This window comes from Pseudonaja textilis, chromosome 1 (assembly GCF_049901715.1).
Source record: "Pseudonaja textilis isolate UNSWEBS1 chromosome 1, rPseTex1.2, whole genome shotgun sequence".
NCBI lineage: Eukaryota > Metazoa > Chordata > Lepidosauria > Squamata > Elapidae > Pseudonaja > Pseudonaja textilis.
Window position 1 is genome coordinate 106,519,654 of NC_141990.1, and position 144,179 is coordinate 106,663,832.

Below are 144,179 nucleotides of genomic sequence, written 5' to 3' on the forward strand. Positions count from 1 at the left end.
AGTGGACACATTCTCATATATAACCTGGGTGCATGCCATTAAGGGCTTTAAAGTCAAAAACAGCTCCTAGAATTTGACCTGGAAGCAAACTGGAAACCAATGCATCTAGAACATGTGCTATTCTAGGGATACACATAAATAATTGAGCTACTGCATGAAGGGCATGAGTGACCATTAGCTAAGCTGCCAGTCTGGGAACAGGTGCAACAGGTGTGCAACATGAACCTTTGGAATAGCCCTCCTAGTCAAGAGTGCTACTTCTTACTCCTTGAGTATGAGACACAAGTCTAGGAGGGACTCTGTTGCACAGTAGGTCTATTTTGGGCAATTTCACCTCATCCAGTACCAAATGACCAAAATTCAGAGTCAAAGAGAAAAACCTAGGGAAGAATATTTTCTTAAAACATAATATGACCGCAAACTAGGAAATAGGGTTAGTGTCTGACATGATGTGAACCAAACTTGGCCAGTTTAAGATTTCTGGACTTCAACTCCCAGAATTCCTGGGTTAACATGACTGGAGGAGGAATTCTGGGAGTTGAAGTCCACAAGACTTAAAGCTGTCAAGTTTGAAGATCCCTGATGTAAACGTTCCATATTTTAAAGAAACACAGTGTCTTTCTTTTTCTTCTTCCTACTAACCCTAACCCTTGCTGCTTTCTGATGATCTAGTAGTTACCAGTAGGGCTGTACAAATATTTCTCTTTGAATTATTAAAATTGTGACATCCAGGGCTGGCTTTATTCTAAGGTTCAGTAGGTACTAGCCTGTAGAACCAAACCTTCGGATCAGTGGTGAGATTCAAAAATTTTTGCTACTGGTTCTGTGGGCGTGGCTTGGAGGGCATGGCAGGAGAAGGATGCTGTAAAATCCCATTCCCTCCCCACCCCACTAACCTGTCTTCCTGCTCCGTTCTCCTGTGCAGGGCAACAAAAGAAGACCCAGCCAATCAGCTGGGACTCAGGAGGCAGAGAATAGATGGGGGCGGGGCCAGTCAGAGGTAGTATTTGCCAATTCTCTGAACTACTCAAAATTTCTGCTACCGCTTCTCCAAATTTCTCAAAATTTCTGCTGCTGGTTCTCCAGAACTGGTCAGAACCTGCTGAATACCACCTCTGCTTTGGATGTACCAAAGATGACATCCTTCTGAAAACAAAGGCTACAAGAAAAGTTTCCCACATTTTATGTGCCTTTAAATAATTAACCTTTTAATTGTTCATATATGATTGTAGGTGCTTTTATATTGATGCTTATCCATTTTCAATTGACTATAGTTGGCAAATCTGCTCTGACACAGCGGCAGACCAGGCTATAGTTGTCAAGGTCACATCATGCAGAGCAACTGTTAGACTAATCTTTTCCAAAATGCAAACCTTTTTGTCAGCCGGAGGTGGCACCGTCAATCAACGTGGCCTGGGGGATACCATGTAGCCTTGAGCCAGCACTGGTCATATCTTTTTCCAGGCTGAAGCAGCTGGTACAGAAGCTGCAATGACTTTCTCTGCATGCATGCGGAAAAGACTGTCAGCTTCAAAAATGTGAACGTTGCATTTTGTATGTAGCACTGTCTTTTGAAGGCTTTATATACCTCTAGGCATTAGAGTACATGATTTTAGATCTATATATCAAAGCTCAGTCAAGGGATCCTTGAGCAAAATAATGTTTTTCTGCCTCACATACACCTATAAAATAAAATTTAAAAAGAGACCAATTTCATTATATTTTTTTTAAAGATGTAAGCAATAGATAAATTCACACCATGATTCCAAGATTTCCAGCAGTACTTCAGGCCATACACTTCGATAAGTTTAGCAGTGATGAAAAATAGCAGGGATGTACATTTTTAACCTTTAGCCATAATAATTATTAGGTTAGACCAATAAGTCCTGAAAAAAAAACTGAACCTTGTTCTGACTGACTTTTTTTTTCTTTGAAAAATAAGATGGGACAAAAGTTGTTGTAGCTAAACAGGCCTGGAACAGCAGCCACAGAACACCATTTATATAAATGTATGTTTGAAATGTAGCACTCCATCCCAAAATGACAGTTTGGGAAATTATATTTGAAGATAAGTAACATCTCTGCAAAAATAAGAAGGGTGATGGTGGTGGGGTCAGTTTTATTAGTTAAAAGAGCAAAAAGACATTTGTGAAGCAAAAGCAGAGGATATGAACATATTCAGGACTTGAACATTTGCTGAAGTATAAATCCTTTCCACCAGTGTCATTTTCTTGAGATGATGTATGACTCACAATGCTGCAATCATGGTCACAGACAAGTTATGATGATTTGCCGTGAAAGTGATTTATGATTCAGACACTGGTGAAAATCATTTTCTCTTTACATCTTGCCTAAACTATATCCTTGGGCTTAAAGTTTCATCAAAAAAGATGCCAGAATGGATTAGTTTTTCCTTACAGAATTTTTATATATAACTTTATATGACCTTGTGTTTAATCCTTTTTTTAAAAAAAAGTTTCAGGATTAAAGTGAAGCCTTTTTACAAACAGCACATTACATTTTCCTGTGCTTTATTAGTCATTGTAAAATAATATGAATACTGATAATTAAGAGGTACAATATTTGATTTTGCACACTATTTGCATAAGAAAAACTCATGAAGGACAACAGGCGTTTCATTGAAATCATGCTGTAAAAGACTCTCAAGTCAATGGAGATGCTTGTCTTTCTGATTGGCAATTAATGTACCTCTACAGTAGTTATGTAAAATAAATGGAAAGCTTAAAACTCTTCAAAATGTGATTGTCTCACACTTTTGTACAAACAGATGCTGCTTAAACAGATCTAAAATATACTAAACACTGCACAAATATCCCACAGGGATTTTGTTATGCCTGCCAAGATGAAGGAGAGGATGCAATTTAGCTCCAGTGGATGAGATTCTTTTTACTAATGGGGATGCTGAAATTGTATTAGAAAATGAACCGTAGCAGCCAAGTTCAGAAGCTGATTGCGACTTACGTGTTTTGCTCAGCTAGGGGAAAGAAAAAACTCATCAGGGTTTCTTTAAGCATTTAAACATATGGAGAAAATGGATAACAGGGATAACTGAGTAGCTCTGCCCTCAGCGTTACAAACTTCAGGTACCCCTTCTCTATTGTACCTAAATGAGAACACCATGAAAAGGGAGCTTTATAGATAGAGAGGTTCTACATAAAACCTGATAGCAAAGGACTCCAGCTACATGAAGGCTTTGTATGCATATCCCCAAATCTTCTCTTTCAGTCTTTTAACACTACATTTTGGGAAAGATGGTTTGGTGCATGTAATATGGAGGCTGAGCCTTTTGACACAGTATTACTTGGAGTAAAATAACAACTGAAGTAGGCTAGAAGTGCATCTATCATTAGTTTTCTTTTGCTTTAAACCCTGATCACTTGTCAAATGGTGTTTCATCTGTAGAAAGCTATCCTAAAAAGATACAATGGATAGTGCTTTTACAATTGATTTTGTTACTAGTACAGATGCCTGAAGTTGTTACGTTTTTCTTAGGTCATTTTATTTGAAAATTGCACTGTAACGTTTTATCTTTAAATTAGCCCTTTGTATATTGCCTGGAATCTCTACCGATAAAGAGCATTTCATTTATTCTTCAATTATAAATAAACAATTTTCAAAACAAATCTGTGATGGAAGAACACATGGCATTTTCTGACAATACTATGTCAAGTTCATGCTTTCATTGTCTTGTAAAGCAATGAAAAACATTTGAACAATGGAAAATTTCATCCTGAATGTTCTGTCGAGGTAGACAAATATGCTATGGATTCAGTGGAACAAAACAAAAACTGAACAGGGTAGCTGTATTTCTCTGAAACAAAACTGGAAACAGTTCTGAGTATTTCAATCATGGGAAACAGTAGGGGCTCAAAAAAAGCTTCTTAGATTGCAAAAGAAATGGGGAAAATGCTAACTCTTTGCTGCCATATGAATTTATCTAAATTCATCTAAATTTTCACAGTTAAAAAAGGCAGCCCTAACTCTTGAACATATTGACTTTCTCCCATCCCTCCTCTAAAGAAGGTAATCTTGTGTGCCAGGATAGAAAGGTGTACCAAAGTATTCAGGCAGAAGTAAACTGAGTGCCATTAATCTTGATACCAGATGATACCTGGTCATAGAGCAATGACTGTCTACACAATAATAGTAAGAGGCCTTTAGAGATGTCAAGCCAAATCTCTCTTTCTCTTCCCCCCTCCCAATGTGATATGGGTGACTTTTCTCTTTTAAAACAATTTATTTCCCTCAAACAGCTTCTCTCATCCAAATGTTTTGTACAGTGGTGGAATTCAATTTTTTTTACTACCAATTCTGTGGGCGTGGCTTGGTGGTCATGGCAGGGAAAGGATACTGTAAAATCTCCAGTCAAAGATGCTATTTGCTGATTCTCTGAACTACTCAAAATTTCCATTACTGGTTCTCCAGAACTGGTCAGAACCTGCTGAATACCACCTCTGGTTTTGTACAGTAATTATCCTGTAAAATACTTTTTTCCCCATTTTTAAATTTTTTTATCACTTTATTGAGCATTGTGCTTCATACTATCTATTAGTATAACTCTGAACACTTATGTGACATTCTCTATAAATATTCTTTTCAATGTATTCTAAGCAGTTTCAATATCCTTCTTATTTGTTGGTGTTGTCCGTTTATTCTGTTGTTTTAAATATGCAGAACTTCAGAAATTAATATGCAGAAATTAATATGCAGAACTTCTACCTCTTCTATTTGCAGTTATATTTCCTTTCCTTTCCTTTCCTTTCCTTTCCTTTCCTTTCTCCCTTTTCAAGAAGAGGTTGGATTGCCGTTTGTCAGAAATGCTAGGGTCTCCTGCTTGGGTGTGGAGTTGGACTAGGTGACGTACAACATCCCTTACAACTCGGATTATCTGTTATCTGTTATTCCACTTCCTCCTTTCTTTGACTTCATTTTGACTGCACAGAATCAAGAATTATATTCAGAACTTCTCATTACTTTTATTTCTTTCACTAATTCCTTCACATTTCATCATAAACAAATCAATTAGGATTTTCAATCCATTTTTTCCCTGCATGTATGCATAAATAGTGTTAATATAACAAATAGTGTTATGTTTAAAATAGATCCAAATAAAAGATATTTTCTAAGCATATACTTAAAATTCTCAATCATTCTTGGATCTCTGTATGGAATATTTATTTATTCTATGCACTTTTCTTTTTCTCATTCATGCAATCAGGTTTTTTTTTTTTACAGATTTCCCTTACTCCCACCCTGCCCATTGGATCACACATCCCCCACATGTCTGATTCTACTATTATCACCATTCCCTGTAGTTTAACCTACAATAATACCAGAGTATTAATTTTTCCTTTCATATTATACATATTACAACAGTTTAATGACACTGATTCAATATTTTCTGATATATATTTTAGATTTGTCATTAATAATTAGTCTTACATCTTCACTGCTTGTAATGCTAATCTCACTCCAGAAGATTAGATTACTTTAATTTGTATCTACTGCATCTTTGGTCTTTCTGGTTTCACAGAAACATTGCACATCTATTTTTTTTTTACTTTCATAGCATGTATAAATTCTTAACCTTTACATTTTGAAGTTCCTACACTCTCCATTGTAGACTTTTACATGTTTTCGTCTCTGTTCTTTTCATGGCTTTGGTTAATCAAGCTTTTATGTAATGTTTCTTGATAAAACAGAAGAGTTAACTCATGTTACCATCTTAGCTGTAACCCTACCACAGGCAATGCTCCTGCTAGTGGCAAGAATGATATCAGATTGTTTGAGCACCATTTGCCCAATATTCCACAAGAGCAAACAATGTTCAATTTTACTTCAAGCATGGTCAAGCTATACTATGCAAGGTAGAATCTCTAATCTAGACAATAACATGCAAGCCAACATATCCCAGGCGAGTCAAGTGATGTTGCCAAGATCCTGTTCCAGTGTGTGGAGGTTATGTAGGTCTGAATGAGATTCTGACAAGAGTGAGTAGCTATGAAGATTTGGGCCTCCTGGATACATGGATTTTCCATATATGGCCTTGAATGGGGCTGTGCATCAATCAACAATAGTGTGCAGTCAGGGGTTTGTCATGGACTGACAATTGTTGGTTCAAGAACAGGTGACAGCCACAGTAAAAAGGATCTTTGCCCATGCATATTTAATGTACAAGTTGCTTCCTATCCAGCACAGAATGGGCCTTTAGGCGGTTGCTTTATTTATAACACAAATAAATGACTGTAATATGGTGAATATGAGGCTGTGCTTGAAAATCACTTGGAAACTGAAATTAGTCCAAAATGTGGGAGTGTGAGCAGTGACATGCATGGCATGTTGTGCTCATATAACTCCACTGTTCTGTGAGTTTTATAGGTTATCATGGCTTGCACTCGTAATTCAAAAAAGTCCTCCATGGCGTAGTCAGTGGTATTCAAGTATGCCTTTCTACAACTGCTCTGGTCCATCTAGTGAGACTGGGCATAGTAGGCATACTTTGTATCCTATAGATAAGGCAGTGTTTTCTAGCAGGACCCAGGAATTGTGCTTTCTCTTTCACAATACCTGTTTTCTGGAATTATGTCCCCTCTCCTGCATAATTCCCACCCTGATGTCATTTGGAAAGTACTTGAAGCTGCAGCTATTCTCCCAGGCTTTGCTGCAGGGTAATGGATAAAATGAGCCCCCGAAGGACAGGTTTTTCTGGTTTCTATGTTTGTCACTATCCATTCATGTTCTCTTTTTATTTTTCCAATAAAGGAGGTGTTCTTTGAGCTTAGTTGTTTTCTCACAAGTGTTTCATTACCCAAACTAGGTGAGATCATCAGTACTACAATAATTTCTTTTTTATGTTTTAATTGTAAGACATCCAGATTTGTTGGGATTCAGACAGCCTGTAAAATCTATAAATGAAAACAATGTCCATGGAGATTCAGGTCATGGTCCCAAAGGTGCTTTTTCAAGAGGCAACTGGATTTTCTTGTTTTTCTTTGAAGTTGTTTCACTTCTCATCTAAGAAGCTCCTTCAGGCTTTTAGAAGCTTCTTAAAAATAATATTTTTGTTGCTAAACACTTTTATTTGAATGCAACTCATATTAGTTTCAGTAAGTTTTGTAACCAGAAGCATGAAGTGTTCACATTACAGTTTCTGTATGTAAAAAAATTTGAAGATCAAAGATCATAGTGTGAAAGAACAATTTATTTATTTATTATATTTGTATTGCCGTCTATTCTCCATGGTGACTCAAGGCAGCTTACAACATATAAAACCACAATTTAAAAACAATAAAACTCACGCTTCAGTCAATGACCCTTCCCAATTGTCAATCATTCATTATAATTTATACTTACATTTTAAGAATGGCAACTATGATCAATTGAGTGGGCAGAGTGAGTGGCTTCAAGTTACATGGTAAGGTACTTCAACCTGCATTTCTCCACAACTCATTGAAATCTAAATGAATACACCATACTGTCTGTGGATTAAGTTGCTCTTGTCCTTATTGTTATCCTCCAGTGGGGCATTTTCCTTCTACCTCATAAAATCAATCAGGTGGCAGGTGGGGAGAGAGACAAAAAGTTACAGGTAACATTTCCTTTACATTTCCTTCGAGCAGCCCTGCACGCACACACGCTGGGCACAGGCTCCTCGGGGGCCTCTTCATCACTGCTGCCAGCCTCCACAATCTCCAAAGGCAGCATTCCACTCCCTGATGGTCCTGGCCCCATCCCCTCACCTGAGTCCTTGCTCTCTAAGACCTCAGCAGTCCGCACCTGCTGCCAGAGAACCACAACAACAACTGAGTGAAATAGATATGTCTAGTCTAACAAAGAGAAGGACAAGGGACAATATGATGATGACATTCTAGTATTTGAGGGGCTGTCACAGAGAAGAGGGATTTATTCAATTTATTCTCCAAAACACCTGAAGGCAGGAGAAAAATGGGTGGAAGATCATTAAAGGGAGATCCAAACTAGGTCTAAAGGAGAAATTTCCTGTCAGAGAACAATTAATCTGTGGAAGGGCTTGCCTCAGGAACTTGTACTGTAGGTAATCCATCACTGGAGGTTTTCAAGAAGAAACTAGATAACCATAGACAACAGATAATATACTAGTTTAAAATGAGTAGGAATCATTAAATATTGTGGAAGTTTAATTCATATGTTTAATTTAAACCTAAGATATACAGCAGGAATGTCAAACTCGCAGCCTGTAGGCTGGATGCATCACACGCTGGCCATCCCCACCCCCCATTTAGCGAAGGGGAAAAAAGTTGTTATATGTCACATGACAACAACGTGCTGTTGTGAATTTGCACTCCTGATATAAGGCATATATTCTGTTAGCATAACTATTTAAAAGGATGCCATTCAGCTTTGTACACCTGGACTTGGGACTGAAAACAGAAATCAGACACTGCCTGTCCTTTCTTCAGAATGTGAATAGAATGAACAAAGATTCAATAAATCGCATTCTTTATTTAACATGTTGGCAATATTTAATCCCATATAATCTCAATGGTATGAAAAGCCACGGGAGAATCAATTCAAAGCATTTCAGTGTAAAAGTAGCCTGTAATTTACTCTATTTTCTTTGCCTTTCTTTCTGTATTGTAACAAGCCAAATCTATATAATCTGTACCCATCCTTTAACTTCCTTGGGAGCCTGGGATCACTATAGTGCATTCCAATACAAATATTCTTTGTTGCCTTTATGTCCAGTCACTTTAATTTCTCATTTAAGAGAGCATTTTTCTCCCAATTGTGTTGATGAAAAATAAATTCTGTCCCTTTTCCTATGGAATTCAAGGGAAAGTGGGAAACTGGCAAGAGAACCAAGGAAGAATGAGAGCAGGATCCCCTTGAAGTCATGCTGCAGGCTTTCCTCCAAAATAGGTGTTCCTATTTCACAAAATGGCAACCAAGGGAACACAATCTACTAGTAATTGGTTCTTGAAGAAATTACTTATCATCTTCCTTGTTCTTTTTCACAGGAATCTTCCTAGCATCGTTTCTTACCTTGGTTCTGTTGTGGGGAGATAGCATGCTCTGTGACTGAGGTGAGATGCAACTTTTATGAACAAGTTTATACAGGTTCCAGGGTTTGGCTCAGGGTTGAAATAAGGGTTGAAATCAGGGTTGTTTTCTTGCAGGTTTTTTTTTTTGCACTGCACTGATGATGTTATCTAGTTTGGGTAATGAAATGCCTGCAAGAAAACAATCAAGTTGAGAGGGCACCAAGAATCTCTCAAGAAGGCAGGTTTTCAACCCAACCCCTGAGCTCTAAATGCTTATGATGTTTCTAAGACTGTAGGGTCCAAAGGCATCGTTGCAATTAAAAATGTTCCTGAAGGCTGGAACTTTGCCTTTTCTTTCCCCTGGTTTTTAAATTAAAATAATTTCTGAAAGATGTCAACAACAACAACAACAATAATAAAGGGTGGGGGGAACACAAGGATTTGAATAGATATCTAGGGGCATCCTGCTGCTGGAGGCCATGCCCCAGGCCTTAAGGATAACTTAACATGGGAACAGCCAGAGGTGAGAAAAGATTGACAAATATATGTTAGCTTGAATTTTCAGATGAATTTGAATATGCCGTTGATAAGATAAGGTTTTCAGCAGACGTTTTTCCAAGGAGGAAAGAACATCAAAGCAACTGTTCCAGTTTGTAGTAAGGCATATACTTTCTTTTGAAGGTTGGTGTGTATGAAATACCTGGATTTGTCCATGGGGGTTCATTATCTAGGGATTGCCACACCAAATAAGGAAGAAAAGGACCAAATCCCTGCAAGGCCCGGGGGATAAAAAGGTCCCTTCAAGCAGAATGCAAAGAATATGCATTCGAGCCTTGTTGCTGACCTTTCCTTTAAGTTACAGATATGCAGAGAGAGAATTGCTTAGTTGCCATTTATGGTTATGGCTGATTTCACAGACATCAGAGAATTACAGCAATCAAGCCACCAAATTACCCTCTACTCCGTGTAAAAGTTCAAATGAAAGCACCCCAGGTTTATGGCATGATGGAGAACAGGTTTGAGATTTGTTTAGGTATTTTAAGGATTCTATTATGTGCTATTATGACACTCTGGACACTCACAGTTCTTTCATAAGACTGAGTTTCTACATCCTCAATTGTCCTTGTTTCTTGCTTCACCTTCTTCCTATCAGAAAATATTTTTATATGTTTAGTCTAATATATATTTTCTTTTGTTTTAACTCATTTGTCTATTTCTGCTTTCTATTTCAACACAGAATTGGTTTGCCCTCCCTGGAACAGCATATGCCTTTATTTGTAAACTGTTATTATATCTTGTTTTAGCCTTTTCTTTTGCAAATTTGCAAATTGCAAATTGTGCTAAGTTTTAATCATTCTTCCTCAGTCTTCATTACTAGACTACTTGTCTAATAATTAGACCCTGGTGATCTTCTACTGAACTCACACCTTTGCTTATTTATTCTCAGTCCATGACTGAACTGCACTTGTATTAACAAAGACACAGAATCAAAATCATGTGAAGTATTAAGCACCACTTTATTAGTACCACTTAGTAAGGCCACAGCTGGAAATCTCCCTCAGTTTTGGTCACCACATTACAAAAAGATGTTGGAAAAAGTGCCGAGAAAAACAACTAAGATGATTAAAGGGTTAGAGACAAAAACATATATAGAAGGGCTGCAGGATTTGTATTTGGCTAGCCTAGAGAAAAGAAGGACTGGGGGAGGAGGAGACATGATAGCAGTATTCCAGTATTTGAGGGGTTGCCACAAAGAGGAGGAGATGAACTTATTCTAAAAAAGCATCAGAGGGCAGGACAACAAAGCATGGATGGAAACTAATCAAGGAAAGAAGCAACCTGGAATTAAGGAGAAACTTCCTAACGGTGAGAACAATTAACCAGTGAAATAGCTTGCCTCCAGAAGTTGTGGGTGCTTCATCACTGCAGGTTTTTAAGAAAAGACTGGATGGTCACTTGTCTGAAATGATGTAGGGTCTCCTGCTTGAGCAGAGGATTGGACTAGAAGACCTTGAAGGTCCCTTCCAGCTCTATTCTGATTGATTGATTGTCTTAGCTGCTGTCTCATATTTCTTGCTTGTGTCTAGCTGGTAATATGGTAGATCCTTCTCATATATCCTGTTGCCAAGCCAGCTCTCTCCAATGCTGTACCTATGCATTTGAGTTTGTATAGATGCTTTACAGCTAAACATCATTCCAAAGCTGAATTTTGTCCTTTGTTCAAGCCTGATATTTTGAGCTGTGATTTTTGTTCTTTACTAGACAATTCCCTTGGGTAATTTGACACATACATTTAATAAATCATTATTAATTTAATGCAGTTGATAAGAATCCCTTCCATTTATAAAAGCACCGAATAGTTTCAAGTGAGATTGGAGCTACAGAGCACTCTACTTGATTTTCCAAGATGATGTAGAACCACTTATGAATATTCTTTGGGGAAGTCTGCACATTAGGAAATCTAATGGACTTTAATACCATCCAGTCCATGTACAGGTCCTCAACTTACAACAGTTCATTTAGTGACCATTTGAAGTTACATTGGCACTGAAAAAAGTGGCATAGGATTGTTTTTCCCACTTGCAACTGTTGCTGCATCCCCATGGTCATGTGATCAAAATTCAAACACTTGGCAAGTGGCTCCTATTTATGACAGTTGGAGTGCCCGGGGTCATGCACTCACCTTCGGTGACCTTTTGACAAGCAAAGTCAATGGGGGACAACCAACAAACGTGTTACTAATTTAACAACTTCAGTGATTCATTTAACAAGTGTGCCAGAGAGGTCGTAAAATGGGGCAACATGTGTTTAAAAACACACTTACAACAGACATTTTGGGCTCCATTGTGGCTGTAAGTCAAGGACTACCTGTATTGTTTCAAGGATATCAGGAAATGTTATATACTTTTATGATCTGTAGCATTTCTTTAACATACCAAACTAGTCATTCTGTCAGAAAAAAATGAATTTAATCTGATGAATCATGTTTTTGACAAATCCATGCTGACTCCTGGCAATGGCATTGCTCTTTCCTAAATGCTCACTGGCATGCTGCTTGACAATTTGTTCTACTACCTTTAATGTACCTTGACATTAAAACTAACTGTTCTTTAATACTCCCTCTTTCTTCTATGGAATACTGTGGTTATATCACCTCTTATCCAATCTCAATGGTTCTCCAGGAGTTTTGAAAATTTACAATCAATGGTTCTGAAATCACATGTACTAACAACCTACACGTCTTTAGATGAAGTACATCTAGCTCTGGAAACCTGAATTCTTTTAAGTTAGTAAGGTAGATTCTGACTGTTCTTGTACTGGTTCTAATCTACCCTCCTCTTTCCTCAATCATGTTGGAAAGAATTGTTAACTGCCTTGTGTAAATTGTTCTGCCTTCTAATTCACATTATTGCTTGTCCACTTTTAATAATTGACAAATCCATGCTGACTCCTGGCAATAATGTGAATAATTCACATTATTGCTTGTCCACTTTTTTTGTCCGATAGATAATCAGTAACAATGGCATTTAGACTTATATACCACTGCATAGCACTTTACAGCATTCTCTAGAAAGTTAAAAGCATTATTTGCATGTTGCCCTTAACAATCTGGCTCCTCATGTTACCAACCTCAGAAGGATGGAAGGCTGAGTCAACTTTGAACCTCATCAGGATTGAACTCGAGGCTGTGGGCAGAGCTTGACTTCAATACTATACTTTAACCACTACGCCACCAGGGCTCCTAATATCTTTGATTTGTCTCTCATCTTGAAGATATTCCCAACTTCTTCTCATTATAATTTTGTTTTCCTCACTAGCTTCACATCAGTTCGGATCCAGAATTGGATAGACCAGGAGATCCTACTGCTACTCCTACAGGGTAGAAGACTCCTTTCAGCTTCATCCTATTACATCCCCTCGGCCCTTCAGAGATGTGCCCTCCTTTTGCAGTGTCTCTTTTTCTGTGAGAGAATGTGACCTTGGGAAGGGGGACGACCACAAGGAATTGTTAAGAGAGTAGAAAAGATCAATTAGTCCCAAGGAGAAAGTTTGAAAAAGAAACTCAGAATGTTACCTATTTAAGCTGAAAAGAGCTTTAAGAAGTCATTTGTAAATATATTGGAACTCTAGTGTGATGGAAAACATTTTAATTTTCCTGCCAAGCCACGGAGACTGTCCCTCCTTGAAAGGAAAAGAAAGCACTGGGAGGTGACAGCCCTGCCATAGGAAATCGTGGATTTTAACTGCAAACCTGCCATGAATTCTAAACGAGACTGCAAGGCAAGCTTTTCCTTCTTTGCTCATTTATAAAATGTAAAGCTTGGCCAGTGGAGAAATGCTTCAATGTTTTCAACAGGGCTTGATACCTTTTGTCACAGTCTGTCTTCTTGTTCAAAATATATTTTAAAAAACTTTTTTAAAGTAACAGAAGTCTGCCTCCTTTATCTTTCCAATATTCCTATAGATTTGGGGAAATCCTGCAATGCTGAGGATTGCTGAAGTTGAAGCTTAAATGTTGTTTTCTCTGCCAATTTCATTTGGACCAGCAACAAAACACATTCCTGTGATATATTTTGAACTATTGCAAAAGGGCATTTCACTGTTCCAAACAGAATAGAATACATTTATGTCTCTTCCTCTTTTACTAACTTTGGGAAAACCCAGAAGATTTAAGCTTGCCAAAGGATGGCTGTATTAATTCAGTCAGAAGCCAACAGGAAGACAGGGTAGTACTCTTCATTTAATTGTGATGTATCTGTCTTTCTAGAATGTAAAAAAAGTTGAAAGAACTATTAAAAGTAAAATAAACTACAGTTTATTTTTATACTAGTACAAAGTATTTTTCACATGAGGGAGAGGGAGGGAGGGAGGGAGTGGGAAAGAGAGAGAGAGAGAGATGCAAGTGACTACATAGCAAAAAGAAATAAATTAGAAGTAATGCTTGGGTCAAGATACTACTCCTAAGAATGCTACATTAGAGCTATAATGAAGGTCAAAGACAAAGTTGGAAGAGGTTAGTGAAAGGAGCCATTTCGAAATTGGTTGGTAAAAGGATGGGCTCCTTTAATAAGATAAAGAGATTTAGAGGAAGAAAGAAGGTAAAGCAGTATAAGGGAGAAACAGAAATTCTTGTCTTCTGGATGGATTATGAGTAAAAAAGGATCCTAGACTGAACATGTTAATCATTTTATCTTCAAGTTTTGGAGCATAAACAAGATTGGACTAAAATTGGAACTCTATAGTAGCAATCTGGAGAGGACTAAGGAACAAGTCTGATTCATTAGAGGTAAGGTGACTGCACAAGAATCCCAACAAATCCTTGTATCTTCAAGTGTGAAACTTGTATTTAAGCAATTCTTTCTCCCATGATTCTTCTACTTCTGAGACTGCAGTCTACACATGGATGTCCTTGCACAGTAGCTAATGCAAGGGTCTTCACACTTGGCAAGTTTTAAGACTTGTGGATTTCAACTTCCAGAATTCCTGAGCTAACATGACTGGAGAAGGAATTCTGCGAGTTGAAGTCCACAAGTCTTAAAGCTGTCAAGTTTGAAGACCCCTGAGCTAATGGCATTCTAATCAATGTGAGGATTCATTTTCAAGCATTTTACAGATATTGTCATGGGTAATGTGATAACTAAAAATTCATGTATTTGCATATAATAACCTTCCCTAAATCTTTTTCCTTCAACACAGCTAATCTCAGATTTTATCCCTCAATATAGGGTTTTGTTCTTCAGAAACTTGGTAAGATCTAGAGTAATGGCTTTACCTGTCAAAGAATGAATATTATTTTTTAATTAATTTACTTTCAGTTTAGACATTTGCTAATAACACAAGGAATTCTTCCCCATATTATTCTATGGCACAGTAACATTAGCCTAATATTAGATACTATTGAAATTTCGTGAAATATTTCCAGTTTTAAGATGCATAAATACTGAATTGTCAACCTACTATCCTGTCAAAGCAACATTTGCCAAGCTAATGGGATTATGAATTTTGGTTCCAAATATCTGGATGATCCAGGCACTTTAAAAACTATTTTGAAATATTTATTTCTTAAATTTATATGCCACCCATCTCATTATCAAGCAACTCTTGAATATTATTTTCCCACAGAACTGTTTTTCTGACTCATTTGGACATAGCTTTTTATTCAGTTCTCCTTCATTGCTGTGCAAACAAATTTCAAGAAGTGTTACATAGTGGGTGATACATCAAGCATGACTCAGTGAAGAGGAAAGGAATATGTATGAAAATATATGAATATCTTATTTATTTTCATGAAGGAATATTGTAGATATACGTGTGCACTAAGAGTTGTCAATACTGAATCAGATAATTAAAGCACCTGGAGCAGATCTGAATATCCATATTTAGTGACCTTGTGACATCTTTGAGATCTAGGTCTTGGTCTAGGGTTGGAAATTGAGTCTTTTAAAATGTTGTGGATTTACATTTCCTACCATGATTTCCCATCAGCAGTTCTGGCTGGGATTGATTGCAACTTCTAGAAGGCCATAGAGTTTCCAATCTCATTAATTTTAATCCCAATTAGTTCTAAATTTATAGATTATATATACCAGAATCATATTGAACCTGGGCCTCTTTGTATATAGCAAAACTGCTAAATTAATGGCCATTACTATAAAAATAGCAACTTATTGCCAGCTATAGATGTTTTTGTCAAACTGGATTTTTGCACAGTAGGAATCTCTAAAGCATAATAAAGCAAGTTATGCAGACTTTTGAAAGGGTACTTTATTTTGAGGAAGGCTCTGACAAAGCACTTACATAAAGCAGCTTCATGATATAATATGGCCCCACTAATTCTAAGAGCAAAGCAAAGTGGCTTCACTTCATCTGTCTTTTGATACCTCCTTCTCTGGCAGTGTACAAGACTGTCACTGCAATGCTCACACTTTGCCTCATTGGGGTCCATGAATTTGGCAGTTAAGTAGAAGCTTCTTTCAACGCTTCCAGTCAGAACCTTCAAGTGTCCAAAGAGGCTGCCAAGCATGCGCAATGCATGTACAGAAAGCTCTTCTGACAGAGGTGGTATTCAGTTGGTTCTGACCAGTTCAGGAGAACCAGTAGCGTAAATTTTGAGTAGTTTGAAGAACTGCCAAATACCACCTGTGACATGAGATTTTACAGTATCCTTCCCCTGCCATGCCCACCAAGCACGCCCACAGAACTGGTAGTAAATTTTTTTGAATCCCACCACTGTCTTCTGGATATTGCAAGTGAAAAGTCTCAGGGAAGCAAATTATGTCACTGTCTTGAAGTAGTGGCATAAAGTTCTTTGTTCTTTATCTTCAACTGATAGGCCTTAGTCTGAAAATAGTGCATGTACCCAAAGACCAGGCCAGTATTAATTTTAATTGATTGAAGTTGTATTGATGCTACTTGGAAGATTTGACTATGAACTGCAAGCTCATTAATGACTTTATATCAGTCTGATTGGGTCAGGGGGCTTTTAGAGGGAATACAAATACTTAAACTGCTTTTTATACATGAACTGTTAAAAATTATGATGGGGTTGTGAAGCATTAAAAGATCAAGATTTATAAAGATCTTGACAGGCTAGAACATTGGTCCAAAACTAAAGAGATGAAATTTAACAAAGAATTTCTTGCATTTAAGTAACTCACATAAATACATAAACTAACCATAAAAAGTTTTTAGTTTGTTTTGCTAACCCTCTGCCAGTGAAAAGCACACGCCCCTCCGGGCCCCATTTTTGGCCACGATGGCCTCCTGAAGCCTTCTTCCAGTGAAAATGGAGGTGGGGGGGAGCGTGCGTGGTCCTACTGACCTCTGTTTTTACTGGCAGAGGCATTGCAGGCCAATCCTTGCTGTTTCCAGGGCAGCCCCATGGGCCAAATCTAAGCACCCCATGGGCGGGATCTGCCCTCCGGGCCTTGGGAATTTCTGATCAACCCAAGAGTCTGTTGACTTTCAGGCAGCTTCAATAAATTGTTGCTTCATGCTTAATCTGTGGTCTATCCAGATCTTCTTGCACATATTTCTGATGAGCCAGGGGGCCACTTACCTTACACCTTTATATCTTTATGGCAAAGTATGTAATCAAAGTTATGCAACACATTTGACCTCGCCAAGTTTTTATTTTGCAACATAAATGTTTATCCCACCTTAGCAAACTTTTTCACATTGATATATCACACAGATGCAGTACAGTATGTTCATTTGCCTTTTATGCAATACTTATTTAATGGAATGTTTCACCACAAACTATTTGCCTTTAGTTCCTGAACAGCTGCCCTGAAAATGCTATCACACACAAAGAGGAGGCTGCTGAAATATTGGATGCTGTTTAGTAACCTTGTATCATCAGGTGTCTGATAATATGCAATAAACCTAGGATTCATCGAAATCATTGGGAATAAATTAGCTAATCTTACCACTTTATCTTCACTACTATGAAATCTGGGATTTAAAGTTTGAAATATATGCACATTGGGAAAAACAGAAATTAATAGTAGTCATCTATTAGATTTAAGACGTCCCTGTTGAACTAATAAATTCAATTGCTAGCATTTATTAGATTGAATTTACACAGAAGAAAAATAATTTGATATGGCTGAAGGAGTCATGTTGCAAGATAACTTCATACTTGTAGTAATTGCTGCTAATCATCAAAATAAGAGCTGTAGCATTGGTGGTGCATTGCTTAGAATGTAATATTGCAGGCTAATTCTGCTGACTGCTAGGAGTTCAATCCTGACCGGTTTAAGATTAACTTAACCTTTCATCCTTCTGAGGCCAGTAAAATGAGGATTGTTGGGAGCAATATGCTGATTCTGTAAACCATTTAGCAAAGCACTGTGAAGTGGTATATAAGTCTAAGTGCTGTTGCTATCAAAATAGCTAGGCTTTATTTGTGTATTTGTTTTTAAGTGTTTTATATCACTTCCTTTGAAAACAATTCAACATGATTTTTGGAAAGATAAAATGCAATAATTAGAGCAATAACTGAAAAATAAAACCATTTTTATAGAAAGAACAGAGGATCTGAATAAGGCTATTCATCCAATGTTGGTATGCGAAGGCCTGAATAAAGAGTTTGTTCTTGAATAGATACCTAAAACCTAATTGCAGGTTGTTGTTTTGTAAATTTCAGGAAGAATATTCCCCTATATTATTACCAACATAGAAAAGGCATTCTGGGGCTCTAAGGCATCTACAGCACAGTTTCCCTGATGATTTTAGTGATATTGATTTACATCTGTAAAGGTGTATATCTGATAGGTGCTTTACTTGCAAGTTATTTAGAGCCTCATATATCATGAGCATGGCTTAATATTAGTTAAATGCCAGTGCACTTATTTCAATAGAGCAATAATTCTAACCCTAAACTTGTCATTGCATGTAAACATAAGCTTAGAACATAACACATCATCTTCTGATTCTGAGGTAAAGAAGATTTAGATCTGAATATAATGCTGCCCACTTTCCTCCCTTTTTACTGTAATGTGGCAAATCTTGATACATTGTATTATCTTCATATATTGATACATTGAATTAATACCTTTTAATGATAAAAAGCTTATGATAAATAATAAAAATATTGTTTCAATACAAATTTCAATCCAGTAATATTGATGTAATGAAATCAAAATCATGAACGTTCTATTTAGAAAGGTTAAAGATAAAAATTACGAACATTCTATTTAGAAAGGCTAAAGTTTTAAAGATAAAAAGAGGAAAGAAAAATTATATCAGTAGTATATTGCAACTTAGGGTATTGATATTTAAAGACATTATTTGACTTTTCATCCAGAGTTAAATACAATATAAAAAAACCCACTGCAATTCATCTCAAGGTTATTATAACAGTTTTGATCTTGAACAAATAGTTTAATAGTAAGAACTTCATTTATTATTACTTAGTACGTATATGTGTGTGCATACTTGAGTGTGTGGGTGGGGGTGGGTATTATGGGTATTATGTATTGATAAAAGAAAATAAGAAATAGAGAAAAAGGAAAAATAATAATAAAAAAGACTATTGCTATTTCTGACTCTCCTGTTTTTGTACATTGGATGATGTGTGATATTTGTAAGCCTGGGCCTCAGGTCACCTTTTAATGTATAGATGTAACTTCTCTGCCCTTCTTTTTCTGAAATGGTAAGTAAGGCTAGTGGATTTGACGTAGGGCTGCCATTTGTTGATACTTAATGCAATCCAATAATGTTCAGTAATGCAGACCTGCCTTATTTTATCAAGCACACTCAAACTCCAAATTGCCTTCCCCTATACCAGTGTGACATCAAATCAAGGGGCTACTGCAGTGATTTCTTGATGTTACACTATCATTGGCACTGAACTGGGGAATCTCTTAATTTAACAGATAAAACACCCTAATGTAAATACACAGACCCTATGATTTATGGGAAACAGATCATAGTGAATAATTAATTTCTGTGAACACCCCAAATTAAATAGATCCTAAAATACATTTGGACATACCTGTTGGTCAGAATAGGACATATTAATCTTGAGGAAAAGGAATGCATTTAGTAGAGCTGGCAGAATGAAAAACTGTCACTCTCCTTACAAATAATTTAAAACCTTTTGAGACCACACAGTCATATGTAGCCATAGGCTAAGCTTTATAATGGAAAGGCTTGTTGAAGAAATGGACAAAGAGGCCTGTCTGTTTTCTTTAGCTACATAAAGAATCAATTGATTTCAGCACCAATACCTATGCAATCTCAGGAACAAGAATCGGAATAGTCTTCAGATTAGGGGAGAGGAGGAGAAGGAAAAAAGGAAGAGTTCAGCCACCCAAAATTTCCTCTTACTTAAGTGGAATTTTTTGCAGACTAAGGAAGAATTGTTTTGAAGACTTAGCAAGCATTTTTTTTAAAAAAAATCATATTGGTTAAGATCTGATGAAGTGGACCTTGATAATGAATAGTAACGTCATTGCTGATGCTAACAAAGAATTAACTACCCTACCATTGGAGTTGCGGTTGAGAGTAAGTTTTTACACATGCAATTTACAAAACCAAAAAATTAAGTACTATATGACCCCCTAAACCAGGGCAGTCAAATTCCTGGCCCATGGGCCGGATGCATCATGCACTGGCCATGCCCATGCCCGGTTTAGCGAAGGGGGGAAAAAGTCCCAATATGTCACATGATGATGCCATGATAATCCCTGCCCTAACCCAATGATTATAATTAGCATTACAAAGTCTGTATAGTAGAGTAGTTATTTTGAGCAGAGCTCAAATGATATGTGCAACAGTGGGATGAGTGTATATTTTGGGGGGAAAGGATCTCATTTCTATTGATGGGCTGGGCTTTAATAATGGTCAGAGTTGCTAATGGGCAATGATGTTAAAGACAGAGTTCATTACAAGGCACTGTTGTAGGTCTGCATTCTAAATACAGAGTATTGTTTGTTGGCACAGAATAGTATCTCTAGTTCTTAATGGACCTCCTACAAATGAAAAGTTCTTGGTCTGTTTATGTGCTTTTAAATAATGCCTAACTTCCTTGAATGTTACTGTGTTAATCAAAGGTAGCATGAAAACAAATAGGATTATTATTGAAATATTGAGGATACAAGGAAGCTAAATGTTTGCGAATTGATAGTGATTGCCGCAGTGAAAAGCCAACATCTTCGTTCTCATCCAGTTGGTCAAGAGAGCCTCTGAACTGGAACTTTTGTTATTCTCTCCATTACTCTCTGTTCCAGCATTCTATACTCTTTGGAAGCAATTTTTAGGATGGTGCTATTTGTAAGAAAGGAATAGATGGATACCACTCCACTAACAAGAGGACACAGTTGGATTTCACTATTTGTAAATTCAATATTGAGAGTGAGTTTGGTCTACTTTCAGAAGAGATTGGACAACCATTTGTCTAAAATGGTATAAGATTTCCTGCCTGAGCAAGGGGTTGGAATAGAAGGCCTCCAAGGTCCCTTTCAACTCTGTCATTTCTCTTCTCTTCTCTTCTCTTCTCTTCTCTTCTCTTCTCTTCTCTTCTCTTCTCTTCTCTTCTCTTCTCTTCTCTTCTCTTCTCCCCTCCCCTCCCCTCCCCTCCCCTCCCCTCCCCTCCCACTCCACTCCATTCCATCCACTCCACTCATTTAAGGCACCAGATGAGAAATTGGGAGATAGTGAGTTCTACTCCCGCTTTTGGCTGAAAGCCAGCTGGGTGACCTTGGTTAGTCATTCTCTCTTAGCCTAGAAAGGAAGCAAGGGCAAACCATCTTTGAAAAGCCTTACCAAGAAAACTACAGACACTAATCCAAGCAGTTGTCAGGAGTAAAAAAAGAATTGGCTCAAAGGAACAAAATAAACAAAAATATCAGCATTAAATTTGAAGTCAAATATCTTAAGTATCATTGAAGCATTGATAGATAAATGCTATTAAGAATAGAGGTTTGTTTGTTTTTATTTTTAAACTTAAAAAAACCATGTAAGAAATCAAATGGGGGGGGGGACCCCTATTTCAGCTTTTAAGACATATTTGATTTTTTCTGTACATTGGTAAGATAAGTAGTTTCTGCAACTATTGTTTATATTATATTCGCAGTATTGCCAGGGTGGTAAAATAAAGAGGCTTGTTCCCAAATCATTTTGCTTCATTTAATGTCATTAATTACCAAAAGCATGTATCAGCTTCCCTTGTACAGTCTATAGCTTGCAGTTGGTAATGTGATCTGACTTTTTGTCTTAATTATATTGACTAAAGGTTGACTTTGGAAAATAAGGGAAGAAACTCATGGTATGTTTAATACATGCATTCTTTTCAAGGTATTTTTTCCCCCCAGTTTTCTCATGCCAGCAAAAGATTGAATTCATTCTTATCTTGACTCTCAAACAGTGATAGCCATCTGAGTGGCAAGTGATCTACCTCTCAAGAGAGACGGGATAAGCTTTTTTATACAGATTTCACAATGTTACTTTGAAGAAACACAATGAAACTCATTACAAGGGTTAGGTGCAAGTTTAATTGAAGATCTTTTGAAATTTCAAGGACTATTTCATTTCCTTTGAATAACACAACCTCCTTGACATAGTCTGTTTTTTTTCTTTTTAAAGGAAAGTGTTGCTTTTTCTTGTGTTATTTTTGCTTTGGCTTCTTTATGTATATTCTAGCTGTAACTTTCTTTGATTGTACATCAGTAAAATTCTAGGGCCAGATTTACGTCCTAATATGTTTTGCTATAAATTTGAGGAACCTGCCCACCACCTAGTTATCTTCTGAAAGAGGCTTTGCATTTTAAATTAACTACAATGGGACGTGTACATTTGAGGGGGAGTCTTTTAGAAAGAGAAGTAGTCAACAATTATTTGCTCAGGCACAATGGGTAGGTATAAATTATATATTTGTTATAGCAACATTGTGGACTATGTGTATTGGTGTGTATCTGTGTGAATATGTGTCTATATGTATTTATAAAATTAATTGCATTGTATTATGGAAGTTCCCTCAAGTAATGCATCAAATACAATTAATTTCACAAAACAATTTAACAACAGTGTTTTCAAAATACTGTTGGGAAATGTAATATATTACATTTTAGTTGCACTGTGGTATCAGAACATCCCAATCAACAATATTTTACACTAGTGACTCTGTTAGGTGTCTTGGATGAACTTTTATTACTTTGGTAATGTGTTTTAAGAAACTTACCAAAGAATTTTAGTGATCTCAAGTTGCTTTTGTGCTAGTGGATAAAACCATCATTCTTTGGGTTGTTTGCTTTCCAATGTTCATTCCACTCTCTCTGCATTGCCTGTGCATACAAGAGGTATGATAAATTCATACAAATCTTCTAGTTTGGTCTTAAATAAGGAGAAGACCATTGCCTACAATTCTGTTACTACCACACCACTGTTAGAATTGACAAAATTAAGACTTTGTGTGTTTGGAAACTCATCTCTCCTTCAGGTGTCATTAATATCAGTACTAAAGAAAGGATCTGCCAGTCAATCCTAAACCATTGTTTTGTGGCTAATAAAATGTAAGGAAGTGAGAAGTATACTTAAGAAAGCTATATTAGAAACAGGTTTAATATTGCAGGATCCAGTCTGGGTTGGTCACCGGGACCAGAGGTTTAGTGTTCTGAACTTTTGGACTCATATTGGAATCCATCCTTCGGGAACTTTTCTCTAGCAGAGTGAGAAGCAGATTTACTATTAAAATCTCTAGCAAATTTAATATTTTTCAGAACCATTCCTCATCACATGTATCAGATTGCATAGTTTGCCTGCTCCATGTCTTTCTAACAGTTGCTGTCCAACAGGACAGGAGACAAGGTTTTTTTTAAACAAATTAATTAATTGATATATAGAGCCTCCCAGGTAATATATATATATATACTCTGAGTGGCATACAAATGTCCACTAGAAATACAAATCCCCCCTCTCTCTGTCTAAAAAGTAAATAAAAATTCCACAATACTTTAAAAACAAGTAAAATAGTAAAATGGCATCCAGATTAAAATGCACTGAAACTAACTACTGGGATTCCTCTCATCTAAACCCAAAGGCTGGGGAAATTAAATGACAGTATGTAATTAATTTATACTTTATATCTAAATCCATTCAAATTTAGTTTTTATGCACAACTTCTTCTTCTTTATCCTGGGACTCTTTCAACTGGTGTTACTGCCAGTTCGGTGACTATGTTTTGTGTGCGCTGCGTGCGTGTGTAAAAAATACCTGCTGGGACAACTGAAAAGCACCGTGCACAGGTGCGCAGCATTTGAAAAGCCTCTTTTTCCTGCTTTTTCAACCTCAGCTGTGTCTCACAAAGCAGCTGAGGTTGAAAAAGCAGGAAATAAAGGACAGGTAAGAGCCCTGGCAGATGGGTGGGCCAAACAGCAGCAAACACAGAACCAGTTTGATGTCTGCTGCTCTTCTGAGCTACCAGTTCTTTAGAATCAAGCAGAAAAGGTAGCATCCCACCCCTGGACTCTTTGAGAATTAAGTTCCAGCATGTCAATACAAGACCTAGTACTTTCATTAGAAGGGCAGATACAAGTAATACCCAGGTGCAGTTGCTGGTTACTTATTCTCTTAAAATTTCCAACTAATTTTCCACAATGCTGTTTTATCGATGGAAGAGTTAAGAGCTGGTGAGTCAGAAATAATAGAAAGGATGGCAGGTTGCAGATAGGTTGATGGAGTGGTTCTCAATTAGGACTAAATACAGAGGAAGATATTGTGACATGAATTGTGTAACAATATGCTTGTGAACATTGTATCCTTGGGGAAAATGGCTTTTTTATTTACAATATGGATCTTAAATCCTTCCACAGAATAAGTGGAGGATGTTAAGATTCCAAATATTGTGAAGCCTCTACATTAGTAGACAGATAGGTCAAAAGACACACATTTAGCTATGATTCCAAACAATTTACAGCAGAGTTCTCCAACCTTGGCTACTTTAAAACTTGTGGACTTCAAGTCCCAGAATTCCTCAGCCAGCTTCATTTAGCAGCTACCTTGTTAGGGACCTTTAGAAACTACAAGAGTAATAAATTGTGAGAAATAATTTTCTGATCCATGGGTGCGTTTATGACGTTTCATGCACCTGACAACAAAAGCCTTCAGTTTCAAACTGATTTAAAGTCTGGTCAGTTTCAGGCAGCAATGCAAATGAACCAGAGGTTTCTGATCAATTAATTAAGGTCACAGAGCTTGTTAATTTGAGGTTAGCAGTTATTAGGGAAGTGCTGCACTACAGAGAAAAGCAGTTCAGAGTGAAAAGCTGTTCAAGAAAGTGTTTATTATTAATAACAGCTTTTTAAATAGCTCCATGAGGAGGTACATGAGCACTTTATCTAAATGAGGGCAGCAATCATTAATCTTCAGTCGCAGTGTGTGTCTGTGTGTCATGTGATAATTTTACAAGTAATTGGAATGGAATGTGGCCATAAATGAGCAGAGGGTTCATTCACAAGTTTTTGGTATTTCTATTGTTTTCAAAATATGCCCAGCAAATCAGCAAGGAAGCTGTTTTCCTGTACTCTCTCTTTTTATTTTTCAAATGTTATCTGAACCTTCTTCAGGTGTGAGATGGAGGAATTTCTTGTGAAAACTTTTACTGACTTTTATTAAAAATGAAATTGCACTGAAGAAAGATTATAATGAAAATATCCTCAAAGATTAAGATGGCTTTGCCGTCTTTCAAAGTAATGTTAAATGACACTGCTTTTGCAATGCAGGAAGGATCTACTCTTTTTTCTTCTATCAAATAAATAGCAGATAAGAATATTACCAGGCATGAACACAAAAAAGCTTGGCAAAGGAAGCTGCTTTTGACCAATGTTGTCATTAGTTGAATGAGTGGTATTTAAAAAATTAAACCTGAATTAAGGTAAAGCTGTGGATTTCCCTCCCCCCTTTTGCTAGCAAGTAGCAATAATAGTAGTACCAAAAGTAGTGGTAGTACTATTATTTTAACAGTCATCATGAATCCATCTGTGACGTATACTAGAATTGATGATTATCTTCTAGAAATTTACAGTTTTTGTTTGTTTTTGTGTGTGCATTTGTGTATTTTTTAAAAAGGGCTCTTATCTAAACTGGGCAGATCTTTTGGACGTGCATAAAAATAAGGGTAAATCTGATTCAGAATATCTCTGCATCAATTTGCTTTTTCAATTAACATGGTTATGATTTTTCCTTGCGTATAAGGGCTTTATATAATGAATTTTTCAGTATTTTTATCCCTGTAAGTTGTTCAGTTGCTTGAATAAAATGGACATTATATAATGTATGTATGTATGTATGTATGTATGTATGTGTGTGTATATATATATATATGTGTGTGTATGTTTTCTTAAGTTTTCGCGGGTACTTACATGTATGGCATTCAGCTTTGTTCTGGTATTTTCCCACGTCATTGTAGTTGTGCTTTTAAAGTTGTAGCAACGTTTCGGCAGAATCTCATCTGCCATCATCAGGCTTCTGTATAGTGTACACCATACACACACACACACACACACACACACACACACACACACATATATATACATACTTACATACACACACACACGTTATATAATGAAGAGTAAGAGAATAATTTGTGTTTGATTTTGGTTGCTGGGGTTCTATTTGAAAGTATTTTGAAAAATTATTCCGTCAATTCCAGATTTATTTTATACTTCACTGAAGCTGAATTTATTATAGAGCTGTAAAGACACATACATTGGCCAGGAAAATTGATCTGAATCCAGATTAAATATAAATGTAAACCCCATGGGAAAATACTTTTGAGTCTTTTTATTTAAATATTCTTCTTACAACAACTTTGTTCACATATTGACACAAATTTACATATCCAGTGTTTTATCTTTTGGGAGGAATGCCTCTGTCAATGCATGTTTTTTTTAAAAAAAAATCAATGAAATTCTCGTAATACAATAGAAACAAACTTCCATTCACCTTCTTGAAGGCTTTGTCACAATTTGAATTTCCCGGCATTCCATATAATGCATCTTTGCAGTTTGCAATCAGTGTAGGAGATATTCAGAATCACACATAATCTTAAACATAGAAATTTTACAAGAAAAGGGGAGGGGGAAACAATTATATAATTTTACTTGCACATATTAAGGAGCCAAAATGGTAATTCAAACAACAGGAAAATATTTTTCTTTGAGGTCACATGTAGAGAGCACAAAGAGCAATTTCAACTTCTAACCCATAAAAAAAAAACCATACACATTTTTTTGACAAGGCCTTGTTTTTTCATGGCTTCTTCAAATGTGTATTTTAGAAGATACAATTTATATCTTCTGGAAGTTATATCATCATTGGATAGTTATATTTATATACAATTTGATGCAATAAACAAGAACTATCCTTGTCTCCAGAATTATAAAGCAAACATGAATATATCACTCTGCATGTGGAAACCTGATTCTTAAGTACAGATACTAAAAAGACTTAACCTCTTTTGCCAAGACCAACGAACTAACTTTTGATGAATTCACTTCATTCTTTTCTGGAATTTGTCATAAATATAGATAATAAGTGCTTTAAATAAACTTGTCTCGTAAATATATGCCAAGTGATTGTAAGAGCTGCTTCCCTGTGGCATGATTTCAGCAACATGCTCATTTATCAAAATCAAAAATTATGCTGTCATGCCATTTAAGTGCTTTAACTTGCAGGTGTCAAAGTGGTTTCCTCAAACAGGACACTTTTTTATTCATGACATACAGTTCTGTTCTTGCTGCTTACATTATGCATTTGGTTTTTCAATTTTTTTTCTTCTTTCACAATATTTTAAATATTGATAATTTAATCAATAAAGATTTATTACATTTCAACTTTCTAACCAGAAAGAAACTACAGCAAGATTGACTAATAGCACCCATTTCCACTTCAAGTATCCTATCTAATTAGAGAGTCTGTAATTTAAAAGCTTCTTGGCTAAGTGGTTTCAATTAGTGATCAGTTTACTACCTGGTAACTTTCTCCAGCAGTCTGCTACTTTAAATCAGTGTTTGCTAAGATCAGCCATTTATCAAATACAAAAAAAATATGGTAAGTGGAAAATGTGGTTTTTGAAAGTAAAAATCAAACTGACTCATCAGTGTGCCTGGCCATTATTAGTCTTAAAACAGTACATAACATTCATATTAATATACTCACGAGACAGGATGATAACACAGTCAGGAAAATATGTTTTATATGCTATACATTTGGCTTTAAATTTTAAGGTTTGTTTTTTTTACAAAGTAGTGCAAAGTTACAACGCATTGATACAAAAATCAGTCCTAGTAATTATTTCCCCACTTTTTTCACCTTGTGCTTCTTTACTGGGTACAAGTTGGCACACTGATTAACAGCACAATCCTGCTTATTTTACTGATATAAATATAAGCTCTAGTTAAATTCAGTGGGGCTCATATCCAGTTTATTTTTTGCTGAGAATTGCACAAAGAGCATCCTTTATATATATATATATATATGTGTGTGTGTGTGTGTGTGTTTTTATTTTTATGGTCATATTTAAGTTGCACTGAATAAAGTAACATTTGAAACGGATTTTCTGTACATATTGACAAAATTTGGTAATACAAGAATGGCACTGCAATTCTTTATACAATGGATGTCGGTGAAGAATAAAATATCCAGCTCATTTTACATACAAAAGTGAAGCTATGACAAAGCATACCACAGTGGTTTTTCCAAAAATTTCACATTTCAGAGAAATGTTTATCTATGTTTGTTAAGGTTCCCATAATTTAGATTTATCTGTCACTAGAAAATGAGTTATGAGACTTTTAACAATATGACTGAAGCAAAAGCACCTGTTTGTCTAAGTTGTTATCAGTGAGAGAGATTAATATAAATTAACTTTGATTGGATCACTGACAAGATCCTTTCTCTTGGGAATAAAGATAATTCATTAGGACTACCTACTGGGTATAAAGTAAATGATTAGAGACACTTTAAATTATGCATTGATTAGATTGTCAATAATGATTGTGGCATTTTTCACCATATTCTACATTCTTGTAGGACTGCATTACTAAAATAATGATGCTTGTGAGGTAAACAAATTCATGTTCATTGTGAATGTGCAGATTTTTAAAAATCATGTTTCTGTTGTAGCATTATTTTCAAATGATTTTTACATGTGTTTTGACATACATTATTTCAGGCAGGATGATCTAAAGAGGAAAAAATGTTCTGGAAAAAAAATCAGAGTTCTATAAAGTCTTAAATTTTTATAATGTTTAAGCATAATTGAAAAAGTCCTTTGCTGCCTTGTATATTTGAAATGAAAAAGTGCAACTTCTAGTCTTTCCTTGGATTTCCCTCCAGTCTCCTTTTTAAAGAAAAAGATATGCTAGTTTCCTTTGAAGAAATCGTAGGATTATTTACATTCTTAATATACATGCATTTAAAGGAACCATTCCAGGATAGAGTGTGGGAGTAAACTGATACATTTCAATATGCAGAATATAATGGTAAGTATTGAAGAACTAGCTCGCCCAAGGATACTATGCAGTTAGGAAAAACAGTACATGACTAGCATACATAATATGTACTTTCACAATCTAAAGTGTGATCTGTTTTAAAAATGAGATCATCCAGTATAAATTTGCAAATGCCTTTGTATGAAGTGAAGATACTTTTATCTGTAACTCTGAATATCAAGAACTAAAATTATATGTACTACATAATTGTAAGAATCAGTTTTCCTTTAATAATATCATCTACAAACTTTTGCATATGTTCTTCAGATTGCAATGCTACTACTTCTTTATGAATCTTTGTAAATGAATTAGTTGTAAAATATTTAAGGGGATTAAATACAACAAAATGTGAAATCATGTAAGTAAAAAACTTGTTTTCCCTAAAAAATTATTTTCATGTGAAACACATTTTATATAAAACATATATGTAGACTGTAAGATAAAAATCTTGTGTGTTTTTAAATTGGAAATTAGTCCAATTAGGAAATTAGAGTAACATCCCTTAGGACAATTTAGCATTATAGGTGGATGGGTTATAGCTGACAAATTGAGTTTTCATATTGTGGCAGAAGGCATAAATTTGAAATTCAAAACAAAAGCTTAGTTTGTATTATCAGAAATTCAGTAAACTTTTCTCTATACAGGAGAGTTTCAAGTGACACGGTTTTTTTCTCAGATAGCCCTAATTCTACTTCATGTAGTTTTAGGATTATATATCCTTGAACTTTTACAAAAGTAACATCAGTAAGTACACATTTACCAATATTTGAGGTCCATGACACCAATAACTGAATAAAATTAGTATATACTGAAATTCAGTTTCACACAGGGAAATTATGGGCTATATTAAGAGCTGGTATTATAACTATTTTCCAATCCAGAAAGTGGCAATATTTTAGCAAGACACAGTATATTTTTTAAAAATTTATATATAACATAGGATGCATTTCTTCTTGCACATATTACATACATACATTAACAGTAATTTTGAACATGTGTAGTTTATTTGTTCTGTACATTAATTTATTAAGTTAATTTCCAGAACTGTTAATGTACAATGAGTGACAGATATGAATTAATATTCTAGTTTTATCCTTTTCCAATGTTACTCTTTCTTAAATTGTTCACATTTAGCAATTAGCCTTGTAATTGAGTATTTATCCTATAGTTTCACGTGTTGCAGAACATCTTGAAAGACCTAAAATTTAACTATTACAGAATTAAAGCAAAATACTGAAAGAGAGGTATCTCTTATAGCTGTGTTTGTACTATGAAAGAAGTGTTTTCACACAATCAGGGCAGCAATTATTAAGAGTAATACTGTAGATTGTATTTGTAAAAACTGATGACATTTTTCATGGGCCAGATTTACATGCAGTGAGAATTTGTTACTCTGTAACCATTAAATGTCTATTGCATGAAAAGTTCATATCTGTAGACAAATACACTTTAAAATTTTGAGGAAACAAATAGAGCAAATCAGTGAAGAAGAAACAACTCTATGGTCTTCATTATACTGCAAATGATACTGTGTAAATGATATTTTAATCATCAGAAAAAGATATTTGCTCTAAACCACTTCAATATGTTATGCTCTTTTGAAAGTAATATGCCCAGAACAAAATAATACAGTTTGCTTTGCATATTGCTTTTTGAATCCTCCTCCCAAAATGTACAAATGACATCCAAGTAGTTTCAACAGTTATACAAGCATAAACATATACACATAAACACTCACAGAGGGATAGATCTTGCAGTCTCCAACTTCATCCTATTTATCAAACCCAAGTTTGAATTCTGGGAGATATTGAAAATGCTGAAGAATATGGCACAAGGAATTGAAGATGAAATTCTTAGCAATTTAAGGGATCCCTTTCTCTCCCTTGATACCAGAAAGCAGTATCTTTCTATTGGGACTAAAGCCACAACTTTCATTCTCAAATACAAATATTTTCCAAAAGTTCAAATTTCATTCTGTCACAAACATGTATATTCAAAGTTTTTCTTTTAGTTTCTTAATGCAACTGCTGGTGAACCTACAGGATTCACAGTTTCCTATTAGAGAACATTCTTTTAAAGTGACACAATATATGAAAAAATAAACATATTCGTAAGGAAGTATCATTCTAATTATATGGCCTTTTGTTCTTAAATGTATTTCATGTATGTCATGAGGCCATTGGTTTGAGTGAGTTTCCATGGATTTTATGATGTCCATTTACAACTGGTACAAAAGGAATGTAACACTTCTTACATTTATAACTTGCTGAACAAATTCTTTAAAAAATGAAAAAGATTAACCTTGCAAATTCATTTATCTAAATATCTTGTTGAACAGTTTGAAAGTCCAGAGTTCAGACACAACGAAACAGTTAACATAGGGTACATTAGCACCAAGTTTGATTACACAAGTACTTTGATTCTTGGATAATTAATTTCAGATAGCAAAAGTTCATTTGGGCATTTTTTAGCACTGAAGAAACCAGGATGTTTTAATTCTGCAACCATGGACTGGATGATTATAAAGCATTGCCTACATGTTAACATGCTACAGAACATGAATCAAAGTTATGGGGAAATGCATTGGCTATGGCAGATCTTCTGATGAAAATACATTTAAATGAACAGAGTCCACTTAGGTCAACTCCTTCCATTTTGTTGTCTCTGCTCTATTTTTTATTGGGTGGGAAACTAGTTCACAGAAAAAAGCCTGATCCTCCATGACCGACTTTTTCCCTATTGTTAAAGCTGCAGTCTACATAAAAAACATCTTCCATGTGCATGCATGATATGGACAAAGAAGTAAGTGGGACAGAGACCATCAGACCATTCTTCTCTCAAGAGGATAGAATTAAACATTTTATCTCACTTATTTTTTCAGGTAACCCCTGAATTAAATGTTATTTTTGAGTTTAAAATGCTGATTTCACAAACTGAAACTTGGGAATCCAGAAAAATCTCATGTGAAAAATTCACATGTGTATACATACACAAAGAGACATAACCACACCAAAAAAAACCCTGTTTTCTAAAGTTTGAGGCTAACTGTTGTCTTTTTATTTCTTCAGATTCTGGGACTTATGGCAAATTTAAAATGTGAACAATTGTTTATTTGAATTTTATCCCACTTTTATTACTTTATCAGTAATTCTAGGTAGCAACAGACACCTAATATTCCTTCCTGTTTTCACCATGCAACAAACCTGTGAGGTAGGTTAGTCTGAGAGAGAATGACTGGCCCAAAGTCAGTCAGCCAGCTGTCATGCCTATGGTGGGATTAGAACTCAGAGTCTCTGATTTCTAAACCACTACACCAAACTACTTCTCTTTATTCACTGTGACTTCATACAAATCATTTCCAAGAAACACCCCTAAAGTAAACATAATTGCCCAGTGTTTTAATTATCAGAAGTTAAATACATTTAAATTATGTTTAAAAGGGACTACTTCAGTCTAATAGCAAAAATGTAATTTATGAAAAATCTTTGAGTTAACTGTTAAGTTCTCCTTTTTTGATACTGATAAAACCATGTGGAGGAAAAGTTCTAAATAAAGACTCTTCCATACTGTCAGCTTGCATTGCCTGAAGAAGTTACATATATATTCATTTCATGTTAAACACAGACTGAATTAACACCTTCCAAAAAGGACATGAAATCAAGCCACAAACTGTTAAGTCAATTAATAACATTTTGAAATCCAAGGGTGAACGCATCTCCCTAATACATGTTTAAAAATATCTACCTTCAACCTAAACTCTTTCATATAATACGCTGAACGTAATGGTATCTCTGCAATTTGAAAACCACTTACCATTCTGCAGATTGTGTTCACTAGTAAAAGTAATTAAAATTAACATGTTTTATAGGCCAACTGAAAGCTTCCAAAATTAGGGGGAAAAAAACCAACCCTCCTGCTCACCCCTGTTATAATGAGAGATGGAAGCAAGTTCATCATCTGTCAACAGTTTCCAAACCAAACATATAATAACAAACTGCTGCTGAAAATTGGCAATATTAATAAAGCCAATAATCTCTTAATTTGCTTTCTCCTCTACTCTCAAGAGTTTCATCAGTAATGTCAATAGGAAAATGTGGTCATCCATAAAACATGCAATTCATGTTTTCATTTTAGAAAGAAATGTAAACCATGGACAATAACATTACTGAAATTCTTAGCCTTAAACCCTTATGCCCTTCTTAAGACCCAAGACAAATTGGACCTCTGGAAAAAGTTGGGTAAAATTCAAAATTGTCACACTGTAATTTTTTAACATGACAAAATGGAAATTAGGGGAATGCATACAAAATTGTTATTGGAACTGCATTCAATTACTTCGATTAATACAGAAGTAAACTCAATGAAACTTAGTATTTGTTGTCTTAGGCTGGCTTTTAAACTTTTTTTTTTTTTTTGGAAATCAGTACAAAAGCCAAAGAAGCTTCTCCTCTTGGAATAACTTATGCATTTATAGGTTAGACTAATAAGTGGTTAGCTTGTTTCCTCTGATCCAGACTGATAAGTATTTTTATCCAGAATTACAGTGCAAGTTTAATTTTCCCATTTTTGGTTAATTTTTTTCACAAAAGTTTTCTTTTTTATGTTTTTTTTTTAAAAACCTTTGAAATAGATGAAGGATTAACCAAACATGTGAAACTAAATGCAAGTCTTCCCATTGAAGCAACCACCATGGGAGTCACTGGCTTCAAAATGGAAGTTGTGACTAAATGATCAAAGCCTCATTCCTTTCTAATATCCATAGCATGGCAGTATGCTTACATTAAAAAAACCAACTTAAGTTTTGATCACCATGTCCTGTCTGGCATTTGGAAGTCAGAGTCCATCACTGTGAATGAGCTTGCTTCCCATGAAGTAAGCAAAGATGTTCTGCAACCAAAGACAATTTATAAGACACAACCATTTAGAAACGATTTAGAAAGTAGTTTATAAAACAGAATCAAACATTGTGGAGGTATCATTCTATTTCATAAATTAGTGGATATTTGTTAAACCATAATAAATAGTTTGGTCCCATTGTTTTATGTTGATTAGTTTCATACCCCCTCCCCAATTTCATTTGCTCCCCTGTAAGAAAAAAAATGCTTTAATCAATATACACAGGATTGCCTTATGTAACTGACAGTGATGCAGCATTGCAAAAATGATGAAACAGTATATAAGAGCAAACTCCTCAGTGAACATTGTCAAACACAGCAGGAGTTCCAACGAATTATAAAATAATGTCGTGGCAGAGGTGCAGGATGGAATAATTTCTGCAGCCATGTCATGGTTTTTAAAAGCACCCAAGTTATTTCACGTATCTCCCATAAGTACATCCTGCAAAAGTTGCTACTTTTTGGTTTCCCACATGGGACAGTAAATGTATGATTAAAATACAGTATAACAGTAAGTCACTAGAGTTTGGATTGTTTAAAGAAGGGAAATCCAATGTTGGATTATTTCTTAATTCCTTTTCAAAATCTCGGCTCAATAAAATACAAGAAGAATCTGAAAGATGGTGGTCACTTCTTCAACAAATAAACGGAACAGAAAGTGACCACTATTAGTTTTTTTGAAAGACATCTTTATCTGGAAAGGAAGGAGAGTGGTTAAGGTTTCAAGGCTTTAAGTGAATTATTGATCCACATTGAGAAGAAAGGCCAGATGACAAACTGTAATGCTTTACTCTGGAATTTACCCCCCTCTCCTCATCTTGGGATGGCGATTTTGACAGCTTTCCTCCCCCCTAATATAAAGTGCAGGAAAAAATGGATAAAGGTTTAGTTCCAAAACCATTTCTCTAAATTACCAACAGACTTGTATTCTTGGTGTCTCTTTACATGGTCACAAGCGAGACATGCATGTGATTCCCAGAATCGAGAAAGGCGCACTGAAAAATCCTTCCTCCAGTTGAAGTAGCTAATATACAGTTTAGTGTTTTTATCAAGCATCAGAAGGTACTCTGAAAGGTCCTTTGGAGACAAGAAATCCTCCACATGTATGAAAGAATTAGCTGGGATGTAATTCTCATAGTTTTCTCTGGGAGGACCCAGAACGACTGGCACAGATCCAGCAAAAAGAGCATTGTAGAGTTTCTCTGTAATGTAGTCTTTATGGATAGAATTTTCAAAGGAAAGGTAAAACTTGCAAGTGGAAATAGTGGGGATCAAATTTTTATCACTGATATAATCTCCAAATGCTTGTCCATAGGTATGGATTTCAATATATTTACTTAATTCGTTATAATACTTAACTCTAGCATGCTCAGGATTCCAGTTACTCACTACCCAACATACAAGTTTTTCTTTATTCGGCATTTCATACTCAAAGGAATTTGTGCTAACTATCATGAAGCCATAAGGCACCTGAATATCTGAATCCCGGCGATAGGTGAGGGTCAAATTGAACAAATGTTCAATCCCGCTCTTTTGTGGAGTATGGGTTGGTGATTCCAGGTTCATCCAGATCCATTTCTGAAATGCAGGTCTAGGCTGCTGAGGTAAATTAGTCAAATCCCAGCTAATGTCTCTGTGGTGAATGAGAACTGCATGAGACTGGTTATATAGAGAGCGATCCGTTGTCAGGTGGCATCCATGGATATTAAAAGTGGGACAGAATTTCAGATCAAATATCTGTCCAAATGGCCAAACCCATATCAGAATTGTTGTTTCATTAATGTAATCACTTTTGGTCGAGAAGAAATTCTTCATCTTTAGAACTGAGCTGGCTGATTCAATAGGACTAGAGATCCATCCGCTTGTGGGTTTGATATATATCAGCAGACAAGCCATGAAACAACCAAGCACAATGAAGAGAAATAGAAATGGCCGAAAAATTCCTTTGGATGATGATGTCATAATTTGATCTACAAAGAAAAGAAGGAAGAGTTTAAAGTCAGTGTTTTTAGATTAAGGTGGTGTTTTAACCCTAACCCTAAAAATTACAAATAATGTAATAAAAATTACAAATAAAAATTACAAATAAAGAACCATAATATTTTTCACAAACCTGAATGGAAATCAGATAAATTGAAAATATGTGTTGAAGTGGAATGAAAACAATTACATCACTATGCTGCATGTATTTGTGTATTTTATTTAAATTAATATTATTCAGTTAGCCACATCTGTATTCAGCAAAATCCTTTATTGTTTCTGGTTTCAGGAGAAGTCAAAAATTAAATATTTATATTATTTTTAGGGGGATTTTCCTTTTCCTTCGTTTTTAACATTTATAAATTTTGCTATTGTTATTAATGTTATATTGATCATTAATTGTCTAACTTCAATAATTCTTTGTTTATTTTATATGAAATATATGTGTGTGTGTGTGTGTGTATCTATACACATACATATATATGTGGATCTTTGGTTATTTGGGTTTTCTCCCGTGTAAAATTGGAAGTATTTTGGCAATGTTTCAACAAAATCTCATTCGTCATCTTCAAGCTTGTGTCTTTGGCTTTGTGCTTTTTGGAGTAATGTGAGCTTGCAGCTGTTTTTCTTCTTCTTTTAACTGCCAGTGGGAGTGCGACTTGACTGGGTGGGGGCTTGGCTGTGTTCTGATTGGCTGGGGGTGTGTTCTTATTGGTTGGGGGCCTGGCTGTGATCGGATTGGTTGGAGGTTTGGCTGTGTTCTGATTGACTGGGGGTGTGTTCTATTCAGGTGGGGGCTTGGCTGTGTTCAGGTTAGTCTTAGTTGTCAGGGGATTTGAGCTGCTTTCAGTGAGTGTATCTTTTCCTATGTAATATACATTTCCCCTAAAGTCTCAGAATTCTGTATTCCCTACATTTTCCAGGCCAGCCTTAAAGGTAGGCCTACTCAGCACAATGCATGACTCCAACCATCAAGTTAGTATATCTTTGAACAGATTTACCACACCAATTGATGCTGGGGAAACTTTGTTTTGCCCTTTACTTTTATGGAATAGAAATAAAAGTGGGCACTTTTTTCTGTCTACAAGGTGACATTTGATGTTGACTGGTAGGTTGTAGGCTCTTCTTGTAAATATACAGAGATTCCTTTTACAATACACTATCCACCCTTTAATATTTATTTAATATTTATTTTCCTCTAAAATATTCATAAATGTTCCTCCTTCACATAGTACGTATGCCATTTACTTACCATTCCATTTACTTACTGTTTACTTATGTCATTCATATTAATACTCATTTTCACATCCCATTCACATATTCTATGCTAGTCACATATAATACTTACATGTCCATTCATACCTCATTTCATTTTCACCATCCAGCTACTATTTCACACATGGCAAAAATGGATTGAATTATAATACCTCCAAGAGATTTCAGGGATCACTCGAAAAGTGTATCAGATTTTAAATAACACCCTCCCTCCCAGTTTTCTCCATGCCAAATTCTATATATTCGGGGTGGGATTCTACCGGTTCGGGCGAACCCCTTTTCCCATGTTCAGCTCACCCCGAACTGGTTCGCTGCAACAAGGAAGTGGGCCCGCCCACCCTGCTCTTTCCTGTGCTTTATGTCTTTGTTTACAGCACAGCTGATTCACGCAGCAGAGCGGTTTGACATGCCTCAGCTGTTTTCTTCACAAAGGCTGCAGTTGAAGATAAGTATGGGCTTGCCTTTTTTAAATGCAGAGTGCGTGGAGAGTGTGAGAACACTGAACTGGTTGTTATACTGGTGGAATCCCACCCCTGTATATATCACATGTTTTTACTCTGGTATAACACATTCAGTTATTCTGACATCTGTGAGTAGCATTTTGTATACTTCCCCCTTAAAAAAAACTTGAATGGTTCTACAAAATCATAGGTGGGCCATAAGAAGCAAATCTGACTTATTCTACAATGCTCACTTTATCTTATTTGATTACTTTAGCAATCAAATAGGATTTGTTTCTGCCTCAGGTATCAATAAGGCAGATCTGGCTGCGTTCCTAAAACAGAATGGCCTGGGGAATTAATTATAATGTAGCATTATTTGTAAAGACATTTTTAGGTGGGAAACAACTGTCCTATTTGAACTAATAATGGAGTATTTTAGGTTTCCATAGAAAGGGTCTGTACATATTGATGAGGGGGGGATGTAGGAAGAATAGTTAGAATACCCCCTAGAAATCAAAGGCTAGCTGAATCAGAGCAAATCTACATTTGATTGGAATGCAACCTCTTTGCAGTCTTGCCCAGAAGAATGACCTTTTCTAGTGATCATGATGGATAATGAGCTTAATGAATTGCATGATAAATAGTCAGTTTAATGAAGTATCAGTTCTTCTGACTGCATAGCTACATGGAACTGCAACAGAATGTTAGGGTGGATTGAAGGAATGATGTATCAAAGCTCAGTAGAAGATAAAGATGTGACAAATTAATTCATGTATTCTTTTTATGTTATGCAAATAGAGGATCATACCATGATTCTGAGTGTCTCTGCAAAGCGTCTAAAGTTTGGACACACCTTAGATGCTTATCTCATTATTACTCCCAGCTATTTTAGTTATGACTTGGAGGAAGAAAGAGATTTGTACAGAATATGCTTCATTAAAAAGCTATTGTCTTCTGTTCTTCCTTCTACCTGAAATTCTGACCTATTAGTTCCAAGTAAGGACTTGATAGCTACAGAAAGCAGTATAGAAGACTGTTTTTTTGAGAGTTACTGTTAAATTAGCTAGACTATCCATCAAGCTAATAATTTAAATCTCCCTTTCTCTTCCCCCCTCTCTCTCGCATGTAGATACAGTCCAAGATATCAAGAAATGAAATGAAAAGAATTACATTCTAATTCATCTGGAAGATATACAGTATATTTGTGGAAAGCCATGCTATTCGGTGAGGAGGATATACTGGAAAAGATATCCTGCTAAAAAACAAACAAACAAACAAACATTAATAGGTTTGAGTAATAGAATTGATGAGGGACTTAAAGAAAACAAAGAAAAGAAAAGACTTTTCCTGAATTAAGGAGTCAGGAATACAAATAGAATAACCTAACTCAAAATGCAGCAGCCATCAAAATAAGCTCCTTGGCCCAATGACATCTGGAACAAGTTTGTAGAAACTGCATGTTCTCAAAAACTGCAGCACGCAGATCTTTGCTTTAATCAGATGCAAGATGTGTTGCATGTAAATATCAGGGAATCTGCAATTGAATACTGGAGCTATCAGAAGAATGACAAGGAACAATGCTATACTCTATACTGGTTTGCTATATTTCTTGAGCCAAAGATTTCAACTTAGACCAAAACTACACTGATAAACATAATAATCTCCATAGCAATAGACTGAAATTTGTAGAATGAAATCAAAGTCACCATCTAACGTGCACTCTTTCCCTCCAAACTTGATATAAAAAAAACTTGGAAAACTTAATCTGAACAATGATGCCTAAAAATACAAGATACTGATTTCATTATAACAAACTTTGTCTTGGTTATTAACCAAATAATGTCATACATTTAAATAAAGCATCTACCTCAGTGAATCTTCATGCAGAAATATGCCATATTCAATTTAAGAAAACCTTTAGAGGAAGGTGGTTACTTTAAATAAAAACCGTATCTCACTCTGAACTTTCCATGGTACTGATGTGATATATCTGAACCTGGATATAACTGGTCTACTCAAGCTATTTTCTTCAGAGTCTAACACTGAAGGAGGCATACCTGAAACAACGACTTCCTTGTTTGCCTCAAGCTTTGGCAAAAAATATACCAGACATTCTATTACCTTTCAAAGGACAGAGTGCAAGTAGAAACTTGAATATCTGTACCCAAGAAGCTAATGGGTGTTGCTTGAAACATAAAAGCAACAAAAAAAACTGAAGGAATTATGTAAGTGCTGCTGAAGTATATATAAAGTTGCTGAGAACACTGGAACAGGGGTCAAAGCCATAGAGTTGCACAAGACCAAAGAAGCAAGAATCACAGATATTATTAATGTTTATTGGGGTAAATACAGAATATTGGAACTGAAATAGAGATTGTATAATTGGTTAATTAAGACAGTTTTTTAAATATTTACTGCAGATTTCTCCCCATTAGGTCTGATTTGCTGTTTATAAAATATGCTGTAAACTGATTCTGTTTTTACTTCATTCATATCTTTCTCAATTCCTCCAAAGTCCAAAGGTAAGCATTGCAGCAAGCAAGCCATGTTAGTTTATGATAGCTTTTTAATAAATGTTGGTCTGAAAAGGAAAGGTAAATGAGTGATAAAGACTCTGAAGCACATCGTAAAATGTACTCTTTCAAAATACTTTTTAAAACTGGATTAATATTGACAAGCATGTCTTCTTGAAATTATAGTAAGAGGTTATTCTAACTGGTGAATAGGTAGAATAATAGAATGCATAAATTGGAAGAATCATATCTAAATTTGCCTGCTGTTCAGTGCAAGATTCCCCCAAACCTGATAGGAGACCGCCTGATTCTGTGTGAAAACTTCCAGTAAGCCTAAACTGGATTGAGAAAATTTCTTTCAATGTTCATCTTGAATCTTCTTTAATTTCAATCTATTGATTCTTGTCTTGCCCTCAATTCCAATAGAGAATAGGTCTATCCCTCTTCAGTTATGATCTAACCACTGCATAGTATATTAACTCTTGTTACCTGAACAGAATGCAACTGAACAACTTTGTTCAGAATCTAAACTATCTGTTCTGGTACCATGCCCTGTATAGAATAACACTAATTGATCTATAATATCCTAGGTTCTCAATTTTTGACTACTGGGATTAAACTAGTTTTTTCCCAGTCTTTTTGCAATTTACCAATTTTTCAGTATTCAAAGTTTAACATCTGGCAGCTTTGAAACGACTTCTACAGCTTCATTCATCTTCTTAGGATGCCATTCTTCTCACCCTGGAGACTAGAATTATTTAGGGTAGCAAGGTGGAATCTTACTCTACCTTTTAACAAACTAAGCAGTCCTCACTGCCTTTCATGACTGTTAGTAAGAGTTCTCTTTGTCTTTTGACAGAAGGACAGACATAGGAGGCAGAGGATGTTACTAATTAGCAGCCTTCCTACTGTTATATGTGATGTGATGTGGACTATTCTTTGCTACCTCATATCCCCTCCCTTAACCATGTTCAGTCCTGTACCTATTTGCCCAGCCATTGTCTACATGGAGTCCTTATTTCTAGTGCCTTCCTGCTTTCAGTTTACATTTTTCTTGATAAAGTGACACTAGACTTGCCAAATACATTTCCCCTTCCCTTGTGAAGTATAACTCTTTCTGCTTAAGAGTTACTTATACTTTGGATGCAAGCCATGTGTCAGGATTGACACCATGGTCTAAGAATGCAATCTTTTCTCTTTTCCCCCTTAACCAGTTATTTCCATTCATTTAGGAAAGATATGTGAAAATGGTACCTTTGCCCCAGCTTCTTATTCAGAAATTTTTAATCACTAGTAATCTTCCCATGTTAATAAATATCCTTGATACATGCATCAGAAAGACAGCACACTTCTCATAATAGCTCATCTTTCCAAATAGAACTGCTCTGTCCTTTGTGATAATGAATCTCCCATCACCACTTTTCTTTTCCACCTCTGAAGAGAACCTCGGTTTGTTGATTTTTGCAGAGTTGATAATACCTTCCATTAACTCAGGTGACTGAATCTTTGTTTCAATGTCGAAAGCTTGAAATGTGTAGATAAACTTCAGTGATGGGTACCTCCTCTTGGTTTGTCTATTCTTGCTTGCTAGTTGTGCAAAGTAGAAATGTATCTTCTAGATTTAACTTTATTGCAATTCCTGATATTCCCCACCAACATAGCTAGGCTGGGATGTGTAGTTTCACTTACAGAGGGCACAATTTAGGAAGTCTGTTAGGACACAACCCAGATTCCTTGAATGTGGAAAGTTTTGTTAGAGAGGCAATTCTTTTGGCAAGTGAAAGCATGTCCAAAATGAAGAAAGTAACCACTTCTCCTCCAAAACCCTTTTTCTAAAAGGTCATTTAAAAAAATGACTTCCAAGTAATTTTGATCTTTCAAATATCACTGACTGTATTTACATAGTGTTTGAGATAGCACGTGTGATGAAATGTTTTATCATTCAAATACTTTTTGAAATAGATATTTCACCATTTTTAAATACCTACTGAACTGAAAGTAGTTCTGCAACAAGATTCTTATGAGAATTTTAAATCAAATTAAATATGTCAACCTCCCAAGAGAACACTGGAAAAGATATTTCTAATTAACATTTTGTTTCAGATTGGAAAGCCTAATTTGAAAACAGCTTAGGTTCTAATAACTTTACTTCTATAGTTATTTTCCCCTTGTAGGGATTTACATTGCCACTTGCTTAGGTAAAATTAGGTATTAGAAATAATGTTACCAAAGCAAATCTATCATAAACTATATTTTGCAATGCTACTTCTAACAAATCTAAGGACAATAAAAAAAAACCTACTATGGCAGTTATTTCAGACAACAAATAAGCAAATTGAAATTTCTAACTCAATTAAGATGAATCTAAATAGTGTGACAAAATAATACCCCATAATGAGAGAATAGTTTATCTTTCACCACTGTCAGTAACTTTTGACCAGATAGTATGTCCCTATGGAAGAATTCAGATAATCCCAAATAGAAGTTATCTTGATAAATGTTCAGTGGATGCATACAGGGTGACCTCTTAAAAGGTGAAAATGTTTTAAGACATGCCAATATTTCTGGACTAAACTGATGCCAAATTTAATAGCAGCTCAAAATTACTTGTTCAAATCAGTGTCCCATGGGAACAATTGCATTCAGTAGAGTCCGTGTTCTCTGAACTAAGTTGCTTGCTTGCAAAGATTTTATTACCAAACTAGATAGTATTTTCAGTGCTATAAGGGAATGGGGTTTGTTCCCTATATACATTAACTTGTCCTGGCAATGTTGGTGAGAGGGTGTTGCTAGTTCCTTGATTAGGCTGTTGTTTATTCTTTTATTGTTTGTCTTGAGTTGCTTTGTCTCAGTTGATTGTTCTTTAAGGTATTGTTTACTGTTTGATTGTCTGGTACAAAATCCTACTTATCTGGATGTTGACTGTTGACAATATATAAAAACATATTGTTATTCTTTAGTTCTCTTTCTTAAATGCATATAGTGAAGTTAATATAGCAGCACCAACAATTTTGACAGGTTGGTAAGGGATAGAGTGGTTTTTTTCCCCCAGTATGTAATACTAATGCCTATATTTTAAAATAAGAAAATAAATTCAGTCAGGAATGAGCTCCATAGCTAATAAACCATTGTGAAAATGCTTTGTAACCAAGCAATACTGAATTAGCTAAACTACTTCTTGAGAAAAGTACTATAAATTAGACACTTGCACCAGATACTATTCAGCATTGGCTATGCTGGCCAGGGCAGTTAGGAACTCTATTGCAGTAATTATACACACATTTCTATGTTAAGACAGCTTTTGCTAGTATTAATAGCTTTAGATTACTGTGAATCAGAGGTGGTATTCAGCAGGTTCTGACCAGTTCTGGAGAATCGGTAGCGGAAATTTTGAGTAGTTTGGAGAATTGGCAAATACCACCTCTGACTGGAGATTTTAACTTACCCTTCCCCTGCCATGCCCACCAAGCCATGCCCACAGAACCAGTAGTAAAAATTTTTGAACCCCACCACTGCTATGAATGACACAATTCACACAATTTTTTTAAAAACCCAGCAACTGATACAATACTACTGAATTTATTTTGTGTGTTGTGCAGTTTTCTAAAGCAGGACATGCTTCAGAAAAATGTTTTCAGGTCAATCTACCACGGAATTCCAGCACGGCTTAGAAAGCTTTTATGTTTTATAATACATTCTCAATTCATATTGTATCCTAGTAAAGCCTGCCAGGCATTATTGTTTTCTCATGCAAGATCACACACTGAAAACACAATTAATGTGTCACTACTAGTTTCTGCATCGTAGACTATATTAAGATGAGTTATTTTGCATATTATGTAAAGGGAACGGTCCACACACAGAAATTACTAATTTATTGTTAAAGCCTATATATACACAGGAATCCTCTCAGACTAACAGTTAGCACCAGGTTGGAAGATAAGAATCAAGGTATTCAAAGGGGTGTTGGACTTAATTAGTTTGTGGCTACTTAGGATTTTAAACTGGTTCCTCTTTCAACTCTTCCCCCTGGCTCTGCCAGGCCTTCTCCTACACTAATAGCAACAGATAAAGTTACTGGCCAGTATATTTGTACATAAAGAAACTGAAGCTGTACTAGAATTTACTTCAAAATTATACTTATTAATTACTTCAGATATTTATAGATAACACCACTGTATTTGTATTAGTAAGCAGGACAAGAAGAAATGGGTGGAAACTAATTAAGGAGAGAACCAATCTAGAACTAAGGAGAATTTTCCTGACAGAACAATTAATCAGTGAAATAACTTGTTTCCGGAAGTTGTGAGTGCTCTAACATTGAAGGTTTTTAAGAAGAGATTGGACAAGATTTTGTCTGACACGGTGTGGGATTTCCTACTTGAGCAGGAGACTGGACTAGCAGACCTCCAAGGTCCCTTCCAGCTCTGTTATTCTGTTATTATCATAATTTTTATAATACTAATAGCACCAATCCAAATTCCATAAAAAACCTGCAAGATTGGTTAAGAAGTTAAAAACATTTATTTGGAAAAGAAAAACAAGCAAACAAAGAATACTACAGAGTAAGATAAAACAATTTACATGATCCAAGTGGCAGAATTGGACTTGTTTTTCCGAATTTTAAATTATATTACTGTCATAGATATTGAAAATACAAATTTCCTATATACTAGAATGTTTATACTAGATGCTGGTTTACCTTTATAGATATTTATGGTATAAGGGCACAACAATGTTAAACACTTAAAAGGACATAATATCAGAAGGCTTGATAAGAATTTGGAATTTCAGAAAAACAACAGTCAGTTATTTACCTTTTAACTTCATGAAGTAAATACTTTTTTATTCTGGAGCCAATTATTGTAAGAAATGTATATTTATGCATAATTATTTTTAAGATAAACAATAAAAGTATGAAACAATTATATAGAATCAAGACAACTTATTAGGATGCATATATACATTGTTATTAAAACATGACATACATATAGAAGAAAGAAGTTTGCATTCATTTACATTCTGCCTTTCTTATTTTTTTTTAAGTAACTCAAGGAGGCAAACATATTTAATGCTGCTTCCTCTTCCTATTTTCCTCACAACCACTACCCTTGAGATGGGTTGGGCTGAGAGACAACGATTGGCCCAAGTCATCAGCTTGTGACTTTACTGAAGTAAATGCCTTCACTAAAAATGGAAATGTTGGAGTCTGGATGAAAATTGTCCAGAATGGTTGGGTCCATGTTAGTTTTCTCAGAATGGGCGTTGGTAAACTTACCAGAGAACGCCCTTTCTATCTATGCTGCTAGAGAGCCCAGGAAGGGTATGACTCCTCCTGATGACATCATCAAGTTGGGTCCATCTAGTATAAAAGTAGCAGCCTGTGGGAGAACCCCCCCCCCAGCTTTGGGGAAGATACTTGACAGACTTTAGTGAGTGTCTCTGAAAGCCAAAGCAGAATCGTGGACCATAACATACCTCACCACAATCCGGACGCAACAAGGGAGGGGCTGGCCTCTCTAGCAGCATAGATAGAAAGGGCGTTCTCAGGTAAATTTACCAATGCCCATTCTCTTACATGCTGCTGCAAGAGGCCAGGATGGAACATACCAAAGCCTCAAGTCCTCGTGATGGTCTTCATCGGGTCTCTCACTCCGAAGCAGGCACCACTCGCTGAAGAACCCGTCTGCCAAAAGCTGCGCTTGTGGAGGCATAGGAATCCAGGTGATATGTCTGATGAATGGAGATGGGGATGCCTAGGTGGCCCAGGCAGCCGAAGTTGCAGCACTTCTAATGGAGTGTGCTGTCAAGCCGTGTTGTACTGGCAGAGCTTTGGCTTTGTAGGCCTGTGAGATGCAAGCCCTGATCCACCTGCTTAAGATGGCAGGAGAGGCCTTGTTCCCCCAGTGAGAAGGGGAAAAGGATACAAACATAGCCTTTGTCTTCCTAAATGTTGAAGTGCATTTGATACAAATTCTAAGAGCCCTTCTAACATCTAAGGTGTGCCACTTGTATTCTAAGGCGTGGTGTGGATGGGAACAAAAATTAGGAACTACTGTGTCTTGGGATCTGTGAAATACAGAATTTATTTTGGATAAAAAGGTAGGGTCTAAACGAAGAACAACTCTATTGTTGTGAAAAGTGCAGAGGACCTGCCGTATAGATAGAGCAGCCAACTCTGACACCCTTCTAGCTGAAGTGATGGCTAGTAAGAAAACTACCTTGAACGTCAAGAATTGAAGGGACACTTTTCTGAGGGGTTCAAAGGGAGGGCCTGTTAGGGCCTGGAGCAGTGGTCCCCAACCTTTTTTGTACCAGGGACCAGTTTCACCCAGAAACACTTTTTCAAGGACCGAGAGGGGGGAGAGAGACACTTTTTCAAGGAGGGGGGGAGGGGGAGGAGTCCGAGTTTGGTGGTTTGCTTGGAGACGTTTCATTACCTGACTAGATAGCCCAGGAAGAAACTGCTTCAAAGAAGCTGGCGGGGTGGCTTTTCCTGTCGGCGCAGCTCCTCCAAAGCGCCCGTTCACCCCCACCCCGCCACCCGCGGTTCAATCCAGTGCTCCTTTCTGCCTGCCTGCCTGCCTGCCTTTGTTTCTGGTTGTTTTGGAGCAGCTTTGGCTGAGAATAATAACTATTCGCCTCTTTTACTCAGCCGAAGCTGCTCAGAAATGAAGACAGGCATGCAGGGTGGGGGTGAACGGGCGCTTCGGAGGACGACAGGAAAAGCCACCCTGCCAGCTTCTTTGAAGCAGTTTCTTCCTGGGCTGGTGAAGGAGCGAGAGAGCGACTGAGAGAGGAACGAGGCGGGAGGAAACCGAAGCCGCTGAGCCGGAGAGCAGGACAGGCTTTGGTTGCTTCCTCCCTCCCCTTCTTTCATTTGTGCCCTTGATCCCTGATCCCAGCAGCATTCACCGAAGGCGAAGAAAGCCGACATTTTTATTTTATTTTTATTTTCTTTGCGGCCCGGTACCAAATGATCCATGGACCGGTACCGGTCCGCGGCCCGGTGGTTGGGGACCCCTGGCCTGGAGGACCTTGTGAAGGTCCCAGGATGGGAACCTGTGAACCACAGGAGGGTGGAGATTGAAAGCCCCTTTTAAGAATCTCTGAACTGAAGGATGATAGGACAAGGAAGGAAAGGAATCCCAGGAGATGACTGAAGCAAGAGCCGCTGCTTGACGGCATAAAGTGTTAGGAGAGTCTTTGTCAAGGCCATCCTGGAGGAAACGGAGGACCTGTGGTACCCCTGCTACTGTAGGAGAGAGACCTTCCCTGTGACACCAATGACAAAAAAACCCTCCAGGTGGCATTGCATATATGTGTGGTAGAAGATTTACGAGACACCTAGATAGTAAGGATGACCTGGTCTGGGAGATTGGCTTCTCTTAACAGTTGCCACTCAAGCACTACACGGTCAATTTGAACCATTGGGGATCCAGGTGGAGCAGTGTCCCCTGATGTAGTGAGATCATGTGGTCTGGAATCCTCCAGGGAGTGGCTACAGACAGGTTCACCAGATCTGCAAACCAGGGTCTCGTGGGCCGATGAGGGGCTAGGAGAATCAGCTCTGCCCGTTCCTCCAACTTCTTCCGAATGACTGCCAGAATGATGGGAAGAGGGGGAAAGGTGTAAAGGAGACCGGTGGGCCATCTGCTCCAAAAAGCATTGGTCCCCTCTGCTCCCTGACAAGGAAACCTGGTGAAAAATCTGTTTACTTGAGCATTTTGGGGAGAGGCAAAGAGGTCTACCTCCGGGGTCCCAAACCTGAGTGAGAGATCCCTGAAAATGGACTGGGGGGTGGTTGGACTTCTGGTGGCAGGACAGGGATGTGCAGAGGTGGAGAAGCCCAGCTGCGGTTTCCGAATACCTCTTCTTGCGTTTGGAGCAATCCCCAGAGGATACCAGAATCCCGGAGAGATTCGTGTTGGTGTAGGGGACCCTCGGGTTGCAGTGTGGAGGAAGGCAAGCCCCTGGCAACGAAGAGAAGATCCCCTGAGCCCAGCGTGAAAGAGCCAGCCGCGTGTTAATGGCGGCTCCAAAGTCCGGACTGCCTCTGAAAGTATGCCTTTTATTGTGAATTGTATCTGTCTGAAGCCCGAGAGAAAAGCAGCTAGAAAAGTGAAAGTGTGATTAGCTTGGGTGGAAAGGCTTGGCAGACAGAGTGAAAGTGTAGATTACAGCATTTGAAAGGAGAAGTCTGTGAGGAGAACTGTTGGAAAGATGAAGAGACCTGTGGATTTGAGTTTTTGAGTGGATTGTTACATTGGACTATTCCCTAGGTTTAAAACCTGAAGAGGAGAGAGGCTACGGAAGAGAAAGAAATGTGGTGCTAAATGAGATACATTGAATCTTTGAACTTAGCGCAACAGACTCTACTTGACACTATTTGCTCAATAGACCTTTAACCGATTTGGAGAACATTATTTGACTGAGGTGAAGGCAGTAAGTGAAGGAGATTAAGATATCGAACTCAAAAGTATTGTAAAAAAGAGAGCAATTGAAGTTTGGGAAGAGACTGATTGCTGACAGTGATTAGTCAGCACTTTTCACCTCCCTCCTTCCGGTGTGCATGAAGAGAATTACAAAATTCCAAAAACGTTGGATTTAATCCTGACCTTAAAACTCTATTTTCTTACCACTCTACTTTATTTTCTTGGGTTCTCCCCTGGTACTATTCTGTTAAACTTCCAATCCTGTCTCCTATTTACTGACTTTTTGATATTAAGGTGAATCCCTTTTCTCTTTTCACTTTTTTTTCTTTATAATAGCTATAAATTTATTTACTTAGAAAAGGTATACTGATTACTAGACTTAATTGCTAATTGATTTAATTGCTTTGAATAATTAGTAACAATAAGGATTGTCATACTCCGACCAGTTGGATAGGGAAAATAATAACAAGGTTAAGAATTTTATAATTACTAAGTAGAAGATTAAATGCTAAACAGTAATTAGCAAAGGTTAAAGTACTACAATTTAGTGTGTGAATACAATCAACTTATTGGGGGAAGAATAATATTACTTTGAACTAAAATATAGCTGATTTAGAATACATAGAATATTTAATATTAAGATATAGGATTAGATAAAAGTTTATATAGATTTATAAAACTTAGAATTTTATAAAGTTGAAATCTGGTTTGATTTGATATATTACTTGCTATACATATTTGTTATATAAATTTATCATAGAGAATATTATATAGTTGGATAGTGCTCTACAGTATTGGAATATAGATTGTGTAAACTACATGCCTGATTGAAGATATAAGACCAAAAATAATACCTATTTATATATCTTAATTTCTAGTTGAGAGAACTGAATTTAACCACTCAATAGATAGGTAGTCCAAGCAATTATACATTGAAATTTTATCATAAGGTTAATAACACTGAATGGTGATTTGGGACAACATAATTAACATAATTCAACAGCAAAAACAAATACTAAAAGAAATGACCTCCACAACAACCACAGCCCTGAAAATGGGAAGGAAGACTACCCCAACCCTAACAACCACCTTGGCAACAGCTTCCCCTACAATTCAAAAAAACTACTGAAGAATCCCTAACAGGAGAAAAACAATCCAATGTCTCAAACGCTAATATACAATCTACTCTGCTAACTTTGCAAGAATCAATGTCAAAACTGCAAGAAATAATGATCAAGAATCATAATGAAACAAGAGCAGATATCAGCAAATTAAAAGAAGAGATGGGAAAGCTAAAAGCTGAGATGAAAGTGGACATACTTTAGGTAGAGGACAAGATTGGGACATTACAACAGGCTATGGAAAAAATGAAACAATGATAAAAGAAATAGAGACAAGGACGGAACGAACAGAAAAGAATCTAGAAAGGGTAGACGAAGAATTAAAAAATGTAAGCAAAGAAATGGAAGATTCCTTGGTCTACCTAGAAATGGACAAGGCAGCTGCATACCTGAGATTTCAGAATGTGGAGGAATCGAAGGATGAAGAACTAGTGCAGCTAATGTCAGAAATACTGGTCAAACTGTTAGGAAAAGATAAAGTTGACATACTCAAGGAATTTGATGAAGTTTATAGGGTCAGTACCAAATACGCAAGACGCCATAAATGTCTGAGAGAGGTTCACATCCATTTCACAAGAAGGAGTGTGAGAGATATAATACTCAGACTGTCGAGAGATAGAACAATAATGTACAAGGGCAAAGAGATTACGATCCTCAAGCAAATCCCAAAGAAAGTAAGGGAAATAAGACAAGATTACAAATTCCTAGCCAGTTATTTAAATCAAAAAGGAATTCCATTCAAATGGTTAATCCCAGAAGGGATGTTAATAAAATGGAAAGAAAGGAAAATCAAAATAGACTCTATGGAATGGGCACAAGATTTCTACGAACAGTTAGTAGGCACGGAAGACCAAAATACCAAGGAGGAATCCAAAAGAAATTTGCAGGAAGACCGAAATCACCATAGAAATAAATAAGAAGGACCCCCCCAAAGCCAAGGGAATGACTACCCACATCAAGAGAGAAAAGAACCAATCCCACAACAACTACAAGGAGAGAGCCGAATTATCACAAGACAAAAAGCGAAACAGACCTAGCTAAATGGAGGAAGAAAAGAAACTCCTATCTATCAATATAAATGGTTTAAATTCGACAACTAAAAGGAAAAGGATAATAGCTAAACTAATTAAACAAAACGCCAACATAATATGTTTACAAGAAACTCACATTAGGAAAAATGATGAAAGATATTTAATTTGCCCTAAACTAGGGAAGTTATTTACGGCACCAGCAGATAAACAAAAAAGAAAAAGAAAGGAATTGCAATATATGTGAAAGACGACCTAAAAGCAGATCTAATTTGGTCAGACCTGGAAGGAAGAACTCTGGTTTTACAAATCTCGATTAATACTATTTCATTTCTATTGGTAGCAATTTATGCACCAAATGAAGAACAAGGAAATTTTTTTAAATATTTACACCAAAAAATAGGATTTGAAAAAAGGAACATCTGTATGATAGGCGATTTTAACTCTATTGCTGATTACCAAAAAGACCATAGTAATGCAAGCAAGAACAAAAAAGGGAAAAGAGAGTTTCCCAAGACTTGTAAGGAAATGACGAAAGAATTAAATTTATTGGATTTATGGAGAAAATTAAACCCAGAAGACAAATAATTTACATATTACTCTAACCCACATAAAATATGGACAAGAATAGATATAGCCTGGATGAATGGGGGAATTGCAAATGAAATAAAAGGAATCGAAATTTTACCAAATGAATGGGCCAACCACAACCCAATTCAAATAATTTGGAAAGGCAGGAGAAAATCAAAGAAAAGATGGACATTAAACACTCAACTAATAAGAGAAGAAGAGTATATTAATAAGCTTAAAGAGGAACTAAATTATTTCCTAAAGGAAAATGATAATGATGCAACCTTGAGACAAAATATTTGGGATACATTGAAGGCAGTCATAAGAGGAATAACAATTTCTTATAATGTCATGAGAAATAAAAGAAAATATACTCAACAAAACAAATTACAACAACAAATTAAGGAATTAGAAATCCAATTACAAAAAAACCCCCAAAACCAAAGAATACAAAATCAGTTAATAACAACTAAACATAAATTGAACTTAATGGAACAAGAAAAAATGGAAATAAATTTGAAAATGACTAAACAAATTTATTTTGAATATGCAAACAAACCAGGAAGATGGTTATCTCATAAACTTAAAAAATATACCAATTAGTAGACGAGAAGGGCGACTTACAACATGAGATAGAAAAGAAAAAAGACATCATTCACAAATATTTTGAAAAGTTATATAAAAAGGAAGAAGTTAATGAGGATAAAATAAGAAATTACTTAGAGGAAACGAATGACAAAGTAATTGGAGAGGAATGGATAGAATTATTAAATAAAGATATTACATGGTCCGAATTGAAATCAGCAATAGAGAATCAAAGTAATAATAAAACCCCAGGGCCAGATGGGATTCCGGCAGAATTATATAAAGCAATCATGGAATTAATTGGACCACTGATGATGGAAGTGTTCAGTGAGGTACTACTAGCAGCTAAGATGCCAGACTCGTGGAGGGGAGCATTGATTTCACTGATCCCGAAGGAGGAAGCTGACCACAGATATATTAACAACTACAGACCAATCTCACTCCTAAATACTGATTATAAAATATTCTCCTCCATTATAGCCAATAGACTAAAACAAGTTTTAAACCCACACATACATGAAGACCAAAATGGATTCCTCCCGACTAGACAGATAAAGAATAATTTAAGAACAGTAGTAGATGTCTTAGAATTTTATGAAGCCCACCCTGAGAAACAATTCGCACTTATGTTTTTAGATGCAGAAAAAGCATTCGATAACTTAAATTGGCATTTCTTAATTCAAAAAGTTTATAATATGAATCTAGGCACTAAATTTGAAAATATCATAACAACAATTTATGACACACAGCAGGCTAATATCTTAATAAATGGGGAACCACAGGTCCAATAAAAATAGAAAAAGGTGTTAGACAGGGCTGCCCTCTCTCACCTCTTCTCTTTATATTCGCTCTAGAAACACTCTTAACACGTATCAGGCAAAATCCCGAAATTAAAGGATTGAAGATTAAAACAGAAGAATACAAATTACAAGCGTTTGGCAATGATATGGTTTTCTTTTTGGAGGAACCAATAGAAAAAGGATACAAATTGATAAAAGAATTAGAACAATTCAGCGCAGTAGCAGGACTTAAAATCAATAGAAAAATAACAAAATTAATGACCAAAAACTTAACAGAAGATCAGAAAAAAGAATTAGAGGTAAGTATGTGAATACAGGTAACAAAGAAAGTCAAATATTTAGGAATATGGCTAACACCACAATGTAAGACACTCAAAGAGAATAACTATAACAAATCGTTGCAACAAGTAAAGAAAGATTTAGAATCTTGGAGCAGGTTGCAGCTTTCACTATTGGGCAGGATTGCTTCTATCAAAATGAATATTTTACCAAAATTCTTATACCTATTTCAGACGATTCCAATTAAATTGCAGATTTTTTTTTTTGAAGAACTAAATAAGATAATGCTCAAATTCATTTGGCAAGGAAAGAAAGCTAGAATTAACATAAAGGCATTACAGGATCTGAAGAGCAGAGGGGGATTAGCACTTCCAAACTGGGAACTATATTATATGGCAGCTACTTTATTATGGTTAAAAGATTGGGTGAACTTACTTAACAAAAGAACACTATTATTAGAAGGCCACGATTTGCAGAGAGGTTGGCACGCCTTCTTATGGGAAGTGGGGAAACCCAATCAGTCATATTTTCATAGACACCTAATTAGAGATTCACTATTAACCAAGTGGAAAAAAGTACGGAAAAAACACTATTTAAAAGTACCGATTTGGCTATTGACAATGGAGGCAATGGTTTATCCCAACAATTTGGACTTCACAAAAATGATCAAATACAAAGACTTATTAGATTCACAAGGAAAACTGAAAACACGACAAGAATTACAAGAGCGAGGATTTAAAATTGTTCTGTGGGTATATCTCCAAATCCATAGTAGATATAAACAAGATAATAAAGATTTTGGAATTTATAACAAACTCCAGCACTTAGATAAAATTTTATTAGGATCAAACAAAAAAAATATAACTAAATTTTACAAATACTTACTGGAAGTAGAACTAGAACAAGAGACAGTGAAAGGAAATATGATAGCTTGGAGCAAGAATGTCGGACGGAGTATTACACTAACAGAATGGGAAAGAATTTGGAACAGAAACAACAAGATCACAAAATCGGCAGCTTATAAAGAAAACGCATGCAAAATGTTTTACAGATGGCACCTTCCCCCTTCGAGGTTGGCGAAGATGCACCCAACATGAGTCCAAAATCTTGGAAATGTAAAAGTATAGATGGAATCTTTTTCCACATGTGGTGGTCGTGTAAGAAAACCCAGAAATACTGGCAAAGAGTTAGAAAATGGCTAGAGGAGATAGCCAAAGAACAAACTGAATATAAACCAGAGTCCTTCCTATTAGGGATTTTTGACAAACAATTACAAAAAAAGATGAAGTATATAATAATACATATCTTAACAGTGGCCAGGCTAGCATTTGCTCAGTGCTGGAAACTACCTCACATACCTACAGAACAGATGATCATCCAGAAAATTTCAGATTGTGCAGAAATGGACAAACTAACCCTAGCCCTAAAAAAAAGTCTTCAATATATTACAACAACTGGAATTCCTGGTACAAGTGGTTAGACCAAAGATAGATCGTGTATTATAAGGTATAAATAAAGAATGGGATAAACTTATTTGAGTGTAATCCAAATATAGATACGGATAAGATGTGCGTATATGATACAATTTAAGAAGAAAAGATCTTACAAACTGTCGAAAAGGAAAATGTTTTTAAATGTTCACCCTCCCTTCTTTCTTTTTTTCTTTTTCCTTTCTTTTCGCGTTTCTTTCTCTCTTTCTTGCTTTTTTCTGGTTTTGTTATTTGTGTATATGTTGTAGATTTGTTTTTTTTAATTTTAAAATTAATAAAATTTGTTTTTTTAAAAAAGGAAAATGGACTGGGGAAGGGACCATTCTGCATGATCAACTGGGCTCCTGCTCAGCCAATCGGCCTGGGAGTTGTCAACTCCCGAGATGTGGTCTGCTGTGATAGACAGCAAATATCTCTCTGCCCACCTCCCCAACTTTTCGGCTTCCCTCATGAGGGGCCTGGACCTTGCCAGTTGACGTGCGCCTTTGCAGCCATGTTGTCTGTCAACACTAGCACATGGGACCCCACTATCCTGCCCCTGAAACGTTTCAGGACTAGATAAATGGCTCTGAGTTCTAGCCAGTTTATGGGCCCTGTCTAACCAGGACCAGATCCCTTGAGCCATGAGGCCTTCCATGTGGGCTCCCCAACCCAGGAGACTTGCATCGGTGGTGATGTTCAGTCTGTCCAATTCCTTGAACGAGAGACCCTTCGAAAGTGCTGGGGAAAGCCACTGCTTGAAGGAACGGCAGACCTCTGGAGAGAGCAGGACCTTGGCAGATGTGTGGCTGGTTCCTGCTCATTGAAAGGGGAGCAGGAACAATTGTAGAGCCCGTGAGTGTAGCCGTGACCATGGAATGATGCCTATGCATGAGATCATTTTGCCTAAAAGTTTGGACAACATCCACAGGGAGACAATGTGTTGACGTTGGACCTGTCAAATGATCTTGATAAGACCCTGCCCTTGGGTTGGAGACAGAAAAGCTTGGCACAGAGTTGTGTCGATGATGGCTCCCAGATGGAGCAATCTGGTTGTTGGGAAGAGATGGCTTTTCTTGGAGTTGATCGAAAAACTGTGGTACTGGAGGCAATGGAGAATGATTTGAAGATCTTGATGGGCAGAGTGGGTGGAGGATGACAGATGTCATCCAAGTAGCATTGGATCCTCATTGAAAAAGACTGAAGTGAATCCACCAATGCGGGCAGTAACTTTGTGAAGACTCTTGGGGCAGACGAGAGCCCGAAAGGGCCCGATACTGGAAGTAGGAATTCTGGTAACAGAAATGGAGAAACTGACGATGATGAGGCCAGATGGGAATGTGGAGGTAAGCCTCTGTGAGATCAATGGAAGAGCGATTGCCCTCCTGCTCTCCAGACTAGAATGCAAAGTCTGCATTTTGAAGCACCTATATGGGATAAATTTTAGAAATTTTAGGTCAAGAATGGCTCACCAACCCCCATGATGCCTTAGGGACCACGAAAAGCCAAGAATAAGGCCCACATCCACATTGTAATTCAGGGACTGGTTGAATGGCCCTTATATTGACCAGGTGGTCAATTCCATAAGTGCCCTTCGTGAACTGTCCCGGGAAATGGGACAGAGTAGAAATTATTCTCGGGGTGGTGATAGAAATTCTAATTGTAACCCTGGCCTTATTGAGTACCCAGGCATCTGTCATTGACGCCTCCCATCTGGAAGCAAAGGAGGCCAAACAATCTCCAATGGAAGGGGAGAACAAGAGATTATTTAGAGCGATGGAAGGAGCGACCCCCTCCCCCACGAAAGGGCCATTTACCCGCAGCTTGTTGTCTGCCAGTAGCCTCATGGCATTGATCCTGATGCTGAGACTATGTTTTCTGAGGTCTGGAGAAACGAGAAGCATTTTCAGGCCTGAATGAGGGAGGCTGATATGGGGTAGGGCAGAAGTCTGCCCTCTTTCCTGTTGATGAAAGGACTTTCCTTTTGTCTTTTGTTTCAATAACAAATGGGTCAAGGGCATCTCCAAACAGCTTCTCACTGGTACATGGGGCAGAAGCTAGTTTCCACTTCCATTGAGGCTCCGCTTGCCAATTTTGTAGCCATAGCAGTCCTAGTTGCCACTGTTGACGCCATGGCCCTGGAAGAGAACTTGGCTGCATTGAGGGTGGCATCTGCTGAGAACTCTGTTGCTGCTATGATCATATTGAGGTCTTGATGCAACCTACAGTCTGATGGAGGTACGCGGCCTTGAAGTTGGCGTAGTCAGTGGATGGAAGACCTTGTAAAAAATGATGCAGCAGTCAAGGCCCGGATGGCCCAAGCAGAGGCTTGACGGTGTTTGTTAGGAACATTTGCCCTTTGCCTTTAGTATGTCCTCAGGCTCAGTTGGAGTGCTTGAGGAGGAGGCCACAACTGGGTCATCTACTGGGGGAGCCATAGCTAAGGCCCCACATTGTAGAACCGCCTATCTTGGGACGATGGGCGGGGCCTTCAGTGGGGAAGACAAATTGTTCCTTGACTAAGTCAAGAATGAAGATGATGGGGGAAGGAAGGACCTCCAAATGAACAATGGGTTTGAAGAAGAGGGAATCCCCATGCCCTGACTGTACCATTTGTGGCTCGCGGGCAATTTCCTCTGCTGACAACTGGGCTGTTACCAGTGCCTTGTATAGGAGAGGTTTGAATAAAGCAGATTTGAATACAAAAGCCAAAGGAGGCTGATCAGGCCTCAGATATTCCTCTTCCTCCAAGAGGTTGGGGTCCCAGATTTCTCCCTCTTCCAGATCAGAATCAGAGGAGGGACTGCACTCAGATGATTCCTCTTACTCTCCCTGACTGAGGTCCACTCCTTCCACATAGGTAAGATGGGCCCTTTGTTCTATACGGTGAGGTAGTCCCCTTTGGGGAATCTGAGCTAGAGGAAAAGCCAGGAAGGAAGGCTGAGGTCTGTCTGAAGGCCTGAAGATGTGTTGAAGCCCTTCTGCTAGACCTTCTCTGATGGCTAAGGAGACTACTTCGTTGATGTCAGAAGATCTGCCACTCAATGGAGGATCCGGGGGCCGAACACCTGCTGCTGTTGGAGTAAAAGTGGCCTCTAGTTTTGATCGAGAGCTGCTTTGGGCCACGGATGGGATAGATGAAGAAGAAAGATCCCAAGGAGTCTGGGAAAAGTTGGGACCTGACCTGCTCAAGTCTTGAGGTCCTGGTTGGATTTCAGGTCACTCTGGGGACCAGGATTGGAGCCGGCTAAGAGGAGCTTTGGTATCTTCCCTCTCCCTAGAAGTAGCTGGCTGAACAACTAGAGGATTGGCTGGTTAGGAAGCCTGTTGTAGTTGACCCCTCATTTGTTCAATGGTTTTGTTGAACTGCCTTTCTAAGGCTGCATGCCTTCGTTTCTCTGCCTTTAATTCGGCCACTTACAAGAGCTACAGGCTATGCAGGGGTTAAATTGCTCCTTAGGCTGTAAACAGTCCCGAATGGCGAAATCAGCAATAAAGTAAAAACTGTGGTTTTCATGATCAGCTGAGAGGCGCTGTTATCACCGATGCTATCTTTACGATTGTTGTGGCCGAAATCACTGGGGGAAGTCTGTGGGGGCAGATCAAGGGTTGCTCCCTACTGACAGTAAAGAAATGTCGAATCCTCGGCATTGCAGGAGAGTGGAGCCCACTCTCCTGAAGGCACAGCTCCCCGGGAGTATGCCAATGACGAAGATAGCTTTCGCTTTTGCTGCTAACTAAACTGCTTTCAGAGACACCAGGTCACCGAAAGAAGCTGAGTCAAAGCTGGGGGCTTTCTCCCATAGGCTGCTACTTTTATACTAGATGGACCCAGCTTGATGATGTCATCAGGAGGAGTCATACCCATCCTGGGCTCTCACAGCAGCATGGAGGAGAAAGGGAAGCACCACTGTCTTTTTCAAGGTAGAGGTTTTTTTGAGATGAATTGTCACTTCAGGGATTCATTCATGTGCAACCTCCCCGGAGGTTTTGACCAACAAGGAAGAACATGGTTCTGAGAAACAAGTGGTCTATAAAAGAGCCAAGGATCTTGTCTACTTCATTAGGAGTTGCAATGTTTTATTAATTGATTGACAAGTCTAGGTTGCTAAAAAAAAATACACAAAAAGCAATCAAAGAACAAAAAAAATGAAAAAGAGATTATCATAGGAACACAGCCATCAAAACTCATTCCAGGTAACTGGACAAGCTATGCCTTAGTCACCTCAACTGGACTTAGTTAATTTGGACTAATCAACTCATGTTTAAACATGAGGTGACAAAGGCATGAGCAAATGTGAGAAGTGACTGCCCATCCAAGAAAAGGCAGAATTAGTGCATCAGACAAATCCTGGTGAAGGCTGCATAGGTTTGCATAGCACTTGTCCTTCAACAGGAACTGAGAATCCAGGAGAACTTCTAAACTTGAGTGAGTTCCATATAGGATAATGCAAACCTAAATATGACACATTACGGATCCTTGAAAAAGCACAGCCACTCTTGCCTTCTCAAGGTTAAATGTAAGCGTGCTCTTTCCTTTCCAGTTCTTCACAGCCTCCAGCTCTGGAACACTATTTGGTTGGTCCAGTGAAGGAGATGCAAATTTATTATCATCCACAAACTGATGATATTGATTGGTGGATGATTTCTCTCAGTGGGTCACACGTTAAATAGGAGAGGTAAGATTGTCATGCTCTGAGACATTCTACAAGAAAGATTCTGGAAGCTTAATCTTAATCCTCACAACACACCCTAGCCAAAACTAACCCAAGTGAAAGGAAAATCAGTACAACACCATTGTATCTCATTCCTAAATCATGCAGTCATCTCAGAAAGGTATCAAGATTGAACATACTGAAAGCTGATGAAAGATCAAGAAGAGCTAGGATGGTTGCATTGCTCCTATCACAGTTCCACAAGAGATCAAAACATGCAGTAAATGCTTTTTCCATACTATATCCTATCCTGACACCTGACTGAAATGATATATATAAAAACTCCCTTTCTTTGATCCAGCAGTCCCTATTTGGGGTATAATCTCCTTAATCCAGGGCTCTTTTCTCAAGAACCTTCCTGAGAATAGGAAAGCCAGAAATTGGATGAAAATTGTGCAGAACTCGCATCTAGTGATGGCTTCTTGAGAAAGGGCTATATCACCACCACCATTATGACAGATGGCACCACTTTTTCACACAGATTCTACATGGACCAGTGGGATGGATCTAATCAACAGTGGTCAGCTTAATAGAATTTAGGCTATGATCCATTTCCTCAGGAGTTATAGAGCAAAACAGTTCCATGTAACAAAAAATATATTAAACATCAATCAGCTCACTAGGACTGTTTCTGAAATAATTGTGGCCAGAAAATAAATCAAATAATGATTCACCCACTATTTACCTCCAAGCTGAACAGAGAAACAAGGCATTCTCATTCTCTGAACTGAAGTTGAAGCAGTCCTTTAAAAGAATCTCTAGAAATCTATTGTTGGCAATGGTATCCCTCACCTGTAGAAGAGGGAGATAAATGAAAATTACCATCCAGAGTAGCAGGTAATTGGAACAGCAGTAATAGGCCACTGTCACTGTATCAAGTTATATAACCCAAGCATCCTTTCTTTTAAATAAACAAACAGACAGACAAATCCTCCTCTATTTGGGGTGTTGGACACTTTACAACTATTCATTTTGTTACTCTTAGATTGTACAAAAAAGAAATAGACATTACTCTTTCATGAAACAATGATTCTTATTCCTGTACAGGTAATATTGACTTATGACCGGTTGTTTAGCAACCACTCAAACTTATGATGAACCTACCCAGGGCTACTTATGAACAGGATTGAAGTTCCCATGGTCCCCCACTCCATGGTCATATGATTGCATTTTGAGCACTTGATAGTCAGCCTGCATTTGTAGCATCATGCAATCATGGGATGGTTTATGACAGTTTTTGTCAGAAAATGGCATTTATCTTTGGTTCCTGGCAATAACTGCAAACAATAGATTTGCTTAACGACTGCAGTGTTCTCTTTATAACTGTGTTTGTTTAATGATTACTGCAGAAAGGTTGTAAAATTGGGCATCATGAGACCAACTTAACAACTGTCACAATTTATGACCATAATTCTGGGATCAATTATGGTTGTAAATTGAGGACTAATTGTATATTACATTCCAGTATTTAAAAACCCATTCAATAATTGCAGCTCTGATTTGTAATGAATATTATAAATCCATAGATTGTGCCATATCTTATTAAAGAATAGGAAGGAAGGAAGGAAGGAAGGAAGGAAAGAAAGAGTAGAGGAGCTCTGTATTCTCTTACATATTTCCCACGCCAGGAAGGAATTGCCAGTATGAAATTGCAGCATACATAACTGGAGGCAGGTAAGTAATACTTAAGTGGTATCTCATGCCATCAGGTGACTACACTGTTGTTAAATGATACATTTTAGTACACATTGATGTAATCACTGAAATAAACAATTAATATCCAGTTCATAACTTAAGAATTATAGAAGAAATGCCTTTGCAAACTTTTCAACTGAGATACTACAAGAAAAGCCAGTTATTCCAAGCTACTGACACGCTCACATATGCATAGCTCAGCTTGGGCTCATGTGCATAGGCCTGATGCTCACGCAAACTGGTTCCCATCTCCCCTAGACAGGCCACCAAGCTGCAAAGGTTGGGGACCATTGATTTAGGGAACAAATTGTGGACATGAAACAAGGAGTGGTTATCAAAGCAAAGGAGTCCGCAATGTTAACCTATGGCCTTGCCAACAGAAAATAAGTGAACCAATATTTTTCCTCAGTTCTCACAATAGATGAAATTTTCTATAGACTTATTATTTTGTATCTAAACCAAATCTTCTATCCATCAAGCAATACAAAAGCCATTTCTGCCTGGCAAAGCAGCCCATGTTCCAAATTAAGTGATTCTTTCTGGAGTTAGCCTTCAAGGAATAATGGACTACATGCATATAAAATTTTATGATACTTTTCCAGTAACTAAAGGCCATCTCCAATATATATGGACTCTGAAGCCAAATATAGTCTAAACCACATTTGCCATACACTGCAGGTTTCTGTAGTAAACCAAGAGCACCCAAAATCAACTTAATTTCAGATGCAGACTTCCATGAAACCCTATGCCCAATCTAGTTTTTTTGGCATTTGTGAGCACAGGCAAACAGTAACAACACTTGGAAAGCAGCTTGGTGCTCAGCAGCACAATAGAACAGAGCAGAACAGAATAACAGAGTTGGAAGGGACCTTGGAGATCTTCTAGTCCAATCTCTGCTTAGGCAGGAAACCATACACCACTTCAGACAAATGGTTATCCAACCTCTTCTTAAAAACTTCCAGTGTTGGAGCATTTACAACTTCTGGAGGCAAGTTGTACCTTTGCCTTGTGTCTTGTTGTATAGAAAGAGCAAGTCAGCTGAGGCTGTACAATATCCCCAATATGTGTAAGAAACTCTAGAAGAAGAAAGGGATTATAAGCATTTATCTCATTAGAACTTAAAGAGAAAGAAACCAACTAAGTATGTTAAAGCCTAAGCATCTGATCATAGCTAGGCCAAATAATTAGAACTAGGAGAGTGAGGTTAGCCCTGTCCAGCCAAGACAGCAGCTTTGTATTAGGGAAAGTGTGAAATGTAACAAATGGGTGTATAAAGCTTTCATCTAAGCTGTGGTGTGTCAAATTGTAGCCAAAAGAAATTCCCGCACAAATACAGACTCTCTTGGAGAATGAAGAATGTGGGGAAATTACACAACATGACATTTAACAGGTAGTTCCTCTCTGCAGCAGTTTCCTCTATTACAAAATAAACAAAACCTGCATTTATTCAACCAAAATTATTTACATACTTCATGAGATGAAAATGTAACCTCTTATGGCCAAGCTCTAAGGAGCTGTGCAGTTTTCTAATCACTGCCATAACTTTGCTTTTTAAAAATGACATGTCAAAGGAATTACTGATAATATAACCTTAGCTATACTGTATTTTTGCAAAATAATGGAAGATTAAATTTTATTAACTGACTTTTTGCAGATCAGTAAAATAATGCTACAAAATTCTACCGGTAGATTTTCAAAGTAGAATATACGCACGTGCTAAAGAAATATTAATCACTTTACAACTGTAAACTTGACAATTTAGAACAGGAAATTACACTATTGCCTATAGATTTCCATCACATTAAATAATGACTTATCACTGAAGTTAACATTTCCTAGAATTTGTTCATATTCATGAGCTCTTAAAATTGCATGTTGAAACTTCATGATCACTGTTGTTTTCATTATTAAATAAGATACAATATTTAAAATGTTTCCTGGCACAGAAAGGAACAATGAACATCATTTAACTACTGGAATGATTACTAATTTAAAGAATAGCAGGAGACAGGGTCAGTTCAACCTCCAAAAAACCTGCAATGGCAAAGAAATTTCCAAAGATAAAGCTTTATGCTAACTGTTACTGGATTTTGACTTAAAGGCGAATAAAATAGTTGCCTCAATTTTTCTCTACTTCTTTCCCCATCTCATACTGGATATGTACAAAAGAGATATTTAAAATATGAATTTTGTAAATTCAAAGAAAATTTCAGATCCCACTGTGGCTTCTGCACCATGGCAATTAAATATTCCAACCCATGACACTTTCGTGTGTGTGTGTGTGTGTGTGTGTAGGTAACATGTTACTGACAGGAAAGTGTGTAATTTGTAATTTTTCGATAGCTTGACCAATTTCTTTAAAAACAATGCCTGAGCTTTCAATTTTACATCAAAGTTTTTTTAAAAAGCTCAGCTACAATGAGGAATATAGTACATTAATGGAACATGTAACAAGGTAGCCACTGGAGAGAGAAGCCATTTGCCCTGAATAATTCATTTTATGTACACAGTAACACACCAGCATTACGTTGGTATGATTGCTCTTTCCCCCCTTGATTTTGGAATACGTGTCCTTTAAAGAATGGACCTTAATACAGCTAACCTGGTAATCATTTACCATCTATATATTTAAACTTTCATTGTCATGATCTTTTACTGGGTGAAACAGCATCATAGGGCAACAATTTTTGAACTAAGGTAGTTCAAATGGGCTAACTTACAGAATGTGAGAATCTGGGATCCACGATTCCTACAGGAATGAAATTTGGGAAGGCTGTGGCTGTTTCATGGCTACTGGCTGCTGCTGCATTGTTGCTGTGGTCACATGATCTACATTATCAATATTCTATGACAGTTTTCCAGCTACTCTTGCAATTCCTTCCTCCATCCCTCCCCTCTCACAACAGCAGTCACTTATCTGTTTGCTGGAAAGGGAAAGTGGAAGCGAGGGGAAGGGAAAAAGGAACCCCTTTCCTGGTCTATGCCATTTCTTATATGTTCCCCTGACTAGTGACACTCATTCACATGCTCTCCCTGACCTATGTCACTCACCAAGCACCCCTTTTCAAATTCACATGGCATCTCTGGTGCATACGCACTCTTTCCAACCTACGTGGTACTTCTTATGCAACTCCATGTTCCGGTCCTGGCCTACACCTAAGGAAATATTTTTTAACACTAGAGCACCAAAAAAATCCATACAAAGACTACTAAATGTTTTAAAGCTACAGTACCCTACTTGTTTCCTTGCTATGAAGCCAGTCAAAACTGTTTCAGAAATACCCTTTCAAAACTTTGTACAATCTACATGGTAGATTTTAAAAATAGTAATTTTATTAAGAATTGAAATTGAAAAGATAAAAACTAATACAAAGAAAAAGAGTAAAAAAGAAAAATTGCAGAAAAGAAAAAAGAAATATATAAAGAACAATTTTCTTCTTTCATCACACATATAGTTTTAATAACCTTCTATTAAACAGCAATAAATAATCCCTTTCCCCCCTACATGTCAAACTCTTAACTATAAACAAAAATTTAAAACTTGTCATTCATTTCTGGTCAACAAAAGTCTATTAAGGGTTAGCAGAGATACTGCAACTACATATCCATTTTAACCTAGATCAAATAAACCAACTTTATATTCCTCTCCTGTACTTTTAACTATCTTGGTTTTTAATCCTTTCAAATAATGTCCTAGAAATTACTTTATTTTCATTTTTTTCCTTTGTTCAGTCTCACAAAATCCTTCAAAACTTTAGCAAGTCTTCTTTATAAATCCAATCACTCTTCTGGCTTTTTATTGTGTATCCTTTTTGATATTACAATATTATTCAGTTTCATTTGTATATAGCTAGCATATCACCTTTCCCCATACCATTCTTGTAGTCTGTCATTTTAAAATCCACTTTCAAATCAAATTCAGTCAAAGTTCCAAGTAATACGTCCCCAGAATAAAAATCCAAGGCATCCATTTTTCTTCAAAGTCTGTTTATTATGAACATGTGATGATCTGGGGCATGGCACATAAACAACATACCCAGAGAACAGATCTAACTCCCTTTTATTGCTCCAACTGTGCCCCCTAACATTCCCACATTCACTATAAGTCCTGAAGCAAAGCTCTCACATGCACCTTCAGAAGCCTCTGGCTATGAGTAGTCCAATAAGCAAGGTTAGCTACCCAGCAACCAGGGCAGCAATCCAAAAAGCCAGGTTAGCCAAACATTAACCAGAGCCAGAAGTTCAGTGAAGCAGGCAAACTGGCAAGTTCCACAAGCACAATCTCCTGGCTTTGGCAAGTGCACACAAAGCTCCACAGATTCAATGCTTGTTCCCGACAAATGCCCCTCCCACCAGCACCTCCTTACATCTCAGTCCTCAGGTATGCCTTGTGAAAGGGGGCGGGGCACTCCCCTTCCTCATAGCTGGCTCAATATGCGTTGATCTCACCGTCTCTCTTCCCTCTTTGCTCTCAGATCAGGAGGAGGTAATCCTTGCTCTTCTCCTGAGCTCTCCCTGTTCTGCAGGCCTTACTAATTCATAAAAGCCTTGCCTGGACTGACTCTGCCTTTCCTCAGTTTCCAATGGGGGTGTTGTATATAGACATTTGCATACTCGTAATACTACGTTCCGATTGGACAATCACTACCACCTAGCAATTGGTGGTTAACAACGGATTATGATTGGCTGCCTAAAAGGCGGGAGGTTTAAAATGAGGCCATTGGTTGCGAACCGCGAGCAGCCGCTATAAAAGAGGCTGCCGCGGCTTGAATTTAGTTGAAGTTACTGACAATTAAATAAAGAGCTGAACTCAACTCCGGTCTCGAGTCTACTTTGTTCTGGCGATAGAACACTGGCGACGAGGATGGGATCGCAGGAACAAAGACCGTAAGCATGTGGCAACGAAAGGTGAGAAATCAACGAAATGGCCGGCAACAACTCGCCACCTGCACGAAGAAGACTGGGAATCATATACTGACAGGCTCCTGATGCTCCTGGAAAGCCAACAAACTACAAGGAATCACTGACCAGAGGAAGAGAGCCGTATTCCTGACGCATTGCAGTCCGACCATTTTTAAAATGGCAAAAGCATTGGCAAAACCGCACAATGTCAAACAGATGGCATGGCCGGACCTGAACCAGATGCTGAGAGCCCATTACGCGCCTGTTGTGTCCAACCTCATTCGGAGACATGAATTTTATAAACGGGATCAATGAGAAGGCGAGAGTATTGGAGACTTCGTAGCAGCACTAAGGGACATTGGTCAAATTCAAGAAACACACTGAAATTCTTCCATTGACCATCGTTGATCGAGACCGCCCCAGCCTGCTTGGTTTAGAATGGTTCACGCCTTTGGGGATCGAAGTGACAGGAATCAACAGCGTCACCGAAACAGACTGGGAAGAAAGCCTGATGAAGGTGTTCCAGGACATATTCGACGGGACGCTAGGCAAGTACCGTGGGACCCCTATCTCATTTAGCCTAAACCCGAACATAGCCCCCATCCGGCTAAAAGCCAGATGCGTCCCCTTTGCGTTAAAGCCAAAAATTGATGAGCAGCTGAACAAACTCATCGCACAAGGGGTGCTAGAGCCAATTGACCATGCAAGATGGGAAACCCCGATTGTGACTCCCGTGAAACCAGATGGGTCCATGCACATTTGTGGTGACTATAAGGCCACCCTGAACCACGCATTACAGAAGAGCACATACCCCGTTCCAGTAGTCCAGCACCTCTTGCACTTGTTGGGGGGGAGGAAACGTTTTTGCAAAGCTCCATCTCGCGCAGGCATATCAACAATTGCAGGTTGATTCTGAGACGGCCGAGGCACAAACTATTGTAACACATGGGGGGCCTTTAAATGCAACAGATTACAATTGGGTGTAAGCGTGGCCCCCGGCCTTTTCCAAAGCCTGATGGAACGCCTCCTCCAAGGACTAAAAGGGGTGGTTCCCTATTTTGATGATGTATTGATATCCGCCGGAAATAAAAAAACAAATAAAGGACTGGCTAAGAGCAGTCTTGCAAAAGTTTAGAGAAGCAGGACTCAAGGTCAAAAAAGAAAAATGCCAACTTGCCACAAATCAGGTCGATTTTCTAGGATATCTTATTGATGAAGCAGGAATCCACCCCACCGAAAAGAAAATACGAGCAATAAAAGAAGCACCCAGACCCAAAAACAAAACAGACTTGCAAGCATTCTTGGGACTCATTAATTTTTATAATGTCTTTTTGCCGCAGAAGGCAACAATAGCGGAACCACTGCATAGACTACTCGATAAAAAAGCCATCTGGAAATGGGGCTGACAAGAAGAAGCTGCATTCCAAAAAATTAAGGACTTAATAACATCCAAATCTGTATTAATCCAATACAGCGACATGCTACCACTGACTGTCACCTGCGACGCTTCACCATTCAGCGTAGGCGCAATACTTAGCCACACACTACCTGATGGCAGAGAGTCACCGATCACCTTTTATTCCAAAACCCTGTCAAAATCTGAAAGAAACTACAGCCAACTGGACAGAGAAGCTTTAGCTGCTATCTTGGGGGTTAAACGTTTTCACGAATACCTTTATGGTGGGACATTTTCCTTAATTACTGACCGCAAACCACTGCTAGGAATCCTGGCAGGAGACAGGGCCACCCCCAATATCCTGTCTCCAAGGATGACAAGATGGTCGGAATTTCTTGCAGCTTACAATTACAAGCTCGTCTATTGACCAGGAAATGCCATACCACACACCGACGCATTGAGCCGCTCACCCCTACCCAACCATGACGACGACCCAGCTCCCACCACAGGCACCCTGCAAATTGAAACAATATTGAACCTGCCCATCACCACATCGGACATTGCAAGGGAAACCGCAAAAGATGCACTAATGGCCCGACTACTGAACTGGGTGGGGAGGGGCTGGCCGGAAAATGACAAAAATGAGACTTTTAAACAGTTCAAAACCCGGAAAACTGAGCTGTCAATTGAAAAAGGATGCATATTGTGTGGGGATAGGGTTGTTGTTCCAAGAAAATTACAAGAAGACGTGCTGTACATGTTACATGAAGGACACCCGGGCATGGTAAAAATGAAGTCCCTGGCCAAAAGCTACGTCTGGTGGCCAGGAATAGACAAAGACATTGAAACCTGGGTAAGAACATGTAATAAATGCCAGTTGTCCAGACCTACTCCCCCTTTAGCACCGGTCCTTTACTGGGAGACACCCAGAGGCCCCTGGTCAAGGATCCACATAGACTTTGCCAGACCCACAAAAGGATATACATTTTTAATCATCGCCGATGCCTACTTGAACTGGTTGGAGGTCAGCATCATGAGTTCAACAACCACTGAAGCCGTCACTAAACAACTAAAGAAACTCTTCGCCACTCATGGATTACCAGATGTGTTAGTCTCAGACAATGACTCACAGTTCACAGCTTTAGTTTTTGAACAATTCCTCGCAGAACAAGGCATACGACATGCCCTGACAGCGCCAGCTCATCCGGCGGTGAACGGATGGGTGGAATGCATGGTTCGATATATGAAAGAAGCATTAGAAAAACTTGAAGGGGGTGACATGCAAGACAAAATAAATACAATGCTCACAATTCAACATATAACGCCGTACACATCAACAAACAAGAGCCCAGCTGAACTTTTAATGGGCAGAAAATTGCGCACATATTTGGACAGACTACACCCCACCTACAACCCCGAGAAAACACCAGACTCTTCCAGTAAGTACCGCATGTTTATACCAGGCGACCTGGTATACGTGAAAAATCTTACTGGAGACCCATTGTGGTTACTGGCCACGATAACACAAATAACAGGCCCCCGGTCATACCGATTAGAAACTATGGACGGCAAAACCTGGAAAAGACACATAGACCAACTACAATCCCAATACCTCGAACGCAACACTGACACACCCCGAAACATAGAGAAAACTCATACAAAACAGCCAATAGGTAATAATAAAACCAGAGGGGGGGGGGACCTTTAAATAATAAAGAAAAGGAAGACCCTATTTTAACACAATTAAAAACATGCCACCAACCAGCAACAGAAAGCCCAAGAACAAATAAAAATTACTTACCAATAGATGAGTTCGAAAGAAGAGAGCTGGAGGAGAACCAGGGAAGAAGCAGCCGAGCTGACTCTACCTGTCTGAATAGGCCAGACGGGAGCGACACCGCCCAACCAACCAACCTAACAAAGCATGGCAGGAGCGGCATGACTGGCTCACCCTTCCAGGAGGTTCCAGAGAGAAGGACAGGAGAGACATCGATCCCGTCCGAACCGAGTGAAGACACCACAGAGACTGAACTGCGCAGGTCAAGTAGGACCCACAAAAGCCCTGCCTATTTGCATGACTACATCACGTAAGGTGGACCATACCAAGAGGGGAGGGGTGTTGTATATAGATATTTGCATACTCGTAATACTACGTTCCGATTAGACAATCACTACCGCCTTGTGATTGATGGTTAACAACGGATTATGATTGGCCTCCTAAACGGCAGGAGGTTTAAAATGATGCCATTGGTTGCGAGCCGAGAGCAACCGCTATAAAAGAGGCTGCCATGGCTCGAGTTTAGTTGAAGTTGCTGACAGTTAAATAAAGAGCTGAACTCAACTCCGGTCTCAAGTCTACTTTGTTCTGGCGATAGAACAGGGGGCATGACAGGAACACATCAGATTGGCAAGGTCTTGGATCACTTCCGACTCTGGCCAGAATTACACCCAGTAAAAAGCAAAAGTTTGAAACTGCCCCCCACCCATAGTCACAATCTCCAATCAGTTCTCAGTCCATCAGTATGATGATTCCAAACTCCACCTTCCTCCAGCTGCAGTTCCCATGGAAAGAAAAGCCACCGAGCCATAACATTCCCCCTTTATCTCTACAAACCCCTTTCCTTCTGCTAGAATGTGGAGAACTTGAAGCACCATTAAATTCCTTTGCAGGAAACCTAAAGAAAGCTTAGAAAAGAATAGACAAAGGCTACAATAAAATATGGCTAGACATATGTCAGCTTCAGGGTCGACATTCAGTCTTGTCTAGAGGTTTTGTTTTCTATGTAACATCACTTACATATCATCTATCTGTAATAACAGACATTTTAAAAATAAACTTCTGAATCCATTGTTTTCAATTATCCTTCTAAATATCCAAATTGAAGGTATCTTGCTCCATTCTTTATAAATGAGTTGACTTTAAAAATTTTCCTCTTTTAATTGTAATCGTTAATTTCTTGTACTTCCCTCTAGGTACAATCTTCCGATTCATCCCATTCTATCATATTTTTTTCTAAAGAATCAAAACATGGGAACTATTCTTATGTTTAATTTCACAGTCATATTCAAACCTCACTCCTCCTTTTTAATGCAATATAAGTAAGGCAAATGAAAAGATCTTCAGCAAATAGTTGTGGCTGACATCTTCACATTCTGACCATCTCCCATGTGAGCCTCTGGAATGGGGAAGGAAATAAAGAGAAATTGGCTAAAGAAGGAATCAGAAAGTATGAACTTTCTCAATCCTCCAACATACAAGCAAGGTTAAATTATCTACTGCATAACACAATAAGATTTAACAGGTTTATGTCTTTACTGGTGCCTGACTAGCCTAGATGCCAAGATTCCAGGAATTCTCTAGTGGATTTTTTGGATTTGGTTAGTCTACACACATAGGAATAAACAAACAGATATATAGAAATAAATCTATTTACACCATTCAAAAGAGATGACAAAAAGCTAAGAAGGAAAACAAAAAACCACAACAAATCCTTTCTAGCAGCCAACACCCAGATAAACACCAGTCAAACCATCAAGCAGAAAACAATAGGCTAATCAAGGACCTACCAAGGGGGAAAAAACCCCACATTCCTCACCAACAGGGCAAGCTACTGTATATAAATGGGGAGCAAATTCCATACTTATTAGCACTGAAGATATTAATCACTTGAATAATGAAATGTCTGCAAGCAAACAACCAAGGTTCAAAAAGTGCAAATGATTCCACTTTTATCAGTACCATCTATTTGGCTTTAAATATCATGTCACAGAAAATAAACCATGTTTATGTTTTCTATATGGGAATCCACTTCTGATTTTCATCTTTACAAAAGTAGTGAACTTTATTAAGCATTTGCACCATATGCACATATTTGCTTTCTCCAGACTGCTCACGCTCTTGCTCAACATACTCTTGCTCAACTGTTGTATAATTAATATGACCCCAGAAAATATAGATCAGGTGGCAAACTTGTGTGGTCATGGCGGTGTCACGTGATGTATCAGGACTTCCTCCCCTTCACTAAATTGGGTGGGGCGGGGCCAGCATGTGACGCATCCAGCCCATGGGCCGTGAGTTTGACACCCCGATATAGATCAAAATGATGTTTATAATGACTGAATAAAGAACAAAATTTTGTGCTCCTAAGATGATTCAGACTTATCACTTGATTACTATTCAACATTTCATAGCTCTCTGTGACTGCAATATCAATTCAAGATATAAATCTTTAACTGACTTTTTTTCATGACTCATGCACATATGCAAACAGTCCCTTAATGTAACCGATAGTCCAGATAAAACAAATATATAAGTGGATGACTTTCTACAATAATGAAATCATGAATGATTTAAAAAAATAAAGGATTGCCAATGTTCTAAAAGAAACAAAAGTTAAAATCTGATGATGAAAAAAATCAATAACATCTCCTTGGCTGCACTCCTTACATAATCAATATCTTATGCTTCTGCTTGGCAAACTGTGAAGGAATATTGAGCCCATTTCCTACTTTCTATCTGACACATATAACATCAGTCCTATAGAACTCCTTTTTTACACACAAATAAATTTCTCCTGAAATCAGATTTAATTTAAGTACAGGCAGGATTCTTCTGTTTTTACACCTAGGGTATATAAATGCAAATGTTAAAGTATGCATTGAAGGTGAGACATTGTTCATGTGATAATGGTTTTGTTACTTTGCAGTAAATTATAGGTAGTTCTCAACTTATAACCACAATTAAGACCAGAATCTTTGTTTGTTGTGAAGCATTTGTTAAGTGAGACTTCATGTGACTGCTTCGCTCAACAACTGCAATCCTGGTTGCAATCATTACATGGTTTCCCAGATCATTAAACAAAGTAAAAGCTGGACTGACCACAGAGCCAAAATCCTTCAGAGGCAGCCTTTCTGCCCTGAAGGAGCTACCTACTAAAAAGCTCAGCCCAGGACAGGGCCAAATCCCTCTGGCAAAGACCCTTTTGCTTTCCTATAGCTGCTCACTGGAAAGACACAACTCTGTGTAGGGGCTGAATCTCTCTAGCAGGCAGCCCCAAGACAGCGTTCTAGGACCCGCTCTTTATACTCTATATAAATGAACTTTGCGATCACCTTATAAGCAACTGTGTCCTCTTCGTGGATGACGTAAAACTATTCAACACCACCGACGATGCTACTGTCCTTCAAAGTGACCTTGATTATGTGTCTGAATGGTCAAACAATTGGCACTCCAAATCTCGACCAACAAATACTACAATCCTACACATTGGTAAAAAAAAATCAGTACACCAAATATAAACTAGGTGGATATGACTTTGTTGACAATCCTCATTCTGTCAAGGACCTTGGTGTACTCATATCAAATGACCTAAGCGCCAAAGCTCATTGTAACAGCATTGCCAAAAAGGCATTAAGAGTAGTAAATCTAATCTTACAAAGCTTCTCCTCCAGAAATATTGAATTGCTAACTAGAGCACACAATACTCGAAGACCAATTGCTAGACCAATACTCGAATACAGCTCATCAGTCTGGAATCCACACTATATATCAGATATTAATACAATTGAGCGAGTCCAGAAATATTTCATGAGAAGACTACACTCCTCTGCTCACAATAGAATACCCTATATCACCAGGCTTGAGATCTTGGGCTTGGACAACCTTGAACTTCGCTGCCTACAGTTGGACTTAAGCGTAGTACACAAAATTATCTGCTACAATGTCCTACCAGTCAATGACTACTTCAGCTTCAACCACAATACAAGAGCACACAACAGATACAAACTCAATGTAAACTGCTCCAAACTTGATTGCAGAAAGTACGACTTCAGCAACAGAGTGGTGAATGCCTGGAATGCACTACCTAACTCTGTTGTTACATCCTCTAACCCCCACTCCTTTAATCTCAAACTATCCACTATTGGCCTCACCCCATTCCTAAGAGGTCTGTAAGGGGGATGCATAAGTGCACAATCATGCCTATCGTCCCTGTCCTTTTGTCCCCATTTATTCGTACCTATTTCTTGTATTCTTACTCATGTTTATACTCATACCTAGTATCTTGTAAGCGATTGACAAATCAAATCAAATAAATAAATTTCAAAGAGGCTGGCTGAAAATGATCTGTCCTGAAATCCAAGCAGGATTTTGGCACAGTGTGTTTGTAGCATTATGGGGCATTGGTAGCCAGCCCACAGAATCAAGAGGACTGCCTCTTACTTCTGGGTGCTGACTGGAAATGCCTGGGCTGCATCTACTCCAAAAACCAAGCAGGATTTTAGCATGTAACATTTTCAGCCAGAGACAAGAGGGACTGCTTTCATTTCTGCAAGCTGATGCCCTATACTACAAGAGCTCTGGGCTAAAATCTTGCTTGGATTTTGGATTTTTTAGCAAGTCCCCTGATACCAAAGAGTGCCTACTGGGGAAGTGGCAGCAGCTTGCAATCTTCCCTACTGGCTTCTCCATTGACTTTCTGGAGAAGCCAGCAGGGAAGATTGCAAATGACAAGTACATGATTGTGGGGCACTTGATATCTAGTCATAAGTGTGAATGGGTTGCTAAGTACCCAGATTGCAATTAGGTGACTGTGAGAGAAAGCGTGTTGGTACTTACCTGATACGCCCGTTCTCTGTGAGCTGTGAAGAGCATCCAGAAGTGGAGAGGTGCTTCAGTCTCTTCTGGAAAGGCTGGGCTTAAAACTCCGGGACGCTCCTCCTCCTCCATGGGACACGTCCTCAGTGTCCCCCAGTTTTGCGAAGACTGAGTGCGAAAGTCCAGGACTCATCACCTAATCTAGATCCCTGACTGGAATGGAACCCCAGCAGACAGAAAGAAATGGGTGGGGCTGGAGGCTCTTCACAGTGAACGGGCGTATCAGGTAATTACCAATGCCCTTTCTCCCATGAGCTGTTCAGAGCATCCAGAAGTGGGACATACCAAAGCTTGGCCTGTCCTTAGGGAGGGGATCGAAATCCACTCCTAAACTCTGTGGACCCTCTGCAGGACTCTTCTGCCAAATGAAGCGTCCGCTGAGGCACAGACATCAATTTTATAATGACAAAGGGAGATGGTGAAGCCCAAGTTGCCGCTCTGCAAATTTCATCTATGGAAGCCCATGTGGCCCATGCTGCTGATGTTGCCACACTCCTTGTTGAGTGGGCTGCAATGCCCTTAGGAACTGAGATGGACTGGTATTCGTAACTTTTAGCTATGGTGGCTCTCAGCCATCTACCGATAGTCGTCGACAACACCTTTTGCCCTAAAGTGGATGAGTTGAAGGATAGGAATATAGCTTCAGATTTTCGAAATGCTGCCGTGTGGTCTAGATAGATGCTTAAGGCCCTTCGAACGTCAAGTCAATGCCATTGATGCTCCAGTCTATGTGATGGTGCTGGACAAAAATTTGGAAGCACCAACTCCTGCACTCTGTGGAAGGCTGAATTTACTTTAGGAGTGAATGATGGATCCAATCAGAGAATCACTCTCTCTGCATGAAACACGCATGGGCCCTTTTCTCATTGACAATGCCGCCAATTAGGAAATCCTCCTTGCTGATGTGATTACAATTAGGAAGGCCACCTTATATGTCAGGAATTTAAGACTATCGGTTCTTAAAGGCTCAAATGGGCCAGTTGTAAGTGCGGTTAACACCTTGTTGAGGTTCCAGGTGGGATAGCGATGAATTACAGGAGGTCGTAAGTTTGCAGCACCCTTAAGAAAGCTGCAGACATGTGGATGCACTATGGACCAGAGGTCACCCCAGGCTATCACCGAGGCTAAAGCCGTCACCTGTCTGCGTAAAGTATTTGGAGATAGGCCCTTGGTCAACCCCTTCTGTAAAAAGGCCAATAATTGTCATATTGATGGGGCAGTTGGGTGGATCTTAGACCCCTGGCACCAGCAACAGAAGGTGGACCAGGTGGCCTCATATATACGATTTGTTGAGGACCGTCTGGATGCTTGAATGGTGGCAATAGCAACCTCTGAAATCTGTTGGGCCCTTAAATGGCTCCACTCAACCTCCATACGGTTAGACTGAGCCATTGTGGGTTCGGGTGAAGTATCAGCCCTTGGGAGAGGAAAACCTTCGACGGTGGAATTTTCTAAGGTTGTTCTCTCGACAGGTCCTGTAAGTCTGCGAACCATGTTCGCCTGGACCCGTAAGGGGTGACCAGTATCAATCCCGCTTGTTCCTCCAATAACTTCTGGATCAACCTGGGTATTACTGGGAGTGGAGGAAATGCATATAGAAGTCCGGGGGGCCACTGACAATGCAGGGCATTGACGGTCTCCGCTCCCTGAGTCGGGTACCTTGAAATATACCGGGGCAATTGGGCGTTGAGAGGAGAGGCAAATAGATCGATCACCGGTTGCCCAAACCTCCGCACTGCTTCCTAGAAGACAGATGGGTGTAGGTGCTACTCTACCTGATCTATTGTGGCCCTGAGCAGCCAGTCTGCTTGTGTGTTTAAGGCCCCTGCTATGTGTTCTGCCTTGAGCAAAAACAGATTGGCCTCAGCCCACTTGAACAAATTGGCCGTCTCCAGCATCAGAAGTTTGGAATGGGTACCCGTCTGTTTACGTGGGCCTTGGTTGTGATATTGTCTGTCACGACCAGAACGTGGTGTGATTGGAAAAGGGGTAGAAGCTGCATAAGGCCAGGTGAACTGCTCACAGCTCCAACAGGTTGATGCTTTGTGATTGTTCGGAAATAGTCCAAATTCCCCGCGCAGTGTGGGATTGGAAGTGAGCTCCCCATCCTACCAGGCTGGCATCGGTTGTGATCGTTGCCCTGTAAGGTTCCTTGAAAGGACACCCCTTGTTTATAGTTTTTTTTTGACCACCAGCGGAGCGATCGGAGAACATTGTGTGGTACCTTTATCTGGAGGTTGGAAGTGGCTCTTCTGGATCGCTGGAAAGGTAGCAGGAACCATTGCAGCTCTCCAGAATGGAATCGAGCCCAAGACACGATGGAAATACAAGAAATCAGTTTCCCTAACAGTTGAGACAGCACTGCCAGGGAAACCCTCTTTAAGGCTCTGATCTTTCTGGCCAAAGACTGGATACTGTTTAATCTGTCCTGAGAAAGACCTTGCCCTCCACGGTATCTATCACTGCCCCTAAAGGAACTAACCTAGTTGAAGGGATCAAATGGCTTTTATCCCAATTTATAGAAAAGCCATGACCCTGAAGGGTCTCCAGAGTAACCTTGGTATCCAATTTTGCTTGATGTCTGGAAGATGACAAAATTAAAATATCATCCCAATAACATTGTAAGCGAATAGATTTGATCCTGAGTGAGGCAGCCAAGGCCGCGAGGACCTTGGTAAAAGTCCTAGGGGCCGAAGCCAGACCGAATGGTAGGGCAATATATTCGTAGTGCCAATCACAATAGCAGAATCTAAGATATTTGTAGTGAGCAGGTCTAATTGGTATATGTAGATTAGCCTCTGTGAGATCTATAGAGGTCAGGACATTGTTCTCTCTTATGCTGAGCAGAATGGACTGGAGAGTAGTCATCTTGAATTTTCGATAAACCAATGATCTGTTCAGATGTTTGAGGTCCAGAATTGCCCTCCAGCCCCCTGAACTCTTTGGGAACACAAACAATAGAGAGTAACAGCCGTGACCCCGCTGTTCAGATGGGACCTCTCTAATGGCCCGAATATGTAGAAGACGATTCATAGCCTCCTGCACCAACATCCTCTTAATGGGGTCCGTGAACCTAGAGCTCCTAATGAAAAAGTCTGGGGGGGAGGATTGAAACTCTAGCGCCAAACCAAACCTAAGTGTCCTTGACCCACGCATTAGAGGTGGAGCTGTCCCATTGATCAGCAAACAATTTTAGCCGCCCTCCAATGGGAACTGCTGTCAAGGACTCACTTGGGGTGATGAAAAAATCGGCCTCCAGTGCTTCTGGTGTTTCTTCTGTTTTGGCCTCCCCACTGACCTCTATCAGAAGATTCAGACCTATCCTGTCTAAAACTGGGTCTGTAGCCTGATGTTCTCTGAGATCTGGGAATGTATGGGCCTTGATAGTAGGGCCGAAAGGAACCCCTTCGAAACGACTGGGGCGTTCTGTTTTCAGACCTCCGAAAGAGAGGCGGAAGCACTTTTTTCTTGTTTCTATTCTCTATAAGGAGGGGCTCCAAGACACTGCCAAATAATTTATCACCCGATATTGGGGCTGATGCCAGTTTACATTTATGCTTGGTATCCGCCTGCCAATGTCTGAGTCATGGCAGTCTCCGTGCTGATACGTGAGATGCTATCGCCCTAGACAAGAATTTGACTGCATTAAATGTGGCATCGGTGGAGAATTCTGCTGCTGCAATAATTTTAGCTATGTCCTGGTGGGCTCTGACATTTGATGCCAGCAGTATAGCCCTCAAGTGGAAGAGCCATCGTAGGGAGGACTGTGTAAAAAAAAAGGACGCTGTAGCTACCCTAATGGCCCAGGCATCAGAAACATGCACCCTACGGAGTGCCAACTGTGCTCTCTTTTCTTCCGGTCTCAGGGCTTCCTCGGCCTCGTTGGGAAAGGTTGAAGAAGAGGCCAGTGCTACAATGGGCTCATCCACCTCCAGCATTTTGAGAAAATTTGAAAACTGTGGTGCCAAATTATAATATTGTTTATCGTACCCTGTTGGGGCTGGGTACGATGCTGCTGATGCCCATTGATTTTGTACTAATTCAGCAAACATACGAGGGACAGGAATAGTTTCCACCTCATTAGCCGGTTGTGAGAATATTAGATCCTCGGATTCGTCCTGAGACCCTGTTGACAATGGATGAGGATTTGATGTGCCTAGTTTAGCAGTGTTCTTTGCCTTGAACAATAAGGATTTAAAGAGGTGTGGACGAAAAAGGCCAGAAAAGGTAGGTTGGTCCGGAATGAGGCCTTCATCGTCTGACATTCCCCGTTCTAGTGGGTCAGCCTCTGACAACCCCAAGTCCATCTGATGGATCAACCCCACCTCCATGGGAACATCCTGATCCTCAAATTCTACCTCCTCCCGAAGGCCCTGGGCTGGTATGTTAGGAATATTAGGGAATACCTGAATTTGATGTTGTCCCATATGCACAAAGGAATGAGTGGACAGGGATCCCGCATCCAAAGCGGCCGAGAAGTGTCTGGTCCTGATGGATTGCTGAACTCCAGCCACAATGCCCCTTTGAATCGCCATCTCCATCCACTGCCTCATTTCGATGGGGATAGTCTCAGGTAATCCATCCTCCTGTCTTAGGCCAGCGACCATAGGGGTGAAGGTTGCCTCTGGGATTAGCCGGGCAGTGCTCATTGGAGATGTGCCTATGGGAGGTTGTCCAGAAACAGCCTGCCTGGGTTGGGTGGATAAGTCCTAGGGCCCCAACAATGGACTTGGGTCCTGATCAGATTGTTGTGTCATAGCCATCTTGTCTGCCTCCCTGGCTCATTTCTGCAATTGCCTTTCCAAAGCTAGGTGCCGTCTATGGGCATCCTTATCCACCACCTTAGAGGCCTTTTTGGGGCCCACTGGCTTATCTCAGGACTTATTTGTCTTGGAGCGGAAAGTGTTGTCACCTTCCATTGTGGATGGCTGATTCTCTTGCCTCTGACTTTAATTTTTAATTAATTTATTATTATTATTATTATTATTATTATTATTATTATTATTATTTGTACTTTGGGGTGATGCCTTCCCCCGTGGTTGGAAGTAGAACGCTCCTCCAGGAGAGTAAGTATATGTATATGTATATGTGTATACACACACACACACACACACCACACACACACGCTGGTATACATATACACATGCTTATATTTATATGTAAAACTGTGCATATGGTAAACAGTATCTAAGGGTCCCCAACAAGGGAAACCCCCAAGTGCTCCAAGCGAGAACTTTCTGGATCCCTGGTCCCCAACAAGGGAAACCAGCTATACAGGATCTGAGGTGGATTCTTTCCTGTCAAAACGAAATGTCCTGTTGTTTAAAATGGCACTTGCAGCTTCACTCCAAAGAAATGATCCAAAGGCAATTGCAAGGAAATTCCTGTTTAATGACTAGCCTGCTTATCCAACATCAGCCAGACAAGGGAAAGCTAAACCCAGGGAGAACAAAGTGGGAAGGTACCGCCCCGGTCCCCAAAAAGGGAAACTAGCGGGGAATGGTGCCTGTGATATTTAGGCGCAAACTTGAGCCAGCCGTTGAAAAAGGTGGGAAGCCAGAATCTCTGCTGCTAATGTCTGAGAAGACTAACGAGCCGCTGCTGCTGAGGCTTTAACTTGCAAGTTAAATGTTCCTGTCAAACAAAACAGCAAGGCGAAGTGAGCCGCGGCTGCAAGCGCTCCGCTACGATCACAGAGATGATTGGAAAGTTAGATAAGGTAATTGCCTGAGACGGTCACCTCAGGTGCCCACGGAGTGGCAGGCTCCGCTAGTTACAAAGAAACTGTTTTTAAACTGATCGAGGCAACCTAATAGAGGCACAAGCCTGAAAAAAGCCAAATTAAATGGGGAAGATTTTTACAAGCCGAAATAGCCCAAGAGCAAACCTGAATCAGAAAACCGTTCCAGCCACCGAGTGCACAACCTCTTACCACAAAGGCTGAGCTAAAACTGGGGGACGCTGAGGAGGTGTCCTGTGGAGGAGGAGGAGAGTCCTGGAGTTTTAAGCTCAGCTTTTCCAGAAGAGACTGAAGCACCACCCACTTCTGGATGCTTTGAAGAGCTCATGGGAGAACTGCAATGTTGTAGTTTTGGATACAGGTCATGATTCATTCAGCACTGGCATACTTTCAAACAATATCTGAACAAATGGCAATCAAGTGAGAACTAATGTAGCTTTTGGAGAAGAAATAACTAAGAGATTTTGGAGATTGCTACTTTCTACTTTCACACACACTCACACACACACAAAATCAATTTCATATTCGTTTGCCCAGCACCTTACTTTCTCCAAAAATCTCTTCTTCCCATGTCTTTTATCTATAAACAAACCTTTAAACCCTCATTATTCAAACTCCATTAAAAAAAATTCCATCAAGAGCTACCAGAAAAAAACAACACTGAAAATTAATTTATCATCTCATCATCTCCTCTAAATTCTAATACCATAGCTTATAACTTTCTCTAAAAAAGTTACACAAATCTGTAAAGCACTGAAAAACCAGCTAAAAATGTTAGGGAAAAAAATCCCTGATATACATGTTAGCATTGGTCAAGTAAGCCAAGTGTATAAACATTTTTTAAAATTTTTAAATGTCTTGATATTTATTTCTCTTAAGTAATGATCCCAAGCTTGGTCTTTTTTCTTTCTCACTTTATCTTATCTCAGGAGTTTCTTCATTAGTACAACACATTTCTTTTTGAAGTCCAAACTAAGAAGATTATCCAAGTCACCTCTTCTAGTTTATTATTTGTATGTTCCTTTACCTATTAAACATAAGTTAGGTTCATTTGTAAAGCCTTGTAAACATCTTTGTCTGTGTCAATCTTGTGTCAATTTTAAATCCCTATCAAAAGCAGGCTGATTCTCCATTGTATCCTTCTCCATCTCTTCTTTTGAACCCACTGTATGCTGTTAGACAATCTTTAAGAGAAAGTTTGGGGTACAATTATCCTTGAATTCTTTCACATTTAAAATACTTTTCTCCAGTTTGTATTAGTGGGTCTTCTCCTTTAATCATAATCTTTCATTTTTTCTGGTTGCTTCTAGTAAGCAACCTTCAAGGACTCTTCTCATGATGTTTTTCTCTAATCCACAACATTTCCAAAGGGAAAAATATCTTAAAATTCAAAATCTTCATAGGCGGTTTTTTAAATAGGATATTAAACAAGCCACAGGAAGCATTCTTATAATCATTTCAAAATCTTATTTGCTCCTTAGTCCATTCAAAAACTTCCAAAATCAACATTCGAATCCCTCTTTTGCTGCTTATTTCCAAATAAAGTTTTTCCTTAATTTTTAAACTTAAAGTAAAACTTCTTTCACTTAAATTCACTGAAGGAAAATCATCCAGTGTAATAAAATTTGTCCTTCTGAAGGTTCTTAGTATCCAAAATACAATTTACAAGCCATTTCTAGTGAAAGTAATTAAGGTAGTAGGTGAACCCAGCATACAGAGCTCTGTAACCCAACAAAGAGCACTGTTTTAAGGTCTTGTCATGGGAAGTATTTGTATGGAGCACTATGAGCAATCCCAGTCAAAGAATGGTATAACTGGGACACAATATGAAGCTGTGCAAAAGTCGTCCTAAGCTAAGATTGCCACTTGCTCATCAAGCAAGAGTCACTAGTCTAGAATATTCGGGTTATGCACTCGTTTTGTTTGGATCAGTGCAATCCCATCCACCAACATAGATGGTATACTCCCTGAAATAGAGGGGAACAAAAAGACCCAGAGCCAGTACTTTCCCATTCAAGCCCTCACAGCTTCCAGGCACTGAGCTAGGATGTCAATAGCACTAACTAATTCTCCAGGGTCAGAGAGATATAGTTGGGTATCAATAGTTGGGTGCCTGGATGAGGAACAACAGACTTCAGCTGAACCCTGGTAAGACAGAGTGGCTGTGGGTGAGCCTTCTGCATCCAAGAATGTTTCATCTTTGGTTCTGGATGGGGTTTTATATTGTAACATTTTATTGTACACCATCCAAGGTACCTTTAAAGGGAAATGGGTAGTTTAGAAATGTGTTAAGCAATCAAGCAAGCAAACTAGCAACTAGATTATATCTAATCCTATGGCAATGAATAATCTCATCCACCAGCTTCATGCAGATGTTGGATAGAAGGGGAGAACAGTAACTCTAGAAAACCGCACAATGTATACCCCAAAGGAGGGATCTTTCCCTCAATCACCACCAACTGGAATTGGTTCTAAGAAAGATGAAGAACCAATATTATACACTCTAGTGTTGCCGTCCCCCAAATCTCCAGAACCAATCCAGAAGGATATCATGGTCAGTGGTAATGAAGGCTGCTGAGAGGTCAAGCAGAATGAGGATGGATACAAGACTTTCATCCTGCTACTACCAAAGATCATCCAAAAGCATGACCAATACTATTTCCATTCCATACTGAGATCTGAATCTTGACTGTAAAAGATCCAGATAATCCAAATGATTCAGACAGTGTTGTCATGATATAAACTCTTTTCTATGCTCAATATATCTATAGATCAAACAACTATGCCAAGAAAACCTAGCTTAGTGGGTGTAAATCTGTAAGGAATTAGTATAAGATATTCATTTTGACATCAGATGTTCAACACTGGTCAAGTTGAGTCTTCATTTGTAAAATGGCACAATTTTGTATCTGCTCTTGCCTCTACAAAATTATTTTCTCTAAGATCTGCATTGTAAAACATTTGTCTTTAAATTAACATTTTCACTCTGATACCAACTATTCGGCTATAACAGTGTTATTAGAAAGTTGATGTACCCAACTTCCACAAACAGAGGAATAATAGAAATTACTAGTACTACCTGTTCTCTCTTAATAATTATTTTACAGAAATTTGCATTTAGACAAATTTCAATACCCTGAGCAGAAGCAAATTTGCATCCTGGAAATTGCACTGACTACCTCTTTTGATATGTTCCGGTCCCATTTTATTTTTTAGATTGTCCTTAATGGGCTATATCACAAATTATGTTTTGCAGTGATCCAATTTTGAGTTTCCATGTGTGCATCACTGACACCAGATCTCTCTCCTCTAGGAATGGATATATCCGATTAATCAGCCTGAATCCAATAAAAGTCTTTCCGTTTATGTACTGTGGCTTTCCATCTCTATGCTGGATCCAAGAATCACTCCATTTTGTCCAAATTCATTTAGCTAAGAACACTTTTCCTCAAAGATCAGTAGGTATAATGCCATTCCTTTTTCAGTGCTGTAACTTCATCTTCTATTAAAAAAAAAAAAAAAAACTACTGCAGCTTCTTCTTTGTTTTCCAAAGAGACAGGAAAGCAAGAGAAAGAGGGAAGTTACAACAGAAGAGAATACATGCAGCTTAGAGTTTGATTTTGAAGTTCTTGGTACTCTCTGAGCTTGGTTTGCTTGCAGACATTTCGTTACCCAAATAGGTAACCTTATCAGTGGGAGTAACTTTATATACAGTAGCTTGTCCTGGATATATTGGTAGGAGTATGGTTTTTTTCCTTAGTAGGTTGATTAGGGTACCGTTTGTTCCTTGTTATCGGTGGGAGTACGTTTATATACTGGTAAGTTTATATATTGGTGAGTATATAGTTTTCTCCTTAGTAGGTTGATTAATATATTGTTTGTTGCTTGTTTTCCATCAAATCTACCGAAGAGAAAATCACAGTCCCATTAACAGCAAGCTACCATATAGACGCAGGGAGCCCCACACTGATATTACTGAGTTGGGCAATAAAATTTGCAAGCAAACAACCAAGCTTAGAGAGCACCAAGATGGATGGACATCATCAAAATACACATAGCCCTCAACCTTCAACCATAATTGAACCTGGAATTATGGTCATGCCAATAATTAAGCAAGTCATCACATGACCGACCACCATTTTTTGCAAATGGTGGTTAAGTAAATCACCAGGGTTGTGAAGTGAATGATTAAGCAAATGCATGGTCATTAAGTGAACCCATTGGTACAATGGGCATCTTTTAAAATGCTAGTTTTCAGGAAAAAAAAGTCATAAATCATGGCCACACGATGCTGCAAATGTCAGTTGCCAAGAGCTCAAAATGTGATCATGTGACTGGGAATGGTAGTGGTGGTGTAACTTCAAATCTGGTCCATAAGTATCTTTTTAGGGGTCCATTTGCTAAGCAACTGGGGGTCCATTAGTGAAGTAGAGGACTATCTGTATCTGTAAAAATCTCCTTTAACTCCTGCAAGCCCTAGAACACCAATAGTAGCTCTATCTCTTCTGATTATGTGCTAACAAGTAGTTTTTAACTCATAGCAACCAGAGATAGATTTTCTCCATGATGATTAATCCCCTAATCTGTTCTTTCAGGTCTCCTAATGGTGCACTCATTGCCACTGTAACTGAGTCCATCCACCTTGCTGCTGCTTATCTTCTTGTTTCATAGATCCCATGACTGATCCTTTATTTTTAACAAAAGGAAATCAGGTGTACTTACTAAAAATTAAGCAGATGTGTTCATTATTCTATGTTTTTTTAACTGATGGAACCATCTCCAAACAAAAGAGAGCTTGTCGACGATATCTATTCACAAGCAAATACTGTTGTTCCTGGAAACCTGAAGAATTTTATCTACTGACAAGCAGTACAAGCTAATGAAATTACCTGAATACAAATAAACAGCCATCTAATTTTAAAGAGTGAAATCAAGAATGATTACTGTTTTCATTGTTACCAATTCCTTTAAGGCACTGAAAGATAAATAAAAATGTCAAATATATGTTACTATTAATAAAGGAGAATATTTGTAGCTTAGTGAGGGAGTCTTTGGTGCTCTCTGAGCTTTCTTTCTTTATTGCAAATATTTCATTATCCAAACACTGAAGATATTATCTAGTTTGGGTAATGAAATTTCTTCAAGAAAACAAGTAAGATCAGAGAGCACCAAGGAACCTTCATATATTACTATTCTTAAAATGTGCATAAACAGAACTTGAATACCATTTCAGGTTCCAAAGAGATTTTGAAGTATGCACTTAATTCAGTTAAAATTATTTTCAGATAACTATATACTAGATTAAATACTGTCTGTACGATGGTATTCCTCACATTGAATAACCTGCTTTATCTTTTTTACAATTCATTAGTCTAACCTAACAATATAAACATTATTGATGTCTTTACTTGAAGAATATCAATGAAACATGTTACATATCTTAGTAACAATGTATCACATATTTTTTATTAGATTCATCCACCAAGCTTTCCCAAAAACCCAATCACATGCTAAATGTGCAAGATGAGAATTTTTGCAGCATTAATTACAGGTGATGAGTATTTCTGAACAAAATCAGATCCTGTGTATACTCCATAAAATAAAGTAAGGTGCATTTTGGTTCTGAGTGCATATAAACTTTTTGACCAAGTCTTAATTTGGTCTATATTTATGTGTTTTGTATCGAACAAGCATATTAGTATTTAATTCCTAGTTCACATCAAGTAACATCTGGTACATGTTCTGTACAGAGTTATAAAAAAAGTGATTTTATCCACTGTCTTTTTACAACTGCAGAGAAATAATCAGTATAGCATTATTTTCATGAAGGATCTTCTCTTTTCTCCCTCCCCTTAACTTGGAGATTAACATTGAGTCAAAAGTATGTAAACTGCATTTAAAAAAAGAATTGCATCAGAACATTTTAACTGAAATGGTAAACACTTTTGTTCAAGGAATATCAGAATGTTAATGTGGAAGATAAATTAAAATATTCATGAAAATTATTCAACCTTTAGTTGAAATGCTTCCAACTGTCCATATTAAAAATCCAATCAAGGTTGTGGTTCTATTTTTAAATAACTGCTTGGATTGCCTGGGGATTTGATGTAAATCTTTTGCTATTGTAGATCAGGTACCACTATCAGGATTATCATGAAAATTTAATTTGTAAGATACCAATGCATAACATAATAGTATGCTTCACCAATGACCCAACTCTATTAGATCAGCTATTAAGTTGCTAGTCAGTCAAATTAAAAGATACAGAAGCACAAGCTTGGGCATTCTGTTCAATGAATTACTAGTTCTGAATCTGTAATTTATTTACAAGCATTGTTTTCCCCTAAGATTGCCGATGTTAGCAACCAACAATATACCAAAACCATTTTCACTTTAGGTACTTGGGGCTTATAAGAAACTTACAACACACTTCATAAGTGTATCAAGGAAAAAGCATTCTAAATCACTACAGTTGAAACATACGTTAAATATAGTCAAATTAATCCGTTTCAACAGTATTGTCACTGAATTCAAATGCTAAGAATCAAGTTCATTTTTTAAGAAATAATGAAAACCAAGCTTTCAACTGCCTAAATCTCCCACCATCTTACTTCATCTTAATACAATTTGCATTATAGGTTTATTTAATTTTTCTTTTGGAACAAAACTTATTTATGAAATAATTCACTTTAATATTATTTCTTTTGTTATAGTACATATACACAAGGCCTGTGTGGTTTAATAAAATTCTGTGTAAGTCCTATGGGATGGGTTTATAATTTGCTTTAATCACAGCCCTGCTCTGTAGCGTCTCATTAGATGCTGGAACATATTACTGAATGTGTAGCTCATATACAGATAATAGTACATAAGGAAAATGATTCTGATTTGCTCTTTCATTTCTATGTACAATATGAAGTAAATATTATTGTTTTTCTGTTAAAACTTTATTTAAAGACAGTGTTTTGGTCACTGTTATTTTTAAAACTGGAATACTCAAACACTTTTTAGTAATCGCTGGTATTTTTAGCATTTCCTTTATTCTTCAAAACAGACATAGACAAACTAGATATCATTTCAGATAGATATCAGTCAAGTTAAACTAGATATAAAATGAAAGATCTATGGCAAGGTTGCTACTTCACAGGAAGTTATTATTTACCATATGGCATACAAGGCCAAGTACACTACAATGTTATACACACAGTAGAAGACCTGGCAGCTGAAAGCTACAGGAAATAACATGTCAGAGAATGTCCTAATAAACCTGATATTCCTCTTGGTTTCATGACACTGGTCTTATTTTTCCAGTATTCCCCAATATCAACTCACATTCTAGACTCTTCCTACTTAATCCAGTAATATATAAAACCCATATTGCTTCACCATACCTTTTATGGGAGAAGGATCAAATGATCCATTCTAGATGTTGCCAGAAGCATGTCTTGGGTATACAAGAAAATGTAGACCATAAGGAAGCTAACCTTGACATAAATATGCCTGATCTGTTATTAAAGCAACAAGAAAAATGCCTAAACAAGAAGTCATGTGCAAAGCATTCCAGCAGCCCCTATCTAATTCACTTAAGTGTAAGAGAGGGGAGAAGCAAAACACAGACTTGCAAGATTCTATTACTATAGCCAATATTAATAAAAATAATTTTAGCCTTCATGTAGAGTTGATTTCTTGATTTGGTGTTCAGATGTGGTCTTGCCTTCTCTTGGATAAGTGGCCCACTGATTTCTCTCCCAAATGTTGCACTCAAATGATGAGTTTGGGCTAAGCCTAAGTTCCTTGTCTTGTTGCCTACCCCCAAATTCTCCATGCTGCTTGCTTTCCAAACACAAAGTAGGGATGAAAAAAGCACCGCGTGACAAGTATTTGGGTAGCATATAAAATTTGAAAATACAAGAAGATAAAACAATATCTTTGGCTTCTACCTATGCTTCAAATAAAAATAAAGAACAATTTTGTAGCAGATCATTTTTCAAAAATAAAACTTGAAGAAGTGAAAATACTTATTTGGGTAGGTATTAGAGTTTGAAATTAGATAAATCCCAAAAAGATGGACTGCAGAAGTATTTTAATATATGAAGGTGGGGTTCTTGGAGCTCTATGAACTAGGTGGTTTCCTTGCAGACATTTCATTTCCAAACAAGGAAACACCATCAGTGCTAGAAGGGTTTGCTCTTATAGATGGAGAAATGGGCCTTAATATATATTTGGAGATTACAAAATCCAATAAAGAGAGGCTCCACTTTTTTTAACAAGACATCAATCATGCTCTAGAATAGACAAATGATGCTTAACATCGTATTTCAAAAAAATACAAATTTTTCCAATGATATACATAGACCACAATTTAAATTTAATCATATGAAGTCTGGGTGGCAAACTACCTTTCAGATGTTTAGCATTTTTATTGTTAGTTTAGTTGTTTAGCTTATTTCCATGACAGTTTTACAAAAAATAAATAAAGAGGGACTTCAATTATTTTCAACCAAAAAGCCATTACATATTATTCTCTGGGAAACAAGAAAAAGCATATATGAAGGCCTTTTAAATAAATAAACCGCAAAACAAAAAAGACAATATAACAAACAAAAACAATATTTAGATGCTAAAATAAAAGAATTGGAAAAAAAATAAAACCAATTCAAACAAAGAATTTATGAAAGAATTACAAGAAACTAAACAGTAAAGACATTTATTAGAAATAGTTGATTTACAGAAGGAAATAAAATTGATTGAACAGAAATATCTTAGTACATTTGAACCTGCAAACAATTCAGAATAAACACTAAAATAGTTGTGTTAAAGAATGGATCGAAATTGTTACATTTAAACACTGGAAATAGGATTGGCAACTTTTTTTTTAAAAAAAAAAGTACATTACACTAATATTGATGAAGCTGCTATGAATAAATATATTGAAAAGTTCATTATCAAAGAATTGATTATCAACATAGGTGAATTTCTATTCTCAATATTCTATTTAAATAATAGAAACTTAATATTTAAAGCATATTATACCAACATCAATGTATAGAAACAATACAATGTATTAAATTTATTTAAAAAATAAAAAAAGCAATCTATAGTCTAAATTTTACATTATTTCAGCTGGTAAAATGCAAGCTGTGAGAGAATGGGGAAAGAAGTCTTCAGCTTTGAGAAAATAAGGAAGCCAACAACTGCACAATATCAAACCTGCCCATTTGTGCTGCAACATCCCAGTCTGGTGATGTTTTCTTGCTGGCTGTAAAGTGCCATTAGGGAAATGGTGGTAAAACAGAGAAGAATGGTAACTACGCCAGTATTGAAGTTTGCATGTAATTATGTACTTTACAAAACTGCTTCTTGTTGATAAAAAAAGGGAATAAAGTGCTCTTAACTGAAATTGTCTTTTGTTTTTCCATTTACATTACTTTCAAAATCTGAAAAGCTCTCCATAAGACTGGGACTGTTTTGTGGAAAAGTATATGGAAACTGAACTAATCCAAGATCTTTTGCTTTGCTTCTTATTCTTACACATTCACAGAATTCATGGTTCTTTCCCAGCATTGCTTTATATGTTTACACCATTTCTCCTCGTATTAGAGAAGGGCAGAGATTCTTACCAAAGTGGTATAGTATCAAAAGCTCCAATTAATATCAAAGCAGTGTATAACATCAAAAGAGAGACACTTATGACTGCAAGATATATCAGAAACATTTTTTATCTGGACTTTGGATTTTAATTTCAAGCTATTTCTAAGAAAAAAAGAAAGGAAGAATGGCATAATACACTTGAGGTTGAGCAAAACTAATCTCAGTCAAAATGTCATGTCTAACCATCTTTTCTTTAAAGCCTTATAAGTTTATTTTAGGATTTACAAATACTACCAAATCCTGCAGGCAGAGCTTAATTTAGGCAGCAACCATTTGTAGAATCAAAGCAGAACAAACAAACAAAAATTAAAAAGACCTCCAACATTATAGCAATTTCAACCCAATTCCAATGGCTTACTCATATTGTAGCACATTATAAGCCATAACTTTGTGTATAACTTTTGTTACATTAGCCACTGCCCATACCCAAATGTCACTTGATAGCATTAGCCTGTGGTAAATTGCCAGTCAATAAAGAATGCTGCAACTGTATTCACTGAAAGCAAAACATTAAATTAAATCCACTTGGTTCTATTTCTCTGTGAAATCTGATAGCAGAGGCTAAGCACATTCTGAATCAATTCTTAAACACTGTGATGGACTATACAAAAGCAATTAACTTGGCTAAGTTTTTATTGGTCTTTGGAATGAAGGGGAATGGCTCTTTCTAGATTGGAAAGTATTTACCCTTGAAAGAACAGATTGCACTTCATGGTACTTTTGGATCTATCAAAGTCCCAGATAACTTCAATGGCAGTTACCATCTAAAAATGGCATAGAAGCTCTACCTATTCCTAGAAAAAAAGTTTGCCCTCTATGATCTGCATTAATAGTTTCAGAATTGGATTCCTGAAGTTTGCCTTGATATTGGTTGTTGAACCTAGCTGTAGACCTACAGTTAATGTAGAATGCTAATAGATGGTTTATGGTCGAGATACCTTACTACATATATAGGAGTGCAGTGGTTAGACACTGAGCTTTTCAGTTAGAAAGCTGTCAGTCAGGTTTGAGACTCGAGTACTGCATGACAGGGTGAGCTCCTATTCTTGCCCCAGCTCCTGCCCACCTAGCAATTCAAAAGCATGCACATGCGAGTAGATAAATAGATACCACTTCGGTGGGAAGGCAACAGCATTCCATGCACCTTGGGTATATAGTCATATGACATGACCCCTGAAGCATCTTCAGACAACTCTGGTTCTCTTGGCTAAGAAACAGAGATGAGCACCTCCTCCTAGAGTCAGACATGACTGGACAGGGGAAACCTGTACTTTTTTTCCTTGACTACATATATACTGCTTTGTAGTCAAAACATTTTTTAATGTCTAAAAGTATACGCTGAGTTGACAAAATCAGAAATGGGAAGGTGATAAGCCACTTGGAAAGCCAAGGGAAATCATCAGAACCATTAAAAAGCAAAAGTTAGAATGTTTCGGACATGTGATGTGATACCCGGATAAATACGGCATACTTCACTTACTTCTCCAGGGAAAGATTAAAGGCAAATGAGGGCCAGGCAGGAGAAGAACATCATGGCTTCAAAATCTAAGGGACTGATTTGGACAAAATTCAGCAGCACTTTTTCGTGCGGTTGTTGATAAAAATAGGATCATCGATGCCCGATGACAGATATGGCACAACAACAAGAAGCCAAAATATCTCCAGGCTGTCAGTCTACTCCTGAAACAGGTTAAATATAACATTACTATGCTAAGATGTGACAAATTAGTTTAAAAAAACACCCCAATGTTTATCAGCTTCGATACTTACTAACTTTAAGGAAGGTCCAGATCATTGCAATAGTGGGGATCTTTTCTGAAGGGTTGCAAATTCTGTGGAATGATTTAACTGCAAAGCTTAATGTAATGAAACAATTTACAATTTAATAATTTAACTTCTCTGAAAGACATCTCATGAAAGTATTTCCCAACCAATAAGTCCTACCAAATTTGTATTTTAATAGAGTGCTTCATTTTTCTATCATACTTGAAAACTGTTTTAAGATTTATATCACTGAAAGGACAACTATATCTGTGCTGGAAAAATCTGCATGAGCACCAGATGGCATCAAAGAAATACAGAAAACTCGTTTTAGAGAGGGTGGGAGAGGCTGCTGTTTCATGATTACTTGCTGTTTTGCAGCCCAATTATGCATAATTTCATTAAAACTTAGCTAATTTAGTAGATTTGTAGAGTTATTATTAAAGGAACCAAGCACACGTGCTGGTTTTTCATTGTCCATATTTTTCACTAATCATACATCCACTAAAAATCCATTTTAGTACTTTTTTACATAAAACTATCCAGATGATATTTTGATGCATAATTAATGGGAGAATATGTTAATACTGCATATATTCAACATTCATTTGTATAGCACCATTTACTGAGTATGTTCACTGTGATATTTTAAAGATATGCAATGTATGGCTTGATTTAGTGTGCACATATTTATTTAATACAACAGTATACAGTTAGCAGTAATTATACATTAACGTGGTTTAAAGCTTTTTTTTCAGACATTACTATTTCTAGTGGTTTGATTGTCTAGCTTAATAATATTCCTATCATAAGTTAAAAGAAAATATGGTTGAGATAGATGGTAAAAATATACACGAGGACCTTATTATATGGTATATATTTATTATTCTATTAATGAAAATATTTCATTGGAGTATTTTTTGTCTACTCTTTTTAAAAGGTAGGGTTTTAATTCCAATTTCACCTTTTGCCAGTGTATTTTCCAAGCAGTTGACATCTCTAATTGGAACATCTGTTCTATACCCATCTGAATAGACTACAATTAAAGAAGGCTTTACAAATTTGAACTACACGGCCTCATAAATGCAGTTGGTTACTTGCAACTAGATGACCTTGCCCATCTCACTGATTACATGAAATTATATCATGTATAATCTAAGATCGAGTGTTAAGTAACTCTTTCAAAGACTTTCAAGTCCAAATTTATTTAAGTGTCATGTTTTCAATGTAACTGGCATTAAACTGTGTTCACAAAGGATTAGCAAAAGACAAATGGAAGTTCTGCAAATTAAATTTAATCATTCTAATTCTTCCTGTTTCTTTCAATCCTTATTTATTAAACCTCAGTAAACAAAAAAAAAAAAAAAAAATAATAGATGCCGTACTTTTTAATAAAGGATCAAATATTTTTTTTAATCCTACATTTTTTTTCTGGCAGTTTTCTTACTTGACTGTTTAGTTGACCTGCTAAAAGAAAATCTATGACATTTTTTCCAATTGCAACTCACTGTTTTTGATGGTAGAAACAATAACAAATTATAGTATCGCTCATCACTACAGATATGGAGAAAGTAAAAATATACTATAACATTAACTAGAAATTCCAATGTAACAATATGACTGGAAATTCAAAATGAATTGATCATATCAGAAAGGGAAGGTATGTATTATAAGGAGAAACTATAGGTGAAGAAGGGCAGCACATATAAAAACGTTGAAGAAGGTTCTATAAGAAAGTAAACAAGGATCATAATAAAATGCATATTGGGAGTTGTTTCTTTGATTATCAGTCACACAGAGCACTAAAAATCTGTAACTTATGACTTATTTTTTAACATCTCCATGAGACAAAATACTTCAAGCCCAAACAATCCACAGAATGCTATTTTAACCTAAACCAAGGCAATTTATTAACACTCAGTATGCTAATAGTAAGGGGTTATGCTTTTAACTACTATTCCAGGCAAGGAATGCTATAAAATGTCAAATAATCTCTTGCAACTTTAAACTTTCTTTATGGGGATTTAGAAAGAAAAGCAATAGGCCTAAAACTGAATTAAAAAATGTCCTCCCTTATTTGCATTACTTTCCTCATCCTGCTAAACATCTGATGTTAGTCTTGTTTGTGCTGTATATAGAAAAAGGTAGCACTAGCACTGCCTCCCTTATTGCAGTCAGTTGAAGCATTCTGTGTTGTTTCCATTTCTCTCTGCCTTGATTTTGTGGGTGCTGCTATCCCTCCTGACGCAGTGATTTTAGATGATTAGCAGAGGTTCTCATCCTGCTGGAGATAAACTTGTGATGCCAATTCATAATTATTTGTTGCCAGCACTTGAACTGAGCATGTACTGAAGTTTAAAAACTTAAAAGCTTAAGAAGTTCATCTTTTCTCATTGCTACCAAGAAAAGCCTTTCTTGTACCCAAAGATTTGGCTTAATGTAGATGTATGTATGCTACTTAAAAAAAACCTTTAAATTTGTAGATTTCAACTTCTTCTGTTGGTGGGTCAGTCAGGAACTAAATCTTCAATCAGGCAGGAGTGTTGATATAATTCTTCTGATAGATCAAGGAAGCTGGGCGACAACTATGAAGGAAAACCCTTCATGCCAGCAAATTACCTATTCAATATTACCCACCCAACACATTGTAGAGCTTTCCCTTTGGCCCATGTTAAGGTTTTGCTTTCCACAATACTTGAGGAAAAGTATAACAATACCTTTTGGCAGTCTGAACTTCCCTTTGTGATCTGCAGAAATATGTGACTCTAGAAAACATCATTTGATATCTTTTCTATAGCAACCTGCACCCCATTCTTAATAGATGATTCACCTGTTCTAAGAATGATTTTACTTACTTTATATTTTTATATTATATATTTATAAGAATGATTTTACTTACTTTATATATTATAACTTTAGACTTTAACATCTCTAGAAGATTTGCAACATTTCATACAGTCAGCATTGCTTTTTGCAGGAACCTATTATTAAAATAGAAACTGTATTTAATCATTTGACTGTATCATAATATAAAACTAATACAAATATTCAAGTAGATATAAAGAAAACAATATGACACATTCATAATAAGCCATCGCCTCTACCCTAAACCCCAGTCTGATCTAAACATTCCATCATGTTTGAAATGGCCTTTGATATTTATGCCTTAGGCATAAAAGCCAGCTGGGTGACTTTGGATAGTCATTCTCTCAGCCCAAGCCACCTGATAGAGTTTGCTGTATAGGGAAAATAGGAGGGGAAAGGAATATTAAGTATGTTCACTGCCCTGAGTTACTTATAAAGTAATAAAGCTGGGAAACAATTTAATCAATCAATAAATAAAATAAGAGTGAAGTCCAAGTTTTACTAGAGATACACAAGTTTGTTCCCACAAAAAGTAAGATAGTTTATCCTATGTGCCCCAGCAGTATTTATATTCTAAATAAAAACCAAAATCAGCAGCCCTTTCATTGTTTTAATTTTTAGGATTTTATAATATATAACTTTTAAAATTCTGTTTTATATCATTTTGTCACATTAGTCAGTGATACCAATAAAGTATTTGTATGTATGTGTGGGTATGTATCAGTGGTGAGATTCAAATTTTTTTTACTACTGGTTCTGTGGCTTGGTGGGCATGGTGTGGCTTAATGGGCATGGCTTGGTGGGCATGGCAGGGGAAGAATACTGCAAAATCTCCATTCCCTCCCAACTCCTGGGGAAAGGTTACTGCAAAATCCCATTTCCTCCATACCTTACTAACCTGCATTCCAGTTCCGTTCTCCTGTGCAGGGCAACAAAAGAAAACCTAGCTGATTAGCTGGGACTCAGGAGGCAGAGAACAGATAGGGGCAGGGGCAGTCAGAGGTGGTATTTGTCGGTTCTCTGGATTATTCAAAATTTCTGTGGGTGGATGCGTTATGTGTGTTATACCAAAGTGTGTGTGTGTGTGTGTGTGTGTGTGTGTGTGTGTGTATGTGTGTGTACGTAAATGTGTGTGTGTGTGTGTATACATACATACATACATACATAAACATACACACACACACACACACACATATTTTGGTATAACACACATAACCCATCCACCCACATGCACCCTTAATAGTTCAGTAATTTTTATTAAACATTTAATTCTTATCTAATATTTTAGCTCTTTATCCACAAATTACTTTTACAATTTATCAGATATTTCTAAACTTAATTTTTTTTAGTAAATACTACTACACCTCACAGTACGTTACTTTGATCCATTTTACTTACATAAATTATCTAGAAAATGTTTATGCACATTAATCTCATCTCTGTAACCCTTTTTCAAAATTCTATACAATGCTGATCGATCGCCATGACATCAGTAAATAAACTTCATTACTATTACATTGTTATGTAGTATGCAATTAATTTGTTATCCAAGGGTAATTTGTTATCAAGGGACTCAAGATAGCCACTCCTTTTTTCCTATGTGACATGTTGTTGTTTAAATATTAACTGTTCATGTCTTTTATGGTAAATGCTGTATCCGATGAAAATGCTTTGGTAAAAAGCTTAAATACTCACTACGTTAAACAAGATACTTTTGTGCATAGAACAAGTGGTATTTTACTACTTACTATCTTTATATGAAATCGCATTAGGATTGAAATCTGGCCATATGCTCTTTTTAGGATATCTTTAGTGGTTTATGATCATGAAAGTGGATGTTTAATCTTTAGAGATTTACTAACACAAATGGAAGTTGTGAATTATATTAATTTTTATTTTTTTAAATAGAAAAAAATTAAACCATGAAAGTGGGATTCACAACTAATAGCAACTAATTCCCACTAAGAAAAAAAATGGATGGAAAGTAAAACTGATAATAGTAGGCAGAGCCAGTAGTAAAAAGAACAGACAAAATGTGTTCTATTTCACATCCATGCATATATTTTCTCTTCTTTCTTCACTTTCTTTCTCCTTTCCCACCCCATACAAAAATGCCTGAGCAGTGACCGATATTGGCAGAAAAAGACACATGGATGGGAATATTTAAAAGAAATTCCTACTTAAAAAAAATATACAGGATAACAACATTCTACTTAATTATACATCAATATAATCATCATTTAGTGACAAAATATAGGCTACATGGAAGGTATAGAATGGAAAACTTACATTAGTATTTAAATTATATTTATTACTAATTAAGAACAAAGCATTATATTACTATAGTCAACACTTTTTTTAATGTTATTGGTTTTTAAAAATAAACATAAACAAACAAAACATAAAAACATCAAGCTGTCTTCCATGGGTGTACATACAGTGTGCCGGTTGGTTTACAAATTGTTTGTGCTTCCATTTCATAGTCTTCAATTATAATTACATACATATAATCTCATATTGTCAATCAAAAACTAAATACGTTAGTATCATTATTAATCAATCATTTGACTATACTTTTATTCATTCATGTTTTACAAGATAACCATAATTTACTTAATTTATTGTATAACAGTTCATATTATCACCCCAAATCTATCCTAAAATCATTTTGTAGTTATAATAAGAAAGAAGTACATCTTTATATATTTATTATTTTCTAGAAATCTACATATTTCATTACTGTACTCAGTTATCTAACCATTGATAGAAAAGATCCCAAATTTTACAAAATTGTTTATCCTCTTGTTCTCTAATTTCAAATGTCAATCTACTCATTTCAGCACATTCCAATATTTTCTTAATGATTTCCTCCTGTGATGGTATCTTCTCATTTTTCCAGCTTTTAGCAAATACAATCCTAGCTGCTGTTAATACATTTACAATCAGGTATTTCAAGTCTTTACTATATATTTCAGGTAAAATTCCCAATAAAAATATCTCTGGTTTCAAGTCTATATGTTTTTTTGTCATTTTCTCCAACCACATGTGGATTTTAGTCCAGTATTTCTTAGCATCTGCACAAGTCCACCACATATGGTAAAATGAGCCAGGTGTCTGATGACATTTCCAACATTTTTCAGATTTATTCTTGAACATTCTTGCTATTCTTGTTGGGGGAAAATGCCACCTGTAAAACATCTTATACAAATTTTCTTTATATGCTGTTGACATTGTCATTTTATAATTTTGAGACTACAATTTTTGCCATTTCTCTAAATCAATCCCATATCCAAAATTCTTCCCCAAGCAATCATAGTTTCTTTAACTTGTTCTTCTTTTAGTTTAATTTCTAATAAATATCCATACAATTTTTTAATCACCTTTGTAGTGTATTCAAATAGAGACTTCTAAGCCAATGTTCCTATTGGCTAGTAAATGCAACGAGCTATTGGTTAATAACGTGAGCATCTAATTGGCCGCCTAAAGCGGTGGGAAGTTTAAATAGATGCCATTGGTTGCGAGCCGCGAGCAGCCTCTATAGAGGGGCTGCCACGGCTTGACTGCAGTTGCAGTTGCTTGTTAGTAAAAGAGCTGAATTCAACTCCGTTCTACGAGTCTCTTATTTGGTGACAGAACACTGGCGACGAAGGTGGGATTGAAGAGATAAAGACCGTAAGCACACAGCAACGATAGCCGAAGAACCCACAAGTTGGCCGGCAACAATTCACCACCCGCACCGTTCAACCCAGCTGAAGAAGACTGGAAATGATACATTGACAGATTACTGATGTTTTTAGAAAGCAATGTACTGCAAGGAATCACTGATCAGAGGAAGAGAGCCATATTCCTAATGCACTGTGGTCCGACCGTTTTCAAAATGGCCAAGGTATTAGCAAGACCAAATGACGTTAAACAGATGGCATGGCCAGACCTAAATCGGATGTTGAGGAATCACTACGTACCAGCCGTATCCAACCTCATTAGAAGGCATGAGTTTTACAAGCGCAACCAACTAGAAGGTGAGAGCATTGGGGACTTCGTAGCAGCATTAAGAGACATTGGGGGGGGCATGCGAGTTCCTCAACATGGACAAAGCCATGAGGGATCGCATAGTCCTAGGACTAAGAGATGCAACCCTACAGAGCAAACTGCTAAACAGACCCAACGTCACTGCGAACAAAGCCATCACAGAAGCAACCGCCGCGGAAGCTGCAAATCTGCAGCAAAGATTTGCAGCAAAATCTTTCCTGCAGAAAAATGAAGCAGCAAAAATCTGCAGCAAAAATGAAGCAGATGAATACAACGGGCAGCCCAGGCACAAACAAAGAGAAAAAGACAGAAGGAACCCAGAAGCACGCTGCCGCAACCTCTCACCATGAGGACATTGAATCATCCACAGATTCAGATGACGAAGATGAGGAAGTAAACAGGCTCTACTCGGAAAGGAACTGGAGAGAGAGACGAAGTAGAAAACCCAAGTTCCAGTGTGCGGGTTGCGGCGGAAACCACCCGAGATCCGAGTGTAGATTCCTGGATGCCACCTGCTGGCATTGTGAGAAACGGGGGCACACCACGAGGGTATGCCGAAACAAAAAGAGCTATAATCCAAGAAGACAAGGCAGTACCCCCCCCCCCACCCCCAGGAACACAGAAAGATCAACTGGAAAACATTGGAGCCGAGATGGAAAGAGTCAACAGCTGAATGAAAGGGAAGAAACACACCAAACTATCACAACTGGGACGGCCAGAACAACAAACACCAAGAAGGTTCCAATCAACATCCTGATTGAAGGCAAGCCATGCAAAATGGAAGTAGACTCTGGTTCGTATTTATCGATGGTGTCATGGAACACAATAAAAAGTTTGATACCCGACATTAAACGAAGAGAACTTGAAAAGCAAAGCTTGATCATCAGACTACCAAGGCAACAAAATACCAGTAGTGGCACTGGGACATTTCACAGTGAACTTTAAAAGGCACACCAAAGTTCTTCCATTAACCATCATAGACAGAGATCGCCCCAGCCTCCTCGGGTTGGAATGGTTCGAACCGCTCGGAATTGAAGTGACAGGAATCAACAACATGACCATGACCGACTGGGAAAAAAACCTGATGGAAAAATTCCATGACGTATTTGATGGAACTTTAGGCAGGTACCGTGAGACCCCTATATCGTTTAACTTAAACCCGAACGTAGCTCCCGTCAGGCTCAAAGCCAGATGGGTGCCATTTGCGTTAAGACCAAAAATTGATCAGCAAATAAACAAGCTTATTGCTCAGGGGGTACTAGAGCCAACCGACCATGCCAGATGGGAAACCCCAATTGTGACCCCCATAAAACCTGACCGGTCTGTGCGCATCTGTGGTGACTATAAGGCCACCCTGAACCACGCATTGCAACAGAGCGCATACCCCGTTCCAGTAGTCCAACACCTGTTGCATTCACTGGAAAGAAGAATTTTTGCAAACCTTGACCTCGCGCAGGCATATCAATAGTTACCCATTGATGCTGAGACAGCTGAGGCACAAACCATCGTAACGCATAGAGGAGCACTTAAATGTAATAGATTACAATTCGGTGTAAGCGTGGCTCCTGGCGTTTTCCAAAGCCTGATGGAATGCCTCCTACAAGGACTAAAAGGGGTGGTGCCCTATTTCGATGATGTACTAATATCTGCTGAAAACAAAAAAAACCCTAAAAGATCATTTAAGAGCAGTCCTGACAAAATTTAGAGAAGCAGGACTCAAAGTCAAAAAAGAAAAATGCCAACTTGCCACAAACTGGGTCGAGTTCCTGGGATACCTTATCGATGAAACAGGAATCCACCCCACACAAAAAATTACGAGAGATAAAGGAAGCTCCCAGACCCAAAAACAAACGGACTTGCAAGCATTTTGGGGACTCATTAATTTTTATCACGTCTTTCTGCCACAGAAGGCAACAGTAGCGGAACCACTGCATAGACTCCTCGACAAAAAAGTCAACTGGAAATGGGGCCACAAAGAAGAAACAGGGTTCCAAGAAATTAAAGACTTAATCACTTCGATATCAGTTTTGATTCAATACAGCGACATACTACCTCTGTCACCTGTGACACTTCCCCTTTCGGGATAGGCGCAATACTCAGCCACACATTACCAGACGGCAGAGAAGAACCGATCACTTTTTATTCCAAGATATTGTCAAAAAGTGAAAGAAACTACAGTCAGTTGGACAGGGAAGCCTTGGCAGCCATCTCGGGAGTGAAACGTTTCCATGAATACTTATACGGTGGACATTTTCTTTGATTTCCGACCACAAGCCATTATTGGCAATCTTAGCTGGAGACAGGGCAACCCCCAATATCCTATCCCGAAGAATGACTAGATGGTCAGAATTTCTGGCAGCTTACAATTACAAACTCATTTATCGCCCAGGGAAAGCCATATCCCATGCAGACGCTCTAAGCCGCTCACCACTACTGGGTCACTATGACCACCCAGCTCCCACCACAGAGACATTACAAATTGAAACAATTCCAATTTGGCCAATCACCGCATCAGACATCGCAAGGGAGACGGCTAAAGATGCACTGATGGCCAGAAAACATAAAAACCGAGACATTTAAACTGTTTAAAAACCGGCTAACTGAATTATCTCTGGAAAAAGGGTTCATTTTGTGGGGAGACCGGGTGGTTGTACCTCAAAAATTACAAGAAAACGTGTTAAACATGCTACACAAAGGACACCCTGGCATGGTAAAGATGAAGTCCCTGGCCAGAAGCTACGTCTGGTGGACAGGAATAGATAAAGACATTGAAACCTGGGTTAAGACATGTAACAAATGCCAATCTTCCAGACCCATACCCCATTCAGCACCGGTCCTTGAATGGGAGACACCGAGAGGCCCCTGGTCAAGAATCCATATGGATTTCGCCGGCCCCACAAAAGGTCATACTTACCTGATCATCGTAGATGCTTATTCTAACTGGTTGGAAGTTATCATCATGAATTCAACAACAACAGAAGCCGTCACCAAACAACTTTAAAAACTTTTTGCCACCCACGGTCTACCAGATGTAGTAGTATTGGACAATGGGCCGCAGTTTACAGCACTGGCTTTTGAACAATTTCTTGCGGAACATGGAATACGACATGCTTTGACAGCGCCAGCTCATCCAGTGGCGAATGGAAGAGTGGAACGCATGGTTTGTTTCACGAAAGAAGCATTGGAATAGCTTGACGGAAATGACATGCAAGAAAAACTCAACACCATGCTCACCATCCAACATATAACACCATGCACGGCTACAAAAAAGAGCCCGGATGAACTTCTGATGGGGAGAAAGTTGCGTTCTTACTTGGATAGATTGCACCCTATTTATAACCCAGAAAAGCCACCAGACTCTTCCAGTAAGTACCGCTCTTTCTTACCAGGCGACTTAGTTTATGCAAAAAATCTCACCGGACAACCATTGTGGTTACCGGCAACAATTACACAAATCACTGGCCCTCGTTCCTACCAACTAGAAACCGCTGATGGCAGAGAATGGAAACGACACATAGATCACCTACGGTCACGATACATCGAACAAGACACTGACATTTCCCGAAGTGCAGACAGACATTTTCCCAAACACCCCCAGAGAGTAATAAAAAATCCGGAGGTGATGGGAACAAGTTATAAATAAAGAAAATGAAAATCACCCGGTCACAAAACACCAACCGGAAACAGACATCCCAGAAAGAAATAAAATCACTTACCATTAGAAGTTTTCAAGAGAAGGGAAGAACTGAAGGAACCGCAGGAGAGAAGCAGCCAGGCCGACTCCACCTGCCCACACAAGGTGCAAGGAGACCACACCACCAATCCAACCAACCCAGAACGAAGGGAGACACTCGTCACCCAACAAGGCATGGCGAGAGTGGCACGGTTGAAGAACCCTTCCAGGATGTTCCAGGGAGACGAATGGGACGGACAGCGGGCCTGTCCGAACCGGTGGAGACCAGCACAGGGACTGAACTGTGCAGGTCAACTAGGTCGCACAAGAACCCTGCCTACATGCACGACTATGTAACATTGGAACGAATCAAGAGGGGAGGGGTATAGTGTATTCAAATAGAGGCCTCTAAGCCAATGTTCCTATTGGCTAGTAAATGCAACGAACTATTGGTTAATAATGTGAGCATCTAATTGGCCGCCTAAAGCGGCGGGAAGTTTAAATAGATGCCATTGGTTGCGAGCCGTGAGCAGCCGCTATAAAAAGGGCTGCCGCGGCTCGACTGCAGTTGAAGTTACTTGTTATTAAAAGAGCTGAATTCAAAAAGGAAAGTTAAAGGCATTCTTATTTTTACAGTTTGCAAGATTTTTCATAACCTTGATTTATGTCATATACACACACCTGTTCTTTACATATATCGCTATATCATTATTATAGATTAATACTTTTCTCTTATGCCTTATGATATATAATTTATCTTTGATCAATCTAATTATACCAATTCCAGCTATCATAATATAGTGAAGTGTCTTTCTTTTTTAGCGCCAAAGTCAGTTTATCCATTTCTGCACATTTTGAAATTTTTTCGATAATCATTTCATCTGATGGAATTTGATGTTGTTTCCAATGTTGAGCGAAGGCTAATCTGGCCGCTGTTAGGATGTGTATTATGTATTTAGCTTTTTTGGAGATTTGTTTATCAAAAATCCCTAACAGGAAGGACTCTGGTTTGTATTCGATCTGCTCTTTGGTAATTTCTTCCAACCAAGTTTTGATTTTCTTCCAGTAATTTTGAGTTTCTGTACAAGACCACTACATATGGAAAAAGGTTCCTTCTTTTTTCCTACACTTCCAGCAATACGGACTCATGTTAGGGTGCATCTTCGCTAACCTCGAAGGGGGGAGGTGCCATCTATAAAACATTTTATAAAAATTTTCCTTGTATACTACCGAATTGGTGATCTTATTATTTCTGCCCCAAACTTTCTTCCATTCTGCTAATGTAATGCTACGTCCTACGTTCCTACTCCAAGCGATCATATTTCCTTTTACGATTTCTTCTTCTAATTCTGTTTCTAATAAATAATTATAAAATTTTGTTATGTTTTTTTTATCTGATCTTAATAAAATTTTATCTAATTGTTAAAGTTTATTGTTAATTCCAAATTCTCTTTTGTCTTGTTTGTATCTACTTTGAATCTGAAGATAAACCCATTGATCATTTTTTTGTCCTTGCTCCTGAAGTTCCTGCCTCGGTTTCAAATTTCCTTGTGGGTCCAATAAGTCTTTGTATTTAATCATTTTAGTAATCTCCAGGTTGTTTGGGTGAATCATCGCCTCCACTGTTGAAATCCATATTGGTATTTTTGTATAATGTTTTTTCTGTATTTTCCTCCAATTTGTTAATAGTGCGTCTCTAATTAAATGTCTATGGAAATATTTTTGACTGGTTTTCCCTACATCCCATAAAAAAGCATGCCACCCCCTTTGTAAATCGTGGCCTTCTAGGAATAATATTCTTTTGTTGGTTAAGTTCACCCAATCCTTCAGCCAAACTAACGAGGTGGCCATATGGTATAACTCCCAGTTTGGATTTGTAGCTTGGTAGTACAATTCCCAATTAGGCAAACCAAATCCTCCTCTAATTCTAGCATCTTGCAAAAGTTTTAACTTCATTCTTGCTTTCTTACCTTGCCATATATATTTCAACACGATTTTATTTAAATCTTCAACATAATCTTTTCCAAGTCTAATTGGAATTGTTTGAAACAGATATAAAATTCTGGGTAATATATTCATCTTGATTGTTGAGATTCTCCCTATTAGTGAGAGTTGAAAGTTTTCCCATTTCGCCAGATCTAACGCTATCTGCTGTTTAAGTTTAATATAATTATTCTCTTTTAATGTACTACATCTTGCTGTCAAGTATATCCCCAAATACTTGATCTTATTCGTAACTTGAATTTTCAATAGATCTGCCAGTTCTTCCTTTTGTCTTGATAGCATATTCTTTGTCAGAATCTGTCTTATCTTTATTTATTTTCAAACCAGCCGCCTTTCCATATGTCTCTATCTTTTCTATCAATTTTGATGCTGTTTCTAAAGGGTCTTCTAAGATGAAAACCAAATCATCCGCAAATGGTTGCAGCTTAAATTCTTCCTTTTTAATTTTCATTCCTTTTATATTCTTTTCATCTCTAGTATTTCTGTTTAACACTTCCAAAGTTAACACAAACAACAAAGGTGATAGTGGGCACCCTTGTCTTGTTCCTTTTCTTATATTAATAGAGCCTAATTAATATACTAATATACTACACTGTATACTAATTTAGAACAAAGCATTATATTACTATAGTCAACACTTTCTTATGTTATAAAAATACACACATTTGCCATCTTTTGTTCTCTGCTTACAGGACCTGAAAAGGCAAAAATTTGCGTTGAACTTTTTTCTGCCAAGCAAAAGAATTGCTTAGCAGATGAATTGGTAATTTGTTAATACCATAAAGACCTTACATATAATTCAAGAGATAGGACAGAATAAAAAAAACACACAAAAGGAAGTGAATATAACTATTGGTATTGTTCTGCAGCACTTATTCAAAAGCTTGCAAAGTTATTATATCACAGATCTTCTACAGCGATTTTGTTTGATAAATTTCTATATAGTTAACTGATCTAGGAAAAAAGCTAGATCAGAATGGATTCAAATATTGTCATCTAGAACCAAACGGATTTGAAATATTGCTAAGCTTTTCAGAACACTGACCTAGAGCATTAACTGATCAAAATAATAAGGATCTTCCAATTAAATTTATTGATCATGCCTATGAACAGGAATCTACTCAATTAATAGTTATCACTATTTTGGCACTAGATTAAAATTAACAGAATTCAATGTGGGGTTGGACTAATTCCGTTTGTGGCTACCTAAAGATTCTAGGTTGATTCCTCTTTTGACTCAAATAACAGGTTCTGCTGCTATTTCTCCTACACTTTCCCACCTCCCATTTTAAGGGCAGCAGATAAACTCTCAATGAAGTAATCAATATTTGAGAGAATTAGCAAGTTATGGCAAACCTTCACAGCTACAAGATTTATAGAATCCAAATCAGTGCTAGGTCTTAAACTTGAAAGACCTTATCCACATTCTCTGTTAGGCAAGTTGACATATATTCAATATGATGAAGTTTATTTTGGACTTTGCCCAGCATATGGTAAAAATATAGATTATTGTGCAAAATTATATATAAAATTACTAGCTATAATTTAAGAATAGTCCATACATCGCAGCTATGAAATTATGAAACAGAGTTATGACTAAGTGAAATTAAGAAAATTATGCACAGAACATAAAAACTATGGAATTATTATAAAACTCAACAGTTATAAAATATTATAAGATTAATTTAAGCTAGCACTTAATTAAATTTATAACAACTAAGCACTACAGTAAAACTACTGTAATAAAAGATAGTATTCTATGCCATCCTGAAAGCTAAAAGGTGCAGCTATAACAGTGAAAATTATGAAACTAAAGATTACAAATGCAACATGCCTGATTTAATACTTGCTATCAGTCTATTTCCAGCAGATTTTGCATGATGTCATACATAATTTGGAACATTGTAAGTTACAAAAGAAAAAAAATCCAAGAAAAATTAATTGATATAGCATCAGTTTGGGTGGTCTGTAAGTCTGGAAAGTAAGGTATAAGTTATATTATGAATGCCTCTGTAAATGAACAGTTGAGAAGGACATGCCTGATGGTTTCAATTTCTTCATCATCACAATGGCATAGACATTCTGGAAAGTGGATCTTCCCATGTCTTTCTTCTTAACAGTTGAAATAAGAATGCTGCAGCACAGAGGAAATGCTGCCTATAATTAGATTTTATGGTTGCCTGAGGTAGAATCATCTAGTCAGAAGGAATCTTTAAAATCCTCTAGTCCAGAGAAGGAATCTTCAAACTATTGCAGATGAATGGCTAGCCAAACTTTTCTTTGAAACTTCCAGTGCTAGAGCTCCAGGAGACAGGCTATTCTATTCCTTAATAACTTTTACAACTACGAAATTCCAATTTATTTCAAGTTGGTACCTCTGTCTTAAAAGTACTAGTGCCTCCTTCAGCTTTTATTAATGGGAAACTTTGTGTCCCAGCTCAGGTCAAACTATCACTGTCCATCCATTCTGCCTTGCTTCAAAAAGGTTCACATTTGTTCATAAACCGGAAGTTGGGAAATATATTCGAAGTAAGTTTAAACTGTAGTATCTCAGCTTCAATCATTTTCCCCTCTCAAGGTGGTGGTCTCTGAGTAGAGATAGGAGCCACTCTGTCTACATTCTACAACATTCTCTGCTAACTAGTAGTCTGGCTTTTGATAGTCTGGATTATTTCTCTCTCTCCCCCCCTCCCCGCCACAACAATTGTTCACAATAATTAGTAGTTGAACACAGTGGTGGGATTCAAAGATTTTTATCACCAGTTCAGTGGGTGTGGCTTGGTGGGTGCGCTTTGCATGTCTGCACATACTTTGTGTGCGCGTGTGACAAATGCGCACTTTGCACAGGCGCAAAGGCATTTGTGCAGAAGCATTCCAACTCACCTCCTGCAAGCCTGGACTCTCCCTGTTGCTTCAGCAGCTGCCGCGCGGCACTTTGCTGTGCCGCACAAAGCAGCTACTCTTCAAAAACAGGGAATAAAGATGAGTATGGGACCCAAGGTGGGCGGGTGGGCCCAACAGCAGAGCAGCAGAGAGAACTGGTGCAGTCTCTGCTGCTCATTGGCACTACTAATGGTGCAGTCTCTGCTGCTCATTGGCACTACCAGAACTGGGCCAAACCAGTAGAATACCACCACTGGTCGAGCAGCACTGTTCGTCTTTGGTTTTAGAATGGTTACTCAGTGGTAGTTCTTTTTTAGGCTACCGTTGGGTTTATTTCATCCCTGATTTTCAACATTTTCCAGAAACTACTACAAGAAATAGCATATTACATGATAATATGCTACTAAATGTAGTGAGCTTGTCAGCTGGAAAATTGACAGCCTGGGTTGGAAATCTGAGTGCTGTGCAATGGAATGAGCTCCCATTTCTGCCCCAGCTTCTGCCACCTAGCAGTTTGAAAGCATGCAAATGTGAGTAGATTAATAGATAACACCTCAGTGGGAAGATAACAGCATTCCATGTATCTTTGGCATATAGCCAGGCCACATGACCATGCAAAGTGTCTTGGGACAATGCTGGCTCCCTTGGCCAAGAAAGAGTCAGCGTCTAGAGAGTCTAGAGTCAGACACAACTGTCCACAGAAATCTTTATCTTTTTCTTATTACATTTTTATCTGAAGAACTTGACATGGAATCTGGAAAGGAATAAGGGGCGGAACCATTTGCTTTTTTTACTATGCAGCTCTCCCTGAAACAAGATGCCTTGGAGTCAATTGCCCACATCCATATCATGTATAAGTGGCATTAATATAAGGTACCATAAATAGGGGGACACTCTGGAGAACTATGTAGGAGTTGTAATTATTACAAAATGCAGTCACCTCTTCACTGGCAGGTAAGAATTGCCAGAATCACATGGTACCAATATTGGAGGCACTACACTGAATGCAATTCAGTTATTAGTTATTATGTGTACAGCCCTATATGATTGGACACCAAGGTTGGGCATTTCCTGAACAACTTCAATTAAAGTAATGCATAAAGATACACAGGATCTCTTTGTGTGAGATTTGAAAAGGAGAATTAGGAAACAACACTTTTCTTTGAGTCTTTCATCCCTCTGAAATAGCCTTCCCCCAGAGACCCAGATGTCATACACTCTGCAAAAACTTGGGAAGACATTTAAGAGAATCATTCCATGGATCATTTGTCCTGTAATGTTGCTAGAAGTGGTCTCTAAGAAGGAACACAATTACTGCTTTAATTGGAAACATTTTTGTTATATTTATGTTTCATGGATATATGAAAATCCCCAAGCATCTTTGTGGACACATGACTTTTATAATAAAACACACACACACACCAATGTAGAAAACATGTTGGAATAGTACTGCCTTTTATTTTCCAAAACATTAAGAGAATGGCATTGCCAGAACATTACGTTGGGAAATATATCAACATTTGTCAATGATTACATTCGATTGGTAGTTTGGGTAACTCATGTCCTTACTCCACATGATTTTCAGGTCCTTGGAAAGAACTCTAACTAACTAAGATCTCCTAGGCAAGGCCATCTATAACACTGTGATGGTGAATCTAGGCCACGTGTGCCGGAAGTGGCATGCAGAGCCATCTCTCCAGCCATGCCAGCTGTTGTCCATTGCTCTTCCAGGTTCTGGCTCATGCGTGCCGCCAGCTGGTCTTCGTGCATGCAGGAGTGCTAGAAACTGGAAGAGCAGGTCCCTGGACGCATGTGCGTGCTGACCAGATGGTCTTTGCACGCGCATGCACATTATAAACCAGAAGACCAGGTGGATGCTGCGCATGCACTGGGAAGCTAAGCTTCCGGTTTCCAGTGCTCCCACACACATGCATCGGGGAGCTGCTCTTCCAGTTTCTGGTGCACATGTGTGTTCCCGTTTCAGCACTCGGTGCCAAAAAGGTTAGCCACCACTGCTATAATGGATCAAATGAAAACCAGGATATGAAGAAGTTATTAGAAATAATCTGCTAAATTTGCTCTCAGCAATGAAAGCTTTGTCAATAACTTTGAATCAGGCACACTCTCTCAGCTCAAACTACCTCACAAGGTAGGAAGGACTATCTACAAGACCTGGAGTATCTGAAAAAAAATGGTGAAATAGAATTCAAACAAATAAATTAATAGATTCCTCACTCAAGTATTACCCACACTCAAGATTTATTAGGAAAAATCTAATGTGAGTCCTGTTATGCATGCTGGATGTTGTGGACTATGAATTCCCAAGCCACTCAACAAGGCAACAAATGTCAGTAATGGGCTACTTGTCCTTGTATATCAGTGAAACCGCTAACCTAGGACATGATAACCTAGGAATGATAACCTAGGACATTCCCCTGTTTGGATGTGAGTTGTTTGGTCTGGCACCAAGATAAATGTCTAGTCTTCATTAATAACCAGAAGGAATAAAATAAAAAAAACTGAAACATGGGGTTATTACCCATATACTGAAGATTTCATGAGACTTATAGTTGCCAGTTCTACCAGGAACCAATTGTGCTCATGCAATGGAGGGAACACCAATACCATATCTGCTCCTAGAAAAGTTGTCTCTGAAGGTTGATAAATCAATTATGGTCCATGATACCAAGTAAGCAATAAAGAAAACAGGCTGTTAATGTAAGCAGAGAGAAGATTTTGAGCTACCATATTCAGTTTCTGACTCTTCATTGAGACAGTGAATTTTTATGGCCTTATGTTCTGTGAAAATACAAAATCAATTTTAAAAATACGAAGAAAACTAGAAGCAAAGCAAACAGCTAAAAATATCTTGACCTTAGTAAGAGTACGCAGCAGTATGACTGAATTTTTTCTTTAAATGGTGCTACATACAATTGACTTAATCTCTTTTTACAAGAGCAAAAATACTATCCTCATTGACTCACTAAAATAAGACTAACCGTAAACGTTTAACACGAAACAGTAGCATCAGTAGATTTTAAAGACATACATTTACAAAACAATTGGTTTATGATGAGTTTCTTAATCAAATGTTTTAAATAATGTTTAAGAAGTAATATTTTAATAATAAAACTAGTGGTTAAAAAACTAGAAATCAGGATATGGTGAGTTTTAATACCACCTTCGGCATGAAAGGCAGCTGGGTAACTTTGGGCCAGTCATACTCTCTTAGCCCACAATATCAGGTTTGCATCAATTCCTGTTGCAATTGCTTTCAAAAAACAGATCCAGCCCTTGCAGGAAAACACTAGGGGAAAAATATATGCATTATACTTAATAGAAAGAATAGGAAATGATTTTCCAATAGTTAAAAATTGTATTTGAAATTGTAGATTCATAGAGTACAGTATAACACTATAGCTGGCATTATATATTAAATTCTGAAAAACTTACCAACAAGTTTTGTGAATTTATTGCCATTTTATTTATTGTTATACTGATGTTTTAATTATTTTTGCCACCCAGATCAAGATGGGCAGCTAATAATACAGTAACTCAATAATAACATGTAACCAAAATTAAATCAAAATCAAATATAGATGGGCCAGGGTTTTTTGACAAAGAAGTGGAAGTTCAATAATTTGATCCTGTTCTTACCTTATCCCAACAGTAACTTATCCTAAATTTAAATAATTCCCATTGGAATTATTAAGAACTTCTTGCCATCACTAGAATGAAACTGCTTTTCAGCTAAATTTAAGAAAAAGATTCAGAATAACGCAGCTAATAATTGCAGCAACCCATCAATATTATATAATCCAAGAAAATTACAACAAACCCACAACATTAACACAGTAAGTATTACACAAACATGCATACATCATGACTAGAAACTTGGAAAGTAAGTTTGACTAATAGCCATTTTGACAACGGGGCAGGTTAGAAACAGGAAATATCTTGTCCAAATAACACATATTTTTAAGCAAAACAGACAATAAAGCAATAAATGGGTCTTGTCAATCTTTCTGCTAATCTTTCCACAATGCCCAACAATTATTACACTGTTATTCTTACACTTTTGCCATCAATCTGTTTTAAGCGTCCAAAGAAAAATTATACAGAATATTCAACAATTTCCACTGTAACAAATAAAACCTCCTTTCCATAACTCAATTGATTAAAACAATGTTTTCCTCTTTAATATGGGAAATACAGATTTTAGTAAAAAGAAGCCATAACATCCAAGCTTCTGGCATGTTTTTAACATGAAAAATTAAGGCATTCACAGCCCTCTTAGGTTCATTGCTAAGTTATAAAACTCATAGCAAATGTTTAAAAAAAAAATGATGCAGAACTGTAATTACAGAATAATATCCACAGGTTGGCGGGGGGGGGTATTATTGCTACAAAATTATCTCACTTAAATATTGTCTTCTACTTTTTCACCTGTTTGTTGACTGTGTCCTCAGAAGTAATAAGGATCTTGAATCCCACCACTGAATCCCCCTTGTCAATAGACTCTAGGATGTCAATATATCCTAAAACCTGTTTCTTTGGGAAAAAAAAGGTTTGGTATGTAGGCTGCTGCTCTCAGTATTTGGGCTCTGAGGAAATTTTTATTCTTGACCGCAAAACCCTCTGTAGCTGCTGGTTATCAGTCACAACTATCATAAGCATTTTCTCAGTACAAGTTGTCCCTCAACTTACAACCATTTGTTTAGTGAGCATTTGAAGTTACTGACAATTGGTCCTCACACTTATTAAGTTTGCAGCAACCCTGCAATCTTGTGATAATGAGCAGGGCACTTGGCAATGGGTTCACACACTTATGCCAGTTGCAGCATCCATCAATCATATGATTACAATTTGTGACTTCCCATCCGACTTCTAAGAAGCAAAGTCAATTGAGAAGCCAGCAGAAGGTTGCAAGCAACAGTCTCATGATGTCTCGCTTGACAATCTTGAGTGATTCACTTAACAAGCATGACAAAAAGGTTGTAAAATTAGGTGAGGTCAGGTGATGATGCCTCATTGTACCACTTCACAATGGATTTTTCCTTCCCAATTGTGGTTGCAAGTTAAGGACTACCAATATTGCTATGGGTACTCAGTTCTTCCGGGATGAAGGTTGTGAATTGCATATGGTGATGGAATTTCATGCAGATTTTAGATTAAAATTCCATAATCCTTTATCACCATCTATATTAGCTGAGGCTAAACATACAGTATTGACTGCTTATACTTGGGAGTACAGTTTTATCAAAGTAGATTGCCATTGTGTATCAGACAATTTGCCATGACTGGCATTTTCCATGTGACTCCCAAGCATTCAAAGTGCGTTGCATGTGTGAGCTGATCAGAGTAATCCTATTCTTAAGCATTGTGATTTGGGAGTTTTGCCACTAATCCGTTACTCCGCTATTGGGAAGGCAAGGGATAACAATATAATGTTACATAGGCTAGCTGAACAGTATTATAGAATCAGTAATGCTGCCATCAAGAAAAAGAAAAGCTGGTTTTAAAATGATTGAGTTTTAAATGAAATGTAATACTCATTCCATAAGAACACTGGATATTTTGACTCTTTACTACTATCCAGAAATATATTTGTATTCAAAAGTGTGGCAAATTGTTTAAAATGGGGAGATTTTGATATTTGAGATATTCCTAGGAATAAGCTGGCCCAAATACTCATAGCAGAAGAGTTTTCACCCTTGAGTTCAATATAAATGTCCTAAAGGTGTTTTTTTTTATTCAGAAAGTTTAACATCTTACTGAACCTATATTATGCAGATTTATAATACTCAATCCCAGTCCCATAATTTTGATAAAGAATTTGATTCACTTCTAAGACATTGTGAGTGTAAGCTGCTTTTATTAAAACTGATGTGAATACATTTAGAGTTAAAAGATTTTAAATAAATAGATGAATAGATTTTAAAAGATATATTTAAAAACAATTAAAAAATTCTTCTTGAGTAGCAAGCAAAAATCAGAAACAAAAGAGGTAAATCAAATGTGGAAGATCATATAGCTTTTTAAAAGGCATAGTTCAACTAATTTTATGAATGGAATGAAGCATGTAAATATGGGTAGGAAAGGAGTGACATAGTTCTTTTCAAATTGATGGTTTATTTTAGATGTAATCTGATTTTTCTCATTTAATTTTTTCCCCATTATGATATTTTAATCTTTGTCATATCCTATAAAGCAGGGCTATCATACTCACGGTCCACCTCACAGATGCATCATGCGCTGGCCACGCCCACACCCATTTTCAAAGAGGAAAAAAAAATCACAATGTCGTGTGACACTGCTGTGATGTGAGTTTGACACCCCTGCTTATAAAGTATCTGCTACTGCAAGAGTGTGGAACTTTCTCTGAATCAAAGGCTGACCAGCTAGCAGGTCTTAGAAAAAGATAAGGTATTCTGCTCCTATTTTTACTTTTATCTTGAGGAAGAAAAAAATATCTTCAACTCTCCTAAATAATATTTTGGCAGAACTATCCCGTGATGTTAATGAACACTACTAAGGTGCTAGGGGCTATGTGTGACCTGTAGATTGCTCACCCCTGCTCTACTGCATTTTTATCTAACCATAGAACTGCATATTGTGCAGTTTAGTTTTATTAAACTACAGATATATATTTTTTAAATCAACATTTGGAAACAGACATTTTCCAATGTTTTTTAAACATCTTCCATTCCCATCTTGTAGTATCATATAAAATGTTGTTCCTTTCAATTTATGTTTCATGATTGATGGATATGAAACTAGCATTAAGATTAATGGTTATATGCTTTATTCATCACTATATGTGCTTTTTCATCATATTTGCAACTTTAGTACATAAGCCATTATGGGTTAACTGAATACTTCAATTCAGACATCCACTCACCCATGGTATTTCCTAATTGACCTTGGGCATGCATGATTTCTTAGGTTATCTTACTTCACGATTGCTTCTAACTCAGTTAGGTATATATCACCTAACTTCAAACTTTTGTGTAACTTATGCAATTCAGACAAAAGAAAATGCATCCTGAAATTATACATGGGTATCCCCGTGCTCATCAAATAATTTTAAGACTGAAGAATCTGTTATTGTACATTCTAGGACTGATTTCCATCCATGCTAAAGTTTATCTTTCCCCTTTTATTAGTGAGAAGGACACATTCAATATTAAAATACCAGTATCTGTACACAGGTAGTCCTTGACTTACAACAGTTCATTTAGTGACCATTCAAAATTACAAAGGCACTGAAAAATGTGACATATGACCATTTTTCACACTTACGACTATTGTAACATCCCCATGGTCATGTGATGAAAATTCAGACACTTGGCAACTGACTCATATTTATGATGGTTGCAGTGTCCTGGGGTCATGTGCCTCTTTTTGTGGTAAACAAAGTCACCGGGGAAGCCAGATTCACTTAACTACCATGTTACCAACTTAACTGCAGTGATTCACTTAACAACTGTGGCAAGAAAAGCCATAAAATGGGGCAAAATTCACTTAATGTTTCACTTAGCAACAGAAATTTTGGGCTCAATTGTGGTTGTAAGTCAACGACTACCTGCAGAGTAATTTATTAAAACTTGTAGGGCAACCAATTCTCAAAGCAGGATACTTATGCGCACTAGCCACATCAGTCTGAGCTCATATTTTGTTGCTATGCACATTTAATATATACCTACAATATATATATACATGTGTGTGAGAAAAAAACTGATGGCTTTTGCTTATATTCTACATCCAAGGTTGCTTCATTATTATAGTGTTCCTAGGCTTATTTAGATACATCTTATAGTAATTGGTTGGCTGGTCCATCTTTTAAGAGGGATTACTTTGACAACATGAGTCACCTTCTCAAGTGGGCAGATAATATTCCCTATTTTCACCCTAGATTCAATCCAATGGATCTAAAAAAATTTTTTTTTTAGTATATGTGCAGAGAACTCTGGTTATATCCGATAGCTGGCTGTCTCACAATGAAGACTTCTATGTTGGCTGAAAGGCTGATGATGTATTAGTGACATCAACAAGTTATGTTTTTCCCTCGTTAAATAATACCCTGTTTTTGATAGTACAAGGTTAGCTTCTATTTCATAGTGCCTTCTTCTGATAAGGGTTTAACAAAGGGGTCAAAATCTCTAATTGATTTACTTACAACACAATCACAAATATTTGAATTAATTTTATGTATTAGCATTTTTCTAGTAATATAGCACAATAATTATCTTTTCAACATTTCAATTCACATACCAACACATGTTAATTCACCTGTTAAAGATTATTGGATACATTTTTTCACTCTCTATGTTGCTATGAGTATCTATTTATCCAAAGCATTAAATTTTGGATAAATGACACGTATTTTTTTCTATGTTGATTTTTGGCCTCACTTTTCTCATTGTAGACATTTATTAACATGTACAGAGCAAATCTTGCCTAAAATAAAAGTAAACATATTAAAACGCAGGTGTTAAGAATTCAAAAGGTACTAATGCAACAGATCTGAGAAGGAAGTAAAAGCCAGCTCACATTTGTTTAAAACCTGCTATTCAAGTATATTGCTCCACAAGAGGAAAATGGACCAGATACTTTTAAGTGTTTTCTAATCCACAACAAAACATGTATTCATACCTATTTCACATTTCCTCCCCTTAAAATAAAGAGGGGAGAGAAGAAATGTAAGAAACAAGGGCAACAGTTCTGATTATATCTTGTTGCAACAGGGAGTATCATGATACACAAGTATCAACAGTGTTGTCATTCATGATTCATTTATCTGTATAGAACATGTGAATGTGAGCATTTTAAACTATTAACCCTGAACTATTATCAGTTGTTACCCAGATTCCTACAATCCAGTCATGTCCCAAACCCTAGATACAGCTGCTATCATTAAAAGAAACATCACTTAATCTTGTGAAACTCCAGTTAAATCTCTCTCTCTCTCCACACACACACAGTATTCATCCCAAATCTTCAAAAGAGCAACATCATTTACAGAATTAAAGACCTTTTTCACATATTTCCAAGTTCAATATGACATTGAACACAAGCATTCCAGAAAAGAACGTTAAACAATATTCCATCCTCAAATTCTTCCATTCTGCAGGGTCGTAAATTGCAAAGGTTCAGGCGACCCGGCGGTAGAAGCAAATAGGATTCAGCTGTGTAATATGTGTTTATTTGTATCCATAGCGCATGTAATTTAAAAATCACAAGTGTAAGTACTTTTTGGCAATCAGCACAAGGTCTTTCATGCTTAATCTGGGAAGCGAGGATAAGAAGTAGTGATTGTGGGGTGGGGGTGGGGCTGCTGTCATAACAACCTTCCACGATAACTACCGAAATAGCAAAAAAAAAAAAAACCTCTGAAAATACTACACAGCTCACTGTGGAATAAAGGAGATCAGAAAGCGTGCCGCAGAACCCCGCCAAGAACACAAAGAAAGAGAGCAAGGCGTCAAAATGGAAAGGCGATTTCCCCCAACAAAGTTCATTTGGGTTTAACCTTTCTGCATTCCCTCCAGAGAGCAGAGAGGGGACACTTACCTATGCCAAAGCTTCATTACAAAAAGCCCTTGGGAACCAGGCGGGCCCGTCTGCCTTCTCCTTCTGTCCACCTCAGATTCTTTGCTCTGTCCAGAAAAAAAGGTCCTACGGCTGGAGAAGGACTGGCACAACCCCAGCAAGCTAGCGGGCAGCCAGGGGATCTCTTTTTAAAGACTTCTTTGTACGGCGAGAAGCAGGAGGGAAAGGGAGAAGGCTGCTCAGGCAGGAGGAACTGAGGGCGGGAGGGGAAAGAAGCCTCCAACCTCTTATTCAAATGGCTCCTTGAAAAATAAAACGGCCCCTCGGAAGTTGTGGTGTTTTTTGTTTTAATGTCCTAATAACAACGGCGGGTGGGATACGGGTTGTGGGTGGGGTGGGGGGACGGGATGGTTCAGCTAGGACTCACCGGAGGAGCTGATTTAGAAGGCTCGGGAGGGCTCACAGGAGCCGGGTATCGCCTACGGCGGCCAACACGCGAGGGAACTCGCGTGGAGAGGCGGTCAGGCGGGACACGTGCAAAAGAAAAGGTGGCTCAAAGAAGGGCAGCGCTCTGGCGATTTCTGGAGAGCCGGGTCTTGCGGGTTCGAGCTGGTGTTTTTATCTCCATTTCTGGGAAAGCCTACTCCCCTTCCTTCTCCCCCCCCACACCTTTACTCCTTCCTCCAAGAAGTCTCGGCCAGTCCTCTCAGGGAAAGGGCTAGGAAGCCATCCAGGCGCGAAGCAAAAGCAAAAGCGCCTCTCGCTGCGGTAGGAGGAACGGCGGTCGCTTCTTGGTCTCCCCCCACCCCCCCAACACTCCACTTCCCTCCCCTCCCGCCTTTCGCTTCCCACCACAGTCGCCACAGGCACCAATTCCTTCGAATAGCAAGAGAGAGCGCGAACAGTCCGCCGACCCACCCCACCGCCGGGGAGAGAGAGAGAGAGAGAGGGAGAGCAGGTGCTCCGAAGGAGGAGCCATCCATCCATTCCACTCACCCGTCCTCGGTGGGAAAAGGCGGGAGCGCCGCCGAGGCGCCGCCCTGGGGGTAACAGGGCAAGAAGAGCAGCAGGAGCAAGAGCGGGTGCACGGGGGAGCGGCGGAGCCCGGGCTGCTCCTGCGCGCGCTCTCGCTGCCCATGCCCGGCGCCCAAGCTGGATGAGGGGAAGCTCTGCGAACCCGTAGGAAAAGGATGGATGGACGGACGGACGGACAGGCAGACGGAAAGCCGGTTGAGAGAGAGAGAGAGAGAAAAGACTTAAGCTAGAGGGGCTCGCGCAGGCGCGCGGCCGACGAGCGGCACAGACGAGAGTCGGAGGAGGGGGTGGAGGAGGAAAGCGTGGCCGGCTGGGCTTGCCGGTGATGGTGACGGAGGGGAGTCGCGCGGCGAAAGGGGGAGCCCTGGCGCTGCTCCGGGAGAGAACGGCAGGCGTCACGGTCTTTCCCCTCTCCTGCCGCAGCGAGGCTCGCCTCCGGGGCTCCCGCCCAGACGAGCCTCATCAGTCTGTCTCCCGCTCGCCGTACCGCGGGGACCCCTATTTGTTAACAGAGGCGGAGGTTCCTTTGGAGCATTTCTAGCCTCCGTGACTCCGCGAACCCTCTTTTCCCCTTTGAAAAGCTCCGCGGCAAGCCCTTCAGTTGGAAGGTGGGGGCTTCCCATAAAGGTCCTTCCGCAGAAGAAGGGCCGGGCTGAAATTCCTGCCTTTCTTATCTTTCCCATTCCTTTGCCGTCGCGATGCTGTCCGGGGTAAAAGCAATAGCTAACCTGCTACGCTCTTCCTTGCTCGCGTAAGCGCAGAAGAGAGCCGGGTTTGTGCAAAAATCAAAGGGAAAAAACGAGCTCACGGCTCGATTACAAGATGGGGCTTCCCCCCTCCCCGCCATTGGTGCAATGGATGGTCCCCTTTTTGTTTGCTTGCTCGCTGTCCCTCCCCAAAAGCCGCGATTACCTTTGTTCCCAACAAATGAAATGCCTTTGCAGGCGAGTGGGCCAGGGAAGGGGCGAGAAGAAGGCACCTTTCCGGAAATGTAAAACTTGCGATTTCGGCCCCCGCCTCATTGTTTTTGAGAAATAAATCCTTGCAAAGAGGGATGGATGCTGTAAACGGACGCGCGGGATGAGCTAGGGAAGTCGTACGCTATAAGGCAGATCTGTTAGGAGACGTGGGTGTGCTAGGCTTTACTGGCTTTCGTGGTAAGGGGGAAAGATCCGCGGGTGAATTGGAAATAGTGGTGTTTCTCACAGTTTGTGACGAGTTACCCAACTCATGACAACTTCCTTCTTTCCTCTGATGTCCCTCTCGATCTGTAAGGTTGCAATTCTCTTGGCATCTAGCCAGCATGTTCCCTTGCAAACTACTTTTCAACTGGGTAGAAGTTTTTGCTTGCATCACTGCAGGATTGCAGAGTTCCATAAATCTGCAGATGGCATATGATGAGATTTATTATCGTTAACAAAACGTAATTAATACAACCTTTCAAAGGCTTCTTGTCCTACCTACAGACTTACTATAACATGCAAATTAGGCAAGGAGAAAAAACACTGAATATCAGAGTACTGGCTTTTGTTCCACAGAACATTCCTTGAATGGCACTTCTATTTTGAGTCAAGTGTTTCTTATCATCTTTATAACATCAGTGTTTTAGGTCTAATGCTTATTTGGGCCATAGCTAAGCTGTAATTGAATTGCCACCATTTCCTATTTCATTTTTAGCTGACCTGACTTTTTACAGTTCAGATGTTTGTTTGAGTATATGCAAGGAAGGATTATACCTCTGATAGAGTGGAAGTTAGAAGAGATATTAAAATATCATTTTAAGGCTGCTTGTACTTTTAGCTGCAGTACAGATGATCACAGCTACTCTTGCCAGAAGTCATTAAATGTAAAGTGGGCAAAATATACACAACGTATTTCCGAATAAGGAAAAGCCTATTTCTAACAGAAAACTGCTATGAGCTAAGAGTGGAAAAAGCGACTATCTTCATGTTCCAATTGAGAGGTTTCCAGGAACATTTCCCTGGCCAATCACTAAAATAAAACTCTGGACTATTTGAATCTTAGACCAGATCTCATCAAGTCACTTTGTAAAGTTTCTTTTTTTTTCCTCCTTCATATTTTTTAAAATCAGGAATATACTGTATCAAACTAAATATGACATGTGATTCACTAAGGCACGGGTGTCAAAACTCACTGCATCAGGTTGCTGTCATGTGACAGTTCAGAATATTTTCCCCATTTGTGGAGCTGGGGTGGGTGTGGCCTGCACGTGATGCATCCCCCCCCCCCCAGGCCGCCAATTTGACACCCCTGCTAAAGTGTCAAACTCATGATCGGGCAGATGGCTGGATAATTTGGAAGAAGGAAAATATTTGCTGGAGTTTCATTTATTTCTAATCTCAGTTTTGCACTTTTGACTCTGATTCCCTAGTTTTAAAAAGAGAATAAAAGGCATATATTAGGGGAAAGTATGTGTTAAATATATATCTTCATCAATCACAACTTTTAAAAGAGTTAGGATTTTAACATCCTATTGGTGGGATCAGTTATATCATCTGGGGTGTAAATTTATGACAGGCAGGTCAATAACCAAGGGAACACATTAAATCAGGGCCGTCAAACTCCTGGCCCTCGGGCTGGATGTGTCATATGCTGGCCACGTCCATGCCCAGTTTAGCGAAGAGGAAAAAAGTCCCGCTACGTCATGTGATGACACCATGATGATGCCGTGAGTTTGACTACTGGGAGAAAACAGCAAGGACAAGTAATATTAGTGCTTATGACATGGCTGAATTAAAACACACAGAATGACTAGTTGCTGATACAATAAAAGAAAAAGTTGATGCTCCCAAGATAATAAAGCTCTTGTGTTAGATTCCTGAATCAGGGCAAACCTGATGTTTGGAGCAGAAACGTCAAATACATGTGAGTTTAAGAAGCCTTAAAAAGCAATTCCTGACAAATTACGGCAAAAATAAGTTGAAGATAGGCTGAACTAAAAAGAATGTTAAAATAAATGTATTTCTGAAAATAACATCCAAAATGGAAATTAGAAAAAAAATGTAAAAAATGGACAAAAGTGCACAGATAAATGTAAACAGGGAAATTTTTAGTTGTTTTCTCTCAGTACACATTTTTCAACAAAATTAAGCATGTTTTTGTTTTTGTAATAACAGAACTTTCTTTGCGACCATCAGCATTCCAGGCATCGATTTTGGTTGAAGAGATGCTTGGATTAAATGTTGTTCTGAGTCAGAAGATACTACAATTGAAACATGACTGACAAGTGCCTAAATCCTCAATAATTATTTCTTAGAAAGCTCAGAGGACGGTCATTTTGCCAGCTAATCAGACAACTTGTTCTACTAAAGCATTTGCACATTTGTATTACGCAAAATTGTTAGACTGTAACAATGGTTTTAAATGACATTTGGCAATTATTTCTGGTTTTACCCCTTCATTATTTTCTTTTGGTCTTTGTATTTTAGCTGGTTAAATCTACTACTTAACAGCTTGAATTGCATTTTATATACCTTCAGATTCTTTTGACATGTGGTAGACAATGTGGTTTTAAAACCTCCTTAGTTATATGAAAGTGAGGTGACATTAGAGTTTCAATTTCAAATTTATTTTAAAGTCTGCGTGCAAAAAATTCAATAATTTGAGCACTGGACAGATATGTTTGTACATGCAATAGATAAGTATAGGTGTAGATATATATCTGTGCTTTCAAAGGCTAGTATTATCATGGCTTCCAAAAGCAGTTTTCTGAAAGGTTGAAGAATGGAGAACCCCAGGGGAAAGAGATCTGATAGTACTGTCTGGTGAGCTGGAGGAACATGGTAGAAATGGATAATTGAGGCAGAATAATATATCTGCCCAATATCTGATTGAGATATTAGTAACAATAACAGAAATCTGCACTGGGAAAAAACAATTTAATTTTGTTTCCATCCACAACAATCTTCAATTCACTCAACAATAATCTCTACTACTATTATCATTTTTTTAAAAAATGCAGTCATTTGTTCTCCACTGTGGAGGGGATGTTATCATTTCCTAGGTTTGGGAACTATGGAGCGATTCAAAAGGTTTCATTCACATAGAATACAGCTCCATCTAGTTCCCACTTAATGATGCTAATTGCGATCAGAATTCCATCACTAATTCCTCTAATTAGGAAAAGCTTAGGCCTCCACTAGCTAACCAGACTGATTTCTTCATTTGGCATAATTTTGGGAATTGTGGCTGCTATTCTTTTCATGTTCTTAAGAAAACAGTAATTGAATAAGAATGCTTTTGTTATCAAGTGCATTCACTTCACACATTGAATCAACTTGAAACAGTGAGTTTTCATTAGGTTTCTAGGATCCTTGTTATTTTTATAAGGATAGCAAGGGAGTCTAATTAGTATTACTAAGACAACATGTTGATATTATTAGGAAGTAAAGTTTTTACAAACATATGCCCCCTACTCCAAAAAATGCTGATTGCTATTAAACAAAACCAGAAAAATTGATTTATTTGCAAACTGCATTGCACTTTGTTATTGTGTTATAGCAATATAGATGGATAGATAATATTTTTTTGAATGTGTATTCCATCCAACTCTCTACATCTGTATAGTTCAGACAAAACTCAACACTAAAATGTGTGAAATTTGGAAGCATTAGTGTGGCTCTTAATAGTATATGGTCTTAATTGCCATCCAGAATGTTTTTGCTTCACGCGGGAAAGTGTTTAAAGAAGTTGATGTAGAAGTACCCAGTCTACATTATTTTTGTATTCAGGAGATTTAATTATTCTGCAAAATGTATCATTTTCTGGAAGCTACCTAGAAGAGTTAACTATAATAGCAAGAGAGCTCAGCGTAATGCTGCTTAGCACTAAGACTGAGATTTTCACTTATCTCATCACTAGGATAGTGTAATTCAATTCAAGATTCTTGAATATCTTGCCAACATGGGCTTGGATATAACCACTGCTTACCAGCAAATAAACTTTTGTCCTTGAATATCTTTTAATGGTAATGAAGAGAAAGGTAACAGCTGACTCAGCTATACATCTGAATGTTTTGCAGCTCAACAAAGACAAGAACTGTATCTTCAAAGATTGTACATGTTGCAGCTACAAGAAGCTTTTTGTAAAGACAAAAGACAATAAATTGTTTACAAAGTTTTCACTTTTACACTATCACCTATTTATTTCCCACTTGAATTTTATTTCATTATCTTGTATAAGAGAATTTAGAATTCTCTTAGAATTAGAATGTATATAGAATTTAATATATTCAGTATTAGGCAAATAAATTGCTTTAAAAATGTGGCATGCAATGATTGTGAAAGATAATTATACCAGCTATTATTAAATAGAGGTATTCCTTGTTAGGGACTACCATTGGGACCAACAACTTGGTTGTTAAGTAAAACAGTTGCTACATGAAACCATGACTTATGATCTTACTTCAGCTTTGCTTTACAAACTTGTGAAAGTCATAAATGTGAGAATTGGTCACAAAGTTAGTTTTAGATCACTGCAAGCAGTTGCTGTATGAGGCAGTTGTTAAATAAGAACCACCTCTATTAATATCCTAGGAAAGGGATGGGAATGCATTTAGCTGAAATAATCTTTATCCATTAGCAACAGCATCTGTTGAACGTTTTGATAAGTAATGGCCAAATGTAAAATCCTAACTTGTTTTATTTCTCTATTTACTTATTTGTCATATTTATGTGGCTAGCCATCTATAATCAGGTGACTTTGGGCAGTGAACAATAAAGTCAATACAGATTAATCTTATTAATATTTTAAAAATTATAAAAGGCTCAAAACTAGAACTAAATAATAAGGATAATATTTATTATTATGAAGAATGAACTTAAATATTAAGTCCTACCTTAGTTACTGTGGGTTTTGTAAAGGTAGATAGGGAATTTCCATTGTTAATTTGAGTCTGGAATGGTGAAGGTAGTTGTCCATGTTAAAAGCTTGAGCCTGGAGCTGTGTGGGTGCTAGGCTCTAAAACATGTTTTGAACAGATCCTCCAAAACAGGTTTATGGTTAAACATTCTGAAGATGTTTATGTTTATCTTTAGGTGCACACATGGAAAAAGGAGTTTTATAGTTAATACCTTGTTGAAAGGTTTATAAACAAGTAAAATAGAATGTGGACACACACACACAAGCCTAACTTCAGGAATATAGAATACATCTCAACCTTTTCTCTGTAGCTGAGTTCTTAGTAAACTATGCATATTATTTGGCCTGGATTAGATTGGATTTAAATGTTAAAGCTTAAGTATGGCTATAAGGCTTAGAACTTTGAAACTGGCATAGGGCACCAAAGCCTGCTTATTGCTATTTTTAAGGATTAAGTTTTTAATGTAACTTTTTCAAAGTATATATGATCATCATTTGATTTTTAAGAAATAAGAATGAAATATTAATGGTGCCCAAATGAATTTTGGAATATAAATATTAATCATTTCACATACTGAAGTAAGTAGAAAATAAACCAAACAAGCCCCATCATAAAATTTTTGCTTTGTAACTTACCCATAGTACCTTGATTCTCAGCAATGACTTCAGGTGAGTTCTGGGGGGAAGTTAGATTTATAATCTGACAAGATTTTTATCTGTTTTTCACTCTGTGTTTAATACCATTTTAATAACATGTTTCCATAGATATCTTTATTTCTGCAAGCCAAGAAGATTGTTATGGTCATACTATTCTTTAGGCCAGTGGTTTTAAAATGAGGGTAATTATCCTCTGGGCATATCCTGAAAGTAATGGAGCAATTTATAATTGTTTGTTTATAAGTCAAGGATCCAGTTTGGGACTGCCACTGCCAAGGTATTTCTGTAGAAGAACAAAGTCTGTTTTTTGTAAAGGGCTAATGACATTATTCAAGACTGGGGAAAAGGATAATGGGGTCAAACAGTTTCAAAATCACTACTTTAGTGAGGCAAATAAAGGATTGTGTAATCCCTTCAACATTATACTAAAGTGGCTAGAACTATCTTTAATGGCAATGTTTATGATATTCCTATTAACTGATTTATAGTGCCTCATTTCAGCTGGAGGTGTGATGGAATGTAGTGGAAGGTGGATCCTTGGGAGGGAGGTACATTCCAGAGAAGGAAGAGGTAACTCAGCTCAGATATTATGTGTGAGAGAAAGAGGGCAAAGACAGCTCCTCCCTAATAGTTCACAGAGTATATTGTAGATGCAGATAGTTGAGTCATCAGTCTGGCAAGATTTTGTCTATAGATAGGAAATAATATGGAACTGAACTTGGAAGAAACCAAACCACTATTCTCAGAAAATGGAAGTTATGATAGGTATGATTTAAAGCTTCCCAAGAACCAAGAAAGACACATGGAGTTACATCTGAGTAGCTTCCTTTATTGCTTCTTGCCTATTGTCAGGAATTTTGCCAAACTAAAGCAACTATTTGCATTATTACAGATACACTCTGGGAATCACTAGGGAGGAGCCATTTTATCCCTCTTCTGACCTAATTTTCCATGTTTCACTGCCTCTTTGTCCTCTGGAAGGCAGCCTTTCCTGGGGATCCAGACTACATTCCACCACATCTGACCAGCCACAAAACACTTTCTTGCCAAAAGCCCAATTAATGAGGTTGCTTCCTGTTATCATTTCAAGTTTGTCTGGAGGCTTTCACTTCAGTCTATGTTTTACACATATTCTTCATAATATAAAATAAAAGCAGTGACAACAAGGATTCTTTCTAAGTGACAGTTGCTGCAGGAAGACTCTATCCACTGTTATGTTAAAAAAAAAGAAAAAAGAAAATAGCTGATGGAGTCATTTTCAGTACATGAACAAGGTATGTGTTTTGTGTGTGTGATAGTTTGCTGTTTATCTCAAGCTGCAAAATGTATTATCCTAGCCTTGTTTTCATAAAAGAAAACATTCTTCCTGCAGCAGATGAATTCAGCAGTAGTCAAGCATCTGCTATACAGGGATAGATGGAGATTGTGTGAGGAAAAAGGGGCGGGGGATCTATAAAAGATGAAAAGACATTTGAGAAAATTACAAAGTTCTGTTACAAAGAAGATTACAGGTTAGTCCTGAAATTAAAGTCTAACAAATTGTTTCCTAAAAGACTAATGGACTGAAGTTATTGCTTGCTGAGAAATAACTAAAATAAACTTCAAAACAATTATGGAACAAACATCTGTTTGTTTAACCAGCTAATCTTGCATTTGGCTGGGGGTGACAATACCTTTCATTAACCAAATATATAAGAAAGAAAAATGCTTTCCCTATTTTCCCCATGAAAAAAACGTGATAGGGAAAAACTACCTCCTTTCCTCTGTGCTTAGCTAATCTCAATTGATCTTCCCATCTTAAAGATAAAATGTGTGTTTGTGGAGAATTAATATTTCAGATAAGGGGAGAATATAAGAGAATAGTATTGTGTGATCTATGTACCTGCAGTCTGAAGTGATCGAAATTGCTATCAGGTTTACTCTCAGCAGAACTATGTATTAATTCATTCAACTTTGGAAACAATTTGCCTGACAGAAATGTGAAAGAAGTCATGGGGGTTAGAAATAGTCAACTTCATTTACAGTTGCTGGAAAGAAAGAGTATTATAAAATAAGGGAATCACAATCTACTCCCAGAGAAATCAATAATAAACAAACAGTTATCTCCAAACAGCAGGAGAAGAGAAACACATGAATCACAGAAGCAAAAAAAGACACCCACACCCACATGCAAGAGAGAAGAGAGAAAGAGAAGGAAGAGTAGACATGCTAAAAAAAATCTTGGTGAATTGCATATTCCATTTTCAAACCACTATCTTTTTAAAGATAGTTCTTGAAACTTGACATGAAAATTACTAATACTGTAAACCAGTTTTAAAAATAATTTTAACATTCTTCCCAACACATACTGTAGCCAGTTTTAGTGTTCCTATAGTTTTGGTAATTTTACAGAAGATATTACTTAAAAAGCAGATTGTGAGGAGTGTAGCCTAAAAGAGGTACAGACTATATACTTTGTACTGAAGGGCTTCTGTAGCTCAGAGGCATCTGAATGTAGATTTGAAGCAACTTGTTGAGGTCTAAATTGTTTACAATAGATCTCCCAATTATTTAATGAAAGCAATTACAAGTGGTTTCAACATTCCATGCTTTAAATTATAGGCAGCCTGAAACAAAGGAAATTTGAGGTCTATTTATTTTATTTAATATATCTGATTGCCCAATTCATAAATTGTGACTGGTGGTTAAGATAACAGTTTTAACAGATTAACCGAGTTGGAAGGGACCTTGTAGGTCTTCTAGTCCAACCCTCCCTGCCCAATCAGGATAACTTACTTCATTTCTGACAAATGGCAGTCCAGTCTCTTGTTGAAAGCTTCCAATGATGAAGCTCCAAAAACTTCAAATAAGATTGAAAAAATGACACTTGAATAAGATTTTTAAAAAGTAACAAGAAGGGTAAGCCCAGCCTGCAATCATGCTTCAACTCACTAAAGATGAGTTCATCCTCTGCGGTGTTCCAATGCCCAGATAAAAAATTGGGACTTCAAGGTCTTGAGATAATTAGCAGGACCAAGGCCATCCAAACCTTAGGAAGGGGATGCTATTCCATGGGGCAGAGAAATCACACTTTCTGCGATTTTACCAGATGACAGAGGGGATCTCATTCTCAGCCCTTCCAGGTAGATCAGTTCAAGAAACAAAGGCACAACAATTACTAGGACTTTATTGGTTTACTTCACTGGCTACAGTAAAAGAATATTGAAAGCATGACAGCATTTCTTCCTTTCTCAACATATCAAAAAAGAGTCAAGGTGAGGCCATCTTGACTTTGTAACTCATGTTTTTCTATTTCCTATGCTACTTTCATGTTTCTGAAGGGCTAGCACATATTTGCTTTATCCCTTTCTCCATGCTCCTCTACACTCATTGGATTTCATGGGACAAGCAGACTCAGGTGAAGATTAGTAGTCCTATGAATACCATGAAAGACTGGACATCATGTTAAATTGCACCTGAAAAGTTACTGGGAACCAATCTAACAATTGCAATAGCACTTAGGCTTATATACCGCTTCACAGTGCTTTACAGCCCTCTCTAAGTAAGCAGTCAGCACATTGCTCCCAACAATTTGGGTCCTCATTTTACCCACCTTGGAAGGATGGAAGGCTGAGTCAACCTTGACCTTGGTGAGATTGGAACTGCCAAATTGCAGGCAGTTGGCAGGCAGCAGAAGTAGCCTGCAGTAGTGCACTAACCACTGTGCCACCATGCTTTAGCTCACAAAATAATGCTATTTTATGGATGTACCAGGGCGCAGTCCCAACTACCCATGTGGCTGCATTCTTGATCAGTCACTGCTTTTAGATAGACTTCAAGGGCAGTTCCATTGCAATGGACAGATGACCAAAGCATGTGCACACCAATTACATCTGCTGCAAACCTGTACACTCCCTATCTGTAACTAAATACTGAACAGAGAGCCCTAGAGATACCAGGCTTTGCACTAGGACAAAGTTGTAAGTCTCAGTTTTCTACACACTGAACTCCTCTTTCAGCCACTGACTTAACTTGGCAGAAAGCTCTCAGACATGACTAAGCTAGATTAATCTCTTTGTTGCAGACAACAGTGAAGCATTATACAGACAGAAGATTTGCTTTTAGCGGTGCAAATAATTCACAAAGCGTTCAAATTGGTCCACATTCCAGGGTTTAAGCCATAGACTCTTTTCCCCTCCCATCTTTTTGAGTTAACATATACTTAGTGACTTGCTTGCTTCTCCCATTCAAAAACTTGCTTGTGCTGAAATATGACTATTTTTTTTTTAAAAAAATGATATAACTTGCACTGTCATCTTCAGATCAATGTCTCTTTCTGTCCCCCCAACTCCTTCCTTGGTTAGTTATACATGTCTCGCCCCTTTCCCTTAGAGTCAAAACTACTGGTAGGTGGTTTGATCTGATTGTACAGCCACTCCAGTGGGTTGACTGTGAGGATATTATAAATGGAACTAAGGAAGGAGATGCAGTGCAGGAATGTTCTCCCTATAGTGGTCCTGATTACTCTTCGTCTGTGTGGAAAATCCAAAATATGATCCATCTGGAATTCTATCTCCTCCCTGGTGAGATGGCAGTAAGGGAACAGAAATAACAGAAATCTTGACAGACTTGAACATTGGGCAGTATATAACAAAATGAAATTCAATGGTGCAAAAACTTAGAACTAAGGAGAAATTTCCTGACAGTGATTAATCAGTGGAACAACTTGCCTCCAAAAGTTGCAAATGCTTCAACACTGGAAGTTTAAAAAAAGATGTTGGATAACCATTCGTCTGAAGTGGTGTAGGATTTCCTGCCTAGGCAGGGGGTTGGACTAGAAGACCTCCAAGATCCCTTCCAACTCTGTTATTCTATAAAAAAAGAAAAAAGTGTTCTAGGACAACAGGTGAAATTTGGGGAAATTGATATATTTTTAATGTACTTTTAAAGTGACTAAAAGTTATAGGTGAGACTTCATAGGTAATGGAGTTGCCCAGTAAAAATAATTTCTAGTTTCTTAAATAGTTGTGTGGAAAGGAAAATATGGATGAAACCAGATGTAATTTTCAACAATGAGTGGCTTGAATTTTCTGGAGAAAAACGGGAGGCTTCCTAGAGTTATCTTGAGGTACAACTGGTGGCCAATACATTTTGTAAACAAACAAACAAATAAATAAATAAACGGTAAGAGGCAGGAAGTACGTGGCAGCTCTACTAGAATTGACGTGAGACAGGTCAGACACTTTGGTAGTCAGAGGATGGTATACAATAGCTGCAAATATGGTAAGCAGAAATGCAAATCCTGAATTGTCTAATGTGACACTACCAAGCATCATGAAGAAGGAGATTGGTCATTTTAACAGCTTATGTATGCCCAGGTAGATGGCTATCATAGCAAAGCTACAATATTTCTTCTCTGAAGGAAAGAGAATTCTTGAAAAAAATGGGAAACGAAAAGATGGAAGTCTTCTGAAAGTCATCCAAGGGAACTCACATGTATAAATCCTGCTACTGGCAAGTGTGGAATCAATTTAGACAAGGCAGCCAGGCCAGCCCCCCAAATCCCATATTGTAAAAGAGAAACAGAGTCTTACAGGAGGTTTTACATGATAAATCATCACACTGCTTGTTTTTATGAGCCAGGAATGTAAACAAGAAAAAGAACAGGTCATCCTTTTTGACAAAAACAGTAGTACTAGTGGGAAAGAAAGAGAAGAAGATAAAATCTGAAAGTTCTCATCAATATATTTATATCAACTAATTATGTAGTTGACATCAGGTTGTAGCAGTGTGCATGAATTTGGACTGCAGGAATAAGATTGATTCCATGGTCGCTGAACTGATGGGCCAGGCATCAATGCTTCACAGATTTCAAATACATCAACATAACCAGTGCATTTATCAGGCAAAGTAGGGAAGTACTTGCAGGGTGTGATGAATAAAGAAGTTTGAGTCTTACATCCCAGACATCAAGAGGATGTCATCCTGGTCCCCGTAGATATGCAGATCATGAGTCTGTAGGTCACTGATTCCCAAATGAATTCCTATTAAATGCTGATGGTGGGCGGAATATAATTCATGAAGATACTTCATGCCTGTAAGAGTTGCCCATCATTAGTCTAACCCAACAGGTTGAGTAGCCCTATTGCATTTGTAGATTATAAATGATTATAGATAATAGTTGTCCATAGTGCCAGCATTTATTAAGGCTTGAGGTTATATTTCAGAGCCAGTCTGGGTCTACAGAGTAGTAACACTGAATAAATCATTCATTAGTGAAAGTGCAAGATGCAATAGTGAGAGAATACAGAAAAATTATGAACAACTCACTCCTTCTGGTCCATGCTGACCTTCTTCATTTATCAGCAGGAAGACTCAAATCCAGGAAACCGCCACTGGCACTTGCACAACCTCTGCCCAACATTAACATCAGTTCCCAATGGAAAGCCAAATGGGTTGCTGGATGTCCAGTTATAGGAACATATAAATGACCTCACAAAAGCCAGGCTTTGAACTACTGTGACAGCAGTGGACAATCCTTAATAGGAAACATACCTCACATGGTAACTGCCAAGACTCTGTATAAATAGGGCATAGTATCTTCCCCTCATGTGTTTGTAGGGTCCCATATCAAACTGTAGATCACATTATGACTGGTTGTAAGGGCATATACTGGCCCAATATCTGATATATATATTTTAATAGAAACAATGCTGTGCTTCAATGGTTAGATGACCTAGACATTGATATTTGAACATGGATATTTTCATATTTTATTGGGTTCTACTAATCTAGTTGAAGTGTTAATTTATATTGCTAATCCATGTATAAGATGCCATGTGCTAAATAAATACTGAAAGTGATAATTTTATCAACATGTAAAAGATTATTTTAATTTTATTTGAATATATCCTGGGCTGAGGTGTATCTAAACACATGCATCAATAATTATTATGAATTGCTTCAAAAATTCCATGCCCATTTTACCGACTGATAGATTATTAATCTTAATTTGTTCCTTGGCATGCAGAAGTAGAGTAGTGAAAATATTAACGACTTGATATTAGCACGAGGGAAGCCTGCTTGGCCCCAAGATATATAGGCAATATTTGGTCAATTAAATTAATAATGTAACTCAGCATAAAATACTATTGTATAGTCAAGAAGAAACATGATAGATGGAATATACAGTGTTTAGTATCTGATATACAGTATCTTATCAATCATGGAATGGAAACAAGTGATTCCCCTGACCCACCCCAGGAGTTACATTACCAAATCTACATTGTCAAACAATAAGTCTGCTGTTACACATAATGATTTCTGCATTGTCCCTGTTTCCTCAGGTTGACTGTACTATAAAACCATCAGAAATGGATTTGCTTAAAAACAGACTATTGAAAATATTAAAAAGGCACACCTTTTCTATTCTAATGTGCTATATAGAAATTGCATAGTTCAAGCATATCATTTGGTTTTCTCATAACATAGTTGTTGAGAATATTATTCATACTGTTGAGTGGCTATTAAGTCATGATTGTACTTCTATAGGAGTGCAGCATCAAAATAAAAATAAAATTTGTGTTACTCGGTTTAAAGTTTATATGATGCATCATAAAGTGAGTATCAGTTGATATTTTAAGTACCTAGGAGGTATCTCCCAATAAATTAAGATTTTATAACAACAACTATCTGTGTTAATTGTAAGAGAAATGGAAATAAAATTGTCTTATGCAAAGAAATTATGAATTTGCAAATACATAAAATAAGATGGGGAAATGGCTGGCTTATAAATTGTAAAATGAAAGAAAAATGAAAATTATATTGAAATTACAAGAGGGAGATTCATATTAACGAACAATGTATCTATACAAAAATCATTTTATGAATATTATTGTAATTTGCATAAAAAGCATGATATTTCACTGGAGAAAATAGATGAATATCTTAGAAAGCAAAAATTACCAAAGATTGCAGAAGAACAAAGGCAAATTGTGAATGTACCTATAAGAGTAAGAGAAGTTTCAGATGCATTTAAAACAGCAAATAGGAAAGGAGTCTGGACCAGATTAACTATCAAATCTGTATTTGTTGGACCCAAAACCAAGAATGATACATGGTGATTCTTCCACGCTGAACTCTTCATTGTTTTCACACTCATAGGCAAAATCTTATCAGACTAAGGATCCTATTATTTACAAAGTACAGGTAGTCCTTGACATACAATAGTAATAAAGCCTGCCCATTTGTAAGATGTTGAGAACTATGTAAAGTGAAGCACATAATTAATGACCTTCCTGGCCTTGCTTCCCCCAATGCATTTGTTAAATGAATGCATAGGTCAAATGCATGGATAAGATTCCAAGAGATGCAACATTATAAAATGAACTCCAAGGCATTTCGATTCCTCAAAGAACAAATTTATTAATATACACCATCTTGGCACTAACTAGTGGAAAGCCAGTACTGAAAGTTTCCCTGGCTTTCCACATCACTATAACTAGAATTTTTTCAATTTTCCAAAACAATATGTCACATTGTCCAACCAGGATGTGAGATGATTTCTGGTAACTTCGCTTCTCCTTCCTGTGGACGAGCAGCTGTTGAAACGTGGCTGACTCATCATCCAGCTATGTTGTTTTGGCTGGAGCTCCATCTACCTTAGCTTTCCTCCTTGTCCAGCTCTCAAGTGTGCCAGACTGAATTTATATAATTCCACTACCTAACCAAATTCAGGCTTGACAGCATGGGTCATTAGGTATGCATGGGGTGATTCAGGGATAAGGAAAACCATGGGAAGCCTAGGGCCTGGGAAGCCACCCCACCCTCTGAGATATGTCACACTCTGCCTTCTGGTCCTTTGGTTCCTCAAAGACCGATGGACCTCCTTCATATCCCATACCCATAACAAACACTGATCTTTTGAAAATATCCAGAGCTTAGGAAGTTGGAGTAGAGAAGCCACTTCCTTGCTGGGCCACTGCAAGGCCATGTGGTACAATTGAGAAGAAATCCTACTAATTTTATTTTCCTATATAATATTAGGAGGAGATAATTTTGTGGTTGACTTTGCTGCAAAGGAAATTGGAATTGGAAATTTTATTTTTAAAAAATTCTTTTTATTTCTATTCTCTTTGTAAACCATTTAATAAAAATATTAAAAATATATTTTAAGAACCTGAACTGAGTTCTCCCATATCTCTTAGTATCAATTGTTTTTAGACTTAATGTAAATGCAGGAGCATTTGAGGTAGGAGTAAGAACAGAATCTTTCCAGGAATATACAAACATTGCTATTCTCTTTGACATTATAGTGATGTTTACCACTGCAGTGCTTTTTAGGAAGATAATACGTGTTTATTGCCGATATAGATAGTGGCCTTAGCTTCACAACCTATAAATATACAGTTCTATAACAACAATTCCTAATTAAAGCTTTTTTAAAAAAAAAACATCAACAACAGTGTTTATCTGTTTTGCTCCCTCCCTCTCTCTCTCTCTGACTCACCAACTTTTTAAAAAGCATTTTTGTTTCCAAGCTTGCTTTTAGTCTAGGGAAGCAAGTTGGTAAGAAGGAAGAAAAAAAAATCCTGAGTTGTTTTGGAGTCTAGGACACTTGCCAAGCTTGCTGAGGTCTGATCTGCCTCTCAAAAGCTGAAGCTTTGCACCAGTCAGTCTGTTCAGCATATCTCCCTGAGGTCCTACTTGTCCTGCTGGGTCATCACCTCCTCCAGCTGTCCTTGAAGCAAACAGTATTGCCTGCACATTCTGTTCAAATAAAACTCCAGTAATGTTCAATAGCCCACCCCCCTCTGTTACTTATTACATTTTTTGCATTTTCATTGGCAAAATAGATTTCCTGAAAATAGGACCTACCCTGAAAGTAAGTCCTAGGTTGATTTTCACACATGCACCCAATATAAGCCCCACCACCAAAATAAGAGCTAATTTAGATCCCGCCCACTCCAGAATGCATGGGTAAAAATTAACCTAGGATGGGCATGGGGGATGGAGCTCCCTACAACTTACCTTTGGACAGTTGTAGCAAGACTGTGCACACCCTGACACCTGCCTCATCGGCCCATTTCTTCTGCAGCCGGCAAGGCTGGCAGGGCTTTCCTGAAGACCTCTGTAGCTGATAAAATAACTAAGAAAGAAAATAGGTGTGGGAATCAAAAAAATATAGCTAATTGATCTATTAGATTCAATAAGTCCTGTGGATGTCAGTAGGCCCCAGAAGAAAGAGATCTAAACCAAAGTTTTCAGCTAGGAAGGTTTCAAAATGTACCAGAACTATTTGTAATCCTGTTGAGCCGTTGCTAACTGTGAATCATGTTTTTGCAAAGTATGCACTTCTATGGATAACATTTATTTATTTATTTATTTGTCAAGAGATTATAAGGTAACAGGTATAAGTATAAACATAGTTATGAATACATGAAATGGATACATATAAGAAAAATAAAAAGAAACAATAGGACAGGGATGGTAGGCACGTTGATGCGCTTATGCATGCCCTCTACAGACCTCTTAGGAAAGGGGTGAGGTCAATAGTAGACAGTTTAAGGTGAAAGTTTTGGGGGTTTGAGGAAGAAACCACAGAGTCAGGTAGAGTATTCCAGACATTGACCACTCTGTTGCTGAAGTCGTATTTCCTGCAATCAAGTTTGGTGCGATTTACCTTGAGTTTGTATCTATTGTGTGCTCTTGTATTGTTATGGTTGAAGCTGAAGTATTCATTGTCAAGTAGGACATTGCAATGTATGCTTTTATATTTAAAACAGGAAGAATGAAACTCTTGGAAATGAGGAACTAACAGTAATGTACACAGGTGTTTATGGAAAGTGACTGTTAGTGAAGTTGTGAAGTGGTTATGAGGTTATAAGAAAAATATAAAAGATAGGGTTTGAGATCAACTCGGGGCCCTTTGATTTATAGCAGTCTTTGTAGGACCTGCTATATGTCATTGGATCCCACTGCAATGGCTTGTTAATGCAAGTGTATTACTGCTAATATAACTTTTATATGTATTCACTTCTTATGCTCCAAATTTTTAGAAACAATAAACTTCTGATCTTAAAGTAAGAATTATTGCTTGTGTTGTTGTCTTTGTTTCCTGTTGGAATTTTCCTATGACATAGCCAACACAGTTTTTTCTTTAAAAGGCACTGAGTGTGGCTTTGCCAAGATGAATACCCCAAATATCTCATCCATTTTCTAGGAAAAAACTCCCAAGAAATTCCAGCTGCCTTTTGAAAAGCACCTTTGGGACAACCATGATCTGGATGATTGAGAATATCCATAGACAGACAAGATGAATTTTTTCCCAACCCTGAGATCTTTCGAACCCTCTGAAAAGCACTGCTTTGTGATCTCTTTGCCATCTGTAGGGAGCCAAACATGAGTGATCCTTGTCTTCTCCTTCACCTGGAGTAGAGTTCCGAGGAGCTCTTAATTTAGCCACATTCATTCGTTCCACAAAAAAACCCAGTCAGTCTCAGTCTGCCATGAAGCCTCAGAATTCCACACTCCCCAAACCTCCTGTAATCTATAACATCATCCTATGTCCAGAGCAACTCACTCAAAGACTGAGATATGTAGACTGAGAGCAGGTTGAAGATGTTATTATTCATCCCTGTCTCAAGAGTTCTTTGTAGGCTCACAATGGGGAAAGTATAATGTGAGGATGAGTACGGGGAAATGATCATCTCAAAAGGCCTTCAACTAGGTCTTCCCTGAAAAAAAAAATGCTAATCTCTTGTCTGTAGGTCCATATGTGTGTGTCTCCTTTTGGTAATGATTGCTGGGGCACTTTACAAAGTACTTATACTCTAAAAAGCTAGTATAAAGTCTGTTAAATAAATAATGCAAATTAAATGGTGGGAAATATTTTGGAGACTGAGTGCATGACCATTATTATTATTTCCCCCTATCTCTAGATTGTTTAAAAAAAACAATACTTTCTCCCAGCTCAGCTTCAAAATAAACAATAAGTCTAATTGGAGAAGATCTGGTGTCAAAGGAATACTTTCCATGGAAAAACAGCAAACTTGAATTAATCATTTCTTCTTACTTCTAATCTTTCCCAGAAACTGCTTCATGCCTGCATATTAACCATACCATAGTACAGTGGCTGGAGAATTCTGGAAGTGGAAGTCCACTCATATTAAAGTTGCTGAAGTTGAAAAAAACTGCCACAACAAATGCATTTATTATATACTTTCATGTAACTCAATGTCATTCTTCCAGACTCAAGCTATGTTTACACAGAACAGGGGGTATAATGTGATTAACACAACTATCCAGGACCAATGTTAATCTTGATTCCCTCACCTGGAAGAGATATGGATATTTTTTATGGACAGTATTTTCATAAATTAATGACAATAAATATCTTCTTTGCTAACTTAGATCATGCTTAGGTAAGTTATTAATGTTAAAAGCATAGATAAATCTTATGATTGTCTCCAGTTCACCATCACAACTCTTCATTTAAACTTAATATACAAATATCTTCTTATGATGGTAAAATGTGACTGTATAGTACAGTGGCCCCCAACCTTTTTTGTCCCACGGACTGGTACCGGCATCACAAAATGATCCACGGACTGGTACCGGCATCAGCGCGCATGACCAAGGCAAGGCGAGCCGAGCGACCGGCTAGCCAGCCGTCCCCCGCTTCTCCCCGCCACCTTCAACTCCTCCTTTGTACCTTTGTCAATGGGCTTTTCGGGCTCTTTCTTAATCTCCTCCTAACGCAAGACTCCACCGCCATTGGGACGGCTCTTTGTTCGAAGCTGCCCCGCCCTGACAAAACTAAGGTGCGAGGATTCTTCCAGCACCCAAATGCCGCTTTCCAACCAATGACCGACAAGCTCACCCCGAAGCACTTTCTCAAGCACCGTCGAAACAAGATGGCGGCACCCACTTCTTTGCGGCCTGGGAAAAAATGACCCACGGACCGGTACAGGTCCGGGGCCCGGTGGTTGGGGACCACTGCTATAGTAGGCATTTTTGATACAAGCTTTTAAAATATCCATTACTATTAACAGTATTCACACTTTGTTCATACATTAAAAAATCTGTCAGTGAGACTGTTTCAGAAGCAAGGGTAAGTTGTGGGGTTTTTTGTTTTTTGTTTGAAAATCTTATCTTTTTATTTGTTATTCTATTTTCCCTTGATGTTGCCTGGAACAAAGGATAAGCTATCAACTATTTCTGCCTTTTTAGTGCACATATCAACATTCTATATTGTCTTAGAAAATAAATTATTGGACAATTAAATGTTTTAAGAACTTTGGATATCAACCACCTGGTAGTGGTGATTTATTTATGTTCAAATGCTGATAATTCCTATCTGATTATCAGTATTCCAAACAGTTTTTCAGCCTTTTTTTCCTGAAATTACCAGTTCAAACACAAATACACAGTCTACATTTTCCTGGGTAAAGAGAAGGAATCCCTGCTGTTTGTAAGGCTTGGTTATGCTGTTTGTATTATTTTTATATTTGTAAATAAGTCAACGGTTACAGAAACAAAGTAAGGTTTCAGTAAACTTTCTTCTAGATTTAAGTTCTTCCAGGAAGTCCTCTCTACTGAAATGGGAGATTTCTATGAGTATATTTTATTTTGCATAGCTGATTCCTTTTGGAGTAGAAATTTAAAAAAAAGAAAAGAAAAAAATGCACTGCCTGACATAATATATAAGGCTTATTAGCAGCATGGGACTTTTTTAGGAATATATGATATAAAAACAATCTTAGATATTTTGATTCAAAATAGAAAACATTAAAATATCATAGCTGAGTTATTATTTTATTCGCATAAATCAAAATAACACTGAAGTACATCAATTGTAAAGTATTTGAGTTAATTAGACAAAATTTAACAAAACCGAGGACAGGACAGAATAAAGAATTAGGTAGACATTTAAGCTATGAGAATTTCAGCAGGTTGAAGCCAGTCCAAGTCAAAAATTATATTAAAAATACTATCAATTTGTTAGATTTTTGTGGCCACTGAATTATACCTAATTTGCTCATCTGAAAACAAAGATTTCAGTTCTCAGCCCGTTTCTTGCTCTTTCAATCTGCAGTTTTCTAAGGTGTAGGAAGACATTTAGCACAAAATTCTACAACAAGAAGTGGTGCATCTTAGAGAACAGAAAAGATTCAGTTTCTCAAATTATTTAGAGAAGGCTGTCATTTTTCTTCTTTTGGAGAAAAAATTGCCATTTGGGTATGTTAATAAGAGGTGCAAATTTATGTGTATTTGTGTGTATTGTTCAGCTACGTCCTCTTTTTTTCATATTGGCTTTTCTACAAACTAAATATCTTCCTGCTTCATTAAAAAAAATAACTTTCAACCTGAAGAACTGAATTCTTCTAAATTTTCCCACCTAAAAATGTACATATATACATTTATAAATAAATGTATGTATAAATAAAAGTAAAACATGCACACCATAAAATTTGCAGGCGGATGAAGTCCTTCCAAAGGGCTAGATTTGTTCTACTTTCACTGCCACCTACTGGAAACATAACATTAAATTTATTGCTTTGTTTCTGACAGCACTTGCTAACAAAGAAATATTTTCTATTTACATCACTATTGAACTGAAGTGGCCCTCTGCAAATATTCTCAGAATTTATTATTATTATTTTAAAAAATCGCTTCTGTTTACATGCCAAAGGCCAATGTATCACTCCATAAGGTAAACTTTCAGATGAATGCATTGGCGGTTTTCCCCAGAATTCTGCCTAATGAAAAAATAGTATCTATGCAGCTCAATATTCTTTTGATACACAGGTTTGTTTAGCATGGAAAATGGAAACACACTTCCATTTTTCCTTGAAAGCATACAGAGTCTGCCCTTTTGGAAACTCATTCTTGGAAAGTGCAATTAACTGGCTAGCCAAAAGGAAGTGGTCTATGGTCAGGCACCCTGCTGGACTTTAAAAAAAAATTGAGAATATTTGCAAGCAGCCATTTCAGTTCAGTAGTAGTGCAAATAGAAAATATTTCTTTGTTAGCAAGTGCTGTCAGAAATAAAGCAATAAATTTTGCACTACAGGTAAAGAACTCTTTATGAAATGGGGAAATCCCAGGTAGACATGGGAAGTCTGTGATATTCTATATAAATATTTATTTGAGTAGGGTGATGTTCTTGGCATCTTGCTAATTTCAGCCTTGGTGTTAAATCCATTTTTAGTGTAATGTCTATTTGTTTGCCCTGCAAAAATCAGGACCAAATGTTAAGTTCCAGTTTAGTTGCTCAAGCTTATTCAAAAGAATCTAGTCAACTAACAGTCAGCACTAAATTGGTATCAGATAAGAATCAATGGAATTCAAGGAGGAGGCTGAACTTGGATTTCTTGTAGAAGGTAGTGGCTCCAGAGTGATTCCTCCCTTGACCCCATCCCTAGCATCTGCCTCTTCTTTTCCTGCAGAAATTGGTTGAAAGGCTAGATAATGAGGAGGGGGGAGAAGATTGAATGGCCAAAGACTGAATAATGTGAAGATGTATGTTTGATTTCCTTCCTACACTTTTTCTCCCAGCGAAGTTCTATCTGTTTGCACCACTTTGTCTCATTTGCCCAATTTTACTGCAACTTTTTGGGTTACAAAGAATGCATTCTAGAACAAGAATGGGGCACACACAGACCAGATGTGATTCCTGGGCTGGGCTGATTTGATGTAGATCTCCAAATTATTCCTCTCTTTTGCCACCATTGTCTTTCTTTGTGTAAGGATCCCTTGCAAACCTATCAGATTATTTTTCTCCAATCAATTTTTTTTACAATCTGCTTTTGACTGTGAAAAAGAACAGTTTGAAGGTAGAAACAGAAAACAAAATCAGCACTCATACATTAAAAAAATTCAATAGGGTTTGTGTTTAATATCCTCAGGCATATATATAGAAAAGGATAAAACTAAGGAGATGGTTGGAAAGCTCCCTAAAAGAAATTATCAGGTACAGTAATTACCTTTTTCCTACAGAAATGTCCCCTAGGCAATGGGACTATCAGAAGTAGGTGTCATTTGTTATTTTTTAAATAATATAAACAGCAAAACTGACATATCTGGAATTCTTCTTCAAACATGTCTATCTTGCCTAGGTGATGCTTCACACAATCAGAAAATAGGCAATTTCAGCAAAGAACAGGTCTAAAATATTCTGGTAGAGGTTGTCATAGCTGGTATGTGTTGAATGGTGTTAGGCTACAGGGCTTAGAGTAATTTATTTATTTGTTTGCTTTTGTTTCTTTGTTTGCTATCCATCTTATTTTCTAGGTAGCTTATAGCATTAAAAGAATTAAAATTATAAAATTATAAAAGATAAATACTTCTAAAACAATAGAAAAAGTTGGTCCTCAGCAGGTTGATGCAGGTTGGTAAGGGCTGGTCCCCAATTGGTTCTTTATTTGTGATCAATCCTGATTGGATGTTTTGGTGTTGTTAGTTCCTGATTGGTCTTTTTTGTTCACATAAGCTTTTGATTGGTCATTCTTGCAGCTGATTTCTGTTTGGTTCTTGATTTGTACTGGATTCTCTGATTAGTTATCTAAGCAGCTGAATCCTGATTGGGTTCTTTTCCATTTACGTCTCTGATTTACTAATATGGGGGAGTTCATTCCTGGTTGGCTTTGCTAAGTAACTTGTAATCTGGGTAGGAGACCACTTTGCCTCAAAAGATGCCATACACAGCTGCTAGTAGAAAATCTTTTCTTAGACCAAGTCACTAAATCTTGAATCTCAACATTGCACAAAAGGTGTAAAAATTTGTAATTATTTATTATACAGTTAAATTCATCCAAGAAGTACAATTAATCCTGCCAAAATGAAGGGTAAATAGTAGTAATGATAAGTGTATTTTTATTTATGATCCTTGACCAAGCTTATATAGCATACATTGTTATAAAAGTAACATATACAAATGTTTAAAATGTAAAATAAAATAAAGCATAATAGCAAAATCAATAAAGAAAAAATTGTTATTGACAATAAAAGAGAACAGTGTATCTAAACATTCACATCTGCAGAGCGCTCCTTTCACATTACATCTGAGAAAATGCAGTCCTCAAAAAACAGTTACTGCATCTTGTGGTAGAAAATATAGACATTTATCAATTTAAATTGGATCTATATTGTCAACTGTGACCTGCACTGAATTTTGTCTCAACCCACATTCATGAAAGGGCAGAGCTATGTTAAACTGCTTCATGAGGTGCATTGTAGATCCTGATTGACACATTATATTCTTCAAGGATATTATGAGGCAGTTATAGGGCAAAACTCTTTTGGGAAAGCACTATGTCTAAGGAAGCACAAGTTATGATGACTGTAAAAAATAACAAATGTAGACAACCCACATTAATTATAGTAGAATAAAGATGATGAAGTTCAGTATTAAATTTATTTTTTCTTAGTCGACTATGATAAATATAAGTTGTTGAATTTTATTAAACCAATAGTGAATAGGTAGATTTACAAACTAATTTAAAGAGAATAATTTCTTTATGATCTATTTTTAGAAAGCAATAATAACATATAGAGAGAACAGTTCAGGTGTGTGAATGGAAGGAAATGGGCTTACAGGTATTCAGTTGAAGATACAGATTAAAAGATTAAGGCAATGGATTTTTAGAAAGCTGCAGATTCTTTTTAGAGCTTCAACAAATACAGTGACCTTATTTATACAAGTTGAATAAATCCCAGTTTATTATTGGACTCATGCAACAATGTAAGCCCAAACCAAATGAATTGCATTATAGCTTAACACAGTAGGTGAACCAGCCAGTGATTTAACATAAGCTTCAAACCTCAGCTTCCTTTTTCTTATGATAAGAAATCCATATTTTCTTCTTCCCACAGCAATGCTGTTTTGTTATGATAATACTAGTTTTTTGAATGAATTAAAACAGATACTCCTCTGTGAAGCAAATCACTCCAGTTTTGGAAATTCAGTAAGTTCATATGAGTTCATAGGCTGAGATGTAAGTGGACTGTAACTAATACCTGCATTGTAGCCCTGAGAACCTCACCTCAACTAAACTCAGATTGCAAGCTAGTCGCTTGTTTCTGTATAAGGTGATCTTAAAACACAGGCAACATTCCTGTTAAAATAGGCAACAGTAGAAGAGAACACACAAGTAAGACATTTCTATTCTAAGCTTCAGCATTAGCAAGTAAATATTAACTTTTTGGTTTTTGTTGTTGTTATTGTTGCACTGATGCCGATGATTATCTAATTAAAATTTATTTTTCTTGTCTCTTACCTCTTTCCTCTAATTGCTTTTGCTACTTCTTCCTTTTTTTGTTCCCTTATGTTGCTTACCTTGAAAGGGAATACCTGCATAGATATGCATGCATATCTATGCATTACAAAGCTTATTGCATGGCTTTTTCATTTTATTGTTTTGTGGGAAGTGGACACAGAAAGAGACTTTGTGGGAGTTTCTGCATCATGTGCCTAATCAATTTAACTATTTATTTATTAGACTTGTATGCTGCCCATCTTGCCCAGAGGTGACTCCAAACAGCTTACAAAGGCTAGGCTTCAATGCTCAGCACCTTGAAACAGATAGAAACAACCATTTGTTGCTGTTCTTCAGGCAAGTAGACCGATTATAAACACAATAATATTGCAGTGACTTTTTCCAATACATAATAATTACTTAAGTTTATAGGCTGTATGATTCCCAGCAACTCTGAACCATTTATGATTTACAAATGCTCAATTTTTTTTTTAAAAAAAAGAACAATATATAAAATATAAAAGTAGCATGAGACAAAAGGAGCACTGATGGCAAAGGAAGAAAGGGGCACCAACTGTCTTTTCCACTGGGTCTGATGAAGATCCAGGTCTCCAAGGCTCTTTCCCAGTAGGGCGAGAGCTGTTCAGATTTCAGGGGAATCTCATTCCAGAGAGTGGGCACTGCTACAAATGAGGTGTGTTTCAAGGGTATTGTTGTTTAATTGAAGGAATGTAGCAAACCTGCCAGATTGAACAGATCAGGCAGGTACCATGGAAGACAGGTAGTCCCTAAAGTAGCCAGGCCATATGCTATATAGAGATTTATATTCTAATGAATTGCACCCAGAAGCAACGAGGCAACCAATGCAGCTCATGAAGCAGAGATGTTACATGGGCATATCGAGACCCACACCATTGCATTCTGGGCGAGCTGATGTTTTCAGATGTTTTTCAAGGATAGCCTTGATCTTTGTACCAACAGCACATAAGCAAACTATTGACAAATATCAGTTTCCTTTTCCAACTTGTTTCAATTTAAGGTTTAATTTAATTTAATTTAGAGATTTATCTGTCCTGAAGAAAGTTGGGGGTCAAATTTATTTTGTATTTTTTGGGGACAGACTTTTTACTTCCTCCCCCTTGGATGCCATCCTCTCCTTTAAAAAAAATATTTTCTGTTGTTGTTACTGTACATTATACCTTTCTTTGGAAACTTAATAAAATTGGTTAAAAGAGGCTATCTAGAGCACACTGAGGTAGCCAAGCTGCGAAGTAACCAGGGCATGACTGCCTAATAGATCGATCAATAAATAAAATGATATACTATAAGAACAATGACTGCTCAGAGGCATGAAAATCCTGAAAAAGTCAAGGAAGGTCTAAGGCCTCAGAGCTGTCATTGTAGCTTTATTATCCCTCTGTAGCATCTCAGCCGTTAGCTGAGAATAGGGTGCCTTTGGACAGTTCCATCTGCTTAACAGTCTGTCTGTTGGTTCAGGAAGGTCAGAAGCTCATCTGAAGTAGATAATCTACATGACATGGAAAAACAACAACCCCATCCTCCTATAAAAACCTAAGGTGGTAAGACAGCAAACATTTTCTCTTCTCTAACTCCATCTCTAGACCATATTTCTCTTTAATCTGGGTCTATTTCAGAGGCTTTCGATGTGCCTCAGCATATATAATAAAAGGTTGCATGACAGTCACACAACAGAGAGTAGATTTTAGGCAATGATTTTGTTGCTGCTGTTATTTACACAAGAAAAGGGCTGTGCTGGTTCAAAGGAAATAAAAATATAAAGAGGTTATATGACCATTCACTTTTCTTTTTAAATTCACTATAAATTTGCAGTTGTCACAAAGAGTGTAATTCTAATTTAATCCTGAAATTGTTGTCATTTATGTCACTATTGTTTATGCATTGTCCACCCTACCTTTCATATATCCATCCAGTAAAAAATAGTGGACCTACAGTTTTGACCATCATTTAAAATTATACATTTAAAAAATATTGCAAAGAGAACTGATACTGCCAATCTATGTATACTTTCCTATATTGGTATTTAGTGGGATTTACTTTCAAATAATCTTGCAGAGGATTGCCATCAAACAGATATTATTTGCACCCCAAGATTAGGAGCTGCAAATATATCCATTTGGTTTAAAATAATCTAATTTGCAAGCCTATATGCTCCATCACTTTTTCATATCTAGTAATGATATTTTAATTAGTTTGGATTACTTAAGAAAAGGTAGAATAGCAAACAGATGAACAAAAGCAATTAATCACACCAGGAGGTGTCAACCCACAGCTTCCAAAATGGCTAAAGCAAGGTTCTTGAGCCTGTTTTTTAGCTTTTATCCTATTTTTATAGGCTCTACTTCTTTCAAAAAGCTCAGGATAATACATGCAGATTTTTTT

At 37.7% G+C, this 144,179-nt stretch overlaps 1 protein-coding gene across 5 annotated transcripts; it reads right to left on the reverse strand.

Moving 5' to 3' along the window:
- Positions 1–26,309: 26,309 nt before the first annotated feature.
- On the reverse strand, positions 26,310–117,150 carry FUT9 (fucosyltransferase 9). Of its 5 annotated transcripts, none has more exons than XM_087913987.1 (3): positions 116,947–117,027; positions 59,829–59,935; positions 26,310–35,900 (listed from the first exon to the last, which is right to left on the reverse strand). In XM_087913987.1, exons 2-3 carry the CDS (start codon positions 59,860–59,862, stop codon positions 34,816–34,818), a joined length of 1,119 nt encoding a protein of 372 aa, XP_087770113.1. In that variant the 5' UTR covers positions 59,863–59,935; positions 116,947–117,027; the 3' UTR covers positions 26,310–34,815. The 5 variants fall into 5 exon arrangements, with proteins under 5 accessions (XP_087770113.1, XP_087770108.1, XP_087770101.1 ...); XM_087913982.1 differs by lacking the exon at positions 116,947–117,027 and adding an exon at positions 116,378–116,693; XM_087913975.1 differs by lacking the exon at positions 116,947–117,027 and adding an exon at positions 115,972–116,302.
- Positions 117,151–144,179: the final 27,029 nt, after the last annotated feature.

Bases quoted from the DNA above. Each gene is read 5' to 3' on its own strand.
- FUT9 (XM_026726700.2), bottom strand. From the start codon at position 117,088: ATGGGCAGCGAGAGCGCGCGCAGGAGCAGCCCGGGCTCCGCCGCTCCC. The intron at 35,901-116,946 runs GTGAGTGGAATG...TTTTCTTTGTAG, and splicing joins CCTTTTCCCACCGAGGACGG to ATCAAATTATGACATCATCA.